This window comes from Thrips palmi, unplaced genomic scaffold (genome assembly GCF_012932325.1).
Source record: "Thrips palmi isolate BJ-2018 unplaced genomic scaffold, TpBJ-2018v1 HiC_scaffold_11, whole genome shotgun sequence".
In the NCBI taxonomy this organism is placed as follows: domain Eukaryota; kingdom Metazoa; phylum Arthropoda; class Insecta; order Thysanoptera; family Thripidae; genus Thrips; species Thrips palmi.
In genome coordinates this window covers 3734097-3863706 of record NW_023144622.1, presented here as the reverse complement: position 1 = coordinate 3863706, position 129610 = coordinate 3734097, and the positions used below count along the sequence as shown (strand labels likewise).

Here is a 129610-nt window from a genome sequence, read left to right as displayed (position 1 = left end):
AGCATTTGAAAATATGAAAAAACAGTAAATTAGCCACAGTACAAGTAGGAGGAGAAACTGATTTAATTTTAAATGTCTTGTTCAGAGGAACTCCAGAAAGGTCTATGAACTTGTTACACCTTAACCTATGGTAAGGTACATTATTTCGGCCCAAAGAGTAATCACTGTACTTTGTAAGTACATTTTTGGAACACACCTCATAATCAGGGCCAGCGTTGTCAACAAACAATGCTGCGAAATAAATCTTTGGGTGACAAAAACAATCGAAACATATTGTATAACAGAAACGTAAACAATTCTCCCACGGTCCGCTTATCGAGTGCAGTGTCACGTCAGTGAGGAAAACTGACACAGAACATCAGGGCGAATCGATAAGGTGGCGCTTCGGAAACACTTTGGTGATAAAAAATGAAAAATTTAAGGATAAAAACATAAAACAATACATTTAAAACGCCTCACGCCGAACTCGGTTCGTTGAGACAAGCCGACGCCATCTTCACAAAACACCTGTTTGGTTCTCACCAAGGACGGCAACATCCCCGCCATGGAATTCAAGTGTTTCTGCACCGTGGTTCTTGACTTGGAATCAAATTTGCACAGCAAAATTAAAAATGCCTTATCATAAAAAGCCGTACGAGCTAACAGCGTGTTTCTCTTTATGGCTTTAACGTATTCGAATTCATAAAATCAGAACAGACTTTATGGTTTGTCAGGTTTTCCCTTTAATCATCACTTGCCCGCTCCGGTACATAACGGAAATTTCAATGTGAGATCCGACACCCGGCGTGCTTGAGGCTGGCCCTTGTAAATTCCGCATTGCGGAACGTCCGCGAATGTTTTAAGAAATTCTCCGGGTCATTTCTGATACCTCAATGTTCCGTTCTCCGTATTTGCTGAGAAGGTTGTCCATTTTGCATGAAACGTTATTCACAGGTTTGTTTACAAGTTCTGTCGGCTGCTAGCACAGCAGACTGTGATGGATGATTGACTGACACATCAATAACTTTTTAAATTGGCGTCAAGCTAAAGTCATTGAGAACAGTTGCCGTTAGTATATATTTAAATGCACTTAAGGTGCTTATCGTTAACTATCAGAACTAATTGTAATTAGTGCATGCATAACCTTATGTCAAGTTATCCCTGGTTATCCCCATTTACAAATTGTTATTCTGCCAGGAAAAATCAGACAGACCCTGCTTGTCAATGTCATGGCATCTATTCATAGTCAGCCTGAAGTGGTAATGTATTTTTTCCGATAATGCATACAATTATTTTGTTGCGTACAGCAAATATTAAATTAGTTCTCAATAAAAATAGGAAGTGTACCATAATTGTTCCTTCTGTTCTTCAGTCCATTATCATTCCCGTTTACAATGGCTCAAAGTGGTTGGATGACTGTTTTAAAGGAATACTTTCTCAAAATATATTGAACACTCAATGTGTAGAAGTTTCTATTTACAATGACAGTAGCACTGATGATACAGAGGAAATTATATCAAAATGGCAGTCTGAACTGAAAGACAACTCACATATAAAAGTTACACTGTCAAGTGGGCAAGGGAAGCCCCAGGGAGGTGAGTCTTTTAGGTACTGTATCATGTTTAAGTTACATGGAGCATCCCGCTTATAATTTTGCTTGTAATGGTTGCCAATATAGTCGGATTTGCCAAGAATCGAGCAGTGGAACAATCATGTGGAAGCTTTCTATGTTTTCAAGATGTGGTAAGAGTGAAATTGTGATGAATTCTCTCTCTTCTTCCCACCTATAGCTTCTATTTATGCTTGCATTTTACAGGACGATGTAATGCTCCCACACCGAATACACCACCAGTTACAAGAAGCAGAGAAATTTCCAGAGGCTGTAAGTGCCACTAAAAATGTTCAGCTTATAACACCTGATATATAACATTGCATTATGTATAAATTTGTTTTCTATTTTCTAGATTATAGGTTGCAAGTTTGTGAGAGAACCACCGGAATCAACAGAACGTTTTACAAGGTGGGCCAATGAACTTAGCCATGATAAGTTAGGTGTTCAAATTTACACTTCACATGGACCCACAATTGTAATGCCAACCTGGTTTTGCACCAGAAAAGTGTTTGACAAGTAAGTTTTCAACTTGGTGACCGAGAATGAGAAACCAAAGCTGTAATTCAATAAACAAACTTCTCAAAAAAATTTGTGAAACAGAGTTGGAGGGTTTTCTGAAGCTGGCCAAGGAACACCAGAGGATTTAATATTTTTTTATAAACATCTAGATCTTAAGGGTAAAATCCGGCGGGTAGATGAGGTCCTACTGATGTACCGTTACCATGAAAATGCCACCACGTTTTCAATTCATGAGTAAGTCTTAAGAATCAAGTCTAGGCGATCTGTTTATTTCAGAAACTAATTGTGATTGAATTTATGGCAGAGACACTATATGGAATGTACGATTGGAACACCTCACACATAATGTACTGAAGGGTTGGCCTAAATTCACTATATGGAATGCTGGAAAGCAGGGCCGTAAATTTTACCGGTCGCTTGCTCCAGAGCTACAGGACCAAGTGTTGGCAATGTGTGATGTGGATGTCAAGAAAATAGGTAAACACTATCAACCCTATTACCCTGAAGACCAAACCAGAAGCCGAAATAGCAGATCTATTCCCATTCTAGATTATCAGACTGCTAAACCTCCCTTTGTGATATGTCTTAAACTGGTAAGTATTCAGTAAATAAAGAGCTAATCATGAAGCTGACAAATGTGTGTCAACAAGACAAAAAAATAATTTATTGAATATGATTGTTCTAGGATTTGACAGCTGGCAACTTTGAAAGGAACCTTGCATCTTTAAAACTAGTAGAAGCAAAAGATTATATCATTTTCAGCTGATTTAAAACCTCAATTTTTATGAATAAATTTTAACAAAAAATCATTTTGTTTTCTTCTGGCAGTATTACTGGCTTACCTCACATCAGAGTTCAAACATAATTAACAGCTTTGGGTTCAAGTAACTCCTGCCAATCTAGATATAAATATTCACCCGAAGACACATCATCATTGAGACACTCGTCAAGATCCAAGCTGAACTTTCCCTTCTCAGTTTGAAGTTCATCAAGTCCCTCTGCAATACAATCAAAACCACAGTTTTTCTTAATAGTTTGAAATGTCTAAAAAGTTGAAAATATAATCCCATCCAGAAACACAATTAACAATACATTACCTAGGATTTGAACATAAATTTGTTTGTTTGCTGCATCAGGTGAAATGACACGTGCTTTAATTGGTGCAGAGACAACTGGAGAGTAGTTACACATTTTTAAAATCTGAAACACATTATTTTTTATTATTATAGAAAGTTCAAAATGAAACAGAAAAGTCAATCAAAAGGGACTTACCTGAAATTGTATAATAGTTTCTTTGACAGGCAAATCATTTAAGGGAGTTAGCTTTATAGTCTTCTGTTGAGGGATCACAGTGGTGTCTTCCTCATTTATTTTGACCTTCTCTGCTTTTTTGCGTTCAAATACAGCTGGGGACTTCTGTTTACTCAAGGACATGAGCTTTGCTAGACCCAGAGCACCATCATCTAGGGCAGGTGAAGAAATGGAAGGTAAGATCTGACTTTCATCATTTTGATGTGAACTGCTCGTTGGCTCTTCAGTTGAAGAAATCTTTACATCTTCTGGTTCTTCTGCTATAGGGGGTCTCTCAACAACTTTTGTGTCTTCTAATGTCAATATTTTCTTTGTAACCTTTTCTTCTGTGAGTGACAAAAATGTGATTAGTTAAGTTAAAATACTGCAGTTACAGTATTCTCAATGAAAATGAAACAAAAGTGAAAAAAGTATTTGCTAACCTGGGTCATCAAAAAAAATATGTTTCCTCTTCTTGTTACTTGTCAATGATGTGTTAACATCTGCTGGTGTATTGTTACCCATTACGGTACTCAGTGTGTAACTTATACTCTGAAGGAACTTGTTTTGAATATATTGGCTTCGCTTGGTCTCCTTTGTATTTTCATCAACAGTGGTATCAGTGGCAGATTTCTTCTTTCTTCTTCGGATTCTCTTTCTTTTTTTACTTTCAGAACCGATTTCACTTGCGGTTTCATTGCCTTCCAACACAGGTGGTGTCGATAAAGTTTCATTGGCCTCACCATTCTGCTCAGGTTGCTCTACAACTGGATTTTTTGTTGCTTCAAGGGATGGAGGTTGACCAACAGCAAATGGATTTTTGATGCTGCTCTTCAAGCTGGTGGCTCCATTATCTTTCACAATTACAGGACCATGGCCGTTAGTTACGACAGATTTGGGGGGTACCATATCAGTCTTAGACACAACAGGTTTAGATGGGGGTTTACACAAGTCCTTCAGATCCGTGCTCTTGAGTGCTGAAAGAGCATCTTTAGTTTTATCGATAATTTGAGAAATTTTAGGAGCGTCTTCTGGGACAACACTGGAACAAAAGGTGAAGAATGGAGACAATGTCAGGTAGAACTGCAAAGGCAGGCATCGTATTTTAGTGAAGACATACCTGACTATATCATTATCACGCAGTAGTAGTGAGCTCTCAGAGCTGGGCAGCAGCCAGCCGTCATTCTGGATGTGGATGGCTTGCTTCAGACTGAACAACCGGCAAATGTGCTCCTCCACATCTCCCACAGTCCTAAACTTTTCGTGGTCAACGAATATGCAGCTTTGCTTGCGCGAGCAGGAAAACAGTGCAGACAAATCAACCCAGATTCTGCTTCCATTCATGGTGGATTGTCAATGGTTCTCGCATCTGAACGCGAGGGAAAGTAAACAAACACACGATCTGGGGAGAGGTTAGGCGCTCGTGCTGACAGCAACGAATCTGAATGTGGTTCTCAGCTTAAGCAACGTTGCCGAATGAAATTCCCACTTGCTCCAGTCAGGCTTTAGTGCTTAAGCTTGGACTCTGGCTCTATTTTCATAATTTTTTATGTCATTACTCGAATTTATTTTGATAGCATCTCACCTCTTTAGTACAGTTTCAATAGTCGAGAAGTAATCATTAAACACTCGTAGTGTCCTTGCGCGCACCCCTGCCCACTCGGCGCAGCGCGAAAATTTGAAACACGCTGGTTCGAAAGTCCTAGAATTTTTCAACCTGCGATTTTGACCCAATATTGACTTACGATATTTTAATGTTTTAAAAAATGAGAAACAACTGAAAAAAATAAAAATAAAATACTGTGGAGTTTTTTCATGCCGAGCGCAGCAACACTCACTGTGTTTGCTCTCATAATTCTGGGAACCGCAGTTTTCTCGGTTGTTCATCCCGCCTTTCTTCCACATTTGAGTCTCGAAGGGTCGCCGGGTCGCTCCCCCTCCACCGCGCACCGCGGGCCCCCTCGACTTTCGGAAGGCCTTCCGCGGACCGCTCGGGTCAGACCCCTCAGCTCCGCGCGACAGCCAACTAGCAGCCCTCGGACAGCCTCTGGACAGACTCTGGGCAGCCTTTGAAAGGAATCGTTCGGAAGGGGATGAGAGAGAAAAAAGACTGCTTTTAACTCGACAAAGGTAAATATTGTCCCATCAAAAAATAGGTTTTGAAAAAAAAGGGATGCATCTTTTTGAGCAGAGACAAAACGTATGTCTATCGCCGAACTAAAAAAAGTAAAAAGTTAACAGAGACTTGGTGACAGTTGGGTGGCTAGAACGAATCGTTGTACCGACGGTTCCAGATGGTGGTGACGACGGCAGAGGCTGCTGTTGCTGCTGTTCCGCGAAAGCAGGAGGAAATGGAAGACAACGCAGAGGCCGTCCTGGAGGGCCTGCAGGGCCTGCGCGAGCTGGTGCAAGGTAAGCGCGCTCCAGGCGCTCTGGCCCCTCGTCGTGGCTGGGCTGGCTGGCTGGTCCAACTTACAGGTCTGTGAGTTAAAAGTTTGAGTCAAAGTTTCCCCGTGCTGCACAGCTGACGCGGACCTGGTGTGTCCGGTGACGGACGAATTCCTGTCCCGGTTCCTCTGGGCCGCGGACCTCGACGTCAAAAAATCGTACCACCTGGTAAGTGACGCCTGGTCGAGGGTTCGAGTACCGCCGTGTTTTTTCTTTTTTCCTCTGCCGTTTCCGACCCTGAGCTTCCCGCCGCCCCAGGTCCAGGAGTACTTCGCCGCGAGGCGCGACTACCCGGACGTGTTCCTGCTCAACGACCCCAACATGTACGTGTCCATCTTCGAGAGCAACGAGCTGGGCTTCGAGCTGGCCGACAGAGACGCCCTGGGCCGCCGGATCTTCGTCGCCAGGATAGGTGAGGGGAGGGGGTCGGAGCGCCCGGCAGGTAGGCAACGCTCGCGGTGCGACGCAGCCGTGTCTGCGCATTGCCTACCCGCCGGGCGTCGTGGGGCGCGCGCTCTTGGTGGCTCTTGCACACTTACGTGTTTTCGTCCGGCTGTCTGACCGACCGTGGTGCGGCCAGGTGACATGGACCCCACCCGCCACAAGTTCGAGGAGGTCCTGCAGACGTGCCTGATGACGCTCGAGTCCCTGTCCGTGGACCCCGAGGTGCAGCGGCTCGGCATCGTGGTGCTGGTGGACATCACGCGCTTCTCCTACAAGCTGGTGCGCTGGCTGACACCCTACAAGATCAAGGTGTCCCTCAAGTTTCTGCAGGTGAGAGGGGGGAGGGGGAAAAAGTGTGTCTCTCTCGGCGGCCGTGTGCTGAGCAAACGGTGTGCTTCCAGGACTGCATCCCCATTAAAATGCAGGCCTTCTACTGCGTGAACGCGCCGCGGGTCTTCAGCCTCACTTACAACGCGGTGAAGCCGCTAATGAAGGAGGAGTTCAGACGGAAGGTGAGTTTCGAGACACGTGCCCTAAACGCGCTCTTTTCTACCCAGAACAAAAAAACACGATTTTGTGTCGTCAGATTTCTTGGCACAATGGTGACCTGTCGTCGCTGCACAAGGTGATCCCCCCCTGCGTGCTCACAAAAGACTTCGGAGGCACCGGGGAGGTCAACTGGGCCGATTGGTTCAACCACGTCTTAGAAAAGAAACCTATGTTCGAAGGTACGTTTCACCCCCCCCCCCCCCCCCTTCTTCCTCACCCAAAAACAAAACCAGTCTAAATAATTTTTTTTCTGTTTGTGTGTTTTTTTAGAACTAAAATCGTACGGGTACGTGAAGCAGCGCAAATAAGTACATCGCCTAGTTTTAACTAATTGGAAGAACATTGTCTGTGTTTACTGTTTACCTTTTACTTTATAATGTGCCACTTTTCACTCACGCAGGATATTTTCCCGCTCCTTTTCCATGCTTACTGTATAGTATTTCATCAATCTGTGATGGACAAGTAAATAAACTACCAGTTAACGTACGCAACGTCTTTCTCGACCCCATTCCTCTGCACGCATCGAAAAGGAAGATAAAAAAAATCCCTGCCTATTTTGAGAAGACAAAAGGCACTTTGGCAGCAAACAAAACAAACATAAAACTTGAAAAAAAAACACAAGGCGGTTTGACCCGAGCGGGGTCAGCCGAAATGGTGGAGATGGAGATAGCCGTTTTTGGCGATGAAGTGGCCACTTCCGCACAACGAGCACGGAGTTTACGGAGTTTGGGTTCGCCGGCCCCATCAGCATGTTATCACTTGAAGTGAGGTTCATCAAACGCATTCGTCCGGCAAAAGGAAAAAAAGAGGAGGCGAGACGCCGTGCCTGTTGCAATGTTCTAGAAGGCTGCGCCTCGGCTGGCCGGGCCGACACCGAAGCCCCGCCGGCCCAATTTCCGCTCTTGTCATTGGTGCTCTTGTTGTTGATGACAAAATCGGGCCGTTCGTGGAGCACTGCTAGCGTGTGAGAGAGTGCGAGGGAGAAAGGGAATGTTGAGCAAAAGTGAAGGAGGCCGGCAAGCTGACAGGGAGACGGACAGACTCCGGCTGACTCCGGGCAGTGCATTCGTCGCTCTGTCTCTCTCGTACTCACGGGGCGTTCCGGAGGGTGCGAGAGAGACAGAGCGACGGGGGCGGTTTCGGAGGCAGCCTGCAGCCTGACAGAGGGCGGCTAATGGGCTGGCTAGGCTGCGCGGCCGGCTGCCGGACTGCCGGCCAATGCATCATGCATTAGGGATGAAGACGTCCAGGCCGTCCGGGCCGCGCGGCCAGGCAGCCGACTCGTCCCCGCCAGTCCCCGCACCACATTCGGATCCAGATTGCGGTTCAGGCTGCGGGGCAAAAGTGGGGCGGGGGTTGGAATCGAAAGTGGGGGTGCGAGAACTACGGGAATCCGAATCTCGATGGGTGACAATGACTCTGGTGCCTTGACTAACAACCACTAACAACAGTCTGCACTTCAAAAAAAAAAAGTTTGGTACGAAAATTGGGGCACGAGAAACGTACGGAGCTTCCGTTGAGGGGCAGCTAAGCCCTGGAACCCGGATTAAGCGATCAGGGGGGCAGGTATCAAAATGAATGCAATCCACTAGCTTCCCCTCACACCCCCGGGCGACGCCCCCTGAGTGCGAGAGAGAGAGGGTGGCGCCGATCGGCATCAACCCGCAACCACGCCCCGTCCGAACGAGCCCAGCGAGCCCCATCTGCGTCCCTGGACTCCCTCCTGGACTCCCTCCTGGACTCCCTGGACGAGGCGGATCGCCCGGAACGCTTTTGAATGCGTGGGCGGGCTGATGCCGAACCGCGTCCCTGTCGCTCTGTCTCTCTCGCACTCACGGCGCGGTGGGCCGCGAGAGAGAGAGAGAGAGAGAGCGAACGGCCCGCATTATTGATGTGCGGAAAGGGCTTAATTAGGCATTCAGTCACTGCCTCGCTGGCCGCGTGGGCCTCGCACCTCCACCGTCGAGTTTGAGAGGCGCTCGAATAAACGACGCAGGCCGGCCGCGGCCGCCGGTCAGTGTGTGTGTGTGTGTGTGTGAGGGTGAATGTGTGGGTGTGTGGAGGGTGGATGTGCGTGTGTGGCGGGGGGCACCGCGGGTCGTCCACATAAACAACTTACTCGTGAAATTAAAGGGCAAAGTCAAGAGCCCGGCACCGATACAGCACACACGTGTGTGTGTGTGTGTGTGTGGTGGGAGGAAAGAGAGAGGGAGAGCGAGCGAGCGTGCGTCCGCGCGTGTGTGGGTAAGTGACGGAGAGGACGTCTATCCCAATAATTAGTGGGTCGTCGACCAGGAAGCCGACGAAGCCGCCCGGCCCGACGCGGAAACACGCTGCCTATCTGCTCTGCCCCGCGCTTTGCCCCGCGGCCCCGCGCCCTGGGCCGGCCTGGGCCTGGGGGCCCCCTGACCGCCTAACCCCGTTGATAAAGTCACCCCCTTCGGGGCCCCGCCGCCCCGCCGCCCCTCCTGCCGGCCGCTCGGTCCGTCGGCTGGTCCGGTCGGAAGGCGGAAAGGAATACACGCGTCGAGCATGTCGCATCGTCGCGCTGTCTCTCTCGCACCCTGCGGCACGCGCCGTGAGAGCGACAGAGACAGCGCACTGTTCGAAATCAGCTCGCTGGCCGGGGACCGTCCGCCTGTCCGTCTGTCCGCCCGTCCGTCCGGTCCATCAGCGCGTCCGGCACCGCGACCGCGGCGCGGAGAGGCGACATCGGCGTGGTCAAGCAAGCTGGCGGCTGGGAGCGCCGCGCCGCGCCCTGGAGGACACCGTCAGCACCGCGAGCATGCACCACCTGCCCCCGGAGTGGGCGGAGAAGGCGCGCCTGGAGCTTAACGAGGACCCCCTGCAGACGCCGGCCCGCCTGGAGGAGCTGCGGCAGCGCCTGCAAGGTACGGCACAGTGTGGGCACGCCCTGGAGGACCTGGAGGACCTGGACAGGTACAGGTTCGGCCGCAAGGCAGTGCCATCGCGCACATCGCGCACATCGCGACGTATCGACCTGTTGATCCGGGAGCGCGCGGCCAAACGGCCACACGGCCACACGGGGCGAACGGCTAGGCTAGACCGCCAGCGGCGCCAGCCCGGAAGGGCTTATGGCGTGCCCGTCTTGCATTACAGTGCATCCTGTTGCCCTGCCCGCCCCGCCAAACACCACTTGAGCGCGGCAAAAAATTAAGTAAAAATGAACACGTGGAAATTTTGATCTGCGACTGCACTGGGGGTGGGTCTGTCGTCCTGGCCTCTGCCCCGGCACGCGTGGGCTGGCGCGCCACGCTGCATCCCCGGGGGCCGTTGGCGGCAAGTTATAATTGCGTGCGGCGGGCTTGAGGCCCTGCTCGAAGCCGGCGCCGAAAGTGCGCGCTCCGTCGCTCTGTCTCTCTCGCACGCACGCACGGCCCGCCGGGTGCGAGAGAGACAGAAGCACCGTTCGGAGTCGCCCTGCAGGTGGGCGGGGACAGTTATTAGGGAACTGACGCCGCGCGCCGCTCGACATGTCGCGGTAATTCAATTCCCCCTCCCCTCCTCCGTCTTATCCAGCTCCCCCCCCTCTCGCTTCATCCCTTTTGGCGCCGTCATCAAAAACGACTCGACGGCCAGGGTCACGTCACCCTTTGGAACCCCGCCCGCCGCGCGGCACAGCGGTTAACTATGGGAAAAATTGTGAAAGGAATCACTGGCTTCTGGCGTGGAATTTGCTACAGAGGAGACGCGATGACACTACTTGCCCGGCTCGCTTCTCTTCGCAGAAGCGGGGCTGCCCGGCCATGGCGACCTGTGCATGGACGACGCCTTCTACCTCACCTTCCTGCGCGCGCGCAAGTTCGACGTGGAGAAGACCGTGAAGCTGGTGCGCCGCTACTGCGAGATGCGGCGGCGCTACCCGGACGTGTGCCGCTTCGCTGCCGCCTCCAAGCACCGCCGCTTCCACGAGACGCGCGCCGTCACCGTCACCCTGGACAGGAGCCACTTCGAGGCCCCCGTCATCATCGCCAAAATCGGTAGGCCGCGCCGTGCCGTGGTCAGTGCGCAGTAATCCGAGCGTCTTTTCACTTTGTGCCCGGCCTGCCTTGCAGACTACTTTGACCTGAGCCACATCACCACCATGTACGTGGTGAGGCAGTACTACACCGTGCTGGAGACGTGCGCGCTGGACCCCATGACCCAGGTGTCCGGGCTGCACCTCATCCTGGACCTGCAGGGCATCAACCTCAAGCACGTCCGCATGATCACGCCCACCTTCGTCAGCACCGTGGTCAGCCTCACGCAGGTACGTTGGGCATGGTGGTCATGGTGGCCGTGGTCATGGTGGCCATGGTCATGGTGGCCATGGTCATGGTGGCCATGGTCATGGTGGTCGCCGTGGTGGTCATGGTCGTGGTCTTTTGCAGGAGAGCTACCCGATGCGGTGCCGGGGCGTGCACGTAGTAAACCAACCCTTCGGCTTCGAGGCCATCTACGCCCTCTTCAAGCCGTTCCTCGCCGAGAAGCTCCGCAGGAAGGTAAAGCAGTCGGCTTACTCTTTAAAACGCATCCATTATTTGGAGAGCGCTCCGCCAGCCCGCCAGTCCGCCGCCCCGAGACGAGAAAGCCGAGGGATGGTGGTATTCATCTCTGTCTGACGGCCGCGGGGCGGGGGAGCGGCGGGGCTGCAGGAGAGAGAGGAAGAGAGGGAGGTGATCGAAGGGGCGGAAAGGTCAAGCAGTCGAGATTGAAGGAATAAGGAAAATAAGTCAGAAAAACACTGACACGCTGTGCCTCCCATTTGTGCCGTCCTGTCGGCTACACTGATAAAGAAGTGCAGCGTCCTGCTCGGAGCGCTCGCAGCCCGATGGGTTGCCTGCGCGCAGGCGGCGCCCGCCTGGCAGCCATTTTTAACGACAAAAAATAACAGCCACTGCTACTGCTGAATCTCCTTCGTTCATTAATTTTTGAAATGACGAACACAATGGAGGCCGAGCTAGCCCACTCCACTCCGTGCTCTTGTTCTCCTCCTCCAGGTGCACGTCCACGGCTCGGACTGGCGCGGCCTGCACGAGCACATCCCGGCCGCCGTGCTGCCCCACCTGTACGGCGGCCGCCGGCAGGGCATCGACAACGGGCCCTGGCTCAAGCGCCTGGAGGCCGTGGAGGAGGCCATGCTGGCCTGCCCGCACCACGGTTGCTGACGCCGGCCCCACCGGCCTCAACGGCCTCAACGGTCACACTGCAGCCAACCCAAGGAACCCCGCGCACCGCCTCCAAAATCAAAACACTCGATGATTGATGATATACCACTCTGTACGTAACAACATAGTTCATGTTCTCTGACGCGACATGCCATGTTTTAATTATTTTTAAGGTTTAAAAAAATAATGTACGTGTTAAGAATAGTTTGTATATTCTAGTGACTAATATGAAGATCTTGTATATGTATTATAGTAAGATGGGAAATGAGGAAAAATATAAACGCACTACCACTAGTTGGTTTCGATTCATTGTCTTATTCATCCGAGTGGCATCACTGCGGGCAAAACAACGGCGGGTATTGTGGTAGGTAGCACACCGGAAAAAGGCGCCTTGTATCGGCAATCGCCGCGATCGCGGCAGCCGCTCCGTTAACACACGACAGAACGAAGTACTCTCTCTGTCCCGGTGCGGCCTAAGTGCGGCCACACTTAAAAAATAATAAAGCTTGCCCCCCTTTTGCACTGGCGGGTATCGCCGTGATGATCGTGTGGCAGCACGCCGGCCAATCCTCGCTCGCGGTGGCCGTGGCAATGCCAGTGGCAATGGATTAGGTCACAAAAAAGTTTTTTTTTCTTTTTGCTCGCGGGTCCCTCTCTCTCTCTCCTCGCTCCTTTCGTCCTCCCGGCCGGCCGTCCCATGGCGGTCATGGCGGTGCGCGGAGCCGCGCGGAGCGGATCTGACGTGTGCCGCGGCGTGGCGGGGCGCGGCGGCGTTCGTGCGGCCCAGCGAGGACGGCGAGGACAGTCGGTGAGGCCAGTCCGGCCACTGTCACTAGAGCACCGTCACTGGAGCGCCGCCACCGGAGCACCGCGACGCCTGGCGACGCCATGGGCCTAGGCAAAAAGTTCTCCCGGGCCAAAAAGTCGTCGACGGCCGCCCTCCCGGCCGCCAAGACCGCCGATGGGGCGGTGGACGTCGCGGGCGTCCAGGCGGTGGACGTCGTGGAAGAAGCGTGTGGCGGCGACGCGGTTCCGGACCTGGTTCCGGCCATGGCGGCGAGCCACGCTGGCCACCAGGACGGCGACGGCCCTGTCCAGGATGTGGGCCCGCGTGAAGGCGGCGCTGAGCCCGCCTGGCAGCTGACGGGGTCCTGGCTGCAGCGGGCGCGCGACGAGCTCCACGAGGACCCCGCCAGCACCGCGGCCCTCCTCGACCGGCTGCGGGGACTCGTGCAGGGTGAGGACTGCCTGCAGGTCGCTCTCTTTCGACTGGTTTCCAACTCGTAGCACCACGCAGTAGTTCGCACCAGCCGTTTGATTCCGGACAGTGCCTTCGTCGCTCTGTCTCTCTCGCGCTCACGTGACACGCCGCGTTGGGTCACTCGGGAGCCCGACGACGGGGCCTTGTTCGCGTTCGGCACCATCGGCACTCGGCACGCTCTTCGGCCATTTCTGTGGCGGGCACGGGCAGGCCTCTCGGCACTCGTGTTTGAGGTACGGCTGTGCCTAATGAGGTATGCACTCGGCCCGGATTGCACGCTGGCTGCAGCTGGCCCCGCCCCGCCCCCGCACTGCACTTCCTGCCGTCCTGCCTGGCCATGCCCGCCGCTCTGCAGGACAGGTGTTGGTTTCGCCGCCGCGGCGCCTCGGCCACGGCCACAGCGAGGCCATCCGATTCAAATTTCGAGCCGCGTGCTGCCCGCTAACTGCACTTTCGCGCTTTGCAGCTCGCTCTGCACCGAGCAGTCCCACTCTCGTTACGGTAGCACCACGGAACTCAAGGACGTTTTGCGTTGTGTTTTTCCTTTTTCAAGTCGGCGGCTCGTGGAAAAAAGTGGGCAAGAACGCCGTCCTTGACGCCCGTGTGCCCACCGCGCATCAGCGGAGCCGTTCCGAACGCCGCTTTTGTCTCTCCGTCTCTCTCGCACTCGCCGGCCGTGCCACGCGCGTGCGAGAGAGACAGACCGGCGGAGGCGGCACGCTGTGTGGGATGAGTCTGCGGTTCGGGGCTCTAGGGCGCCCAGGGAGCGTCCCCGAGCGACGTGGGTGCAAACCGCGAGTCGGAGTCGGAAGTAGAAAAAAGGGGGCGTGGCGGTCGACTTTCACTTCGGCCAGAGGAAGTAACCGAACGGATTCCGATTTCGGCAGAGGACGGCGATCTCCGCGCGCGCTGCGACGACGGCTTCCTCATCCGCTTCCTGCGCGCGAGGAAGTTCAACGTGGTCAAGGCCCACAAGACGGTGAGTGGCCATCAGCGAGAGGGGTAACGGGTGTGGTGCGCCTCTGGCGACCCACCGACCGGCCAGCCGGCCCCTCTCTCTTCCTCCGTAAAATAACATCCAGCCTATCGTGGCCCGAGGCACGGGCGTATACAGTTCGCGGCTGCCGCGGCGGGGGAGTATTGAAAATAAAACACCATCATTTTCCTCCCGCCCGCGGAGAGCGCGCACACGCGGCCCTGCAGGCCGAACAATGGCTCTGTCTCTCTCGCACTCGTGCGGCGCCCCGTCGGGGTGCGAGAGAGACAGAGCGACGAGGCGCTGCTCGGGAACAAACTGCAGGGGCGTCGCGCGGGGTGCGCGGGGTCGACGTGGACGGGGCAACAAACAGCCTCGTGTTATGGAGAAGAATGGCGACGCTTGCACACCCTCTGAATGGCATCGGTTATTGGTTTCCGGTTGGCCGCTCCACCCCGCCCCGCCGCGCCCCGCCCCCCACAGGTGCAGCGCTACTACCACATGAAGCGGAAGCACCCCAACCTGTTCCGGGCCGACAACCTGGACCGCCTGGACGGCATGATGGCCGCCGAGATGCACGGCGTGCTGGAGGGCCGCGACAATGAGGGCTGCCGCGTGCTCTCCGTGAAGATCGGTGAGTCCGAGACCCGAGACCGACCCGGGCGCGTTTTGAGCTCCAGAGTCGCTAAATGGGACGCGAACCGAGCGTGTGACCCCACCAATGGATTGCTCTCCGAGCGAGGAATCCATTGGTGGGGTCACACGTTCGGTTCGAGTCCCGTTTAGCGACTCTGGAGCTCAAAACGCGTCCAGTGTTTTGGCCGCCTCCACGCAGTCACGCAGCACGCCCCGTTCCCAGACAACTACAACGGCTCCCTGCACACCGTGGACGATTTCTTCCGCCTCAACGTGGTGGCGCTGGAGCAGATGGTGCGCGACCCCGAGACCCAGGTGTCGGGCATCGTCGTCATCGTGGACCTCGGCGGCTTCGGCCTGCAGCACGCCGCCTTCCTCGCGCCCTACTACGTCAAGAACACCACCGAGGTCATCCAGGTACACGGCCTTAGTTACCGTTTTTACTTCACAGTGCACTCACCCGGTAGGTAAGTTGCCTGAGAAGTCTAGTTAGGTCCGTCACTGCTAGTAGTCGCGCCGACACACCCTAAAAATGTTTGTTTTCACTGTCCGCCCAGCCGGTAGGGCCTAAGAACGCTAGTTAGCTCAATCACTGCTGGTACAGCCCGCGCCAACACACGCTCTTCATCCCCGGGCCTCTCTCCTAGATTGCTGTCCCCCACCCCCAGCGGCCTCTCCGATTGCGACTGAAGCCCTGGTGTTTTCTTGCCCAATTTATCTTGGCAGGAGTCGTTTCCTCTGCGCTTCAAGGGGTTCCACGTGGTGAACCAGCCCTTCTACTTCGCGGCCCTGTACGCCGTCATCAGGCCCTTCATGAAGGAGAAAATGAAGCGACGGGTGAGTCGAACGGAGTCGGGCTCGAGACAGACAGACAGACGGACGGACAGGGACCTGGAAAGCAATTAGACTATGCTCCGTCCCCCAGAGCCTCGGTTTCACTTACAGTGCTGCGATACTGCGATCCCCCGGCTCTGTTGGTAGCACTGCACTCAAACTGCTCGTCGCACCGGCCCACCGGCCTCACGCCAAGCCCCGCCGCTTCCCCGCTTTCCCCCAAATCCCCCCGCTTGGCACGCCTTGAGTGGATAGGGACCGCCATGGAGGAGAGCGTGACTTTCTGGTGTGGTGCCGCCAGGTGGTGCTGCACGGCACGCGGTTCGACGAGCTGCACAAGGTGGTGCCCAAGGACATCCTGCCGCAGCAGTACGGCGGCCCGCCCGCCGGCTTCCAGTACGCGCGCTGGGCCTCCGCGCTGCACGGGCTGGCCGGCTACTTCGCAGGTGAGTCTGCGCTCTGTCTCTCTCGCACTCACGGGGCGCTCCGCAAGGGTGCGAGAGAGACAGAGCGCTGTTCGGAGTCAAGCTGCCGGTCGGCCGAGCGCGGCCGAGCGCCCGTGACGCAGGCAACCCGGCGCGCAGCCACGCGCGGAGCGCAAGAGGTGGCCTACCGCCGGGCGCTCGGCACGCTCGGCGGCGTCCACCAGAAAAACTCCGCACGGCACGTCGTCCTGCGATGATAAAAACTTGTCCCGCTTTTCGTTCGCATTATTCGCAGAGTTGGAGAGTTTCGGGTACCCGGAGGAGGCGGAGGGGGAGGGGGAGGGGCGACGCCGCCTGTCCCTGTTCTCCACGAGCCGCCGTCAGTCTGCGGTGTCGACCGACGGCCGAGCCGACGGCCAGGGCGGCCAGGGCGGCCAGGGCCCGGCGCCGTGACAGATGCAACAACAGCAACAAAAACAGCAACAACAACAACAACACCGGAAGGCAGCAGGCTCAACAGCAACAAAAAACAACCGCGACAAACTACCGTTCAAGTTTTTACGCCATTGCCTGGTAGAAGCAAACTGCTGCGTTCAAAAAAGTTTTTATTTTATTTTTTTCTGTTGTGTTGTCGTGTGTGGAGTGTGGTGTGCCGCAGGGAACGTTTGGGTGGTCTGGGTGTCCGTGTCTTCTCCAGAGAAAACAAGTCCTATTTTTAATACCTGCAATATTGTTTTAATGCCAAATAAAAGAAATCCATAAACACACCGGCCGTTTTTGTCATTGATTTGAGCCTTCGGGCCTGTCCACGTGTTTCGGATCTGAGAGCTAGGTTTTCCGAATGCGAGGGGCGAGGTGGCCCTGACTTTGCCACCTGCGTTGTTTGGCATCGTCTGCTGTCGCAGGGAATCAGGGAATCAGGGCGGGGCGGGGTGGGGTGGGGTGGGGGGGGTGGGGGGGAGCGTTCGTTTGTTTTACGGATGTCTCCCTCCCGCTCCGAAAGCCCCTTCCACACGTCACACAGGCGAAGGCCGAGGGAGAAGATTTGAAAGACAACACCAAGGAAAGGCGGTGATCGAGGTAATCCTTCCACACTGGTAAAACTGGAAGCGTTGTTGGACGTTGTGGGTGGGACGCTTCATTCAAGAGTACAACTGCGCTTGAAGCCATGCGGACTTTCCCCATGAATTTGGATAGGAGGAAAGGAATGAGCTCTTTTCGCGCTTCAAGAGAGGAAATTGCTCGGACCGCGTTTCACTGACTTAATCCAGCACCGGACTGGCCAATAAAAACGTGTAGACGCTGAATTCGCCTCGCTGATCTAGATCTGTGGATCTAGGCCGCCCCAGCCATAACCGCCTCCGCCGAGTACCTGGAGGAGCAATGAATGATTCAGCGACCGCCCCACCGTGCCGGCGCACCGGCGGGCCGGGCAGCGGGGGCTGCGGGGGCTGCGGGGGCGTCCCCCTGCCCCTAACAGCGCCCCCTTGGGGCACCCTCCTGGGCGGCTGGGCCCTCTCGGGGCACACCTCTGGCGGCGCTGCGCGGGCCCCCCGGACCCTCCGGACCCTCCCTTTGACGCGGGAAGCTGTCCTCAGCGCGCAGCGTCAAGCCAGAAGAGCTGTCCCCGGTTGTCATGCCTGCCCTGCCTGCCAGGACGTGCGGCACGGCGGCCGCGACGCGCCGCGGTTGCGCGCGACATCCGTTTTGGTTTCAAAGCGCGTCGTCGCTCTGTCTCTGTCACACCTCTAGGGACGCCCCGTACGGCGGGAGAGACAGTGAGGATGGGACTGCAAGCAGACCGTCGTGCCGGAGTGGCGGTGCGTCGCGACGAGGATGGACAAGCGCGGCGTAATGACCAAAAGCCGGAAAAAGATTTGACATGTTAGGAGTCGAACGCCGAACCCTACAGATGGGAACCGACGCCTCTAAGCTCTCAGCAGATGGCGTTGCGGCGCCTCGCGACCTCGGCAGCGACTAGACAGAGAGGTGCCAAATTTAAGGACACGGGGCGCGTAATTGGCACGCCAATACACCTTGCAACCCTTCCTCAACCTCCTCAACCGCCCCGCCGCGCCCCGCCCCGCCCCACCGCGCCCCACGGCCCGCCCTTTCCTCCTGCAAGCTATCGATTGAGCCTAGCCCCACCACGCCCTGCGCCCGGCCACCCCGCCCCGCCCCGCCACCAGAGAGAGCCTAGACGTGTGCCGCGCTCCCCCGCCGCGCCGCGCCACCCCGTCCGGGCCATCCCCCGCCCCGCCCCGCCACGCTCCGCCACGCCCCGCCGCGGAGTGGAGCCTTAGCCCTGCTGCCCTGCGGAGTGGAGGGCTGCCTAGCGGAGCGGAGCGCGTGGAGCGGGCTAGCGGGCTAGCGGGCCCGAGTCCCAGTCACGCCGGGGCGCGCCGGGGCCCCCGCCCACCACCCGGACGCCACCCGGCCGGGTGGGACCGACCGGCACCCCACCCTGCCTCGCCCCGGCGCAGGCCCCAGCCCCGGCACACGGGGCGTACGGGCTGGAGTCCTACCCCTCCCCGCGCAGAGGGTGGCGCCCTCCCCCTCCCCTCCCCTCCGGCAGGGCGGCAGGGCGGCAGTGCCCCGGCAGGGGCGTCGCGACGGCCGCCTCTCTTCGAGCCGCGCTGCTCGCCAGTTAGTCGCGGGCCGAACGCTGTGGAGGGACGCCTCGCCGACGCCCGCCCCGCCGCCGCTCAGCGCCCGAGCGTCGCGACGCCTCGACTCGGGGCCGGGTAGCGCCGCGCCGCCGCACCGCCGCACCGCCGCCGCGCCCAAGTGATCGTGTCTCGTGTCCTCGGCACCGGCGTGTCTCGGCTCGGCTCCGCCTGCTCCGCCCGGTCGGCACGGCCCGGCTGCTCGGCTCGGCGCGAGACGTCCCGGCGCCGCGACGCCTCGCATTGATACGTCGCCCCGCCGCCCGGCGGTCCGCCGTCCCGTCCGCGGCCCGGTCCGCGCCGCGAGTGCAGGGCACGCAGGGCACGCAGAGCGGGCCCGTGAACGCGCGGGTGACGTCGCCTCCGTGACGTCGTCCGGGTGAGTGCTTCTCCGGCGGCTGGCCGGTGGTTGACACGAGAGCACGCCGACGTCCCTCCCACATCCCCACAGCCCCACAGCCACGGACAATATATCTCTTCGACCCGCCCCGCCACGCCCCTAGTCCCTCGCCCCCTCGACACTGCACGCCACGCCACGCCACGCCCCGCGGCCGCCTCGCGGTGGCCGCGACGGACACGTGGGGACACCGGCGTGCCGCCCGGCACCGCGACGTAGCCCCGCCAAGTCCGCGTCGCGGCCCGGCCACTCTCCGGCGCTGGCCTTGCCGAGGTGCCGGCTGCCGTGTGGAGTGTGGAGGGCCGCGGGGGGTGGCGGGGCGGGCGAGGGTGCGGGGGCGGCAGGCTTATCTGGGGTAATCGCTTTACATAGACGTTGCGCAGGTGGCCTTCCCCCGGCGGCTCGCACGGCCACTATGAAAGCTTGACGCTAAACAAACGGCCCAACGGCCCAGACGGTGCCGCTCCATTCCGCGGTTATGCGGCGCGGCTGACCGGCGAGACGCCCTCGGATGCGTCGCTGCCGGCGGCACTGCATCGCCCCCGATCGCCCGGCCCTTGGACCGGCCGGCCGGCAAGTGTTGCACACAAGTCGGCCGAAGAAAACTCCCACGACGCATCGGGGCCGAAAGGGCTGCCAAGCACAGCGTTCAGCACAGCTTGCTCACGAGCCAATACCTAGGCTGATTGCTCTCGAGAAGTTGGCTCGTGGGCATGCAGAGGGTGGCAACCCTTTCGATACTGATGCATCGTGGGCCTTTTCCCCTGCGTAAGAGGCAGCACTGCCATTAAATTTGAAAAACGAGATAATGGAATCTGGAACCTACCCAACCCTACACAACCCTCCACGCCACGCCGCCCTCATGCCACACGTTTGCTACTTGACGCGCCTCCCTGACCGCAGCTTCCCTGTTCGCAGCGTCCGCAGCCCTCCGCCCCCGCGGCCTGCTCGGCCTGCTCGTCGTCGCCGCGGTCGAGCCATGGGTGGCGGCAGCGGCGGCCGCGGGCGCAGCGTGCGGCGCTGGCCGTGCTAGCCGTCGCCGTCAACAGGTGCCGTGCCGGACTCCGCCATGGCGGCGGACGACGCCGTGAGCGTGAGCGGCCCCGCCGACAAGGGCCGCCCGTTCTCCGACCCGTCGCTGGAGCGGCTCTACCAGAGCTACTCCGTCAAGCAGAAGCGCGCGGGCGTGCAGTGCTTCCTGGCGGCCGCCGTGCTGTACGACGTGTTCGTGCTGGTGCTGCCGGGCCAGAGCGACCCGCTGACCCGCGGGCTGACGGCGGCCTTCCTGGGACTCAACCTGGCGCTGCTGGCATGGACGCTGCGGCCGTCGCGCCTGGAGGCCATGTGGGCCGCCGTGCCGTACGTGGCGTGGTTCCTAGCCATCACGCAGCTGCTGGCGCACCTCTTCCTGCGCAAGCACGAGGGCACGGGGCGCGACGCGCTGGGCTGGGCGCTGCTCCTGGACTACCTGCTGTACGTGACGCTGCCGCTGCGGCTGCGCTACTGCGTGCTGCTCTCCATCGCCACCTGCGGGCTGTACGTCGTCACCGTGTACGGGCTCGCCTACAAGAACGACGGCACGCTGGTCGCTCAGGTGAGTCCCGCTCGGGTTCGAATCCCCGAACCCCGCCGCGCTTTTCTTTCTAAATTGGTTAGCCGACGGCCTCTTGTCCCACCCGGTCCCACTCTCACCTGACCCTCCACCCATCGACTCTCCAGAGAGCCCCGCCCCACCTCGCCCGCGTCGCGCCGGCTTGACAGTGTGCTGTCGCTGCGCGCCGCGCCGAAAAAGTGTGCTGCGGTGCGGAGGGCCCCTTTGTTCGGCGGCACAAAAGCAGCGGGAAACTTTGAATGAAAAAGACTTAACGCCTCGACACTGTAGGAAGGCCCCGTGCCGCAACCCGCACGGCTCGCAGAGGTCAGGGAACGGCCGAGCTTGACCAGCACGCAGCCCTGCGTGCCGACATTCTCACAATTATGACGACAAAATTTTTTTTTTCGAAACGACAACAGCGGACATTCTTTTGGGAAGAAAATGCGATTTTGGTGACTGTACAGCACTGAGCCATGGCGTAGCCACCAGCCGGTAGTAACTTCTGCGGTTTGGGTGTTTGCCGCGAGTCCCGAAGGAAGCCTTCAGTGATCGGCAACTGGGGCCATTCCCGACTGTTCGCCGCGGCCCGGAGTTTCTTTGTACAGCACACCCGTTTTGTCCGTTTTGTCGCAAGTTTGGGCGAGTTCGAAAGGCAGGGCTCCGGCCGGCGAGACAATAAGTCTAGAGTCGAAAAGTCGTTATTGGCTGTCCAATCATTTACTTTGCGTCCCCATTTTGTAAAATCACTGTTTTTCTTCCGTTATCTTATGAAGTGAAGAGTCCCTTTAGCACGGTCTCGAGCCAAAATATGCAATATTCAAGACGACCGCTATACTGGCCCTGGCCGCCCAGAGGCAAGCAGGCTGGCTTGACCACAACGCTGCTTTGGTGTTGCCACGCCAATAAAACCACAGGCCGAGGCACGTGCGTACACACAGGCTCTCACTGCCGTGTGCTGCGTCGTGCTGGGTACCCTCGCTTCGGATCGGACAATGGTCTCTAACTCCTTCTCCTGCTATTGCGGAAACTTTTCGCCGCCGGTTACCTGTTTCTGCTTCCATTGGAACAGTATGTGAAAATAGTGTCCGGCCGGGGCCGCCCTCGGCTTACTGATCTGGTTAGGTTGGGTCAGTTTGGATCAGGCTAGGTTAGGTAATGAAAGAGAGGTATTCTAGACTCGGAGTGATGCAGCTTTGCGTTTGGCAGCAGTGTGGCTGCGGTGCGCGGGAGTGAAATGGGCGCGAAACCGTTTAGAAACCTGTCGACACATCTCCCTCAGCGAGTCAAGCGCGCCGGCCGGTCGGCGCCGGGCCGGTCGGCCGCAGTGGTGTGGCATCACTGGCACACTGGCAGCCCCGCGTGGCCTAGAGGCCTGGCGCTCCCCTCCCCTCCTCTCGGCATTGCATTGGATTCAGTGTCCGAGCGCGGCCTGCCTGCCCGGCTTGCCCGGCTTGCCCGGCCCGCCGCAAGCTGACAGCTTCGCATCACCAGGGGCCTAAGCAGTGCTGCCAACACCCTCGCCAAACACCGCACTCATTCTCTACCATTCCCGCGACAAAGCGGCGTGCAAAAAAATAACCCTTTTCTAAAAAAAAATCATTTGGAAGGTTTTCCTTTGGGGGGATAGTCACCTGCAGCTTTCGAATAGCAACTCCAGAGCCTGAAAAAATGTACCAAAGTCCTATGGGGCTGGTTGGGAACATCCTGCAGCTAATTATTTCGGACGGTGTGAAGACGGCGCTGAGGGTGCCGAGGGTCTTGGAGGAGGCTAGAAAGAGCAAGACGAGCTCTGCGACGACGGGGGAAGCGCCAAGCTGCGAGGTGGGGGACGCTCTCCCCCCCTCCCCTCCATCCGGCGACGCTTCCTTCCGTTATCGGTTATTCAGCAGCATCTCTCCTCGCGTGGCGGCAGGGATTGCAGAGTCTGTGAGTGCGAGAGAGACGGCGGCGGGGTGGAGGCAACGTCTGAGACGGCCGTGGCCACGCCGTGCCCGTGCCGCCGTGCCCGGAGGAGGAGGAGAAGGGTCAGAGCTGAAAGCATTCCTCCAGCCCGGGCATGAATGTATGGAGGCTGTGCGGTGAGGCGGCCGAGGCGGGTGAAGTGGGTGAAGCGGGTGGTGGAGTTGGGGAAGTGGGTTAAGCGACTTACCGGGCGAAGCGGCTGAAGCGGGTGAAGCGCAGCAGCCGACGGGTGCCGGGCGGAGCTGATTGGGTTTGTGTGGCGCAGCTGCAGAAACCCCGCTGCCGGGCGGGCGATTCGGAACAGAGCTTCGTCGCTCTGCTCTCTCTCTCTCTCTCTCTCTCTCTCTCTCTCTCTCTCTCTCTCTCTCTCTCTCTCTCTCGCACCCCGACAGGAGGCCCCGGTGAGTGCGACAGAGACAGGACGACGAAACTAATTTTTCGGAACCGCCCGGCCCGGCAGGTGGCAAGCGTGCTCCGGGCCTTGCCGCCTCTTTATTCGCAGAGAGGCGCCGTGAGGCCCGCCTCGGCAACGTGATGCGATTGATGGTACACTGCAGACTGATTCCGAGAGTCGTCGCTCCGTCTCTCTCGCACTCACGCCGTTGTAGGCGCGAGAGAGACAGCGACGACTCTCGGAATCAGTCTGCCGCTAGAGGCGCTAGAGGCGGCAGAGACGCGCGCGGGAGAGCGGAGAGGCGCGCCACTGCGAATACATTAGCCGGCGAGGCGCGATTGAAACATTTTCGGAATGTGCAGGCGGCGGCAGGCAGGCCGCCCGTCTTGCCGACGCTCGCCGGTCGCTCCGTGGAGGCAGCGGGCAGGCTGGTGGGGAAATAATTCAGGGGATGGATTTGGCGGGAAAAGCGGGAAGCCTCCGGGAAACGTGAATAGTGGTAGCAGCGGCAGCCTTTGAATAAGAACTGGCCGTCGGGACGCTCTGAAGCCTGCTGCAGCCGTGCTGGTCTTCTGGTCTGATGGCCAGGGTTAGGTTAGGTTAGGGCTGGCCAGGGCAGACAGGCAGAAAAATCTGCCGGGGCCTTTGGGTTTGGGACCAGTCACGTCACAAAGTTGGTCAAAGAGTGACTGAATCTCCGAAAGTAGCCGTTTTCGCTGATTTTGGGCGGCCACTGCGTCCGATCTAGTCGTCGTAAAAGGCCTCCCTCGACGTCCTAGTATTCTTAAGACCCTACTCTTTCATGCCCTGTATCGGGAAGACGTTGACCACAACGATTTTGGCTTTGACCGCAACGATTTACCGACCAAGTTGGTCAAAAAGTGGCCGAATCTCGGAAATTTGCTGATTTTGCTGACTTTGGGTGGCCACTGTGTCCCATCTAGTCGTCGTAAAAGGCCTCCCTCGACGTCCTAGTATTCTTAAGACCCTACTCTTTCATGCCCTGTATCGGGAAGACGTTGACCACAACGATTTTGGCTTTGACCGCAACGATTTTCCGACCAAGTTGGTCAAAAAGTGGCCGAATCTCGGAAATTTGCTGATTTTTCTGACTTTGGGCGGCCACTATGTCCAATTTAGCTGCCGTAAAAGGCTCCCTCGACGTCCTAGTATTCTTAAGACCCTACTCTTTCATGCCCTGTGTCGGGAAGGCGATTGACCCAACATTTGGGTTGAGATAGTTCAGCAAGTTGGTCAGGCCTTGAAGGGTAAAAACACAATGACGATCGGGGGCCTTTTGCGGTCTTATCCGCTGGGGCCTTTTGGGGGCCAGTCCGAGCCTGGGTTCGAGTCTCGACGGGGGTCTTTTCACTACTGCCACGCGAAGGCCTGCTCGATGTTTACATTGCGGCAAGCTGCACGCGCCGGCCGAACACCGAATCGCGTCGCTGTGACTCAATCTCGAAGTCTCATCGCCGCATTGCCGCGTTCAAGACAGGTAGCTTATCGCTGTCTCGAGAGGCTCCGACCGAAGGCCCGAGCGAGCCAAGCCGAGCCGATCCGAAGAGGAGCCGAGCGGATAAGGACCGCGTGTAGCTCCCGACTGTACTGCCGGCTGTGCGGACGGCCGACTCGCTCGCGGCCTCGCCGTTCACAGAGGTCCAAAGGGACAATGCGGGCCGAAACTTGAAAACTCGAATCCCCGACCCCAACTTGGGACGATCCAGCCGGCGGGCTGGCCGGCCGGGCAGGCAGCGCGTGTGTACGTGATTTTATGTCCGCTTTATGCCCAGCAAAACGCTCCGTGGTTTATGGGGCTCGAACTACTGGGCAGAAGGGGGAGGCAAGCGCGCGAGCTGCTGCCCCTGAAAACAGCCAGCCCTGCCTCGAGTTACACCGACGCAAATTTTCTCCGTTTAAACTTCTCACGCCCACTTGCACACCGAATTACGTCAAATTCACTCTCGCCGCCGTCGTGGCCGTCCTGGCGCGAAGGCCCTCCCGCGCGGCACGGCGATGGGCCGCTTGATGAGCCGGCCCGAGATTCGCGCGCAGAAAAAAATGAAAAAACATAAAAAAAGGAAAACTTTGTTCCCGCCGCTGGTTTTGCTTGAGGAAACAAGGCGGCGGCTTAATAACCCCCCTTCCCTTTCCACGGCCCTCTGGTTCCGACCTGCCGTCCGTAATTGAGAACAAAGACAAGTGCGCTTCCTTTGCCGCTCAAGGCGCTTCCAGGGACGTTCAAACGCTTCGGGAGGCCCTTGCTCGGACTGACCAAACTCGAGGCACGCACACACAGACACATGGCCAGGGCGCGCCTATCTGCTGCCCGGCATTCAGCGCTCCGGCGGCGTTCTCGAGAACTAGTGGCACTATCAGAGCAGAAAAGAAACGGACGCGGACCGCCCACCCGGTTAGCATCGGGTGTCTCTCTCGCGCGGGGTAGCGACGGCCACTCTCTTTCTCCACGGACAGCTCGAGTTCCTCTGGACGTCTCCCACGGACCCAACAGGGCAGCAAGGCCTTGACCCACATAACACGCACACGGCAATACGGCCCGGGGGAGGGGGCGGGGGTCCCTGCGGGGGGTATATTTCTGTAGCGGCCGTACCAAAACGCACTGGGCCAGAAGGGCGGCAGTGGGCGGCAGGCAGCAGCGGGCGGCGTGCGCGAGAGAGAGACCGAGAGAGACAGAGACACTGCGAGGGACGGCCAGTCGGCCAATCGTCTGAAATACATCTGGCGTGTTTGGCCGGCCATCTGCAGGTGGCGGCCCGGCGTAGCCCGGCGGCCCCGGGATGCTGCACAGCACTGCACACCACTACGGCACTGCAAGCCGCCACAAAGTCCGCCGAGCAGCGAAGACGCGCTCTTCCCTTTCCCACTTGGCGGCGGAATGAAAATAATGCGAAGCGACAAAAATAGCACCGCGCATCTGAGGAGCAAGGACTCCTTATGGATGGGGTGGCAGGTGGGGCGGCGTGGCTGTGGCGGACGGATCGGCGCACAGTGGGTCAGAAGACCGGTGGAGGCGGCCGAAATTCTAGACGTGTTTTGAGCTCCAGAGTCGCTAAACAGGACTCGAACCGAACGCGTGACCTCATCAATGGATTCCTCGTTCGGAGAGCAATCCATTGGTGGGGTCACACGTTCGGTTCGAGTCCCATTTAGAGTCACTAGAGCTAAAAACGCGCCCGGGATTTTGACCGCCTCCAGCGGTCCTCTGGCCCACTGTGTGGCGTGTGCAAAACTATGCAAGGCGCGCTGGATTGGAGGGGACCTGTTGGTGCCGCGATACGGGGATTAGCCGCTTGACCGTGCTTGACACACTCGGCGATACTGCATGGAGACCGAGCAAAGTGAACTCAGCCCAATTCTATTTCGACAAGTGATAGTCCGTAATAGTCGCACCCTATCTTTCGGCCAGCTGTCGATCCGTCCGAAAACCGCGTGTCACTGCGCTCATCAGAGGCCCGCCTCAGAACTAGCTGGAAGGCGCCAGCGAATCGCTTTAAAACCACAAACCACGCCGCAATGGCCGGTGTTGATGACGACTCGCCTCGCGTGCCGACTTTATTTTTGGCGCCAATAAGTTTGAAAGCGGTGCCGTTTGGCGCTGCGCGCTGCGGGCCAACCCTTCCATGAGCGAACTGCGGTGCGGTCCATTGCAGCGCGCGCCCCGGACCGTGCCGGCATGGCGGCCACGGCCTGCCGCCCTCGGCCACCCTCGGCCCTCGGGGCCGCCAGCGACGCGAACAGAGTTTGTCAGCGAATGAAAAGTTACTCGACGAGACTTTTAGTTGGGGAGCCGACTAGAATGCTGCGGAGAGGCGGAGAGAGGATGATGAGCCGAACCGGGCGCTGCGCTGGGCGGGGCGGGGCGGGGCGGGGCGGGGAGGAGAAGACTTACTAGACTAGAAAGGCCGAGAATTGAGCGGATGAGAGCGAGGGGAAGGCGAAGTGGCCAAGCCCGGGCAAGCCGAAGAAAGGGAAGGGCTTCTAGAGATCTTCCGGCCGGAGGCGATGTACCGGGTGTCTGAGCCGAGCGCGCCGAACGCCGGGGTTTGTCTGTCCCCGCCGCACAAAAAAAATAAAAATAAAACGTCGCAGTCTGTCGATTGAAAAAAATGGTTGAGAGTTTTTTGAGGTGCGTGTTTCCGCGGGAGCCGGGATCTGAATCCACCCCTTTCGCACCCCCTCTCCGGCTGCGGTGGCCCGCGGGCTGTTCGCGGATTGCAAGCCGACACGTCCGCGGGGAGGCACCCCGCCCCACCCCGCCCCGCCGGGACAACCAAGCCAATACGAAGCCGCGACTAACTGCTCGGGTTCGGCATCCAGATTGGGGGACGCGATGACGCGGCGCTCGCCTTTCTGATGGACGATTCCCGCGCGGTGGTGGTTACAGTGGCCCGCCACCAGCCGGCATGCTGATTCCGAACAGTGCGTCGGTCTCTCTCGCACTCGTAGGGCGTCCCGTTCGAGTGCGAGAGAGACAGCGGCGAAGCACCGGTCGGAATGAGCCTGCAGCCCGCGGCAGGCCAGGCCAGGCCGCCACGAGGCCGCGCCGGGTCGCGCGAACACGGGTTTATTGTCCCCACCCCTCTCTCCCCGTTCCCTTATATTCGAGTCTATTTTCTGCCGCCGGCGCGGCGGGCGTGGCGGCCGCACCGGGATTTACAGTGCCTGCATTCATTATCGTCCTGGATCCGCCCCTGGCTCGCTTGCTCGCCTTGGAGGCGGCCAGCGGCCAGTAGCCATCAAGGCCCCCGTCGGCGAGGTCAGGGACTGGCCGAATCCTGGGAGGATGATCAGGGGGATATTCGGGGTCAAGATGAACAACGAAATAAAACCTTTGAAGATCTCAATTCTTCGCAGACATTTATTTTCAAATATTTGTGAAGAGGATAACTCTCCCTCTGCCGGAGCAATTGCGAAAATTGTTCGTCGCCGTCGGTTTATAAAAGTTGAGCCAGCCGGGACTGCCTCAGGCGGTGCCGGCTGCTGGTCGTGCTGGTCCCGCAGGAGGCGGAGTGGCGGCGGCTCTGGCATCAACATGCGGGGCGCTGGTTTAAACAGCTCATGTGCTGTGTGCATAATTCCGGACGAGAACTGGCCATCTATAGCAAGATACGCGCCTCTGCAGAGTGCCGCGATGCTCGGACGGGCCGGCGAGGGTTCGGCGCGTAGACGCTGAGGCCCTCCTGCCGAGGCTGGGCCTTGATTAGCCCGTAACAACCTTCCGGGGCACCCCGCGCTACGCCCGAGCCCCGCGCCCTGCCCAAGCCCTGCCCCCGCTCGCCACCGAAGGCACTGTCCTCGCATTAATTTGGCCCGCCTCGCGCTCGCCGCGCTGTACAGCACCGTGGTGGTGTACAGCACCGCGGTGTACCGAGCCACGCCCAGAAAAACGCGCTCCACCTCATTTCCCGGCGAAAGCCCGGGAAAGACTCGGGGAATTGGAACGAGAGCGCGCCCCCGCCCTGTCCTGCCGTGCCCCGGAGGGGCTCCCGACCGGAGCTTCCGTCTCTGTCGCACCCAGCTCCATGCACAAAGTCCAATCAGCCGAAATACGGAGAAGAACGTCGCGGCGCTTGGGGTGCGAGTCTCGTGTGCTGCTGGCGGTGTGACTCGGTGTGGGTAACCAACTGGATGGCTCGCTACGGCGCTCGTGCTGGCGGGGCTGGCGGTTGGCAGTCCTGCCTCGCGTGCCCGGTGCTTAATGTGACGTTCACCAATTGACGCGACAAGGCAGGCGGCGACACTGCACGCATTACAATAATTATTACCACTCACGTCTTATCTGGGGTGTGGTGGGGCGCCGCCGTAGGGGGTGGAGCAGGGGGCCCTCGCTGAGGGCGGGCTAATCGCGCTAATGGTAATTTTACCGCGAATGTCCGCCTATTTGACAGCGGAGGACATGCGAGCTCCATGTCCGCGCCATGTGTGCTTGTGTGTGAGGGCGAAAGTTTGTGCGTACGTGTGTGATGACCCTTTGACCCAATTTCAGTCACTGTCCAGCCAGAGGGAGATGGAAAATGTGGCCCCCTTCCTTCTCATTCGCCCCCATCCCGCCGTCCTGCCGGTGCTGCCAACTCCACCCCCACAACAACTCATTTCCGTGATGATTCATTTCCCGAAAGAGCCAGCGGCGAAGAAAATAAGAAACACAAATACCTCGTCGAGTATCTTTTGGTCGGAACTCTGATTCGAGGTCCAGAAAACAAAATCAAGGAGAATGGGGCAGCGGCGGGGGAGGACTGTTGATTAATTTGGGAGGTGTATTTGCGATGTGGACGGAGAGCACACTGCCGGGGGGTGCGGTCCGTACCCGACCCGGATACATATCGGGGCCGTACCCGTGTGCCCAGAGCCGAAATGCCGGCAATCAGGCGGAACCGTGTGGGTCGTCCGTCGTCCCTTTGGTCCCTGCACTGTACTATGGACTTTCAAGGGCAACAACAGTGGTAAGGCTCCCTCAAAGGCCGCCACACGCTTCCCCAGTCACCGTGTTTATGAAAAGATTGCACCCACAATTCTTGGGGAGTCAAGATGGCAACCCGTGACTATGGAGGATCTATACTACTGACAGGGTTTGGCTGTGGCAAGACTGCACCCGCAACCCTCGGGGCCCAAAATGGCGGCCCGTGACAATGGAGGATCTATACTACTGACAGGGTTAGGCTTGTTCAAAGATTGCACCTGATCCGGCCCAATGCAAGGCGAGGTCCCCACAGATGCCGACGATGACGATGCATTCGGCCTGCTCCGTACTCCACCCCATCCTCGACCGGCGTCGTAAGCCCTCTGCCTATCACTCTTGATGGCAGTGATATGATACTCTGCCGGACGAGGACTGGGCCTGGCGGGGTGTATGGCGTGGCGTGGCGAGGCGGGGCTGTTTCGGTGCCTGGACGGGGGCCAACGCATGCCGCGTGGGGGCGGTGGGCAGGCCGGTCAAAGAAGCGAGAGAGGGGGGCGGTGGCTGCGCCGCTCCATCATTAGTCTAGGTTTCAGCAGTGTAGCCAACTGCTCGGGTCGGGGAGTCCGTTATCAAACAGCAAAGGGCTGCCAACCTCCCCACCGAGTGAGAAACGGATACACGACGGCTCACCTGCCACAACACAGGGGAACGAGGATGGGCCTGGGCGGGATTACCAGTGGAGGGGGAGGGGGGCAGAAATAGCAGGGACGGCCCGGGGCCCTTTTTGTGGACTCAACATGAAACGAATCCCACCGTTAACCTGCGAATTTGGCGCCAGACAAACTCATTTTCTTACAGGCAGTGTCTCCCTTTTGCGCTGCTCGACCCGCGGCAGGCACGGCTGGCCCCCTCGCTTTCCCATTTCCGCAGTGAGGACGGACGGACGGACAGGCGGACGGACGACGGCAGACGGACGGGCCGGTTGCAAATTTTAATATCTCGCCGCAGCGCGGCCAAGGCAGGCCAAGCGCGGCGCGCCGCCGACCGACCGCCATCCCGCCAAGCCTGCAAATACGACTAGACGGCGTCGCTGTGTGCGGAGCGGCGGAGCGGCGCGGGTAAAAGCAGGCAGGGCCGGGCTGGGAAGAGGAGCACCTTATTTCGAGTCGCGGTCGTTCCGTTGCCCACCTCCGCGTTCCCGTTTCCGGTGCGGGTCCAGGGCTCGGTGCAGGCGTACCAACCTCCACGCCGAAAGAAAAAACACACAGGTGGAATGGAAAATTCGCCATTTCTTGAACACCACGTGCAGGGTCGGACAATGGCTGACCCGGTGAGGGTAGTATTGGTTGTAGCCGCCCCGCCCTGCCCCGCCCCCACTCACTCCCGGACGAAACCCGCTTAGCCTCGCTCAGGGCCGCCATCAGCATAATCCGGATCAGGGCCGGCGGCGCGGCGCCACGGGGAAAACGACCCGAATTTTATTAAGCGTCACCGCGGCTCATTAATTTCTGACTTAAATGGCGCCTGTCCGGCTCGGTCAAGGCCCTGTGTGTACGAGACGTAGGAGTGAAAGTTAAAGGGGGAGGGGTGGGGGTGGGGGCGGGGGGGCCCACACCGGCGGATCACATCGTGGAGTTATTTATACCCGGCGTAACACCCCTCCCTCCTCCACTTCCTCCTGCCTTCATTTCAGGCCCCGCCCCACCCCGCCCCGCTCCGTATCGTGTATAACGCACTTTCCCCGCGGCACTTTTCTCACGATTATTCACCCAACGTCGATGATTGCGAAAAAAAATCGCGCGGGCTGCTATAATTATTCGAGACGATGAATTTTAAAATATGTATCGAACAAAGCAGATTAACAGAATTAAATTTCTTCGAAAAAGGTGAAGGAAATCAAGGCGGAAATCGCGAGCGACTGAAAAACTCAAGAAATCAGATACAAGATTCATGTGGAAAAAAAAATCCATATAGATGAGCAGCAGAGGAGGAAGGTTGCCATTACCTTCACAGCAACACCACCTTTCCCAGCGAAAACGAGGCGATGTACAATGCTGTAGTGTTGATTGAACGTCAGACTCAACCGATGGTGGAGTGCTGGGGCGCGCATGATGTGAGCCCAGCTAGCGCGGACAGGTCCGCACAGGTCCGGCCGTGAATTGAAGCCATTGCGGCCGGGCTTCGGCAAACTCCACGGCGGGGCGGAGAGTGAAAAGCTATGGAGATGCAAAAGCTGCTTTCCTCGTAAATGTTTTATTCATGATCGCCTCTGTTTCTTTTCGCATTTGAAGCAACCTTGCCTTTGCGGCCGCAATGCTGCCATTTTTGTTTTAGAACGAGGCGGGACGGACGGGGAGCGTTGGAAAGGTTCGAGGGGGTGGGGTGGGGGAGACCCCAGTCAGCTGACTCAAAGCAGGAGTATCTCCCGGACTCATAAGAGTCCCGTAGGGGTGCGAGAGTCAGCAGCGCGCAGTCAAGCCTCGCCTCCATAAAAACGAAGCTCTATTGCCGAATGGCGCGGTCAAGACTCGGACCCATGATGGGGTGGGGTGATGGTCTGGGTTCGCCGGCCTCGGGTCAGAGTCACCCATTGGCAGGACGACGAAGCTCGGTCCTGCGTCGACGAGTGGATGTTCGATGATCGATGCTCCATGTTCCGAGAGCGAGACGAGTCGGACGAGTGCAGGTCGCGCGGTGTAGGACAATCCGTTGAAGGGGCCGCCGCTCCCTCGGCCCTCTTGTGAGCGGCATTAATGCATGTTTGATGGCCCTCCAAACTTGGGCCTCGCCACAGCAGCAGCCTCGTCGAAATAGTTTTTCGAGTTCTTCCCCCTCCCCTTCCGAAGTACTTTCCCCTTGCCCGTCGCATCGCCGGCTGAGGACGAGACGCGGCTGTAAGTTGTTATCAGTTTACCACCGGCTAGGCTCTAGCCTAGGCTCTCGCCTCCCCTGGGGCGTGGCTCGGGGCGCGGCTCTGGCACGCCGGCGTGGAGGTTAGGGGGCTCCCCGTGACTTTAATCCGCAGCGGGGCGGCGAGCAGGCCGCCCAGGCCCTGACGCAGGCTGATGACAATAGGCCGCAGTCGCCCCGTCGGGGTTGTGGGGGAGGCAGGCTACTGCCCGAAGCTGCCTGCAGGGTTGGTAGACTGGCCGCGGCGCGGGAAACGCCCGCAGGGTGGGCAACCCACGAGACGGTCCCGCTCGACGGCGCGGCATCCTCGCTTCCCGCAGGCGCGCGTGACTGCGAACCTTGTCGCAGTGCTGCCACCACAAGTAGGCAAACACTCTCTCCCACGATGGACCGTAGTCGAATGGTTGCCAACCCCAGCCTGCTCACTAGGAACGCCGGGTACCCCAACGACGGGGTGCGAGAGAGACAGATGCTGCCGGCTGCAGCGGGTGGTGCAAAGGGTGCAAAGGCGGTGGCGCGGAGAGAGTGTTGTAGGAAGGGCGCCCCGAGTGGAGGCGGAGCAGGCAGAGGCTCAGACGCTGAGCCGCCGATAAACTGATCCGTGATAGTCCACGTGCCGGCCTTGAACGTGTTCACCCACACACCCTCACCGCCACAGACACACACACACACTCACTCACAGACACACTCAAGGGGGTGAAATGAAAATGAAAAGTTTCGAGGCGGCAGTGCACGCAACTGACTGAAAATGAGATTTGAAAGCGGTGCCGCTTGTCAACGGATGGTCCGCCTCCCTTCGCGCTGTTTAGTTTAGCACGGCCGAGGGCGCCGAGGGCACGGGCCGGCCAGCCTGATGGGGCACTTGGCCCGGATGAAAGCGCGCCCGGGCCTCGCCAGTTGTGATTCCGGGCCGAGTCGCTCTGTCTCCCTCGCACTCGTGGGGCAGAGGGAGTGCGAGGGAGACAGAGAACCGCCCCGGCGCGGAGCGGCCTCCTGATTCCCTCTTGTCGGCATCGCCGCGCTGATTGGCCCCGTGCCGTCCTCCAGCCCTTGCTCCTGCCTGCCGAGCGAAGAGTCGACTCGTCGCTCTGTCTCTCTCGCACCCACACGGGGCGCCCCGCGAGTGCGACGGAGACAGCGCGACGAAACGACACCTCGGAATGAGGCGGCTGGGCCGGGCAGGTCGGCGATTGCAGTGGCTTCCATCCGAGAGATCCTCCTTCCGTCTTCCAGCGCCGCCCACACGCCCTTTTCCCCCCACCCTTCCCCCGCCCAGCGGACTGAGAGTCGTGTTCGTCGCTCTGTCTCCCTCATGGGGCGTGGGTGCGAGCGAGACGGAGCGACACAAACGACTCTCAGAATCCACCTGCAGCGGCACGCTGGCGACGGAAGTGGCTCCACCTTCACCCCTAGCCTCGCGGCGCCTCGCGGAACACCGGACGGATCCCGGCTGGCTGCGCTGCCCGGCTCGCGCGGAATGTGTAATTTGTCGAGGGGTTCCCCTCCCTCGTCTTCGCCGCGCCTCTTCCCCCCCCCCCGCACTCCACCGCCACCTCCATGCGACACAGACACACGCTCCGGGCGTGCCAACCTTGGCGTGCCGAGCAGCGTGTGTGTTTGTGTGTATGTATGTATATGTATGTGTAGTGGGCTCAAATGAGTGGGAAGGGGCGGCGTGGGGTGCGGGGACCGCGGCGTCGGCACACCACAGGAAATTGGGTGGGGCCGTGGGGGCCGTGCCGAGGGCGGGGCGGTAGGTGCGAACAGACGGCGGGTAGGGCAGGGCGGTGCCGGCGGTGCGCTCCGACAGAGTGCTTCGCAGGCACGCACCCGATGCACCTGTTGTTTGAGGCCGCCGGAGCTCCCAGCGCTTCCACTCGGCGGGCTGGCGACCACGGCAGCCCCTGGGCTTGCCTCGGCTCGGCTTGCCTATCGGGGCGAGGACGGCGAGAGCGAGGGCGAGAGCGACCGCGTCGAGATTGGAAGTGACGGGGCTGCCGCTCCTTTGCATTGGAGATTCCCTCTTTACCGCGTCCCTTTTTCTCCTCTTTTCGGGCCGTCATGTTGGCTTCATGGAAACTGCGCCCCCCCCCTCCCCTCCGATGCGTGGTCAATCAGAAGAGTTTCAGCCCCGGATAAAGGCCGTTCTGGAGGCGAGTCTTGATCCGGGGATGGAAATCTGGGTGGGTCCGGCCGCCAAGGCGAAACTGGCCCTCTTGAAAAACATTCGCTGCTTCGTTAATTTTTGTATCTTTTTCTCGCAGCACAGCACTCTTTGAATTCCCCAAGCACATCTTGAGAGAAAAAAAAATTAATTTGCGACCAAGTAAGATTGATGGCTTCGCGTACCACCGCACTGCAAAAGAAAAACACAAAAAAGGCGTGATAAAATCTTTGTACCCATTGTACGCGCAAAATATTGGTCAATGGCTGCTCGGCATAACGAGGGATGGGGGTGAGAATCTTGGCTGAAAGGACCTCAACGCTAATCGGCCGAGTCACTGGCCAAGGCGAGGTGCTTTCCGATGTTTCCGTTGTACTGCCCAGCCCTCCCGCGCCTTCCCATTTTATTCCCCGACGTCGTGGTCAAGGTCGCGGTCAAGGTCGCGGTCAAGGTCGTGGTCAAGGTCACCGGTTCGTCTGGTCGCGGAGCGCAGCCGACAGGCAGAGGGGGCGGGGGAAAAAGGGCGGAATGCAAGGTGGGAGGAAAATAGGACGCGAAGAGCGCCGTGCTCGAGACTCGATTCAAGTCGAACCGCGCTGCGAAAGGCTGACGAGGACGGCTTACGGTGGAGCGGAACGCGAAAAGTAAATAAAAGTAAAACCGGAACGGGCCGCTCGTTCGCTCGTTCCGCCGCTTTAGCGGAGCTTTTGTGAATTCAGAGAGAAATAACGTGTACGGGTTGGCCCAATTAAAGTTGGCCAAGAAAGATGGGCTCGCCTGCGGCCGAGCCTGCGGCACGCTCGGTTCCACTCGGTTCCACTCCAACAGTGCAGTGGCAGACTCATCGCACTCACCGGCCGAGGGCCTTGTCCCTTTATACCGAACAGCGGAGCAGCGACGAGGTAAACAGCCGAGTAGTACATTGCCGTCTCGCCAGTCCGGAGTTAGTAAACAAAAACACAAAAAACTGAAAAGAAAGGCAACAACCGCCGGAAAACAGAATCCCTATTATCCACCATGCCCTCTTATCTTCCCCCGTAGAAAAGTCACGCGACACGCACCCGCGACGACCGCATACAACATTGATGGTCTTCATCGATTGGAGGGTTGCCGGTGCGCCCCGCCCCGCCCCGCGCCGCCCCGACCGCGCGTACCGTCTATGAAAAATGGACACGAAATTGACGCTGCGCGCCGCGTTAGTAATTGATTCTGCCTCGGTGCACACTGTGAAAAGCAGTAATTTCCAGTGGAGGCGATGAAAACAAGAAGCGCAAAAATTCTGAACCCGCTGGCTCTGGGCGCGTATTCGTGCTGTGTGTCTGTGAGTGTGTGTCTGTGTGTGTGCCGGTCGTTGTGCCGGTGTGTTTGCCCATCGGCAACAGGCTCGCCATTATCCTTGATGTCCTCGACGTCCAGTCGGTTCGAGTCGGTGGGGCGATTCGCCGGCGCGGTTTCGGCTTCGGCCTGGGCCTGATTGTTTCGTAGCAAGGCAGCGTGGCACGCGTTGGAGGACCGCGTAGGACCGCAGCCCCGCGATCCGCGAGGGCCGAGAGCTGTGGAGAGGGGGGTTGGGGCATCCCATCCGAAATCTAGGGGGCGAAAGGGAGCGACCGCCACAGCACAGCCCCAAGCCCCGCGGGGCCCCGCCTCGGGTGGAGCGGCTGGCAAACGCATTGATTCATGTCATTAATAATAATTATTAACTGTTGTTACACAGTAACGGCAAAGCCTCGCCACGGTATTTCAAACGACGCGATATAGCATCGCGGGGGAATTCGAAAAATTTGTGCGGGCGTGTGTGTGTCTGTGTGTGTGTGTCTGTGTGTGTGAGCGTGTCTGTGAGAAGCCTGCTGCGGCATGATGACATTACATTGTACATGCGATAAAGTGCCTGGCCGGGGCTGGGAGCGAGCCAGGCAGCCAGGCAGGCAGGCAGCCAGGCAGCCAGGTGCGGGCGGGGAGTTGACTGGCAGCTTGGCGGGGCAGGGCCGCGGCGGCGGTCCGCACTGAGTTTTAATCCAGGGCTTTAGGCAACAGGAAAAACAACCAGGCCGGTGCACATGAGAGAGAGAGAGAGAGAGAGAGAGAGAGAGAGAGAGAGAGAGAGAGCGGAGGAAGAGAGAGACTAGGCGTTGTGAACATGCCGCCGCCAGGGGTGGATGCGGCGGCAGCGCGGCGATGTTAAATTGCATTGGGAGAGAAGCAAAAAAAGTGGAAGCTGCACGTCGCGTTCCCTGCCGCAGGATCGCACACAGCACGGCACGGCACGGCGCGGCACGGCACGGCCTGCTTACAGTGTCACCCCGCTCTCCCATGGCTGCACTCCGGTACACGGAGTCCGGAGTCGAGGCACGTAGCGGGAGCAGGACGCAAGCCAAGCCAAAGGCAAGGCAAGCCGTGCGACCAGCAGGCGAGCAACAGTTGCTGGCCCAGGCCGTGCCCAGGCCGTGCCCAGGCACAGGCACAGACCCTGCTGACGTCGCAGACCGCAGCCCCCGCCGCACAGCCACTCGTCCGCTGCACCGCTAATTTTGACGTCCCTGCTGCCGCGGTCACGCTGTTGTTCGCCGTCGATCGGCCGGGTAGGGCCCCGCCAAAGCGCTGCAAAGGGATCTGGCCTTAAACAGTCGCGTCCTTTCCTAGGCCGGTCGGCCTGCCGTCGGCCCGCCCTGAAATAACAACCCCTCGTCGTCCCCTCTCGGCACGCCCTGCAACCCCCTCCCCCTGTCCTCTTCGTTTTAATGAGGTCCCGGGGAGGGGCCGGCGGGGCGGCGTGCAGTTGTCACGTGTCCCGGGGCGTTGCACAGTGGGCCAGAAGACCGGTGCGGCCAAAACTCTAAACGCGTTTTGATCTCCAGAGTCGCTGAATGGGACTTGAATCAAACGTGTGACCCCACCAATGGATTGCTCTCCGAACGAGGAATCCATAGGTGGGGTCACACGTTCAGTTCGAGTCCCATTTAGCGACTCTGGAGCTCAAAACGCGTTTAGAGTTTTGGCCGCCTCCACCGGTCTTCTGGCCCACTGTGCGTTGCGGCGTTGCGGCGGTGTGCTGACGCCTCTCTGTTGCAGCTGGTGGCGAACGCCGTGCTGCTGGCCGCCTCCAACGTGCTGGGCCTCACCTCCTACTCCATCATGGACAAGCAGCAGCGGCGCGCCTTCGAGGACACTCGCAAGTCCCTCAAGACCAAGCTGGTCATCGAGGAACAGTCCGCCGAGCAGGTGAGCATTTTGCTGTCCAACTTCCAGCGACTGGCTTCGGTTGGACCTTTCCGCACTGAAAACTTTAATGGAATGTTCCAGGAGCGACTGCTGCTCTCGGTGCTTCCCGAGCACGTCGCCGTCCAGATGCGAGAGGACCTGGGCTCGGGGCTGGACACGCAGTTCAAGAAGATCTACATGAGCAGGCACGAGAACGTCAGGTAGGCGTCGCATTCAACTGACGATCATCACCGGAACCTTGATTCGGGCCCACTTTGGGCGACCACTGCTTCTGATCCGAGACCAAAACGAGCTAAACGACCGTCCCCATAACTGCGTGCTCTCTCGCTCTGCAGCATCCTGTACGCTGACATCGTGGGCTTCACGGCCATCTCGTCGACGTACAACGCGCTGGACCTCGTCAAGATCCTCAACGAGCTCTTCGCCAGGTTCGACCGTCTCTCTGAGGTAAGCCCGCCTATCTTATCTTTCAAAAACGACAAATGTCCAGTTTTCATAAATTTATTTTACTGTGGGTGATTAGAGCGCGTGGGTTGGTATGACGAGGCGCTGCTAGCTCTGCGACTCCGAGGAAGCGACAAATGGGCGAGCCAGCTATTTGCGGTCTTCGCGGGGGGTTCTGTCTGGCTCTGGGCCTCCCAGAGGTGCTCCACGCCGGCGGGGCGGGGCGGGGCGGGGCGGGGCGCCCTGTGGTCTGTCGGAGAGCCCAGGGACCGGACCCACTGTAGGGGATGACGGAGTTGGCGGGGGCGAGCGTCAAAGCCAAAAGGGGGCGGGAGTGGCCGACCTGGCCCCGCCTGGCCCCGCCTGGCTCAGCAGAATAAACTGTCACACATAAACGCGTGGAAGTGACGCGTCTTTGTTTCGCGCGTCGGAAAAGCTCAACAGCGGGGAAAGGCGAGACGCGAGAGAGAAAGAGAGAGAGAGAGAAAGAGAAAGCGGGACAGACAAAATGGCGGCGACTGCGGGGGCTCGACGCGGTGGAATCCCAGGTGTAAAACCTGTGAAACGGGCGGAGGCTTTGGGGTGGAAGGGGAAGGGGTGGGGGTGGGGGTAGCCGGCTCCACCGGGAGTGTTTAGAGTCAGACGGACCGCCGCCTCCGCGTGCAATATTGTTCCGGCCGACAAAAAGGGCCGATTAAAACGGGACAAAAGGAGAGCCGGGCTGGGGAGCACCTAGCCACGGGGAGGGAGGGACGGGAGGGGGAGGGCAAGGCGCACTTTTCCGGATTTTCACGCCTTCGTTCCCACGGACTGCGGTGATTAATGAATTGTGTCGTCTGTCGGTCTGTCTGCCCCCCTGTCGGTCCGTTCCGCGCCAAATTAGAGACCGCCACTTTGTGAGGTAATAGAGGAATTTGGGCGATGAGGGGGAGGCTGCACGGCTGTGCCGTGGAACACGCAGCAGCGCGGTGCGGCGCGATGCCGTGAGTACGAGTATGTGTGTGCCGCGAAAACCGTGTCTGTGTGTGTGCGCCCGCCCGGCCCCTGTGTGTGCACACCGGCTGGGGTGGGAAGGGCGTGTCACTTGACCCACACTGCGAAAAACGGGCGAAAAGGGGGAGGGGCAGACAATCCAATCTGAGCGGCGCGACCAACTCCATTCCATTTTCCAGTCCCATGCAAAGAGCAGCGCGCTCGCTGTTACAACAACGGCGACCTTCGAGTTAAGCCGGGCAGGCGGGCAGGCAGCCACCAAGCCAGGCAGCAAGCCAGGCAGGCAGCCAGGCAGGCAGCCTGGCCCGAGATGACTCTTTGACCCTCGAAGCCCAGGCGCCCACCCCGTCCCAAACCTCTCCCCCTCCCCTCCCCCGCTGCTCTTCTCCGCCTTCGGAGACGTCGGGACGCCATCGCCGGCACCAGGTCACCCTTCCCCCTCCCATCCTATCCCCCGACAAATATTGGCCTCATTGTTTCGGCGGCGGGGCGCGTTAGCGGCCGACCCGACCATTAGCAGACAGTGAGGAGGGGAGGAGGGGGAGGGGGTTAAAAAGCGGCGGAGGGTGGATGAGGGTCAACTAAATTACTCCAGTCTCCTCCTTCTCTCTTCTTCGTGCGTTCCAGCCGAAGAAAGACCGGCCTTTTCCTTGCCCCCTCCCCCTTCTCTCTCTCTCTCTCTCTCTCTCTCTCTCTCTCTCTCTCTCTCTCTCTCTCTCTCTCTCTCTCTCTGCCCCCCTCCAATTAACCGGGCGCTGGCCGACCTGCTCAAATTGAGTCGAGGAAGAGGAATTCCGAACACCGAGGCGGCCGAGGTGGCCACGGCGACGGCCACACGGCGGGAGGGGAAGGGGGAAGCTCCGGGACTGTTGTTGCTGGACGTGTGCCTTCATCTTGTTGTTTCCTGTTTGTCTCCCAGAAATACCAGCAGCTTCGCATCAAGATCCTGGGGGACTGCTACTACTGCATCAGCGGCGCGCCGATCGAGCGGCCGGACCACGCCATCCTGTGCGTGCACATGGGGCTGTCCATGGTGGAGGCCATCAAGTGAGTATTTCAGTCCAACAGGAAAAGAGGCGAGTGTCGGGGTGACAGTGATAGCAGTAATTACTAAGGCGATTCCAAACACTCTGTCTCTCTCACTCGCCCAAACGCCTCGCAGGCAGCAGCGCTGCCTGCACAGGGTGCGGCATGTGTTTGATTTCGCACCGCCAGCCATGTTTGTGTTTCGGCCCAGGGGCTGCGCGGCTCATTCCGAACAGTGTCCCGTCTCTCTCGCACTCACGGAGCAACCCGCCACCCTGCATGAGTGCGAGAGAGACGGGCGAACGCGCTGTCCGGAATCAGCCCGCTGTGCCGTGCAACTGCCGGCGATCAGGCGAGGGGCGGGGCGGGCCCTTGGCCAGGCCGGCACAGCTTGCCGTACCAAATCGCTTCGCGGACCGTGCTGTCTCTCTTTCCCTAGCAGTCTATCTCTCTTACTTCGTGGACGGGCGCACTCTCGGGTCCGACTGCTTCTATACCATTTTTCCGCACAGTCGACGAAAAAAAAGCCAATTGGAAAGGTTGAGAGTCCCAGGTCATCTGGACCGTCTCTTGTGCCCTCTTCCTGTGCCTCAACTTTTGGGGCTGCGCCGTTCGTGACGTGAAGTCTGACTTTCGCAAAAACACACACACACACACACACACACACACACACACACACACACCGCACGTTTCACCTCCATGCCGTCCGTATGCTTCCGCTGCCTGACAGAGGGCGAGTCGGAGTACCCTCCCGCCCCTCCCCCTTCTGCTCGCCCGATCGTGGCGTCACGTCTCCCCCTCCCCTCCCCCTCCCCCTGGAACAGTGGAGACTGGCGTGACCGAGATATTCAATGAACAGGTCGTTGACAGCCGCAAGCGTCCGAATCTGTTGCCTGCTGAAAGCCTCCCCCCCCTCTCTCTCTCGCTCCGCTCCATCCACTCGGTGCGTGAGGGCAGCTTTGGTTGCACATGCGCAGCAACCGAGCGGGCGGACGGACGGACAGACAGACAGACAGACAAACAGACAGACAGACGGACAGACAGACAGCTCCAGCAGTAATCCCTTACCCCCACCGGGCGCCCGCCAAGTCGAGCGTAGGCAACACGCCAGACTTGGGTGCGCTGGTGCGGCCTACCCCGCAGGGGCGCTAGCCACCTGTATACGCTGGAGGACGGACGCCGCCTCTGAGGGCGCAACACTCGGTCACATTTTATTTCGCCCTTCTTTTATTCCACCTTTTACCCCACAGTGGGTGCCACAAAGGAAACAATAGGGGCAAGAAAAAAAATTGCCGGAAAAACAAAGTCGTGCGCGGGGTGGGGATCGAACCTCTGACCCGAGTGTCGGCGGGCGAGTTCACAACCCACTACGCTACCCTTCGATTTTCCCCACAGGTACGTGCAGCAGACCACCAACTCCCCCGTGGACATGCGAGTGGGCATCCACACGGGCGCCGTGCTGGCGGGGGTGCTGGGCCAGCGGCAGTGGCAGTTCGACGTGTACTCCAAGGACGTCGAGCTGGCCAACAAGATGGAGAGCAGCGGCATGGCGGGGTCGGTATCTCTGTCCCCCTTCCACACTTTGTCTCATTGTTTACAAAACAAACAAACGAACGAACGCCTTCCCCGACAGGAAAGTCCACGTCTCCAACAAGACGCTCGGCTTCCTGGACGGCGCGTTCGAGACGGAGCGGGCGTACGGCGAGAAGCGGGAAGAGATGCTGCGAGCCGCCAACATCACCACCTACTTCATCACCAAGATCCTCAAGCCGGTAAGCTCGCCCCACTTTCCAAGGCCGAGAAAGAAAGACTGCTCTGGGGGCATTGTCTTACTCACCGCCTGGTGTCCTTGACTGTCCTTGACTACCCTTGCCTGTCCTTGACGCAGTACGCGGGCGAGAACAACGAGCCGCAGAACGGCGGCGTCACCGAGGACCCCACGCACGACGCGGCCAAGGGGGACGACCACTTCAACGTGAGTCCCCGTCCATTTGCTCTAGAAATCGTAGACCTCACTGTCGATTCGTCGGGCTAATGCGACGGACTGCGCAGGACGAGACGCGGGTCCTGGCGGAGACTGGCAGGGACAAGGAGGACTCGGAGGACTTCAAGAAGCGCCTGCGCAAGGAACTCATGAGCAGAGACGGCCAGAAGTGAGTGTTTTGGTGGACGGCTGGCTGGAGCGAGGGCTGGAGCGAGGGCTGGAGCGCCCGCGGACTCGGGGGTAGGCAAGCCCGGCGGACTCTCAGGGCGCCGTGTTGCCTACCCTCACTCCGCGGGGCGGTGGCATCCAGCACGGCCTCTACGGCCTCGATCGAAAGGCCGACGCGCCGACGGAAATAGAAACTTAGTGCAGGAATGACGGGGTGGTCGTTGCAGGGACCTCTCGAACGCCACCAAGCTGCTGACGCTGGCCTTCGTGGACAGCAAGAAGGAGCAGGAGTACCAGTACCACAAGGAGACCAACAGCTCCATGTCCATCGTCGGCTGCCCCATCGCGCTGGTGCTCACGACCCTGGCCCAGATGATAGTGCTGCCGAGGTGAGTGGGGCACAAACTCCGCGCCGCGCAGACCGCAAGGGGTGCGTCGAGCATTCAAATTCTTTTTCTTCCAGGGACACGATGAACATCATGTCGTTCATCCTGGGCATCATCTTACTGGTCCTGTTCACAATATGCATCGTGGGCGAGGCCTTGCCGAAGGTAAGCGAAACCTGCTGAGCCGTCCGCCCTTGACGGGGATCGAACCCGCGACTGATTCACTTCACCCCCGCACCGCAGGCCTTCCCCTCCGCCCTGGTGCGCTGCTCCGAGTCCATGAACAGCACGCTGTGGGTGCGCCGCTTCCTCGCCATCGTGGTGGTGCTGGTGCTGGGCGCGGCCAACGTGGTGGACATGGTGTCGTGCTCGGTGCCCGCGCAGGCCAACTGCACCGACTACGAGGGCGTGGCGATCCCCGCCAACGGCAGCGTGGCCCTGCCGTCGACGGCCGCCCCCAACGCCCCGGCCGCCACCGTCTACACGGTGGCCTGCACCGGCTCGGTACGGACCCACGCCTCCCCGCCAGTTTGTTCATTCTTCGTCCGACTAACGCGACAACCTGAACCCGCAGACGCCGGGACAGACTTGCCTGTTCCCCTCCTACTTCTCGTACTTCTGCGTGCTGGTGCTGGTGGCGTCGTCGCTGCCCGCGCAGCTGTCGCACCTCGTCAAGGTGCTGCTGCTGTCCCTGGTCGCGCTGGCACACTGCGCCATGAACGTGCTGGTGGTCGGCACCGCCCTGGACCAGGAGGAGCGCGGCAGCTACGCCAGGTGGGTGCACTGGAAGTGGGTGCACTGGAAGTGGGTGCACTAGAAGTGGGTCCACGACGAAGCCGCGCAGGCGGGCCCGGTCTAACTAACCCTCCCTCTGCCCGCAGCTCCCTGGTCCCCAGCAAGTTCACCCTCTCCGGCGTGCTGGTCGTCGTCACCATCGCCCTGGGCTTCCTGTGCCGCCACGTGAGTACCCGCTCCACCAGAAAAAAAAAGCGCCGCCGACGCCGGTATTTGAACCCGCGCCGCTCGCTGCCCGCAGATGGAGAAGGCGCTGCGCGTGCTGTTCCTGTGGCGCACGGAGGTGGAGGAGCAGCGCGAGTTCGCGGCGGACATGCGGCAGCGCAACGAGGCGCTGGTCTACAACATCCTGCCGCAGCACGTCGCCGCGCACTTCCTGCGCCAGCGCACCCGCCAGCACGAGGAGCTGTACGCCGACAGCTTCGCCGAGGTCGGCGTGCTCTTCGCCTCCATGCCCAACTTCTCCGGTCAGTGTTGCCACAGGACAAAATTTCCACGAGCGTACAGTGGGCCAGGAGACAGGTGGAGGCGGCCAAAACTCAAGACGCGTTTCGAGCTCCAGGGCCGCTGAATAGGACTCGAATCGAACGTGTGACCCCACCAATGGATTCCTCGTTCGGAGACCAATCCATTGGTGGGGTCACACATTCGGTTCGAGTCCCATTTAGCGACTCTGGAGCTCCAAACTCGTTCGAGATTTTGACTGCCTCCACCGGTCTTTAGGTGTTTCGGATCCGAGTGCTGACAGCTCACGTTTGTGTGTTGCAGAGTTCTACTCAGAGGAGAGCGTCAACAACCAGGGCCTGGAGTGCCTGCGGTTCCTCAACGAGGTCATCTCGGACTTTGACGCGGTACGTAGGTCGGCGGCGTCACCTCTGGTCGCCCCTCAGCCCCGCATCGGTCGACTGATAGCCTGCTTTATCGTTAACTCTCGTTTCTCCGGCAGCTTCTGGAGTGGCCGCAGTTCCAGGACATCATCAAAATCAAAACCATCGGCTCGACCTACATGGCCGCCAGCGGCATCAACCCCACGAAAAAAGTGAAGGTGAGTACTCGCTGCGCTGACCCCGGAGAGTCGTTTCGTCGCTCTGTCTCTGTCGCACTCACGTGGCACACCGTAGAGTGCCGCTCGGCAGGGTTGGCGCCACTGCAAACTCACTCTGCTCTCTGGCCATGCAGGACGACGACCCCGTGACGGTGCGCTGGGCGCACCTCGCGCTCCTCGTGGAGTTCGCCTTCGAGCTGAAGAAGGCCCTGCAGAGCGTCAACGAGCAGAGCTTCAACCACTTCGTGCTCAAGATGGGCATCAACCACGGGCCCATCACGGCGGGCGTCATCGGCGCCAGGAAGCCGCACTACGACATCTGGGGCAACACCGTGAACGTGGCCTCGCGCATGGAGAGCACGGGCAGGGCGGGCTGCATCCAGGTAGGCGGCGACGACGGCGCGCTTGGTCCCCCTTGAACCCTTCATCACCCTGACGCCCACGTTGCAGGTGACGGAGGAGACGTGCAACATTCTGCGCAACTTCGGCTACAACTTCGAGCAGCGCGGCATGGTGTCCGTCAAGGGCAAGGGCCAGCTCATGACGTACTACTTGACCGGCAAGGGCGGCGGCGGCGGCAGCATCCGGCCCGACGGCGACGGCGCGTCCTCAGGGCCCGGCAGCATGGCGCTCACCCCGCAGGCACACGCGCCCCCGCTGGCGTCGCCCGGGGCACTGTCGGGCCACTCCGGCACCGCCATGCTGCCGGGCCCCGACACCCTGGGGGGCGGCCTCGGCGGCGGCCTCAGTGGCGGCCTGGGGGTGCAGGCGCCCAGCCCCACGCCCAACAACGTGGCCGACGACGAGGACGACGGCGACCCCGCCGAGAGTGCCAAGCTGCTGGAGGGCGTGAGGATCACCATGCCCGAAGAGTCCTCCCCGGCCAAAGTGGACACACGGACACCCAGTGAGACGCACAGACTTCTCGACCAGGCGTAGCGTGGTACGGGTGAAGCGTGCTGTCAGTGACTCCGAGCCGCTTGAGGCAAACGCGTTCAATCGAATCGAAAAACTTCGCTCCATCTACAACGGGAAGCGGGGCTTGTCGCTGAAAATGAGAGGAAGACTTTGATCCAAAACTTGATTGAAGCTTGGGAGATGAGCAACTGCATCAAATGTGTTGGTCTAATTCAAATTTTCTATTTCTCTGTGCTGTATGAATTTTGTAGGCAATGTTAGATGAACTTGATGCAAACCTCGGCAGATCATTGCTGGGATTTCTTTACAGAAAGTTCCTTAAACAATGGTGATGCCGATGCCATAAGATGCAAAGTGCATGATTACGTACCTGACTTCCGCTGTTTAGGAGAAGTTAGTTATTCCGAAGCCTGACTCTAGCAGAAATGTTTGCATTAAACATCTCTGTTGAGTTAGTTGGTAAAAGAGATTTCTAAGTAGACTCATGCTTTCGCATCATTTGTTTCAGATGAAGTGGCACAAATACTCACATGTCGATCATTCATTTATTTCTTAGTCTGAGGGAAAAAAAGAAAAATGTTCAAGAAAAAACAATTTCAATTGCAAATTTTTGTCATAAAAATTAGCAGTTTTAGCGGAGCTTAGTAAAACTATCGCTTCAGATAAAAAGTTCGAAATACAAGTATGACAATAACTGATTCAATCCATCTGACTAATGTTTTTTAAAGAAATAAAAAAGGGGAAATAATGTCATTGATCGTCCTGGAAGGTGTATCAAGTACCTCATCAATACCTGAACCAAAAAAGCCATGCAATTAAAATCTATTAGGACTATAAAGTAATTTCCCTATGTACTTCTGTGTTAACTTTTTGTAGAGTCGTAAAAACTCTATAGATACGCTTACTTTTGAGCTAAGTTGTCACTTCAACGAGCTATAGTCACTAAAGTACAAATCTGGGTGAGTAGAAACCTTGAGCCCATGAAATAGTTATACAACAGACTTGTTCTGATCCCAGTTAATATTCATGATGTTTTTATGTCTTTATTTTTTTTAAGTTTCATAAGTGTAAGTCTCTTTGTATCTTCCTTTACTGGAAGTTTTATGGGAAACTGTGATTAGGGCCATGCAATAAGTACTTCATCTCAATTGTTCCTTACGACCTTCGATAAAAATAATATACATCAGCAACTGCTAAGATTTAACAGCTAAGTTCTTTTTAAAATTACAAGTGGAGAAAATATGACAGTATCTTACCTGGTACTAGTCCTCATGTGCCTTAAGCTAAAGTGGCATTTGGTTTAATTTACCAAAGAATGAAATAAAACTGATGTTAAACTGACTTGCAGATGTAAACATGTAAAATTCTGTTTGACCTCGTATCTGCAGGTAACTGAATTTCATGTCTTAATTTAGTTTTCTCACAAATCTACCCTTAAGGTTTGGTAGTAAAATTTCAACAATCACTTAATTTCAAACAACCTCCTTTGTAGAAAACCTGTCCAAGATTATGTGTTCTGTTTATAAAGGCCTATGTAAAATATTTTCTGTGCCACCAAAGATTGTTATTGTACATCTACAGCATAGATTGTCTAGGAAAACTCAGGATAAACATTTTTGTCTTCTGCAAGTAGACTTTTTCTTTTAATTAAAAATCATTAAAAGATCTATTAAGGACAGAAAACATCATACGTGATCAAGTATTCACCACATTTCACAAGTGCGTTGTATAGCATAAAAATTATGTCACCACATATTTTTTTTAACAAAAAGTGCAGAGAAACTGCATGGAATACAATTGAATGTGACCATTTTTCTCTGGGGGCCATACTGAATGAGGGATCAGTTAGACAGACACAAGGTGAACGCTTTCAAAATAGAAGCAAGAAAAGGCTTAGTAACCCTCAACAAACTTATGGTAAACTTACAGAGTCAATCACGCTTTGCTCTCCTGTGCTCATACCTCTAACACAACCCGAAATTGACCACTAAAGCGATGCAGCCCCTCGGAGCGCCTGGCAGGTACGTCGGCCCGTAGAGCAGGTCTGTGCAGCGTGATGCCTACCCGTCCGTTCGCAGGCGGTAGCATGCGGTAGCAGGCGGCTGGTCGCGTAGCAGCGTAGCAGGGGAAGCACGGGGAAATGGGAACGGACGCGGAAAGCACAATGCCAGCTTTGCCGACTTGTCCTCCACGCCATTGAGTGAGCCGATCACGGATGACGAGATGAGGGAAGACCCCTCCAAACTGCTACCCGGGGGGTCGGACTTGAGAGAGGAGCAGGCGATGCTGCCCGCGCCCGCCGTGGACGCAATCATGGGGTCAGTCTTTGTGGAGTAGCCGGCGCTGCCCGCGGAGTCCTTGGAGGTCCCCATGGTGGACGACGTCATGGACAAGCTATTTCGTGTCTTGTAGATTGCGCAGAAAAAAAAACCTTACAGACTACTAGTTCTCATACTTATTGCCTTGCTAGCCTCGTAGATCACAGAAAGCAACCTTCAATGTGAATATAAATCTCAATCTACACCTTGAACTACACACACGATATCTGTCAATAATGTCGCTATTCACACCACAATACTAGCAGACGAGGTGCAGAAGATATGTTAACAAATTGAGGTTATATAGACGTTCATGTCTTTCTTCGAAAGTTTCACACTGTAATTTTTGGAAGAAGCTTCCGACAAACCAGTGAAAATGCCGTTCATGAAAGGTGCAGCTCCTGTACGGAGAACGCTGAAATATTTGAACGCTGGGAGAATAGTTTTAAAAGATAAAATTAAAATATTTTCGGTGAACTACAATACCTTTGGAGACCATCACAAAGGTGCCAGGTGAGATATGAATTGTGTCTTAAGCTTATGCTTGTACTAGTACCGGCAAGTCAAGCGACTGTGTCATGATTATGTCATCTTAAGTCTCTACTGCCTTCCCTGCTGGTTCATTTGTTATGTGTGATTTACTGTTTCAGAGACTTCGTATTTTGGTGTTTACCACAAGTTCAGTACAAAAATCCTGATGTTCAGGTTTTAACGTTTAGAAACATGACACCATCTCCATTCATCAGAGTGTTTCTTGGTAAGGTGACATGACTTACTTCTGACGTTTTTCAAGCAAATATTTTTCAGTTCTAACACATTTTCTGGTTTGGTTAGATGATGGCAAAGATTTGGTTGTGGATATAGATGGTAAAGAGAACGAGGAGATTTTGGATCACCTGTGTAGCACACTATGTAAAACTGCGTAAGTAATGCTGCCTGTTACATCAATTTCATATTGCCAACAACTTATTTATAATTTATGTCCCATTACAGGTCAGTTCTTCAAGCTGAAGCAATTGCGAAACAAGTAAAAGTCAATCCAGCTAATTTTGGCTATGGATGCAAGCAAAGTTGTATTTGTAGAATTCCTGGCCAGGTTCCATGTTCAGGGCTAGTTACTTTACCCAAACACATGCGGGGCAAATATGTATTCTTTGACAGAGATGATGGTGTACCATCTTAAATTCTCCTTGTCCTTGTGTCTACTTTTATATTAATGTTTTGGTAAATGATTGTGTACCAGATAGAACTGCTGTGTTGACTTAGGAAAAACAAAGATGCATCAAATACTTGATCTACTAAAAATTTTCTTTATTACAAGACTGGATCAGAGAGGAAGACCTTGTAAATGGTGCAAAGTCAATAAATAATACAGAGATCATGAGGTAATTCAAATCTGATGAAGAGGGAAGTAAATGATGTGTACATATGATATGAACAATGAATGATCATTAAGTATGTTTCTGAGGTGTCTAATAAATTGGCAATCTTATTTGTCAAATATCAACAAGTAGTAGAATTACTCTAATGTTATTGTTTCAGTCATATTTGTGTCCCTTACAATATTACCAATATGCATTGGGCCCTGATTAGAATTGGTGGGTGTTTTGAAGTTGATTTATATTTAAGTGTTTGGCAGGGTATGACTAAATTTCACACTGATAGTTGAATGACAAATTATCTATGATGGTGTCCTCTGTGATATGGTTTGCGATCATGTTTACGACCTGAAGATCGTGAGTGGGAGGACTTGCTGTTGCTTGGATCTAAACCAACTTGGGCTTGAACCAAAACATGTGACTTGTTCCTTAGTGCAGCTGGTGAGTCATTTACCTCAAATTCTTCAACAACATTAGTCTGCTCCATAAGTCTCAGTTTGGCTTCAATAGCTTGTATAGCTGTTTTCCGACTGAAACAACCACAAATGGAGAATTAGACTTTTTCATAACCACAAGCTGTAAAAACAAAATTGAGGTAACTAAAGTTGTATTACCTGAGAGGTTTCTTCTCAGATTTTGATGACTTTGCACCAGCTAGGACAGGTATAGTCAGCTCTGCTTTTGGCCGGCTTTCCATTTCATCCTGCAGAGCAAAGCAAGGGTATCACTAGCTTTTTTCTTCTCCATTCAATGGTTTGTTTCTGACAGACAAAGCTTACCTTGCTCATTGAGTGAGCCCAGCGCACAATTACGTGTTTGTTACCAACAAGTTGTCCATCCAGATGTTGCATGGCTGATGTTGCATCTTCAGTGTTTTTGAAAGTGCAAAATGCATATCCTCGTGGAAAACCAGCCAATGGTCCAGATCGATGAAATAGCAAATCAAACTTCTCAATCGTGCCATGTTTTTGGAGGAGTTTTAAAAGGTTATACCAGTAGAGGGAAAGCCAGCAAACGGTTAGTTCGGTAATGCAACAAGAAGAGCTAGACTCGACAAAAAGGGAATTGTCGATACCTTGGACAATAGTTGAGATACTTACTCAGACAAACGAGGATCTAGGTTTCCAATCCACAGGCGCTTGTCCTGCATATCATTGTTGCTACTCGATTCATCCTTCGGAACTGGAATGACAGATGTTAAATGCTGAAAATAAAATTACAATCACAGTCAGGTCAAATATACAGATCAATTTCGAGGCTACATCAGGCACGCGTGAGGAAACATGAATAGCAACAGAAAGGCTTTTAAAACCAATTAACATACATTTTCTGAGCCTGAAGCCATGGCACAGTAAAACCACGGGAAGCAGGATGAATGGACCGCTAACACGGGCAGTCCTTTCTCCGGAAGGGCGAGTAAAGTGTCTTCAGGGAAAGATTCATTGTCTAATCAGGCCATCTTTCACCAAACTTGAGTCAAAGATCAAACCAAAACCGAAAAGTCTCCAAACGACCTACTAAAACATCGACCGACAACAAACACACTCCACTCAGCTGCAGCCGAAATCGTGAAATCGTTTCTCATTTGTTTTTGTTGTTGCAAAACTGCGCAGACTGGCTTCCTCGCCCCCCCATCACGTCGTGAGCATTTTGAAGTGAACGATCAGCTTTTCGGGTACTTGTCACGACACGTTGTACTCGCTTTCGCCCTAGACGTTGCTCAGTTTGGCTCTGTAGTGGGCCGTAAATTGGAACCGTGAGCAGAGTGACAGTTCGGAGAGAATGGCGGAGAGACCTGCGCAACCTGCCTGCGACGGAGCTGTGACAGTAGTCGAAAGTGGCGACGAGAGAACACCGCAAGTACGTTGAATGGCCTTGAACGCTACCTGTTTACACACACTCGCTGCCACCTGACGGCCTGATGGACCGGTGCTCACTTTATCAGTCTGTCGTCAACATCCGACCCAAAATGATGGCCTCTCCCTTGCTAAGTTTGGTTAGGTGCCTATATCGGTCCACGACGCCTTTCGTAGGGTTTAGGCGCCATCCTCGTGCTTTGAAACTGTCTCGAGGCCTTTCAAGTGAGGTTCAGGCTGATCCCCTGGCAGGGGTACGAATTTTGGACTTGACACGCATAGTGGCTGGCCCCTACTGCACCATGGTCCTGGGGGACCTTGGCGCTGAAGTTATCAAAGTTGAGAGGCCTATCGAAGGGGACGAGTGCAGGAAGTGGGGTCCTCCTTTCATTGGTGACACCAACGAGAGCTGTTACTTTATGGCTGTCAATAGAAACAAGAAAAGCTTATGCATCGACATGAAGTCGACAGAAGGGAAGAATATTTTGTTCGAACTGGCTGAGAAGGCTGATGTTCTTGTCGAGAATTTCGTCCCTGGTAAAATGGATGAATTGGGCTTGGGCTATGCAGACTTCAAGGCTGTGGCTCCGCATCTTATTTATTGTTCGATCTCTGGCTTTGGACCTGATGGTCCGTACAGCAATCGACCTGGCTATGATGTTATTGCCGCATCAATGGGTGGACTGTTACACATTACAGGACCCCAAGATGGAGAGCCGTGTAAAGTTGGTGTTGCTCTGACTGATATAATGACTGGCTTGTATGCACATGGGGCAATCATGGCTGCCCTCATGCAAAGATTGCAAACTGGCCTGGGCCAAAAGATTGACGCTAATTTACTATCTACTCAAGTAGCATCTCTAATTAACATTGGATCAAACTATTTAAATGGCGGTGTTGAAGCTGAGAGACATGGCACCAGCCATCCTAGCATAGTCCCTTATGAAGCTCTTGAGACCAAGGATGGGTGTTTCATCACAGTTGGAACAGGCAGTGACAAGCAGTTCGTAGATTTGTGCCATCGATTTGAATTGCCACACATTGCAAATGACAGTAAATTTGTTACTAATAAACTGAGAGTCAAGAATAGGAAAGTCCTTTTGGCTATTTTAAAGGACAAGTTTCGAACAAAAATCAGAAATGAGTGGCTAAAATTATTAGAGGGTGCCTCCTTTCCTTATGGACCAATTAACAGCATTGCTGATGTAAGTTTTCCATAGAAGCTCTTAAAATTTATCAATTAAATTTTGAACTTAAGGTACATGTGACATAAGTGTGCCTAATTTCTACCTTCCTTTTTTTTTAAGGTGTTCAATGATCCTCATCTTGAGGCTACCAAAGTTGTCCAATATGTCGATCACCCTGTGGCTGGAAAAGTGAAGCTTGTTGCTCCCGCTGTGAAATTCAGCAATGCTAAGAACCAGATTCGCTCCCCTCCACCAACACTGGGACAGCACACCCATGAAATATTACACTCCACACTTGGTTATTCACAAGAAAAAATTGAAAGACTTATTAAGATTGGTGCTGTTGCATAACTTTTCTGTCTGTTTAGTGTTTTAAAGTGCTTGAACATTTGTACTTACTAGATTTATATTTTCTTATTGTGGTGTTGGTTATTCTATCCTCAAGTATTGTTATTGTTATTAAGTGGCTTTTAAAATTTGTTGAAAGTCTATGCTACATACAAAGTCTGAGATTTCTTAAATGTTTTGAACCATTATCTTTCTGGGGGCTTTGTACTTAATTATTAAACCACTCAAACCAAAAGGTTTAGTTTCCTTATTATTCTGATGGCCTGAAATTGACTTTGACTGACATTTTTAGCATTTGCATTCTACTCCCATATTGGTGAGGAAGTTAGGAACTGTAATGTGAGAGCTGTTCAAAATTCAAAATGAACTTTTTAATTTAATTTTTTTCTTCTTCTTTTGTTTTGTTGACAGGAACCTTCAGCTGTAAGATTAAAATTAAGGAAACCAAAATCCGACAAGAAGGTCAAGTGGGATGCAGACACTGTTGATAATGAGCACATGAATAAGAGAAAATCAAAGTGTAAGTTTACAGACTATTAGATTTTGGATATAATAATAAATTTATACTCTTTTTCTTCTAATTTGTTTGTGTATCTTTTCAGGTTGTTGTATATACAGGAAGCACCGTGAGTTTGATGAAAGCTCATCCTCTGAATCAGATGATGAATGTGAAAACTGCTATGGACATGCTGATCACAGAAAGAAGAACCAAAGTGGACCAGAAGTTCCTTCATCACAATCACCAGTACCCTGTGGGTCAGGTAAATTACATTTTCTCTACTCGCTTAAGAGCATACTTCTCAGACTTGAGTGTTAAATCAGTGTTATCTCAAGAGCTCTTGAAACCTCCTGTTATGTCCAGTATACTTCCTTTATTATCATGTTCAGATTAGAATATTTTTCATGTTTCATTTTAAAAGTATCCCAATTTTCTGATTTAAAAATTAAACCTTAATTCAATTTTTTAATATGTTGCTTCATGATTTAACAGGAGATGGACTTTAACCAAAGATCATACTAGGAATGGATTGACCAAGTTTTATCAACAATCAACCACTGGATTCGGAACTCCTTAACATTATTAGGTTGTAAGACTCTGTAATAAGGAGGTTCTTCATACAAGAATTAAGGATTACATTTGGAAGAAATAGACGTATCATGTTGCAGCACAATGCTTTCTCTTGAAAATAAGCTTCATGTACAGTAGTCATAATTCCAATGCTTTGCTTCACTTGTGGCATTCTTTATAAGTCAATGTATCACTAGAAAGTACACTGCTATAAATTTGTGTCCCAAGTCCAATATGATACCGTTTCTTAGCAGCTTTGCTCACCATAGCAGAAATAATTGGCACAGCTATAGAAAGCTGCATTGCCCCATCAGTGACTGATTTTCCCTTTTTTTTTTCCTTGTTTATTTTGATATGTAAGTCACCCATTAGTGTAGCACAGGTGCGGTGCTCTTTGTGTGCGTTCTGTTGTCATTGTAAATAATTGTTTTGGATTCGACAACTGAATCTTTGCATCATCATTTGATGTAGTAATTTTGCGAGTTCTTGGACTTTATTTTATATATTTTGTATGTGATTTTTGTTTTTGTCACATGTGCTGTGGAGGTACTGTTACTGTGGCCCCCCAAATTGCTTCCATTTCCCCTGCCAATGACCAAGAGAGGGTGCAAGATGATGACCCACCTTTAGAAGTGAAAAAAACAAGGAAGCAACCTGGACAAAGAAAGCATTGAATTTACCAGTGTTTATACAAGACGCCCTTTGAAGTTTTTACTTCACTACTGAGTTTTATATATGACACAACTTCAATTTTCTATGTGGAAAGTTATGTTTTAAACAAAAAGTACTGTTAATTTTTTTTTTCTAAGATAAAAGACTGGCATAGGTCTTGAAATGAATTTTCCCCCATAAGAATGTGATCAATAAATAATTAGATTTTAGCTTTGTATAACTTTTATAGGCTGCCCATTAGAAGAACCCTGTCTTTACTCAAGTTGCAAGACCAAGAGGGCAAATTTGCCATTCCCTGCATTGGTCTTAAGATGTAATCTTTAGTTCAGGCGAGGGTGAATGTGAATAGACTGTTAGCACAAATGATGTTTAATGAAATGCTGTGAATGTTAGAAATAACTGAAGAGTTTATTGTGTAATAAAGGCCGCTTACAAAAGACTGTGTACCTCGTTACTTGCCCATACCTATTCTCAGATCTCCATAGCTTTTAAAAGTAAGAAATTTTAAAAAAATAAAAAATAAGTAAGAAAAGAAATAAGATAAGCATTGGAAACCCTTCACCGAAGACTGGCCAAGACAGCAGGTGGCAAGTGCATTGATTTGAGAGCTCTGGCCTGATGCTCGGTCCGCTGCACTCTACAGCTGCAGCGCATGGAAGGCGACACGTTGGAGGCCTCCCTCCCCGCGATTGGGCGGCCGCAGCGCGAGCAGTGCTCTGTCTCCGTCGCACTCACGGGGCCTTGCCAAGGGAGCGAGAGAGATGGAGCGACGTCGGGCCGGCAGGGCGTGGCGTAGCGTGGCGGGGGCGCATAATGCGAGTGGGTGCGCACGAGGGCGGGGACGCGGCGGGACGCAGCGGGACGCGCCTTGCCGAAGCTGACTTGACTTCCCCGCGGCCCAGTGGCCCAGTCGGCCCGCACCACACCTGGCGACGCGAGGCGTTTGGTGTTCCCCAGCAGGCCAAGCACGGCCACTGCAGCTCCGGCTCCGCGTCCATGCCACTCGCTGTCACTCGCTGCCGGCGAAGAGCCCCCTGCGTTTGATGGTGTGCGAGGACTGCGGCATGTTCGGCAACCTGCTCGAGAGGGTCCGCGCCCTCTTCCGGCATGGCGGCGCGGGGCCGCCGCACGGCCGCCACTTCTACCCCGCCGACGTGCTGCCCAAGCCGCCGCGGTACCCGTACGGCACCCGCGGCCGGGGCAGGGCCTTCAACGGTGAGTGCACTGCAAGAGGCGTGACGGAGCGCCGTGGTGCGCGGCAACCCCAACGCACGGGTGCGCCAGGCACTCGGTGGCTGCCTGCCTGCCGGGCGCACCGCACGCCGCGGTCTCTGTCGGGACCTGAGCCTGTCTGTCCGTCCGTCGCCACCGTCTCCCAGCCTACTCGTTGTCTGTCTGTTGACACGGCTGTTTGACGTGTCGACGCGGCGGTCCGCCTGACGTCCCTTTTCGGCAGCCCCGCGGGGAGCGGGAACGACATCCATCTCGATGGCGATATCGAGATATCGCGACATCGCCATCGGACATGCCCTGCCCCGATGACCAGCGGCCACTGCTTGTAGTCGCTGGGCGGCTGCAGGCCCCGCGCGGCCTTCCTCGGCCTTGGTCTTGACGTGTGGCGACGTGAGTGTGACGTCACACACCTGCAGTCAGTGGCACGGCGTGCCCGGCGTGCGTGGAGTCCACGCGTGGACGCGGCGTGGGCAGCCCCGGGGGGGGGGGGACAACCGACCATGAAAGCGACGAATGGCTCCTTCATCCGCTCCTGTTCCTCCGCCGAACCTTTTTCTAGGCAGAACCTCTTTTTCACTCTAGAATACAATCGGGTCTTTTTGTGGGGAAAAAATTGTAAACAGTGTAAGGCACACTGTCACCTCACCGCTCTGCTTTTGGCGCGCTGCTCCGCTGCTCGGTCCAAACTGCGCAAATTGCGCTCCCTTTAAGTGCACCTGCTTCGCGCCGCGTGTGTGTGAGTGTGTGTGTGCGCCCGCTGCACTGCACCCATCATTCCCCAGGTGCACACCGCCTGGCCGTATGAAGCTATAATCCGGCAGTCATGACATGGTCATGATGATCGTCACCAGCTTGTCAGACAATCGGCCAATCGGCCACCTCCAGTCGCTTGATTCAGAAAAGGATCGCCTCGTCGCTCTGTCTCTCTCGCACTCGGATGGAGCGCTCCGTTAGTGCGAGAGAGACAGAGCGAGGCCCTTCGGACTGAGGCGGCTGTGCATGAAGGCGGCCGCCACACCTGGCCTGCCCGGCCACTCCACCCACAACGAGGCGGTCGCGTTGCTCTGCAATTTTGTCATTTTGTCCGATCCCGGCGCGCGGTGAAACTGGAGCGCGGCGGCGCCCTGCCATCCGATGGCCGACGGCGGGCGACGGGCACGTGGACGTCGAAGGATGGACTTCGGCGGCCTCTAGGCTAGGTACGCCTTGCGTGTGCTTTACGCATGTCGCGGCGCGGCGGCGTGGCGGTGCGTGCGCGGGGCGGTGAGAATGCGTGTGCGAGTGTGTGCGAACGTGCACGTGCAATGCGCTCTCGCGGGGCATTCCTTTGACGGCGTGGTGGCCGCCGCGGTGCCGGGATCACGTCGTCCAGTCAGTCCTGCACGTCATGGGGGACATGGCGGTGCCGCGGAGCGACGCGGCGGCGTCCCCGTCCACGCCACTGCTTCCGCTGCCACTTCGTCGGCCTCCACTACTTCCTCCGCCGGTGCCACCTCGACTAGTACCTCTCCCTGTGGCAACGTCGCCCCCGTTGCCGCCCCCACTTCCACCCCCAGTGGCGTCCCCACTGCCGCCACTGCCCCCACTGCCCCCACTGCGGCCGCCGGGGGTACCCGCACCCTCGACGGCCACCTTCCCGGTGACCAGTAAGTAGAGAATTGTTTTTTTTTTTTTATTGGGTGCGAATCGCCGAGGACCGCGAGGGCGCCCCACGCGGACAGCATAGGAGCCGCGCGGCCACGTTAACCAAATAGAATTAGGCGGTGCCACGCCCCCCGCGGCCCACCGGTGGAGGGGGCTGACACAACAGTGACGAAACAGACAAATTGCAGTCCCCCCCTCCACGCCACTGTAACAGACACCACTGCGATTCGGGACTGTCGTCCATCCGGATGAGGTCACGGGGGAAATGGAATCTGATTAAGGCCGGACTGGAGACTAGACGGGAGCCCGCGCGAGCCAGCCTCCACCATGAATATGCTAATCAAGTTTGTTTTCGGGAGACGCCTGGAGCAGGCGGCGCCGACGGTTGTTAATCTGCGTGTCTGTGTGTCTGTCTGTCTGTCTGTCTGTCTGTCTGTCTGTCTGCCTGTCTGCCTGGCCGTCTGGCCGTGTTGAGCATCGTGCTGGTCTTGGTGAAGAGGGACACCTTCCCCACTGTGCCGCTTGCTGAAAGAGCTCTCCTGCCGCAGACTTGGACGGCGAGCTGGTGGACCCGAGGGCGGGCAGCGCGCTGTCCGTCGTGGCCGTGGTGAGCGTGGACCTGTGCCTGGCGGAGAACGGCGCCATCCACAACACGGCGCGCTTCGAGCTGATGGAGCGGCCGCGCGACGCCAGACTGGTGGTGCGGCGCGGCCAGGCCTTCGCCCTGGCGCTGGGGCTCAGCAGGCCCTTCCAGCGCCACCGGGACGCCGTCAGCTTCATCTTCTCCGTCGCTGGTACGTCGTCTACGTCGTCGCCACCCTGGAGCCGGGAGCGCCTGCCAAGGCCAGGGTGGGCCGGCCCGCCGAGCGGCCGTGTCTTGCGGGGCGGCCCAGCCTGGGCTTCGCAGGCGCCGACCAACCGACGAGGCGTGCTGGCGTTAACTTCCGATGCTGTTGTTCCCCGCCAGACTCGGACAAGAACAGCTTCGGCCAGGGCACCCTGGTGGCCGTGCCGCTGCTGGAGAAGATCGCCGACTCGCCGGCCGAGTGGAGCGCCGTCCTGGACGCCACCGAGGGCAACTACATCCGCGTGCTGGTGAGTGGCGGGCGTGTCCGCCGTGTCCGCGCGGCGCAGCGCGCAGCCGGGCGCTTCCGAAGGGGCGTCCCGTCTCTCTCGCACGCCTACGGCGCGCCGCATGAGCGCGACAGAGACGGAGCGACGAAACGGAACCTCCGGAATCGCGCGGCAGACGACAATTTGCATGGCTCGCGGCGCCGCGCCTCGAGAGCCTCGCCGGGCGTGGCGCCGCGCCGCGCCGCGAGGCCCAGTCGGGATTTATTTCAATTTAAATTTCCGATTTTCCGGCGCGCCTCATCCTTGTCCGCCGCGGCAGATCACCCCCGCCGTGACGTGTATCGTGGGCGAGTGGAAGATGGAGGTGGACACCAAGCTGCAGGGCGACGGCGCGCTCAGCTACTCGCTGCCCGGCGGCATCTTCATCCTCTTCAACCCTTGGTGCCCAGGTCAGTAGCCCACAACCATTTCACCTGCAGAGAGGTCTTCGCGGCCTAACCTAACCTACCTGACCTTGGCGGTTGGCAGAGGACCAGGTGTACCTGTACGGCGAGGACCTGCGGCAGGAGTACGTGCTCAACGACTCGGGCCTCATCTACCGCGGCTCCTACAACCGCATCCGGCCCAGCGTCTGGAAGTTCGCGCAGTTCGAGCGCGACGTGCTGGAGTGCACGCTGTACCTCGCCGCCAGCGTGGGCCGCCTGTCGCCGCCCAGCCGCGCGGACCCCGTCAAGACGGCGCGGGCGCTGTCCGCCGCGGTGAGTGCCAGCACCACGCACTGAAACAACAGCAGCCAAACAAAAACAATGGGCCTTATGAATTTCGCTTTCCGAACGCCGGGCGAATGTCAAGGTCAACTCGCCGGACGACAACGGGGCCGTGATGGGCAACTGGACGAGCGAGTTCGAGGGGGGCACGCCGCCCACCAAGTGGGTGGGCTCCATGAAGATCCTGCAGACCTTCCACAAGACCCACAAGCCCGTCAAGTACGGCCAGTGCTGGGTCTTCTCCGGCGTCCTAGGCACCCGTAAGGCCTCCACCGCCTTCGTTCTACCAGTGTAGACGGCACGTTTCCTTTTTCAATCGCTTAATTTTCCAGTGTGCAGGGCGCTGGGCATCCCCTGCAGGGTCATCACGTGCTACGCCAGCGCCCACGACACCCAGAACAGCCTGACGGTGGACTACTTCGTCAACGACGCGGGCAAGGTCATGGAGGAGCTCAACAGTGATTCCATCTGGTGAGGCGGAGCGGCGGAATGGCAAAGCGCGGATTTTCCAGCCAAGCCAACAATAATCTAATTGCGTGCCAAACGGACGACCGTGATGGAGATGTAACGACCCACTGTCCTCCAGGAACTTCCACGTCTGGAACGAGGTGTGGATGCAGCGGCCCGACCTGGAGCCCGCGCCGCAGTACGCTGGCTGGCAGGTGAGTAGGGCCGGGTCCTGTGTTTTACCAGATAATGTTGCCCTTTTCGGCTTTAAAAAAAGTAATATTCCCCCCTGTGTTCGCCCAGGTGATCGACTCGACGCCGCAGGAGCTGAGCGACGACATGTACCGCTGCGGCCCCGCGTCCGTGGCGGCGGTGAAGCGCGGCGAGGTGCTGCGTCCCTACGACGCCAACTTCGTGTACGCCGAGGTGAACGCCGACAAGGTGTTCTGGAAGTACGCCGGCCCCACGCAGCCCCTCAAGCTGCTGCGGAAGGACACCCTGGGCATCGGGCTGCTCATCAGCACCAAGGCGGTCGGCAAGTGGACGCGGGAGGACGTCACGCACACCTACAAGTACCCCGAGAGTGAGTAGGGACGGCCCGGGCGTCGTGCGTTCAAGTCCCTTGTCCTTCATGCCTCGCCCTTCCCGCTGCAGAGAGCGACGAGGAGAGGTCCACGATGCTGAAGGCGCTGGCGCAGAGCGAGTCGCTGTTCAGTCGCTACTACCTCAACGAGGACTTCAACGACCTCCAGTTCGACTTCCAGCTCCGCGACGACATCGTCATCGGCCAGCCCTTCTCGTGAGTCCGTCGTCCATGGTGCCAGCTTGTTGTGCGAGGGATCGGTTCTTACGGCGCTCTGTCCGCAGTGTGGTGGTGCTGATGAGGAACCGCAGCCGGCGCGAGGACTACTCCGTGACGGTGGTGCTGCGCGTGGACACGGTGCTGTACACGGGCCGCGTCAAGGAGCCCGTCAAGAAGGAGCGGTCCGCGCACAAAGTGCGCGCCGGGACGGGTAAGCGCGCCGCTGGACGAAACTAAACAAAAACAATGGCAAAAAGGATTAATTTAATTTGAGTCGCAGAGGAGGAGGTGCGGCTCGACGTGTCCTGGGAGGAGTACGCGCCGCGGCTGCTGGACCAGGCCGCCTTCAACATCGCCTGCCTCGCCACCGTCCACGAGACCGACTACGAGTACTTCGCGCAGGACGACTTCCGGGTGCGCAAGCCCGACATCAAGATCCAGGTGGGCATGGCCGTCGCGGTGTTACAGTGTCGTTCCTCTTCAGCGGTCTGACGGTGTGCTTACGATTTGCCGCAGCTCGAGAGCCCGCCCGTCACGGACCGCGAGCTGATGGCGTCCGCGTCCCTAGTCAACCCGCTGCCCATCGCGCTCAAGCGCGGCCAGTTCATCATCGAGGGCCCCGGCGTGGACAAGCAGCTCAAGATCGACATGGCGCAGTACGTGCTCGCCTCTCAGTGGACTTGCCAGAACACCGGTGGAGGCGGACGAAACTCTACACGCGTTTTGAGCTCCAGCGTCGCTAAGCAGGACTCGAATCGAGCGTGTGACCCCACCAATGGATTCCTCGTTCGAGAGCAATCCATTGGTGGGGTCACACGTTCGGTTCGAGTCACATTCAGCGACTCTGGAGCTCAAAACGCGTCCGGCATTGGGACCGCCTCCACTGGTCCACCGTGCGGCACGCTGTGAATAACGTTTCTCCCCCCTGTCCGCAGAGCCATCCCGCCCAACGGCACCGCCACCGTGTCCTTCCGCATGGTGCCCAGGGTGCCCGGCAAGGCCACCATCGCCGCCAAGTTCGTGTCCAAGCAGCTGGACGACGTGGACGGCTTCCTCGAGTTCATGGTCTCCCTCAACCCGGACACCCTGGCGTAGGCGACGCGGCGGCGCACCCATATACCCCTGCCATTTTCTTGTCGTTTTAGATGTTTAGTTGTTTAGCTCCAATTCGTCATTATTTAATTATTCGTGTACGTAATAGAGAGTAAGGTTTACAAACTGCGTTTGCAATTTTTTCGAAATGACATTTTATCTGCCATTTGTTGTCACCACTGTGTTTTTTTACCTTTATAGATGAATTAAGAACGTTAGAAATAAAGTATAATTTAAATAAGCTACAATTCCGTTTCCGATCTTTATTTACATACATCTCCCCACCGAACGAGACACAAGCATTGCGCGCGATCCAGCCCAAACGAAAGGGTTGACGGGGGCATTACAGCGTCGTCGTCGTGCTGAGCCGATGATTGAAAGAGCGGGGCGGGGTGCCCTATGGCGTCAGATGACACTACGCAACCCCTAACACGCACTGCATGGGAGAGCACGCACCTGCAGCCGTTCCTAATTACCCCGCCCCGCTTCACATCCTGTGCGAGGGAGTGGCGTGTCTCTCTCTCTCTCTCTCTCTCGGCGGGCCAACTTGACGCCGGCAGCGCCACTTCCGGCCGGTCGCAGCGAGCGAAATCAGGCCGGCCAACAAATCGCTTACATCTGCTGCGCCGCACATTACCCGACAGCCGGAAGCGTTCAAGGGAGGGGAGGGGAGGGGGCACCAACACCATGAGCACCGCGGTGCCAAAATCCTCCGGCGCGGACCGGAAACTGCGCACGACTTATCGAGTCGTTGATTGAGACAGCGGGTGGTGGCAGCCCTGCCGGCGGAGGGTGGGGGCTGGCCGTCAGCAAAACAGGATGTGGCGACGCAGGGATGGCGGGATGGGGATGTGAGGGGTTGAAATGAGCCAGTCCCGGCCGCCAGGGCCGCCAGCACGACGTGACGTAAACGAGGTGTCGCTCCGACAGGCCTGCCACCTTGCCCGCCTTGCCGAGCAGCCTGCCGTGAGACGCTATCGAGCCGCGGCAGGTGCAGACAGTGCAGCCAACCTTCGCTCTGTCTCTCTCGCACTCATGGTGCTACGGATGCGAGAGAGACAGACGATGAGGGTGACTCCTGGAATCGTAGTGCAGGCCCCGCAGGCCCCGCAGGCTGTCGCCGCCTCGGCCGCAGACGGCGAGGCGCAGTGCGAGCCGAGCAGGGATGCCAGGATCAATAGGCAGTACGCAGCCACGCGGCGTTTGACGCCACCATTACCGCCTTGCGCATAATCACCGCCATCACCGCCCTGTCTTCGCGCGGCGCCATCGCAGTGTGGTTGCAGCGGGGACGGAAGCGCGCGGCCTGGGTGTCTAGCTAGATCCTGCGCATGAGGGCCTCGGCGCTGGCGGTCGCCGCGACGGCGTCCCTGCGGTGCTGTAGCGGCGCCGGCGGTCCCTTGGCGAGCCCGTGGCCCCCGTGGCCGTGGCTGTGCAGCAGCAGCTGGCGCAGCGAATGCGTCTCCTCGCGCAGCGTCATGACCTGCGCCCGCAGCACGGCGTTCTCGTGCTCCAGCAGCGCGGCCCGCAGCGCCACCTGTGGCAGAGCAGAGGCACTGCTGCAGCAGCAAGCCACCGCGACGCATCGCCGCGGTCGAGGAGAGGGACGGAAAGTCAAAATCATGTCAACCCGGGGTGATTTCAGACGTAAAATGATCCAGAGGTTGACGTCATTTTGAAGACCCTGTTCTACTTGGGTGGTTTTTGACACGGCGAAGGCACTCAGTTCTCTCTCCCCCGAAAGTGAAAAGGCGGCGGCGGGACTCGAACCCGCGCCCCGTCCCGCGACTGACCTGGTCCTCCCTGGCGCGTCGCGCGTCCCGCGACTTCTTGGCGGCGCGGTTGTTCCTGCGGCGGCGCTCCAGGTAGCGCTGGTCCTTCTGGTCCTCGGGGGTGGGTTTCTTCTCGCTGCGCGGCCGCCGCGGGGCGCTGGCGGCGGGCAGCGGCAGGGGCAGTTGCACCGACAGCGGCAGCGCTGGGGAAGGAAGTAATGCTTAAAGAGCCGAACGAACTCCGTCAACGTGCACTCGATGGTGTGCTTACGCGCGAAGGCGTCCTCCAGGCGCCCGAGACCGCACAAGGAGTACGTCGTGGAGCTCGACGCCGGCGGCCCTATCGGCTGCACCGGGTTGTGCTCCCGGATGTCCACCAGGTCGCCGTCGGCGGGTGCCGGGCCGCCGGCGCTGCTCCACGGCTGGAAGCGACGGACCGCATCTGCGCACAGCGGGTTTAGAATGCCCCGTGACGTCGGTGACGTCGGCGGCTTGGAGCTCGCCGCCAAGCAGTACTCACCCAAGGCGGAGGGGCTGAGCGTGCAGGAGTGCAGCAGCGTGAGGGCGGTGATGGGGCAGCCCGGCGGCATGGGGCCGCGCGCTGGGCTCGGCGACGGACTCCTCGTCCTCGGACTGTGGCTGTCGGGGCTGTCGGGGCTGTGCGGGCTGTCCCCGCGGCTACGGCCGGGGCTGCATGCGGTGTCGCAGCCCCGAGGCGGAAGGCCCAGCATGTAGCCCAGGGGCGCCAGGCCGTTGGCCAGGCCCGCGGCGTGCATGGCGGCGGCGGGGTGCATCCGGGGCCATGCTATAGCGAGGGGTGAGCCGGACTGACTGCGAGGGTGGCGCCTCGCCGCGCCGCGCCCCGCCGCCCCGCCGCCGCGGCACCCACCCTCCCCCTCCCCGCCACCTGCCGACAGCTCGCGGGCCACTTCTTTGACGCCGAGGGTGATAACCATTCGACCGGAAGCCCAAATGGCGCCGCGTGCAGGCGAGGCGATGGTGACCGCGTTGTCCGGTGGAAGTGGACCCTTGCCCGAATTTAGTTTCGTCTCGCGTTCGAAATGCTGGAGCGTCTTGAACGGAAGCGTTTGGCGGCAGATGCGGCCAGGGGAGTCAGGGTCAGGACGCGGCGAGGACGCGGCCTTGCGTGAGGCACCCCCGGGACCGGGCCGCGGCAGACGCGGCAGCCTCGGCCCCGCCACTGTCTCAACCTGCCATCTTTTTATTTGGCTCAGCTTGTGTGGAGTCACGAGATCATCACCTCTGTGCCTGTCAGCGGCAAGGCGGCTCGGCGTGGCCTCCTCACGCGTGGGTGCGGAGCGCGGAGCCGCGCCGCGCCCGGCAGGCAGGCAGCCCACCGTGCAGACGCCCCCCCCCCCCTCTTTCTCGACCACTGGTGCACTGGTGGTTCTAGAGCGCGTCCCCGCGACCCCTGCCTCCGCGACCGCGACGACACATGATGGAGAAGCGTCGTCGTCGCCTCGGGGGCGAACGTAACGGGGACCACTTTAGCTAAAGGGAGCGGCCGTGGGTTCGAATACCGACAAAGGCGGATGATTTTTTCCCACCCCTCCGCTCCCTCTACGGCGCGTGTGTCGTGTGAGGACAAAGAGGACGAGGGCAACATCAGGGGTAAAAGGGGAGGGGTATTTTACCCGCACCAAACTGGAGGCATAATGCAAGGGGTCACCATTGACACCAATGGGGTCGCGGGGCCAGCATGTGTCCCCCGCCCCCTCCAGCAAACACTGAAATATGCATGGCGCAAGATTGATTGTGTGGCACACTGCGCCATTAAAGGTCCGCATGACGTTTTTTCAGATCACATTACCACAGAGCCATGGCAGCGGCATGGGAAAAATCAGCGCGGCGAACAAGTGTCGCCCCCTCCCCTTTCCCAGTGTGCCGTGTGGCCCGAGTAAACGTGTCTCTCCGTTTCAACGGTTCGGCTGTTCGCGCGTGCGAGGTGAAACGCTTTTTTCTAAAGCGGGAAAAAATGTGGTGGCAAAAATACAAAAAATCTCATTCAACGAACGTTAATGAAAGCAGATGATCCATCGCGTTTCACAACTGCTGTGATAGCCGAGAGGTTAGAGACGTGGGATCGAGTTACCGCAGGCCGGCGTTCGAATACCAGCGTCACAAAAGTTTTTTCGACTTGCTATCCTAAGGGTGGTGGTTCGAGGCCATGAGAGCGGAGCCGTGTGCAACAGGCCCACATGCCGGAGGTTCGACTCCTAACAAATATTTCCATTTAATTTTACTGCCTCGCCCAGTGCGGTTCAAACCCGTAAACGTGAGCCCACTCCGAGCATGGGACGTCGTGGTCCAGGGAGTAGAGGCGTCGGTTCTCAGAGCTAGGGTCGGCGGTTCGACTCCCCCATCTTCTTGCGAAATTTTGACCGGGTCGGTCGAGTCCTGTTGCGTCAAGAACCCATCTCACGCCGATCCTCTCATCATGGGCCGTGGTGGCCGAGAGCGTATAGTCGTGTGATCCCGATGGCGGGGTCCGGGGTTCAAATCCCATCATTTCATTACATTTTTCGACCGCCTTCCTCCCAGTGCAACTCAAACCCGTCGTCCAACACGCTACCAGACGTACAAGCGTGATAGCGTAGTGGTCAGAGTCACATTCACCTGGCCACTCCGCTGTGGGTGTCTAAAAAGCAATCCGCTTCGGCGGGTTGGCCTCGGCACTGGAGCGATGGAGTATTTGATCCATCAATCCAGACCATCCGGTGTGTGGTTGCGGGTGGTGCCTCCTTGACTCGTCGGGGAGGCGATGATAAGTCCTTTGAAGCTGGCCTAAAACGCTGTATGTTCGGTACGGGAGCGCCGGACAGTGGGGGTACCATGGGGTACACAACCAACCCTACGAAAACAAAAAGCTCCCACCAAACCTCTTCTCTGTCTGAGTCTCTCTCTGTCTCTCTGTCGTCCCACTCTACGTCCCGCCCCTCAAAGAGCTTCGTACTGGGTGCTCTCACCCAGCTGCCTGAGCTTTGGGGTCCTACTGGGTCCCCCGGCGAACGCTTGGGTCGCTGACGGGATTAACCCCAGGTACCTGATAGCACCGGTTCCCATCCCGAACACCGAAGTAAAGCAGGAGGCCTCCCCATTAAGACTGGGGAGGGGGTGTAGAGTTCAAATTTTTTCTTTTCCCTTTCAAATTTCTCGGTTAATACTCGTTTCTGGACTCGAGAGTAAAAGCACGCTGACACCTTCATGTGCATAGTAGTTTTAAGTATGTTTCAAGTGTGAAGGTATCATCTGCTAAAAAGGGTCGAAAGTTGACTGCAGTCATGAACGGTTTATTTCGCAACTAATGGTAGAATGTGCTGCTGTGACACAGCGATGATCGGGCCTTGGAGTCCAGAACGGTGTTGGTGTCCGAGAGGCTGAGGTCCGCGACGACGCCCTCGGGGTGCGGGCGGCGAGGGGGTTCCAAGATCACTTGCCGGGGTTGTAGTAGCAGCGGCCCTGGCGCCAGCTGGGGTCGTTCTTCTGGCAGTGCATGCCCCCGCAGCAGTTGCCCTGGGACCCGTTGGCGCCCTCGCAGGCACCGTCATGGCCCACGCAAGCGAGGGACACTGCAAGAAAATGGATGGATATTAAAATAATTACACTGCAGAGTGTGGACTCGGAGGCACGTTGACGACGTGGTGGTACATACCCGTAGCGTAGAACGCCACCATGAAGAGAGCGAGGACAAGCACGGTGCGCATCATCTGCAACACAGCGAAGGGCGTCAGGAGGAGATCAAGTCCGCCGTCAAGTCCGAGGCGCGCCCCGACACCGACGGGCTGCCTCCACACTGCTAAAGGACTCACCTTGGATCGGTTTGGTTGGCTTGGTGCGGTTCGGTGCAGCTATGGCGAGGATGCAGCGAAGTGTGGTGCTGGTCCTGAGGCTGCGATCCGCTCTTATACGGTGTCGCGGCGCCCGGCCCGCGTCATACGGTACGCCGGCCGGCACCGCTGCAGGCGCGCGCTCTGTCTCCCTCGCACTCCCGCGGGACGCCCCTTGAGTGCGAGAGAGACAGCGCGACGAAAGCACTTCGCGATCAGAGCGCTGCACGCCGCCGGAAATCCCGCGGTCGGACATGCGGCGTTTGTTTACGTCGCGCCATGTTTCCCGGTTTCCCCGCCCAGAACGCACCCGTTTGCACTCTTGCAGTCCGCGGCCGGGGCCTTGCGAGGACGACGTCAGCGTGGCATGCATGGCGTGGCGTAGCGCCGCGGCGTGGAGGCACACTTGGAAGCGGTCCAATCAACGAGGCAATAATAAGCCGATCAGTCGGGCTACGGTCAGACTCATCATTGTGCGGGCTCAACCTAGGCCAGCGTCAAAACCACGGACGCGTTTTGAGCTCCAGAGTCGATAAATGGGACTTCGCTCTGAGAGCAATCCATTGGTGTGGGGTGCCACACGTTCGGTTCGAGTTTCATTTAGCGACTTTCCTACGCCTGTCCCTGCCGCCCTGCCCCAGGCCCGCCCTTGGTACTAGCCCTTGCCACTAGCACCAAACATCCGTCGGTTTCCCGTATTTCCCTAATGGTGGTTTCCCCGCAGACTGACCCTCAGCCGCCAGCTCGCGACCCCACGCGACCCCAGATAGTAGGCGGCGACCCCACAATTTTTTTTCGCGAACCATTGTACTAGCGACTGCCAGGGAAAAGAGCACGCCTTGCAGACCGCGACACGCCCCGCCGGCTGCAGCGGCAATACGAGATTCGTTTGACACTGTACTGATTCGCGGGATTGGCTAGCGCCGTTTTTCCCCACGTGTTTGACTTTCCTCCTGAAGAACACCGCACGTACAGCACGGCAGCGGCAATGAATTAATTGAGAGTATTCTCGTCGCTGCTTATGATCGTGGTACTAGCTGGATTTACCTTTGCAGGGAAACGACAGCTGTGGTGCAGAGTCTTCACTGTGAGATTGAGTATACAGCTTGAAAATAAGAAAGGCAGGCGTTGTACCATTTTCTCTATTTTACTCCAAAAATATGACATTTGTGCGAACATTTGGATGCGTTGCGCTCCTCCTCTGCAGGCGCGCGTCACTGCTGCACGTTGTACAGCACCTGCAGACAGCTGAACCACGACTTGAGGATGTCCATGCAGGCCGCCCGGTCCAGGAAGCCTAGCACCCGGCAGCGCATCCGCGGTGCGCGGTCGCCCTCGCCCGCCGCCTGCACAACAATGAAATGAGCAACAGGAGGAACTTGGCGTTAAAGAGACTCTCAGACAAAAGCGCCGTCGCAGGCGTGAGGCGCAGTGGCTCGGCGGCCAGGCGGTCCGTCCACTTGCCTGGATGATGGCCATCCTCATGCGCTGCTGCTGCGGCCGCTCCTCCGGCCACGCCCCGAAGTACGCGCCCGTGCCCACCGAGGCCCTGGCCGCGGCCGTGCGGTCCCCCGACTCGCAGAGGGGCACGAAGTCGATGAGGATGGCCGGCACGGACAGCCACGCGTACGAGTCCACGGCGCCGTCCGTCAGCATCAGCTGCAGCACGAGGGCTTTGAGCTCGGCATCCCTCCCAACCCGTTACCCTGGCCGGGGGACCGCGGAGGAGGCGGCAGAACTCGACGCGTTCTGAGCTCCAGAGTCGCTAAACTGGGCTGACGTGTGACCCCACCAATCGATTCCTCACTCGGAGAGCAATCCATTCGTGGGGTCACACGATCGGTTCGAGTCCCACTTAGCGACTCTGGAGCCCAGACCGCGTCTAGAGTTTGGCCGCCTGCGCCGGTCTTCTGGCCCACTGTTCGTTTAGCGCGCTGCGCGGCTGTGCGACTCGAGTACGCACCTCGACCGTGCACATCAGGGGCATGAGCAGGGGCCCCACCATGAGGAGGGTCATGGCGGGCGTCACGTCCGCGTCGATGTCCAGGCCCGCCTTGAAGACGCCGCCGATCACCGCGGGCCAGCGCGGCCAGCACGGCCCCGTCTGGAAAGGCAGTCGCATAAGTCCAAATCCGCGGCCGGTGGCCAACGGGCTCCGGCTGGTTATTCATTCAACGCAGTCATTCGCCACCTCCAGGGCCCGGGCGGCGGCGCGGTACACGGCGGTGCTGGCGTTGGAGTGCGAGTGGACGAACAGCAGGAGCGCGTAGTAGGACACAGCGCATGCGACCATGGTGTAGCACATGACCAGCTTGATGAGGATCGGGAGCCATGCGTGGGTGCGCACCCCGGTCGCGGCGGCCACGGCGTCCGTCAGCCAGCGCGCGTCCCAGTCGTCGGTGAAGATGTCGTAGGGCACGCACACGATGAGGGCTACGGCGATGCCGTAGACCGCGGTGAAGCGCCATTCCACGCGCGCGGCGTGCCGCAGCGTCTCCTGGTGGCGGCAGGCAGACACCCCTCAGTCCGAGTTCGACGCCCTGAGGGCCTGGCCCTGTCGCAGTGGGCCAGAAGACCGGTGGAGGCGAACAAAACTCTAGACGCGCTTTGCGCTCCAGAGTCGCTTAACAGGCCGCGAACCGAACGCGTGACCCCACCAATGGATTCCTCATTCGGAGAGCAATGCTTTGGTGGGGTCACACGTTCGGTTTAAGTCCCATTTAGCGACTCTGGAGCTCAAAACGCGTCTAGAGTTTTGTCCGCCTCCACCGGTCTTCTGGCCCAATGTGCCTGCCCGGCCTGCTGCGAGCGCTGTGGGCGCTGCCTCACCCTGGACGCGGCGTCGGCGTCCACCTCGACGTCGCACACCAGGCGGTGCAGGAGCCGCATGCTGCGCGCCAGGACGGGCGCGCGGTTCGCGAAGAGGGCCTGGGCGGGCAGGGTGGCGACGAACGTGGAGGCGAAGCGGATGCCGAACTGGGCCTCGGCCCACGACGCGGAGCAGGCCGCGTCCCCCACCGTCAACGCCAGCAGCAACCAGCTCGCCGCCACGGTCGTCTGCGGCAGTCGTGCAAAGTCTCAGCCAACCGTCTGCGCGCCCAGATTTTGTTTTAAAGTTTAATTTTAAAAAAGATTATTTTTAAGGAGCTTGGAAGAGACACTTTTCGAAATGACTGCTTGTTTCATATTCAGGATGCAAGTACTCCACAGGTGCACATTGTGCCACCATGCGCTGCTGGGGCAAGGGCATGCACTAACTCGAGTTCCTCGGAAGTGCAGGAGCAGCCGGTGGAAGAATGTGTAGCACCGCGGAGCGCGCCCATCATCGGGAGACAGAAGCCGCAGCCACCACGCCAGTCGGAGAGACAGGGACGGCGAAAGCGGCGTACGCGGCCAACCTGCCTCCTCGTCGCCTCTCATGGCATGGCCCAGGGCGCCCAGGGCGAGACCGGCTTTTGGCTTCCAACGTCCTCAAACACGGCCTCTTGCACGCTCTCACCTCAGAGCGCAACTCATTTTTTCCCACAATTTCAAACTTTGAGTATCTGGGATTCTGTGAGCGTTATGAACAAAACTAAACTTCTATTCCCTAATATCGTAACCCATGGTCACCGTTTCCAAGACATGGGCACTCAACACAATTCTACTCGTTGGCACTCCCGCGTGGTCTCCCCTTGGGTCTCCCTGCCTGCCCCTCAGCCGGCTGCGCAGTGACTGCTCAACATTGGGGCCTGCACCGAGTGGCAGCGGGGCGGGGCGGGGTGCCCCGAGGGGTGCCCTTCTTGTCGTGATTAGCCCAGCCCTTCGCGTGAGGGGGGCTCCAATCAAAGATAATGGGCGCGCGGCGTCTCCTTCGACGATTCAATGACAACAGTGTCCTCGTCATGCATCGACCCGAGCCTTTTCACGTCTTTTCTTAGAGCCGAATCGACTCAAGGGTTAATGCTCAACCGAACGCAGCCCCCGAAATCGGTCCGTGCAGTTGAACGCTGCACTTCCCTGCATGCCGCGCCTGTCTTGGCGTAAATTGGGGAGGGGGTGACAACCTCGCCGTCCCTCCCCCTCCCCCGCAGGCTGAGTAAACAAAGCACCAAGCAGGCGACGCGGGGAGAATGACCCCGTCTGTGAACGCGGGCCAGGTTCACAGCCTTAAAATATTCCATGAACTGAGCAGCAATTTACCACAGAACTCAATGTAATTGAACCCTTTGTCCCGAGGAACACTGCGCGACACGACCTCCAGGCGTTGCGCTTCACCCCGGCGGGGCCTCGTGGGCGTGCGTGTGAGCGTACAGCGCGAGCGAGCAGGCATTAGATGTCATTTTGATTGAGCTTTGTATCAGTTTTGATGAATGACGTCTAAAGACCGGCAAATGTCGTCATAAACTTTCGGCATTTCGACTGAAATTCATACGTGTCTGTAAATTTTGGCGAAATACACATTTTTTGGAGTCGTGCAACGGATTATTCGTTACGTGCGTTTGGAGTTTTTCCCATTTTGGAGTTTTTCTCCTTCGCGAGCAACAACTTCTAACGCCAAAATCGTCCACCGCGAGCACTTGGTGTCACTTCCGGCTTGTGGGCTGGCGGGCTGGGCTGCCCGGCACCCAAGGCACGTGCGGCGCGAATGCGAGCGCGTTGGGATGGAAGTTCTAGGTCCAGATCGAAAATGAAAAATCTAGCGCGTCGCGCGTCGCGCAGAGGGAGGGTAGCCCGCCTGGTGGCCGTGCCCGAGGCCTGTCGAGTAGTGGGACGCCCAGACGGTCGCAAAGGCCGAGAAGTCCTGCGGCAGGTCGCTGGCTGAAGCCGTCTGAAGTTTGCCTTCCCCACGGAACGAAGACCTAGAATCTAGAAGCTCGGGGAAGTGGCTGTACTCCGTACTTTCGTGTTCTAAAGTGTGATGGGCGTGAATATCCTGGTGAAGAATCGACCTCAGTGCTCATCGTTTATTAATCGACCGAGAGTTTCCCCCGGGGCCGAACCCTACGCGTACGTCACGAGTCCCAAGGAACTGAGACGGTTCCGCTACAGCGCAGGCTACGCAGGCCGCGCCTGTGGGCAGGCAGCCCATCGCACACCACTGTAGGCTGTGCTGCCGGTGTGGCGGCCACTTCAGCGAACCATTCGGTTTATTCATCCAGTGAAAACCACCGCGACAAATCGACCCGAGGCATAAATCTGGGTGAAAGTCTTCCAGGATGACGGGCTTCAGGAAGGCGCTCTGCTTCGCCTGCTTCTCCCGCCCGCGACACTGTCGGGGAGGGCCCGCCGGACGCGGCGGATGCTCCACTGTAAGAGTCTCTCCAGCTCTCGCTTGCGGCCCGCCGTCTGGACCAGGCCAACCAGGGCCTCTCGGACGAGGAGACGGGGCCGCGTCGCGCTCGCCGTCGGAGGGGGTTGATGTTCGTGGTCGGCTGTCACTCTGAAGAGGAAACCAAGGTTTCTGTAACCAAAATTCTCGAGAAACCGCGAGCCGCCGGTTTTACCCGCCCGCTTCTGGCGTCAGCGCCCTTAGCGCCTGAGAGGTAGGCCACCGGGCGGTCCGCAAAACACCGGTGTGGAGACGCTGGCCTACCCTGCCCCTGTCGCCTCCACAGGGGCGGGGTAGGCCGGCCGGCCTACCTCGCAGGCGCTATGAGGTGCCCGCCGCTGTTTTGTTTCCGGGCAAACCATCATGCATGTGTGATGCGCTTCATTTACCGCTCGTTTTCAGCCTGAGACCGCCGTCCGGTGAACAGTCCTGAAACAAAATGAGGCGGTCAGGGCGAGAATCGAAAATCGGAGAGTGATTAGGATATCGATTGGTGAGCCACGCGCTTCGAGGGTCGACCAAAGCGACGTAGAAGAGTCGGAAGTACGCAGTAGCGGCGTCGCCCTTGGGTTAGGCATTGACCCAGGCCTTGACCTAGGCCGTGACCTAGGCGCGCCGAGTAGGCCAAGCCTAGGCTCTCCTGCTCCTCGAACGAGGCTAGGCTGCAGACTCGCCTGGCACTCCTGACTGCCGCAGCCCCCCATCTGCCGCATCTGCCCCAGCTGCGACTCCATCTGCTCGCAGAGCTGCCTGGCCTCCTCGAGCTGCAGCCAGGCGTCGCGCAGCCGGCCCGCCGTGCTCCTGGTCGCGCTCCTGGACGCCAGCGTCCCGGTGCCCGAGCGCTTGCGGTGCCCGCCCAAGGACGCCACCCTCGCGGCCGACTCGGAACTGGCCGCAAGCAGAGGCTGAAAGCGCAGCCGTGGAGGAGGAACGCTCAGCGCGACGTCCTTCTCTCTCTCTGCAGTTTGTGGCCGTGGCGGCGGTCACATTGCCCTCTCCGTCGACGCGCGGCTAGCAGAGCGACCCCCCTCGCTGTCTCTCTCGCTCGCTCTCACGGCGCGTTGCGCACGCTAGCGCACGCGTGTGAGCGAGACAGAGCGACGAAGGCTGGGTTCGGAGTGAGCCTGGCGGCCTGCTGGCGGCCGCCCCGACAATTAGTGGCATTACTGCATTCTGCGCCGCGCGGCGCCAGTACTCACGCCGCTGCACGACGACCCGGACGCCGAGCTGTCCGACGTCACCTCGCCGGCCTCGCCGCCGCCCTGCACCACGTCGAGCGCGCCTGCCGCCAGGGCCTGCGGCCGCGGGCACGATGCCGACCCGTGCACGTCGCCGGGGACGCGAGGACCGCCAGGTACGCCAGGTACGCGCCCCTCCCCTGCGCAGACGCCGTCGTTCCAGAGAGAGGGCGTGGCCGCGTGGGCGGCGGGCGGCGCCCCCAAGCCCCGCTTACCGTTGCGACGCTGGCGTGCCGGCAGCGCCAGGGACTTGTAGCGGCGCAGGCTCCGCCGCGGGCCCACGGCCACGGCCGCACTCTCGGTGCCGCCGCAGCCCCCCGAGCAGCTGGAGCGCGTGCCGCGGATGACCCCGCCCAGCGCGCCCCACAGTCGCTCGTTCTCGGAGCGGAGCATGGACACTTGGGCCTGCAGCACGAGCACCGAGTCCGACATGGGCTGGCCCATGGGCTGGCCCATGAGGTGGTTCATGGGGTGGGCCAGCGAGCTCGCCCTGTGCTCCAGGCTGTCCAGGCTGGACGGCGCGCTGAGTGGCAGGCTGAGTGGCAGGCTGGCGTCCGAGCCTTGCAGCGGCCGCAGAGGCCGAGCCGCCTGCTGCACCAGGGCCTGGCTGGGGCTGGGAGGGCTGGGGCACCACCACAACTGTGCCGCGCTGCTCGGGCTGCTCGGGCTGCTGTCCGAGGACGCCTCGTCGTTCTTCGGCGGAGGGTGGTCGTGCTTCCGGGGCTGCAGCGCCCTGCCTCGCTCTGCGGGGACGGCGGGGTCGCTCAGGCAGGCCAAGAGGAGGTCGCTGGCCGACTGGCTGGCCGACTCGGGGATCGCTGGGATGGCCTCCATGTCGCCGCCGCACGCCCCCACGGCCTTCGGCGCGCACCTCCCGGACGAGCGGTCGGTGAAATCATCGCCGTCTAGTCGGAGGTCCGCGAGAGAGTCGTCCGACTGGTCGGCGCTGCCCACCAGGAGCCGCAGACCCGCCCCCAGGCCTGTCCCCAGCCCGGCCCCCAGGCCCGCCCCCAGGCCCGCCCCCAGGCCCGCCCCCAGGCCCGCGTCCAGGCCCGCCTCCACCAAGTCCAGCAGCAGCCGCCTCTGGTTCCACGTCAAGCCGCACCACACCGAGGACATGCTGGTGGTGTGCGTCGGGGCGTGCGCCGCGCGGCGGTCGCCCTGGCCGCCGAGGTCGTCCCAGGATGACGGTCCGCTTGTGGCCGGCTGGAATCACGACGGAATCACCGGTGTCACTACGGGGCTCGCCATGGACTGGGCGGGGCCGGGCCGGCGGCTAGCGGGATGCGGAGCCCAGGACGCCGGCATCCCCGGGACTGCCCCCCGGCGGCCCGGGGCCGGAGGGGGCCACCAGCGAGCTCCACAGCTGGACAAGCACGACAAGCAAGGGGCTGCTCAGCAGTGTTGCCACAGACGTAGGCAACGGTGTCCGAAGGGTTGGCCGCCTTCTCAAAAGCCAAGTTCGGGAAGGCTGGTTGACAACCTTAGGTGCACCGTGGGAATTTCTGCCCACTGATGAGGCAACGCTGCCGCGTAGACGTGCTTCCAGCCCCGCCTACCTTGGACACGGACTGCAGCACCCAGGGCAGGAAGGGTGAGGGCGGGAAGGGCGGTGCCACGACCCCAGTGTCGTGCCGAGGACGTCCCGTCGCCGACTCCTGTGTTAGGTGGGCGGGTCGGGCGAGAGCGGTGCTTGTTAGACACAAGATCACTGGGTTCCGATTGATTTTCGGATTTTGAACGCACCCCGTTGGCGGCCTTGGCGGCTCGCAGCTGCTCGCGGAGGCTCTGCGCCTCGGCCAGGGCGGCCAGGGCCTCGGCGTGCTCCTCGGCGCGCTGCTGCTCGTGGCGCCGCTCCCTCCGCTCCAGCTCGGCGCTCTGCTCGCGGCTGCGGCGCACCAGTCGCGCCACCACGGCCAGCGCGCGGGCGTGTTCCGTCTGCAGGGCCTGCAGCTGCACGGACACTCCACTGTAACGCACCGCCACACGGCGCCCCCACCGGCGGCAACCCACCTTCTTCGTGGTCATCGCGGCGTGCTCGACGGCCTGGTTGGCCTCGCGGCGCACCGCGTCCTCCTGCTGCTGTTGGGACCGCTGCTGCAGCGCCGCCATCGCGGCCGTCGCCCGCGCCAGCTCCTCCACCAAGGCCGCCTCGCGCCACCGGGACTCTGCGACCCAGGACCCGGGTCCGTGACGGCCCCTGTTTGATGCTGCACGCTGCATTGCCATTCTCACCGGCAAGCAACGCCTCCGCGTCGTCGGCGCGTCGCTGCTGCTCCGCCAGGGCGGTCCTCGCGCGACTCGCCTCCTCCTCGCGCAGCTGCAGCAGCGCCTGCAGCTCCACCACGACGCGGTCCTTGGCCTCGTTGTCCCTCCGCAGCGCGCCGACCACGTCCTGGGGGTCCTGGGACGTTGGCCGCGCCCTCCAAAAACTTGGCTGCCTGCATGGATGTCTACCTGGCTGCCCACCTGGTGCGCCGGCCGCGGCGACGAGACCATGGAGCTGGCCCCCGAGGAAGACCCACGGCGCTGAACTCCCAGGGAACCGCGATCAAATTAAAGCCTGGCCATTCACGGCCTTCCCCTTGAGAGATCCCCTTGAAAGTACCTGCTCGTCCTGCAGTTCCCTGACGCGCTCACGAAGCTGCTCGCGCTCCTCCTGCATGGCCTCCAGCGCAGAGGCCGCCACGCTCATCATGTCCTGATGCTCCCTCAGCTTTGCGATCAGCCTGTCCTGCTCCTCCTGGAAGTCGCTGTCCAGGAGTTGGCTTGTGCGTCGGCAACAAGGGCACGTGGCTGCCGACCGGGCCGGCTGGGCTGGCTCACCAGGAGCGCCTCCTTGTCGGCGTCCTCGCTGCGGCCCGGCCCTCCGGGGACCGCCGCCCGCTGCAGCCGCTCCAGCCGCGTCTCCAGTTCGTACTTGTCCATCTTCAGGTCCAGGTTCTCCCGCTGCAGCTCGTCCAGCTTCATCTCGTACTCCTTCATGCCCCAGGCGCGGGGCGGTGGCGGCAGCGGCGGCGGCAGCGGCAGGCGCGGGCCTTGTGCGGGCCTCGGCGGCCGATCTGCGGCGAGGGTTCAAGTACTCGGCACTGTGAGGCCATTCCACTGCCGCACTCTGTCTCTCTCGCACTCGTGAAGTGTGCCGTTGGGGCGAGAGGAAGACAGAGCAAGGAGTGGTGTCTGGCTCGCGCTATGTATTGTCCTGTTTGACGCCGGCCTCACCTTTCCGCGCGTCACCGGTGTCCAGGGTGCTGCGGGGTGTGGAGGACGCCGACGACGCCGTCCCCCGAGAGGCGCACATGCTCGTGTTACGGCCCTCAGCCTGGTCGGCCTGGTCCGCGAGCCTCTCGGGGGACTTCCCCGTCGCAGCGGTGGCAGCGGCGCCGTCGTCCCATCGTGTCTCTCGCCCGCCGCCCCCGGCGGACTCAACCAACTCGCCGAACTGCAGCGCGGGCAGTGCACGGCCGGGCCTGTCGCAAACGTCGCAGACTTGGTAGAGCAGCTTCCTCTGCTCAGGTTAGGACGGCGCGGCCGCGACGGAAGCAACAACGGCAGCATGGCACTGCCTGGGCATGCACGCACTGCAAGGCCGCGGGCGGGAGGGGCGGCGCGGAGCCTTCTAGAGATCCGTCCGATCCGGCCCTCTGCGGCCCTTCGCTGGTCTCTCTCGCACCCTCGCGCGACGCCCTGCGCGAGCGAGCGAGACAGAGCGACGAGGGCACCGTTCGCAATCAGCCCGCAGTTAATCCGGCGACGCGGCGACGCGGCAATCGGCGGATGTACAAATCTCGCGAGGGGAGGGGAGGGGGCAATCGCAAAAGTCCGCACTGCGTGCAGCGCATGAGTTGCGCGGGACGCCAGTAGCTGTACTCGAGTTGGCCGCGTGAACCCTAATGGTTGCGCCGCCTCTCACGTCTGCAGTGACGTCTTTCGTCGCGGCCCTGACGTGCCCTGACGCAATCCGTGGCCCGTCGAGCTGAGCAGGTGTCGGCCCGCGGCGCCCCCGCCACAGCCGTGCACAGTTTCTGCTTTGTTCGGAATTTGGCAGTGTACGCGCTTCACTCACTACACAAAGCAAAGCAGGGAGTCACGCACTACTTGTTTGACGGCGGGCGCGAGGCGAGAGGCACGACGACGGTGGTTTTTCCCTTTCCATTTCTATTTCCCCGCCCGACCAACCGACCATCAGCTGGCTGCGGGCGGTCGCTTCCGGTCTGTGGCAAGGCAGCCATTTGTGGAACGCACCCAATGACAATGACAGCAACAACCCAAACAATTTGATTGCCATTGACGCAGGTTATGAAGAGGATTAAGTTCTGCTAGTTGACCTTGTAGTTTTCTTGAAGTAAGTGTTTGTCTGAGAGAAACGCAGTTAACAGGTTTCATTCATTCCCTAGGAAGTTTGTGTTCCGTGTCACTTGCCGTTTCTGATTGCCCACAGGTATTTGTATTTGATGACCATCTGTCAGGGCTTCACAGTTTTTCCTACCTACCGTTTTACCCTTTTCCCTCTGAAGAAAAAATGAGAATACAGTACAAAATGCAGCCTTATTTCGTTCTCTATCCTAGTATCTCGATTTTTCTGTCGGTGTCTTCAGGGCGAATGTATGGAGGTGTCCTTTCCCCTCTGTAATTTGTTTAGTTCTTTTGTTGTCTTGTCAGGTTGTTTCCCTGTTTACAATTTATGTAACCAGTTGTACTTCTTTTTAATTAACTTCAACATCTTTTGTGGGATTATTGTAGTTCTCTTACAAACCCACAACGAACAACTTATCACTTTCTTCCATACCGTTGGCCTAATGAATGTACTGTTTGTTGTTTCCTCAAGGAAATTGGAGCATGCACAATGGAATCAGGAACAGTAACAAGAGTTTTAAAAGATGTACACACGACAATGGATGGCGAACTCAGTCTCATGAGGGGCGACATCTTTCAGGTAAGACACTACTTGTTAATCGCTTTCTTTAAGTGTTCAAATTTACCTGTTTCAATATTTTTACTCAGGTTATTGAAATTATTGACAAATACTGGTGTTATGGGAACTCTTCTGGTCGAATCGGCAAGTTCCCATGTGACCAACTCATTCCGATTGAAACACCTGAAGTGAAAGATAGTGAACAACTATTCCTTGCCATTGCTGACTTCCCTGGGGAACAAGACGGAGACCTTAAGTTCTACAAAGGTAGTTGCTATGTACTATTCTTTCTGTGTTTTCTTCTTCTTTGAAAAAATTAATTTATTCCTGCCAACAATATACATTTGACTTTACATTTCATGATTTAGGTGAGTTCATTATCGGCGAGAATAAATTGGATGAACATTGGTGGCAAGGGAGGATCACACAAAATCGTAGAGGTGTTTTTCCTGATACTTTCACTTGGCACTTAAGTTCAACTTCTCAAAAGGTATGTGGTGCTTATGAATAAATTAATTCAATTGGAATTAAATTTATAGAATCTCGGTTAATGTTCTTGCTCTGTGCAGGTTAAAAAAAAATCAAATGTTATGAATGTAATGGCTCGAGTTAAAATGAGTTTAAAAGCACAGCTGGATGAAGAAATGGACCTTCACATAGGAGATATTGTCACCATCCTTGAAGAAACTGATAAAGGGTGGTATCGGTATGTATTTTGCTTTTGTCTTTTTCAAAGTCCAACTTATACATACTGTAGTTTATTATTTATCAATAAATTTTTTGATTTCTTTCAGGGGTGTGTGTGGAACAAACTCTGGTATTTTCCCAGCTGCCTATGTCACTCTTCTAGAAGACAATGCTGCATCAAGTCTCGATTGCTCAAAAACATATGCTCAGGATAATAGGGAGTATAATGGTGGCGGCTCAAGCTCTAGTAAAATTTCAAAAAACAATTCTGTCAACAACAACATGACTAACAACAATGACCGATATTGCAATATTGAATCAGAATCATCTATGAAAGACCTTATGACATTTTCTCCTGAGAAGGAAGTCAAACCTGTTGTGGAAGAAAAACCTACAAGTATGGTCTCGGAGCTTGAAATTCTGAATGATGATTACTTTAAAGTAAATATGCCATCGTATTACTCTGGAAGTTCTGGTTTAGAAACTGATAACTCCGGATTGCAAACAGAAAGAAGCAGTTCTGGCTCATCATACCTGACAGAATTGGTCAGTGAGCTGGATGATGGTAACATTCAACCTTATGGTATGACACTTTATCCATTCTATGCCCAGTATGCCAATGAGCTTAGTTTCCATGAAAATGAAATAGTTCACCTCATTCGCCATCTAGATGATGAATGGCTTGAAGGTGAAATTGATGGAAGAAAAGGAATTTTCCCTGTGAGCTATGTCAACATTCTTGTAGATTGTGATAGAGGGTGGAAAGGTACCAGTATTGGTTTGGAAGATATTGCCAGTCTATCTTGTCTTTCTCCTCGGTCATATGCCAAAGTCATGTATAGTTTTGATGCACAAATGAATGGCGACCTTTCTGTTAAAGAAGGTGACATTGTGATGGTTATGAAAATTGTTGATCAAGATTGGTGCGAAGTGCGTAATCAGTCAGGAAACACTGGCTTGTGTCCTTCAAACCACCTTGCCCCTCACAATGAATCTGATACAAGCACACTATTTAGATCTTCTAGCTTTACTAGCAATTTGGAGCCACTCTTAGCCAGTAAACCATTGCCCAGGACGTTTGAACCACATGATTTTGCTGTTGAATATAGGAAAAAGCCCAACAAAGTAGAAGATTTAATTTCTAAAAATTTATCCGGGCTTGACATAATTCCTGTCAAAAGAAAATCACCTGTTGGTAGGGGTTTTATAGATTTCAAGGAAGAACTAAGTGAAACAATGAAGAAAGAATCTGATGAGCATAGCAACAACCTTGAGGAGTCTTTTGAAATTGTTGAAGTTGAAGATGGTTGTAAACCACCATCGTATCCTCCTCCACCACCTCCCTCAGAAATGTCAGCAAGTGCCAAAGTCTCCCAAGATGCTCCACTACCACCAGAGATACCCTACAAATCAAAACCAAAGAGTAAGATAATTATTCAATGTAATAAGGCTTGATAGAGTTCTTCAAAGTATAGTTTTGATGATTACAAAATTTTGCAGGTGATGGAGCTGCTTCAGTTGAAACTGCTCCACCAGCTCCTGAACGCCCTCAGCGTCCTCCTCCTCCAGCAAGACGAACTAGTATTGACAGGGCTCCACACCGACCTGCACCACCTGTGCCAATTGCTGGTCAGACACCTGTCCGCAGGAGCTTAAAACGGTTACCAAGACAGACATCAGCTCCTTGTGGTGAGTGTTTGCTTGTCCACCAATTATGTTCATTTGATTTTGTATAAAGTGCTCTTAAAGTTAACAAATTTTAAAATTTGTTTTCTGATTTTTTCTTACAGTATTATCTGATGAAACAAATGATGCTGAGGAAATTCAGGAACTTATAATGAAGAAAGAAAAGCAACTCCAGGTTAGTAAAAATTATTATTATTATTGTTATATTGTGTAATTTTCTTGCCTTCCATGCTTTTTCATGTGTTGTCATTTCCATGCTTTCATGATTTTGGATATATTTGTGAGTAACTTAAATGTTAACATGCTGCACTGGTCTTCCTTAAAGATTCTATTTGTCAGATAAATGAGCCATTAAAATTGTCATCACATAACAATAAAAATTTGCTCCTATCTACAGGAAATGCAGATTGTAAGGGAAGAAATTGAAACTGAACTGGAGCAGAGTGAAGAGAGTTGTCCCCGATCAGAGGAGTTGCAGCAGTGTGGCGCATTGTATGATCGTAAGATGAAAAGACTGAAGATGGATATTCAGCATTATAGAGAAAAATTGGACCTCGCAGAGGCTCATTCATCTACTTCTCAATCAGCAAAACTAAAAACATCTGATAATAATGAAGAGAAACGTAAAAAAATGAAGGAACAGAGACAAAATGTTATTTCGGAACTAGTAATGACAGAGAAGGAATATGTTAGAGATCTTAAAATGACCTACGAAGTTTTTAATTTGCATAATCCTACCATGTTACAAGAAAGGGGGATAAACGTAAAGGCTCTTTTTGGAAATATCTTGGAAGTTATGCAGGCTGCTGAGGAATTCTTAGATTCACTGCAGTTTGCTATGAAAGGGAAGTCTGATGAAAACCAATGTGTAGGACCTGTATTTCTGAAACATGCAGATCTTATCAAAAAGGTTTATAGTGAATACTGTGCAAACCATGAAAATGCTCTAGGTCTTTTAGAAAAGTATAAAACTATACCAGCAGCTCAAGCCGTTTTTGATAAAGCAATGGAGACTTTAAGGTATCAAGTGACTTGCTTCAACGTGGGCTCAGTACTTATCAAGCCTGTCCAAAGACTCTTGAAGTATCCTCTTATGTTAAATGAACTCATTAAATGCACTGAAGATCAACATAAGGACAAGTCAGATTTGCTAAAAGCTGTTCAAGTTTACACCAATATGGCTTCTGACATAAATGAATTCAAACGCAGAAAAGACATAGTATCTAAATATCTAGGAGACGGAACATCAACTCTTGTACGGAAAATGGCGAAACTCAACTATCATTCTGTTGCCAAAAAATCTTCTCGCCTCAGTGCTAAACTGTCATCATCACTTGGGTTGAGCTTGGCTCCCAAAGATGAGTTGTTCCTTGAACAGGAGCGATCATTTCACTCGTTAGAGAAAACACTGCGCATTTTCCTAAGGAACCTGGATGTTCTTTTAAACCACTTGCAGGAAGAAGTGGTAGACCTGTTTCACCTAAGTGAAGCATTGGGAGCATTCTACATGGAGCGTAAAAATGATCAAGATGTAGATGAATTTCGTACAACTCAGCGCCTTATTATGAACAACTATTGGCAGGATTTCAAAACTGTGGTTGAACGTCGAGTGACTACACCTCTCATGTCCCTGCTTGAACTATTTGAAGGCCCATGCATGCTCATTGAGAAGCGCAATGATAAGCTACTAGATTATGACAATTGTCTTGCCAAAGCTGATAAAAATAAAGAAAATAGACAATTACAAGAAGAGCTTTTCAAAAGCAAGACCAATTATGAGGCTCTGAATCATCAGCTTTTAGAAGATTTACCAAAACTGATTGAATCAAGCACTGAAATTCTTGTTGAGTGTTTGTCAGCATTGTTAGCTGCACAAAAATTATTTTCTGGAAAAATAACAAAGCAGTATTTAAATCTCATGGAGGTACCTCTCTTAAAATAACTTTCTTTTAATCTTCTTCCTGATCCACTCATTAAGTTATGTTTTTTGTTTGTTTGTTTGTTTTTTGCTTGTGAAGATTCCATCATTATCCTTGGCTTCTGGAGACGCAATTGAAGCTTTTGCTGTAAAACATTACCTAGTTTGCAATCAGTTGGGGCGTCTCAGTTTCTGCACTAAATCATTTAAAGAATCGGGAGGTAATAATAGGAAATCTCTGAAAACATCGCCCACTCCAGCTAGACAGTTGGGGACAGATGGTCAGAAGGTTGGTTATTGTTGTTAAAAGCCTTTTCTGTACAAAATTTGCACTCTACTGTATTAAACTTTTCTGTTTCAGTTGAGTCAAAGTACTAGTCAACGGGCTTTCCTCCAAAGTAAATATCCTTCAGACAAGCTGTACTGTGTAGTCAAGGATCATGTGGCAGCTGGCCCTTTAGATCTTTCTATTAGCACAGGCCATTTAGTGGCTGTCATAAAAAAACAAGATCCAATGGGAAACTCCACTAGTTGGTTTGTGGACAATGGAGGTAGATAGTCAGCATAATTTTTCAATTGAAAATTCATATATGCTTCATAACAATTAATTTTTGAACTTCTCTTTTTGTTTAGGGGCTCAAGGATTTGTTCGACAGAATTGTCTGGAGCCTGCTCCTGCAGCAAACAGACATTCTTTATCCCCATCTTCAAGCAATAATTCAAGCATCAGCTCTTGTGCCACACCTTCTCCCAACAAATTACGCCCTGACTCAGCCTTAAGCAGAAGGTTTCTATCTTTGATCGATAATATGTTGTTTTGTGTTTTTACTTTTGTTGTACTGATTAAATGCATTATCTTGTGTAGGTCTAGTGATTCAGACCACAGCCCGCGTCAGTCTCTTCCTCCTCGGAAAACATCTGCTAAACAGCCTGCACCTTCCCAAGCAGGGAATTTGCCTCCATCTTATGAGGAAGTGACTGGGACCTCAAACTCTTCTAACTTGTACGATGAAGTGCATTCTGAAACAGTTCACCGCTATGATGAAGTTCCTAATACAGATGTTGATAATACTTATGAACAGATACAAGTATGTACTATGTTTTCCATAAACATTTCTTCCTTCGGCTCCTCGCACGTCCTCATTTATCCACACTCTTTAAGACTGTACAAGATTGGCTGCTTTCTATGTGCATTCATTGTTTGCTTTGTCTACAAAAGTCTATCTGCATCTTGTTCATTGTGAATTTTCCTTCTTTGAATGTTTAAACTCTAGTTCTCTGCTTTCATTGTTTTGCAGACTGTAAATGAAATTGAAACCCCTGATGATCTTGATTCATCATGTGAATCTGAGGTAAGGCTTGTCAATGTGCTTTCAATGTGTTCATCAACATATTATTGTAGTATTCCATTGATGCCTCCTGCTTTCTGTTATCCAACAGATTTTCAATATGATGGTTTAAAAAATTAAATTGTTTTTGCTGTAAATAAACTAAATCATTTTCTCTCTTTCAGTTCTACTACTGTTTGTATGATTTTGATGGAATGGGTAATCAAACTTTGCCTGTGAAATGTGGTCAGGTTGTGAAAGTTTTGAAAATGAAAGATCTGAAAGGAAATGAAGAATGGTGGTATGTTGAAGACAGGTACGAAAATAAGGGCTTTGTGCCTGCGAATTATCTTCACCCGTATGCAGACTCGTAAGTAATGTAGGCTTCAATTGAACATCTTACCAGCACTCATTGTTTTCTTTCCTTATATTGCAATGTTTTTGACAAGTGTAATGTGTTATGTAAGCCTTATCAAACTTTGTTAAGACCTTATCTTTTACAATGTATTTGTACTGTCTACAGTATTTCTTGATGTTTCTAAGAGTTAATTTCTTAGTGTGAAATCAGATTGATATTTATCATTATTTTATTATCAAATCAAGTTGGCGCTTCCAATGAAACTTTATTTCTGTTTCTTTTGACTTGATCTGTAATCAAATTGTACTTCCACTTATTTTTTAAAATTTCATCTTATTCTCTTCTTCTATGGTGTTTTCTTCCAGAGTGTCACTGCTTTTCTCTAATGTGTACTTTTTATAAGACTGATTTATCATATAGTATTTACACTTTGAGGTTTTAAGTGGTCTACTGAGTGTGACTATCCCCAAAGCTCATAGTTGACACATCTATTGTGTATAGTGCCATTGTTATTCTGTACTTATTGTGACGGTGAAAATAATGCCCTGTGCCTTTTTTTAGTCTTCTTTTAGTTTTCTCTAGTCTTTAAAGGAAATTAAAATCAAAATTAGCAACCTGCAAGCAGCACAGGACTTAGTCTAGGGTAGTATGGTCATTATGATCAATTTTGTAGACACTGTATTGATACCGTAATTATGAAATGATTTGATACAGCCAGACCAAAGTTTAATTCTCTTTTCATCTTTTTATGTTCATAATGTTTCTTGAGCATTGTTACTTGTTTTGCTCCATTGTTTTATTATTATTGTTATTTTTGTTGTTGTATTATTATTGTTGTAATTATTGTGATCTGGTGTTTCTTTTTCTTTGCATATTTATCTTGTTGATTGATAACAAATCACTATTAGGTTCACAGGGCAAAGAGGAGAGTTTCCTTCCATTGCAGTGTTTTGATTTGGCCTACATTTGTGTTTGTTCATCATGCATTAAAATGAAAATATTCAGGAGCTAATGACCACATATTTAACTGAGCAATAAAATATTTTTGCCTGATGACGTTTTGTGGAATTTTTCCTTGTCTCATTATTTTCCTCTCAGAAGATCCATGATCCAAATCAGAAACACATTGATGATACAACAGAGGATGCCCCATAAACTGGTGACTTACTTCTGACTGGAGCTTATTCCCAACCTGATGAAATGATGGAAGTGATGTGATAGGGTAGTAACACACGAGTTTAAATATAAATACTGTATTTCAGTATTTGGTTCTAAACAGTGAGTGTTCCATGGATAACAAGAAAAAGAAATGGCCAATAAAAGGGATAGAAGGTATCATTACAATGTACAATGGACCAGAGTTGAACAAAAGAGGGGGAAAAAAAAGGCAGATTGGGATGACAATCCCAACACATGAAAGAAGCTTAGTGGCCACAGGCCAAGTACAAAGAGAGTTAACAAAATACATTCTAGTTGAAATAAGCAACAACAAACTGTACAAATGATTCCTGCTTAAATCAGTAGGTAAACATAATTAACTGAAATGCATTTCGACTGAAAATCTAAAATGCTAATCATAAGCCTAGGTGTTCCTATTTGTTGGTTTATTTCGCTTCAGAAGTAACATGAACTTCATACTTCAAGGCATGATGAAAGTCACTATACTACTCAGTACAATGGGTAACAATAGAAGTGCTCACATTATTATAGTAATAAACCATTCTCTTGTCTCTAATGATGCAAATAGTCCACCAGTAAATACGATATCTACACTAGTTATTGCCCTTTCTAAGGACACAATGCCTTCAGTGTCAAAATAGCATCAGGTGAGATCCTCAAAAACAGGAAGGGAGCTTCATTTATTCACGGTCTCCTCTGAAATTTGGTCAAAACAGCAGTACTTGGTCTCAAACCCCTCCCCACTTCATTCTTTTCGTCATGAAGGATGGCAATTTCTGTTTACCAAATAAACTTTATCAAAATATAAGTATCTAATCCAATTAGATGTTCCATAATTAAGAAAAGGACAAAAAGAAGAAAAATTATCTTTCAAAACATTTACTTTCAAGTACTTGTTCTCAAAATACACAAACCGCATCTAACAAAAACAGAATTCCGCAGTACAGTAATACCTGCAACTGAAACATTGTAAAGATAAAGTCGTCGGGAATCCTTCTACCCAATGTTAGTGACAATATCAAATACCCTGGTCTGCTCAATGGAAGCAAGGTTTCCTTGTACAATAAGCTCGGCTCAACAGAACAGATTAATTCAAACATCTGCCACACTAAGAGTAAAATGCTACAAAAGGAAAGTTAAAAGTAAAATAAAACACTAACTTGAAGTTTAGGTTATGTGACTAGTGGATCAAAATAGTAAAACGAGACTCCATACTTTTGATAAGTTGTGATTGAACAGAAAATAGCTACTTAAACAAGTCTTCCTTTAACAATGGCGTAAGAGACATTACCCTGATTCATCTCCAGAAGGCATTCCTTGAGGCTTAAATTTGTACATAAGTATTAGAACCACAGTTCCCTTTATCTTGGTGAAGATTCAACTACCTACCTAACTTCAAAAATTATGTCTTTGTACACACTAATGTTTTGTTTCCTTTAAGTTTTCTACAAAATATTAACAATTGCCACTCAGCCCTCTCTTGAACACGTTAAGGGGAGCAGGGCCACAAAAGGCACTGAGAACGAGAACTACATTAGCACTATAGTAACTTGCAACACTGTCATATCATGTTACTAAGATGCATTGAAAATACAATCCAAAGAGCATTTGCAATGTAGGAAAAACAGGACAGATAAAAAGAAAATTGAAGATACAATGGGAAAAAACTTTGAGACACAAAACAGCATTTGGTGATACTGTGTCCAACAGAGGGGCTAACTTTCTCAAAAATAGGTTGTAATTTCACAAGAAGAAAGTTACAAGACTGACAAAGAATCAAGATTTTCTCCATACAGATGGTATTAAAACTTGCAATTAGTGTCAAGAGAACATCATCATCAACTTCCTCTTTTGTAACTTAACAGAAATCCTCAGTCTTGTGTCCTATGGAAAGAACTGAGATCCAACAGGCGGCTCCAGAACAACACCAAGAGAACATTTCATTTTACGAACCTTAAAAGGTATATCTACAGGGACTTGCTATGTTACACACACATTTAAAAAAATTGAAATAGAAAGTTAAGATTAAGTAAAGCATAAAACTGCTTTAAATATATACACATTTATAAGCTTTAATGATTCATTTATGATGAGAACATGCATCATTTGACTCAATTCCATTAAAAGATAGATAAATCCATTTTTTCCATGAGAGCAAGTAGTTAATTAGAACTACAGTGAACTGAATAATCTAGAAAGGTAAGAACCAGTGCATTTGCAATGTACTTCTATAAAGCCTAAAACATTACATTTTACATTTCATAAAAATAGAACATGATGAGAGTTCATCAGAAATGAAAGAAATACACAAATGTCAAAGGGCAACACAGCTTGAGGTGAGTTAAGACGATGAATGCATTTTAAGTTCATAGTTGCACAATCTCAGGCACTTGTTGTTCTGTACATGATTGCCCTTCCACATCTCTGAGAGATGATTACAGTTCTACACAGCTGCCATATTAAAGAACTAATACAGCTAGCTGTAGGACATCCAATCGGTCACAAATACATACACTTCGACAAGCTTCACATTCACTGGAGTGACATGGACATCACCTTCTGAACACAGAAACATGCACTCAGACAGTAAATGGACACATCACAACACCACAAGCAAACCACCGAAATACTAATTGTGACAAGGGGTTTTCAATTCCAAGATCCCCTGGAAACAAACTAGCTATAGTTTTCTTTTTATCATACAATTTGTCAGTAGAACTTATTGTCTAGAAGAAGGCTTCTGCTCAACTGCTCCTCTAGTTGTTCTTTCCATTAACAAGTTTACAGAGTTCAATTAAAAAAAAAGAACGAATAAGCACTGAGCTTATCAGAAAGTAACACAAGAAAGAATATATTTCTTGCAGATGACTTGGTATTAATAATCATAATCAAATACTGTCTTCATATTGCACTTCACAGCAAAATAACAGCTCGGGAACATGTTATTTCACACACAGCAAACCATCTCTTCCATAGATGCACAAGGTTTCTTCACTTTTCTTTGGCTGACACCTAATTTAAGTCCGAATGGGCGGCATCAGGCCAAGTTTAAAGACGTGTGAGAGTCTAAAACACAAGGACAAGAAACTCCAAGCAGTATTTTTTTGCATGGCTCCTGCCTGGGTTCTTTCACAAACCCTAGAAAGTCTTTGCAAAAGAGTATCCTTCACAAACAACCCTAATGAATTTCCACATCACTTGACATTTCAGAGTCATCATCAGAGTATGCTTCGAGAGACGGGGAAAGAGGTTCTTCAGAGAGGTCGGTGTGCGAAGAGTGCCGAGAGAGACCCATCTGAGAGTCAAAGTCATCAACCAGATATGATGCATTGACAGACGAAGAGCTCGGACCAGCTGATAATTCAGGCAAATCCGGCTCTGTGTTTCCATGAGCTAGTTCTGAAACAACAATAAATTAATCAGTACATAGAGTTCTAGATTAAAATAGCCGATATTGTGCATGTACCAAGTTGACACTTACGAACAACGTAGTTCTCCAATGCCCGAGGTACCATGCTTTTTGCCTTCTGTAGTTCTGCTGGAGTACATTCTCCCTTGTCCAGGCCTGGGTAACAAGAAACAAGATGATTGCTAATGACCAACCAGTTTCCTAGTGTGAAAATTATAAATATATATATATATAAGTATATATACTAAAGCACTTACCAAGAACCATGCCCATTCTTTTCAAAACTTCAATATCATCATGGATCTCAAATTTGTCATCAAAATTGAAGAGGTATTCCATCCTGCCGTGACAAACATACTTTAAGAAAAAGGTTCTACAGCAACACTCACTAGCACAAATCATTTGATAAATACTTACTTGTCATTGGAAATGCGACAATCAATAACTGTCTTCTTGCTGGTATTAACAATGATGAATGGAAGTTGGATTGCTGTGTTCGGGGCAGGCACTCCATATTTGCTTTCTTGCCCTCTGTTTCGTTCAACAAGATTCTTAAAAGAAATTTGCTAAAAAAACAAAAACAACCACACAACAGTTAATAAGAACAAGGTTTTGTGGCATTTCACACACAAACAAAATGAAGGGTGCACAGAGAGTAAGTACCTGAAGAATCAACTCATATAACTGTTGAGTTTTCTGTTTGATTCTCTCCCCAATAAGATGCTTGTCCCGTTCCAGTGCAGTGCACTCCTGGACGGAGTTTGTAGGCAGACCTAACCACCGAATTTCCTTCTTCTCCTTGGCAATTATGTTCATAGCCATAAGTACATTTAAGGCATCATATACTCTCCGCCTAATATTCTTCTGATCATACTGCAATGGAATTGATATTAGTACTACTGCATACACAATTTAAGGAACTTGTTACTTGTAAGATCATGCAACCAACCTGATCTGATGGCGAATTTATCTGGACATTACTAGGGTTAGTAAACTCAGCAACAAGTTCATCAGCCACTTCATTGTAAGTGGTAGTTCCTTTCTTCCGTACTTTTTCACATACTTTCATGGAAAAGTGTCGCAGGCCTTTGCCTACCTTGTCTGATTTCCTTCTTTTGCTGTAAGTAAGAGTGATAGTAAGAATAACTGACAAAGCAGAACATAACAGAATTTGGATAAGGTAGAGACACATACTATGCTGGCATGTGATCAGGTTCAATTTCCTGCCGTTTCCGAGAGCCACTGTGGTCAAGGATTGGGGAAATGTAACTCTTATTTGATTGCTGCTGGATTTGTTGCACTGTTGATGGCGATGCCTGGTGGGATTGAACTACTTGTGTTTGCTGTTGCTGGATTGGTGCTTGGGTTTGTATTACATTGGCTGATGTATGTGAAATGTTGGTACTAACTATCCGTTGTTGGCTTGTCAACATTTGCTTGAGAGGAAGAAAGGAAAACAAAATTAATTCCAGTGCCAGAGAGTAAGAATTGAGGGTGATGTAAGGAAACTAAATTTTTACCATTTGTGCTGGTGTGAGAGTGATGGTTTTTGGAATACTACTCATCACCTTCATGGGGCTGCCTTGGACAGGATGGAGAGTCATAACCCTGGGGCCTACGCAAACAATTAACAGAATTAGAACATGTAGCAAAACAAACTTACTGCAACTAACAAGTATTTCCAAAGCCAAACTTACTCTGTCCAGTTTGTTTCCCTAAATTTAACGTTCTGATGATCTGACCATTCGCCAACATCGTAGGGACCTGAGAACAAATAAAATTAAACCCAAATGAATTCAGGGCTTCATAAAAGTAAAACAGTGCACATGCCATTCAAACCTCATGCAATAATGAATTGCCTGACGAAATGAATCAATGAAACCCAATGACTTGGTCATCCACCAGAGATGGCCATCCTAGTATCTCTCCACAAGCACCAAGTGCCTCCTCCGCGGCGAGTGGCGAAAGATCGGTAAAACTAAAGGGGGTCCTGCCAGGGGAGGCCACTCTGGATCGACATAACCTCCAAACTGCGACGCAGCAGCGCAGCAGGCAACGTCACTGTCGTCACGCTATGGAGCAGGCGACCGACCCAACCCAGCGCCCGTCATGTTCCACCACAACCTCCACGGCGCACCTTGCCCAGCGGAGCCGGGGATCCCCTGGCGGCGGTCGCCGTCGTCGACATGGTCCTGCTGGTGGCGGGCACGACGACGACCGTCCTCTGCGGGGCCTTGCCCGCCTTGCCCGACGCCGCCACGACACTCATCGCGGCCGTGGCGCCAACACTGTGCGGGCCGCGGGGCGCGGAAGGCGCCGGCCTCGGGGGCGGAGGCATGACGAGGGACATGACCGCGACGACCGGGACGGCCGGGACGGCGCTCTAGGCGCGTCGAGGCTGTCGAGGCGGGGCGGAGCGCCGAGCTGCCGAGCCCGGCGGCAGGGCCAGGGCGGCTGACGATAGCACTAGCGGCGAGGGACCGAGGGCAGCGGACCCAGCGAGCTCACAGCGGCAACTGCGGTGCTGCCCGCGGCACGGCGGCACGGCCACGGCCCAGCCCACGGCCCGTGCTGCACGTGCACGACGCCACCAGGCAGACCAGGCGGCACTGCGAGCCTCGCGGAGCCTCGGCCCTGTAGTGTAGGCCCTTGGTGCGCCGCGCCCCCAACCGCCCTATCGAGTGGCGAGGCAAGTCCTGGCCGCCTGCACGGCCTGCATGGCCTACAGGCCGCCAGGGGCACACCGCCGTGGCATCGCCAGATGCAACACACGGCCGTGCACGCCGCGCCCACACACACACACACGCCCACCGATATGCCGGCGCGCCTCCCTGCATGTGTAATGTGTTAGTCACTGTGTGAGTGAATTCGTATTCATGTGTGTGTGCGCGCCGGCAAAGCCTAATAAATGAACAAGTGCAAGGTGGAGCCGCCTAGCGCTGGCGGCAGGTCGGGCCGGTCGGGCCGTACAGTCCTGCAGGCCTGCAGGCCCCACGCCAGGCGGGCCAGCGGGCCATAGCGCGGCGCATCGCGGCGCATTTGGGCCCACGCCAAAACAACGGCAGAGGAAAGAAACCGGGAGGGGCGAGTAGCGGTAGCAAGCGGTAGCGCCAAAGCGCGAGGGAAGTCCGAACGCGCCCCGGCGGGGATCGAACCCGGGCCTAGGCGCCGTGCCGGCCGGGCCCTCCGTCTCGTGCGCGACGCGGCGACGCGCTGGAATAAACGTGACAACCGCTGCCATTAGCGGAGGTCGTTAGTTCCTGGCCGCCGCCATGTCGCCGCAGAGGCCATGAGTCGGCCGCCGCGGCGCTAACGGCCCTGGCAACCGCGCACACTGTCAATACTCCGCGCACTTTGCCCGCCGGAACCGTCAGGGCAGAGTCCCTCGCTCGCGGAGTGTCTTCCGCGGCACTCCGCGAGGGACTGGAGAGTCTGCGAGACGTCGGGGCGAAAGAGAGGCACGAGCAGCTTCGCGAGGTTAGGTCGTGTTTCCGTTTCTCTGGCCGAGTGTGGTTTGGTCGCGGCGTCGCGGGTTGGGAACGGGAAGAGGGCCCGCGTCATGGTCCGGTACGCCGTCATGCACCGGGACACCGCCAACACCCGATCGGGGTCGTGGCGCAGAGCACGTGCGGTGACCTTTCCAGAGCGCCAGAGTCCAGCCCCGGCCCCACGACGCCCACCTCGGACGGCGTGCGTGACCCTGTGCGACGCTTCGCTCCCAAAACTCGATAGCCGCGGACCGCGCCGGCCTTGACGCCGGGCTGCGCTAGCTGCGCTAGCTGCGCCACCCCACATGCGCCACGCCGGCCACGCCGCCGAGGACCCGACAGCGCCAGCGCGCCGCGAGGCCCACGCACACTAGGAGGAGCCGACGCCGACGACGACGCGAAGCACGCCCGGCCGGCCGGAGGAAGCGGCGGCGCTGCGGCGTCGCGACGCCTCGCCGCGCCCATCGCCGGCCAGTCAGCTGACTAGGCCAACCCGGCCTTGCGCGGGGCTGAGCCGAGCGGGGCCCGGCCAAGCTAGCGTAACCCGGCCTCACCCCCTTCCCCGGACCGCCACGCCGGCCACGCCCCCGACCTGCTAGCTTCGAGCGCCCTCCCCGCCCCCAGCCCGCACGAGGGGAGGGTGGAGGGTGGCGGGAGTGGGGGGCGGCGAGCGCGGGACGACCACGGCGTGGCGCGGTGCGGCTCGGCATGGAATGGAACAGGGAACGCGTGGAACGACGGCCTGGCCTCCGCCTCCAGCTTGCCTCCAGCTTGCCTCCAGCGCAGCCGGCATGCCGTGCCGTGCGCCCCAGCTCCAGCCGCTCCAGCCGGACCAAGCACGGACGGGACGCCCTGCGCACCAAGCTAGCGCTCCAAACCCGCAGACTTATCGTCGGGCTCCAGGCGGTGTCATTCACCCTCGGAGACTCACGGCATCCAACAAACAACTTTGGGACTAGGCGTCCCGGCGGCCGAATTTCGGGCCAAACTTTTCCCCGCGGTGTGCGGAAACATGTACAAGGGAATGGGCGAGATCCGGCAGCACAAAATGGGGAGGGAGGGAGGGACTACGCGGCCTCCGCCTGGGGGCCACTTCCGGCTACAGTAGCAAGAGGGCCACGAGGGCCACCTGAAGGGACGGGGCGTGGCGGCGTGGCCACTGGAGGGCTCCAGGCACTCCAAGCTGCAAAGGAAGTCCCCGCGCCAGGACTGCCAGGGCGCCCAGCGGTGCGACCGTGCCCGCCGTGCCCCCTGCACACCATTCTCTCATCACATGTTGTTCCGGTCCGGGGCCCCGGGGGCCGCGCTACGCCGCGCTTGCGCCGACCCAGCCCACTGCCAACGGTTCAACTACCGCTCGACTTGCGGCCGGGCAAAAGGTCAACCCGCCCGTAGTACTCGAACCCGGGGCTGTTCGAAGCGCTGGCGGACTGCGGCAGCGACGGCAGCGCAGCCAAAGGCCCCTCCCCTCCCCCCCAGGACGCCAATGCAGCATCGGCAACGGGGCACCGCAGCACCGCCGCCGAAAAGCGAGTACCGTGGTATGTAGAGGAGCGGGGTGAGGGGGAGGGGCTGCACGGGCGGTACCCGGTCCTGGAGTCACTCCAGTGGCGTCCGCCTGCGTCCGCCCGAGCCGGGTCCGGTCCTGGAGTGCAGCACCGTGCACGGCGTGCACCGCACACGGCCCGGCCGGTGCCAGGCCAAGCCGGCCAAGCCACAGGGCAGCTGCAGTGTCTTGGCTTGGCCGTCTTGGCCCGCTTCGCCGGCTTCGCATCGCTCCCTCCCCACTTTTCCTTTCCAACGGATCCCGATGCGACGCTGCCGCTCTACGTCCACGTGCCCCGGCCTTTAGGCCGCCCCGGCAGTCAGCCCCGCCACGGGCCGACGCCCTCAGCGGCCAGCACGACCAGCTCGCGGACGGCCCCGGGTTCAAATCCGCGGCCCGCGACGCGTTTCTCTTCCAGTGCGGTTTCGCTTCTAGTGTAGTCGCCAGACGCGACGCGGACCCAAGGCACGGGCCGCGCGGCGCCCGCACTGCACTCACTCGGAGCCCTGGGAGGCGCTCTTTTTTGGGAGGAGGGTGGATGCAGCAGAACGAAGAAGCGCTTCTTCGTCGTTCTGTCTCTGTCGCACTCACGGGGCGGCCGTCGACGACACGACTCCTGGCCGGGCAGCAGAGCGTCGTCGTCGTCGCCGCGGGAGAGCTCCGAGCCCTGAGGGCCCCGAGGGGGAAGGGGCAAAAAAGGGCGCCGGGGAGAATGGCCTTGTTGCATTCCCCGCCCCCTCCCCGGCCGGCGTTCCCGGCCACACCAAGCAGTGGCCCAACGTGGCCCGACACACGGCTCAAGCTGCTCAAGCTGCAGGCGGCGGGTCAACCACCAGCGCTGGCCGCGGTGCTGGCCGCCTCCGCCCGTCTCGGCAGCAACACGGCAGGGAAACCAAAACGGAAAAAGAGAAGGGGTCACGAGGCAGCGAGCGGTGCGATCAATAGACATACATAATGCGGCATAAGGCTGGCCGCAGGGCCGCAGGGCGGGGCGCGGGGGGAGACGCGGGGCGCCACAGGTAGCCAGGTACCCGAACAGGTACCCAGTGCAGCGCGCAGCCTGCACCAGGCCCGCACCAGGCCCGCACCTCGCGCAGCTAGACAACATCCAGCTGGAGAGAGTCATCACCCAGGCCTCCCAGCCCGGCCGATCAGTTCGTCGTTCCGTCTCTCTCAAACCCTTAGGGAGAGTCCCACGAGTGCGACGGAGACAGAGCGACCAAACGACCCTTCTGAATCGCCTCGGCAGGGAACACCCTAGCCGACCCAGAGCGCGCCCTCAACATCCTGGGCAGGCCTGGCCGGCCACAGGGGCCTCCACCTCGGAGGCATCGGGGGTCGCCAGGTCAGCCAGCCGCCGCCTCGCATGCCTCGCCGTACGCAACGACCGCGCGCACACACGCCTCGGACGGATACGCGTGGAGCGGGGGTGGGGGCGGGGAGGGGGAGCCCAGCCGAACCGGCGGGAAACCGATTCAAAAGGAGCCAAGGGGAGGAGCCGCTCGCTCGGCCGTGCACAGGCCGCGGAGTGGGGGGCGGACGCGGCGAACGCGGCGCGCGGTTGGCGCGGCTCGCCACGGCGCGGTCCCCCAGCTTTTCCCGCCATTTGGGACGCGGCGGCAAGAAGCGCGCCAGCGCGTTCACCGCGGCACCGCGACTGTCCGCGGCCATCTACGCGGTGCGGTTTGCACGGCACCGTTCGTTGTCGCCAATAAAACGGCCGGGAGGGGAGGAAGGCAGGGCAGCGCAGCAGCGTCGCCTAGAGGGCCTAACCCTGCGCGACGTTTGACAGCGCGCCGCCTAGAGCCGACCGCGCGGACCGCGCCGACTTGGCCACTTCCCCGGCGCGGGGCAGCGCGGGGCTCGGAAGGGCCGCCCCTTCGCCAGCGGCCCCTGCGGCCCCCGACCCCGAGGCCCCCGCGCCCATTGTCCCTCTCGCACTCGAAGGCCGTCCCGTGCAGGTGCGAGAGAGAGACTCAGTGTGCGCAGCGACACCTCGGGGGGCATTGAAGACCTAGAGGCGCGCAGACGGCAGGCGGGCCGGCTAGCCTGGCGAGGGCCGGGCGCGCCGCGGATCCGCGCCCGCGTGCCCGCGACCCATTTTCAGGGACGCGATGACGCCACGCCGCTCCACGCCACGCCGCGGGCAGGCCCTGGCAGGCCGCGTAGTGCACGGAGTGCCAGCGCAAGGTCCCGCGGACACAGCCCGCGGACGCCGTGGTGCTTCCCGGAGCCCCGCCTGTCCGCAGGCTGCCGAAGGCCTCCTCTCCGCCGTGGCCTGGAGCTTGGAGGCGACAAGGACCAAGGCCGCCTGAGGCAGACTCCACCACGACGGCACACGATAAACACGATCCAGCCAAGGCGAAGCCCGGCGAAGCCAAGGCCATTCATTCTCATTCGCGACCCCGAGGGTCATTCATTCGCCATCTGGCCGAGGTCGCGAGGTCCGCGGGGAACGCCTAGCGCCACCATGAGGAGGGCTTCGGGCCGCGAGGCCGCGCCACTAGTCATTAACTGTCCAGGCACCGGCTCGCCTCACCGTCCGACCAGTAATCAACTCAAAGAAAACAAAAACAAAAAAAAATGAGAAAATAAAACAAAAAGAAAAGCACTTTACAAATGTAACACATATTGACAACAATGAAGTCATCATGATTGAACTGAAGCATGACACACCCCTTCCTTTGCAACTCCATGTAGTGACACACCGAATTTGTAGAAGTGCCATCAGTGAGTGAATGCCCGAAGCCTGATTAAACACAGTTGAAGTGGGTTGCTAGATAAGGACCCCCCCTCCCTCTTCACAACCACAACCATACTCACTACACCAACAACAACTCCTCTCACAACAGATGAGGCAAACTGTAAACATGCATTCATATTGGTACTGGATGAATAGCTCTGCAGTCTTGGAGTTATTTATCATTTAAACAGCCCCCCAAGTCGTGGTAACTTGCTTAATGTTTTCTAGGATTGAAAAAGCTATTTTTGGCAGGTAAAATAAAGCTTACCTGGCCATCCTGTGATGGAGTTTTGAAAATGGCACGGACGCCTGGATTCGACAAGACATTTATGATTCCTTTCTGAGCAGGACTGGCAGCCAACTTGATAACTTGGGGTTGGCCTGAAACAAACAGAAGGTAAAACTAGTAACAATAAATGATCCATGCAATGTCATTACTTCCTCCTGGAAGTACAAGATAAGATTCTCGTAGACAAATGATTTATCAGCATCACTTGGCAGCATCACATAACCTCCATTAAAAGGTACCGATAAAGCAAAATCAACAATTAAAAACTATAAACATCTCTGTGTTTTAGACAAATAGAGGTGACTCTTTCAGTAAATAAGTAGACAGCAAACCTGGCAAGACTCTAGAGGGGAGAGCTCCTGTAACCTCCATCTTCAATGCAGGCCCAAAAAAGGGCCTAAGTACAGGGGAGGGTGGTCGAGCGAGCTTGGGGCACACGCGTTCGTGGACCGCCCCGTCGCACCGAGAAAGATTGAAACTGGACCGAGGCGATGGAGGGTGGGTAGTGGAAACGACGACCGCTTGTCCCTAGTCCGGCAGCGCTAGCACAAACACGGCATTGGCATTGGATGGGCGTACGTGGGACAGGGACACCGAGTTGGCCTCGGCCCAGACACCACCATAAAAACAAAGAATTCGGTCCAGAGGGAATCAAGAGAGCCGATCAGGTCCCAATAAAATGACCAGCCCGTGCTGACTAGGCTCCCATCGGCGCGGACCGAGATCTTGCTCGAAATTTTGGAGCCGCGCACCGAGTACCCCACTGGCGACGGAGCTTACAGACAGAGTCACTGCAGATTGCCGATAGGAGAGGTTAGCGTCTAGCATCACCGACTTCAAAATACTGAATCGTGTAGGTGGCCAAATCCGACGTCGCAACACCCCGGTGAGACTCGCGCGCGTGACGTCCGCGTACAAACAAGGAGTTATTGAGAGGACCGTTTCAAATTCAAGTTCAAAATCTCATCGTGGCAAGCTACTCCGGGCGCGGAGGCATAGCCTCGGAACTCACCGCGGATGAAGTGATTGACGGTGTTCCCTTGCTGGCTCATCTTGGACACTTGTTTGCTTGGACTCGCTGTTTTCACGCCGGGCTCAATTTGGCCCTTTAAAGACACGTTTCTCCACTTTTCAGCCCTCCAATTTGGCCACTTTTCGTCGACTGGTCAAAATGGCGACTGCAAGAGATGCACATTTCTAGCCTTGAGCTACGTAGAATACTGCAGGTATTCCGCAAATCCTGGCGAATTTCGTCACACGAATGCTAATTCTAGCCGTAAACAACAAAATATCGAGGGAAATCCTGGAACACCATGCAGAATTTGTCAATGGAAACTTGGCTCCGCGGTGCAAAAACGCATATTGGGAGGGAGAAGCTTCCGTATGAGAGCACCACACCGTAACCCCCACCCCCGCCCCCAGGACGCTTGTGATTGGTCGGCGAAGACAGGCGGTTCCGCGACCGGTTGTGGCCGCAGTGCATTATGGGTCGAGGCAGCCAATCAGAAGGGAGCCGACATGCACTGCGTTTTGTTTCCGCCACCGTCAGCGCGAAGGTTCGCTTTCCTACCATAACCACTGAATCGTTGTGTGTTGCAACCTTCCCTACCTATTTTCTCACCTTAAATGGTTCAACGTTTTTAACAGTCATAGTGAGGCCATCGGATTTGTTCATGTTTCCTTCATCATCCCTGTAGCGCCTCATAAATGTCTTTATGATTCGCTCATTTTCCTTGAGAAGTGGTACGTATGGGTGATTTTAAGGTTATGGGCCTTAGTGTACAGGATCTACGACCTGTTATCGTCGTCTGGAGTCAGTTTTTAAAATGCATCCTATTGTATAATTATGTATGAAATGTTGATGTTTAGTGTCATTGATGCTTGTGACTCCGTACACTTACCATTTTATTGCCATACTGGCATTTAGTTTTTACTGTTTAAATGTTTCTAGAGTTTTCTATTGAGAACTTGTATTTCTTCTGCGTATTCCTTTGTCTACATTTATTCTTGCCCACTGTTATAATTTAACTTTGCTATGTTTATCCTCTGTGTTCATTGCAGACGGTCGAAACAATGGATGGGAACCAGGAAAGCAATGAATGTCCAGTTTCAGGAAGTTCCGAAGAGCCCCCTGATTCAAATATGAATGAAATCTCTGCAAGCAATAGCAATACCTGGTTTCATTTGAAAACTATAACCACATTTAATTCAGGTATTAAATTTTTCTGTTGGTCTTTTTTTTCTCTTGACTTTCAAGACTTTTATAACAAGACGTCTTACTTTTATTCAGACTTCTCAACTCAAACATGTTCAAGGGAACAGTACCATTCCCAAAGTGAGAACCAGACATCCAATAATGAATGTTTGTGTCAAAAAGCTGACTTAGGTGGTATTAAAATCAACAATAAGAATATAGAGACAAGAGCTTCCTCTTGCTCAAAAATTGAAGGATGCCTTAGATCAGAACACATTGAGGTCCTCTCATCTCCATTCCAAGATGTACCTATACTGCCACTCAAAGACTCAGAATCTGCTGCCAAAGAGGTGCCCAAGCCAACTCAAAAACACAGAAGAACGAGACGTAGAAGCCAAAGTAATAGTTTATCAGAAGGCCACCTTCCTCATGGTATTGCAGCGGACCCAGTTAGTCACTTTTCAGTAAGCTCTAGTTCACATCGAAACGGCACTGTGAGTGATGTTGGTGCTGTTAATCCTACCAGTGATAGCATGAGGCCCTGCACACCAACTCCTGTTCAAAGTTTGACTCGTTTTTCCCCAACAAGTTTACTTGTTGAGTCCTTGATTGATCAACTTTGTAAATTGATGGAGAAAGACAGTGGAAAGCAAAAAAAGCTGTATCATGGTAGGTTTGATCCAGACCAAGTTTGTTTTATTGCTCCTTAGCATGTTTTTGTTTCATAAATATTTTCAATTTCTTCATTGCCAACAGTCATATGTGAAAGACTTCATCAAATGCGACTCATTGATGATACTTACACCATTGAAGAATTCCAATTCATGCGAAGTCACTATCAGAAGGCTTTGTATCAGCTACTGGCTGTAGCTAAATCATCAACCCAGTCACCATCTGGTCGGAACATCCTTTTACCACTGCCAAGGTTGGGAAAGACAAACTATCTGTGATTATTAATTAACATGGAGATTTTGTACATCTTTCTAACAATTGTGTTTTGTATTATTTCTTGCCAGCTCAAATATGAATGTTGACATTAAAATGAGCTCAGAACAGGTTTTAGAATGGTCTCGTTACCAACATGAATACCATGAGTTAGAATATATTGCAAAGGGTGGCTTTGGTCATGTGTACAAAGCTCGGAATAAGTTAGACGGTGGTGAATATGCCATCAAAAAAATATTTCTCAGGTAACATGTCATATCATATGGAGCCCATTCTGACCTTAGCATTGCTGTATTTGGTGATCCTAACGAAAAATCTTTCAAACATAGGTACCGATATGTGGAAGGATTCCTCAGAAGCCTTAAAGAAGTGAAGATGCTTGCTCGACTTAACCACCCTAATATTGTATCATACAAAGCTGCCTGGCTGGAGCCATTAGATGATGATACTGCCAAAACTCACAGATCTTCTCCCAGTAGTGAGTCTCAAGAAGCATCTTTGTCTGTAGTTTCTTTAAATGCTGATTCTCGGTAAGAACATGTCCATTTTCCATCTCACCTATGCTTAGATGATGCTGGCTTCTATCAATAAAGTGTGTCCTTCTCCCTTGCAGGTTCCCTCTCCCTCAAGCTTGTCCAGAAACAGCTGATGATTCTCTCGATATTGTATTCCTTGAGTCTTCCTCTGATACAAAAAATAAAAATGTCCCCAGCAGTGTTGTCAAACCAAAGCAATCTGGAAGTCATCCTCTTTCAAACATCTTGGAGACATCAGAATCAACCAACTCTGACAACAGCAATTCTCTCAACTCATCTCTGCAACTCGGGAGTAGTGGTGATTCAGGAAGCTCAAGTAGTACCTCAGGAAAAGCAGCAGTGTGTCCCATGAATGCTAAAGAAACTAAAAGAAAAAACTCAACTACTGTAGTAAGTAAAAATTTGCAGATTTTCTGAAAATTATTTTTATTGCTTTGAAGTATTATTATTAATCCATCATTTGTATACTCCTTTCCTCAGAGAAATTGGGCAACACTTTATGTTCAAATGCAGTTATGTGAACGAACTTTGAGACAATGGTTGGATGTGAGGAATGCTTCTTTGCCAGCTTGTCCTTTGTCTCCTGATTCTAGTGATGGAAATCTGGCTCTTAATCTTTTTCGAAAGATAGTGAGAGGTGTTGATTACATTCATGCCCAAGGCATAGTTCATCATGACATCAAAGTAACTTTGATAGATTTTCTACAATTTTTTCTTTAATCTTTTAAACCGTAGATTATTGCTAATAATGATAATGTATGTTTCCTTTTACTTTCATTTTCTAGCCCAGCAATATTTTTGTAAATTCAAACTTGAGAGAAGTCCAAGTAGGAGACTTTGGATTATCGTGTTGTATCCTCAGCAGAGTTGATAGCACAGGTGTCATAGGCGAACACCATGGAGAAGTTGGGACGAGAATGTATGCAGCTCCAGAACAATTACGGGGTAAATGTTCTTCAAAGGTATGTTGCTCACTCCTCTTTTTCTTCTTCTGTTCTTTTGGCAGAGGTATGTCACATTTATCCTTAAAAATAAATTATGTCACCTCATTATTTATGATTTCTGTTCCAGAGTGATTTGTTCAGTCTTGGCATTGTTTTTCTTGAACTGCTTCAACCATTTCATACTGATATGGAAAGAAGTAAAGTTATCCACCAGTTAAGAGCAGGTCAGCTCCCATCAGAATTAACAACTATGTGGCCTCATGCTGTAAGTATTCAATCAAGATTAGATCCGATATATGATTTGGTGTCATTTTTTAACTGCCTTTTTTTTAGGCCAGACTGATCAGTGATTTGATTACCTCATCTCCAATGGCAAGACCAACAGCAAGTGACCTTCTTCAACGTGTAGATTCTTTGTTGCGGGCTTTCTTGGAACATGACATTCATTCTCAGTTGGCTTCAAAAGATGAAACCATTCGACTATTGAAAGAGGCTGTTGCATCCAGGGACCAAGAAATTGCGGAACTCCGACAAAGACTGTCTACATTTGAAAATAAACAGTAAACCCTCAATTGTAATAGTTTATCAAGTTTGTATTGATATGTCATGATAAAAATGAAAGTAGCCCATGGGCCTTATTAAAATTTTAGTATTTTTACTTGTCTTACTGCTTATCTTTTAAACAGCTTCAAGACAAGAAGCTAGTCCATTTTAGACTGTGAATCAAGGTCCACTGGAGCACTTAATCCCTTTTGTACATAATTTTATTTCTTCTAAATAAGCCTGTATGTTGCTCTAGTCAAGATATGCATTCAAACATTGCATCTAAATCTTAATCGATGATGTCTGGTTTTGTTTGTCGAAGGGGGACACTTCTCAATCTAAACGATATGTCATAGTAATAATATTTTATCTGGGATGTGGGTCTTGTTTGTGGAAGTAACAGACCTTGGCTGTGAATTATTTTTATTTTCAATTTATGAATTCATACTCGTTTTAGGCATGTTGTTAACACATTATTCGGGTCTGTGTTTTTTTTTTTTTTTTGCATAACTTCAATTCCAATGCAACTCCTGGTTTCATTCTTATCTCCCTTTTGCTATGCAAATTGTTGCAGTGTTCATCCTGTTTTGGTTGTTTTAAAATGGTATTTAAGGTGTGTGTACCTTCAGCAATTTGATGAAGCAATAAATTTTTAAATAATAGAAAATGGCAGACATGTTTCTTACTTCCTATACTCTAAGTTGTTCCTAAGCGAATGACTTTGAATTTTGCCGCGCTGTCGGCGTAAGTGAACTTCCGTGCCCCCTCCCCTCCCTTCCCCACCCCTCCCCTTTCATGTTCGATTAGTTCGAGTTCGAGAAGGCAGTGGCGGTGGCTGAGGTCATCGTCTGTTTCTTTTATTTATTCTCTTATCAATCAAAAATGATTGATTAAAGATTGTTAGTCGTGGCAAATCACATCAAGTTGTCTGTACTTTATTTCTGTGAAAGCTTGAAACGTTATTTATTTTGTTACTTCGACTGCCACTGGTGTTCGGTGATTATACTTCGCACGTAGTTATTAACAAAAGTGTGCTAACCTAAGCGCAACGTGAAAACGTTCCAGTTGAAAGTTGACACGCCCTCTGAAGTGTTTCTTTGCGATGGGTACTTACTGGATACCTACTAACATTGATGAGCTCCTCGGTGGCATCAAAGAGGCAAGTGAAACTTACTTGAGGTGCTTGCATGATGTTCTTACAACCCAATATCTAAGTGTCTTGTACATCTCTCCTTTTGCAGGCTTCATTACTCCACTTTTTCCTCGAAGGGTTCCTTGTTGCTTCATTGTTATGGTTTATTTTCCGGAAGAGTTACAAGAAACGTGATGTTCACTCTATGTCAAAGGAGGTAAGTAGATCACATCTTCACGTGCATCGTCGAGACTTTCATTGCCCTCATTAGCTTATTTTATACTTGTATTTCAGGAAGAAGATAGATTAATTGAGGAGTGGAATCCAGAACCTTTAGTCAGTACTCCTCGACAAGATCATCCAGCTCTCAAACCTCACGTTGTAACTGGAAAGGTATCGCTTCATACAATGTAGTGCACCTCAATTATTCTGTTTTAGGCATGTATGTTTCATGGAATTTTATATTTCAGGCTGGTCATTACTTGGACGTTGATGGTCATCACTGTTTGAATCTAGCCACACACAACTATTTGAGCTTTGCTGACAAACCAGAGGTTGAGGAACGGGCTATTCAAAGCATCCGAAAATATGGTGTTGGTTCATGTGGGCCTCGAGGTTTCTACGGGACAGTAGGTGAGTCACTTGTCACTTGTCTATCACTATGTAATAATCATTCTTTCAGAAATCCTCAGTTCAAGTACACTGTTTAATATTCAATATTCATAGAACTGTCCTGTTAATATTAATTTGCATTGTTCTTTTGTTTAGATGTGCACTTGGAATTGGAAGAAAAATTGGCTAAATTTATGGGCATGGAAGAAGCTTGTGTTTATGCCTACGGTTTCTCAACAATTGCAAGTGCTATTCCAGCTTATGCAAAGCGTGGTGATGTTATCTTTGTGTATGTTGTTTTAAACCAATACTTAATGATTAATTAATCTTGCTGCTCTTTGTTGTTTCATTTTAAAATTGTCATCATCTCCTATTTTATAATTCTCCAGGGATGAAGCGGCAAACTTCGCGATCCAAAAGGGCTTAGATGCATCTAGGAGTAGCATTTACTATTTCAAACATAATGATGTGCAGGATTTGGAGAGGTTGTTGCTTGAGCATGAAGCCAAAATGGTACAGGCACTTGCTGTTTTGGTCTTAGGCACTTCCCTGCACACAGCACTCACCCATCTTTTTTTTTTTTCTTTTTGGTGGAATTTCCAGAATCCGAGGAAAGCCAAAGTCACAAGAAAGTTCCTGGTAATGGAGGGCATATACATGAACACTGGAAATATCTGTCCTCTTCCTGCTCTGTTAAACTTGGCTCATCGCTTCAAGTGCCGAACAATTCTTGATGAAAATGTTTCATTTGGAACCCTTGGAGAGACTGGCCGAGGAGTCACTGAACACTTCAATGTCAATGTCAGTGCGATTTGACTTTTCATAAGCAAATAATCAGGACCACATCTTGAGGGTTTTTATGTTGATTTTTTATTTATCTTTTTACAGCGTGAAGATGTTGATCTCATTGTGGGCAGCATGGAGTGGGCTCTTGGTTCCATTGGAGGGTTCTGCGTTGGATCCTCGTTTATTGTGGAGCATCAGCGTCTCTCTGGACTGGGTATAAATAATTGTTTTAATTTTTCCCATTTTATTCATTTTGTTTTACACTTATGGTGCACAGTTTTCATTAAAATTCGTTTAAAATTTTCAGGGTACTGCTTTTCTGCTTCCCTCCCACCATTGCTCACAGCTGCTGCTATTGCATCTCTGGAAGAAATTGAACGCAACCCGACTTTGATGTCTGTTCTTCATGGAAAATGCCAAGATCTTCACAATGCTCTGTCCAACCTGGGAGAAGCTGGATTCAGAGTATCTGGCTTCAGTGAAGGACCAGTGAAACATCTGTTTCTTTTGAACCCACCCGAAGATTTAGGGAAGCATCAAGCTCTTCTACATGATATATCTCAATATGTAAGTGCACCTTAAGGTCTTCTTGTGATACACTCAGATAATGTTCTATCCGTTAGATTTGCATGTATATTTATTTGCTCTTTCAGTGCATCAGCAATGGGGTTGCAATCATACCAGCCTCATACTTGGACCAAATAGAAGCTCAACCTCGAACACCTTCCCTTCGTATTACTGCAAATGTAGACCTCACCAAAGCTGAGATGGAGACTGTCATCAAAGTTCTAAAACAAGCTGCATCAAAATTTTTGTCATAAAATTAGAGTAAATTTGATCCAAATGTAAACAGCTCATTTGTTAATCATTCTGGTGTCACAATTTTCTTTACTAATATTTTATGTCTTGGTGTTACATGTTACCTATTTCATGAGACATTTCTGATGATGGCTCCTTCCACCTGAAATTGCTTGTCAGTTTGTTCACATGTGATTTTTATAATATAATTTACTTACATTTGAGTGATTTTTAAAAAAATGGGCTTAGGTTGCTTTTCTAATGTACTATTTCTGATATTGTAGATATATCAGTTCATTTTTAAGCTGACTTTTAAAGGGAAGTTTCCCTTTTGCCACATAACGCACTGTCTAGTATTCATAATTGACTTTTTCTTTGCAAATGAACAAGCTTTAGGCTATTGAATTTTCTTCAGTTTGTAGTGCACGTGACACTAGTTTTTTTTTCTACACAACTGCGTGTCGCTAATGTGTGTCACTTCATTTTAAATCAGTTTCAATTTGACATTACTTGATTTATATGTATTTCAATGAATGTTTACAGAGTTTGCTTAATGGGTCCAATCATTCCCAAAGATTTTTCCTATAGTCATTAGAAACCAGCTTCCTGTACTCCTGTGATTTAGTTAGTGTAAAATCTAGCTAACGTTTAAGATTTTTGCCGAATGTTTGTTTTCCATGGCATTCATGAGGACTCAAATAAAGTAGGATTTGTTTTTAACTTCCTTTTTATATGAACACATTTGTTATCAGTATTAAAATTGTCTACTGTCTGCCAGCTTTTGTAAATTTTTACCATATGTAGAAATTTATTTTATGAAATACTTGTATGTATAGTTAACAGAGTTGTCAGAAAAGTAGCCCAAAGACCATTTTGCCTAGTTTTCTGTCATCCCTGGTGGTTAAATAAAAACAATGTCCAGAGGCACACTGCAAGTTTGTTGACACTTGTTATATTTCTGTTTAAATCACGCGATGCCTTTGTGTCTGAGGAATGAAGTTTAAGCAAATAAAGTAATTTCTTGACAGCACTGTTAAAAAGTGGTTTTTTTGTTTTGCCTGGCTTTTGGCCGGGGCCGGCCGGGGCCACCGGGGCCCTCGCGTCGCGGCGACCCCGGACCCCGGTCCGGTTATTTACCTCTGTCAAACTGCCTGATGGCCCTCGGCCTCGGCCTGGCCCAGCCTGGCCTCCACCTCGCCCTCGCCCAGAGAGGCCGCGTGTCGACTCAGTCCACGGCTGCCCTGGGCTGATTCCGAGAGTCGTCTTCGTCGCTCTGTCTCTCTCGCACTTGTACGAGACGCCCCATGAGTGCGAGAGAGAGAGACCGATGAAAACGACTCTCGGAATCAGTCTGCTGGCGGCCGTTCGTCATAATTATCCTTCCCCGTTCGCCAGGCAGCCAGCCAGGCTTCGCCATTCGCCCCCTTTCTCCCTCCGCGTCTCTTGACCGCGGCGCGGCGTTAGCACGGCGGTGGCGGCACGGCGGTGGAGGCCCTCCCTGTCCCGCCGAAACAGATAAGGGCCGCCGGCCGGGGAAGGCCTTGGGTCGGGGAGGGGGTGCATCAACTAAGTGGAAGGGAAGGGGCGCGTGTGTTGGGATACGACGGGACGGGACGGCTTGACGGCTCGCCTCGCCGCCGGCCCTCTTCCCACCTGGAGCGCGACCGGCTGGCCCCGCAGACTGATTCCGAGCGCGAGGGCTCGTCGGGTCATCCCTCTCGCACCCGTCGGTGCGCCCCGTGGGAGCGAGAGGGACAGTCGTTCTGCTCGCCGAAGCATCCCGCGGGGCTGGCGGGGCTGGGCCTTCCCTTTCAATTTCCCTAATGGACGCTAACAGTGCCCCTCCCCCCCCCCCCCCCCGGCCGACAGCGCGGCCATGCCTCAGCCAGCCCTGCTGGTGCTACCCCTACTCGGCCAGGCGCCACCCTCCGCCCCCGGCGGGGCCGCTTGGCTCCTCCCTCCCGGTCGGCCCGTCTAGGCCCGTCGGGTCGAGTGTTTGCCCAGCGAAGTGGCTGACTTGCCGACCCGCAAAGACTAGAAGACCGCCCCCACGACGCTAACGGACGCACGTACTGCGACCAGCAAGGAGGGAAGTTCAACTTTTCTCCGCGCCACGCGCCCTACCACGACGCCAGTTTCCTTGACCTTCGGCAAAACGGACAGGAGCGCGGAAAGAAAATAAACGAACAGAAACACACCCGTACCGTATTTGAACCCGAGACTCTGGCGTCACTCTTCCCGTTCGCTACCGCCTCATTTTTCCTCGACCCCCGGGGGTAGAGTCCTACCCGGGGGTAGATAGCAGTGTGCCGGCCACCACCACCTGCGAACATTAAGCAACGCCTAGTGCACTATACATCACCTGGCAGGCCTGGCAGGCTGACATGGAGAGGAAACGGGGGCAAACGGCCCTGTGGGCCTTGCAGCTTGTGCACGTGGTGGGCTAGGGGCTGTTTCGGACGGAGCACGGTGGCCACTGCATTGCAAGTTCGATGGCAGGACTCCAGGTGTTTGAAAATGACGTCAAAAAGAGACTCGTGGATTCACTGTCAACGTTTCTCTCGCTCTTTATTATTTTGTCCAAACTATGCATATGACTCGTGCATCACACATAAAGGTAAATACTTAACATGTGTGTTTTACACTTTACAACACGGAAAGTAAACGTAAAACACAGTTTGAGATCATCACATGCAGTTTTGATTCATGTAAAAGGTATTGCACATGTAGCACTGACGTTTTCCTCTCGGGCGTGCTTCTATGCACTCATTCTCTCCTCGCGGCTTCGATTTACAATTTTCGTTCATACTATTTCTATGACCACTGGCATAACTCTACAACGTACGAAAACCTTGCACACACAGACTCATTACTTACGTACACTTTTACAATGCGCATCTAAACTCACTCACACGAGGACTTGCATACTTTAAACTTGCGACAAAAAAGGAAAAGTGGAAAGAGAGGTGATGCTGTTTGTTGTAGGGATTTAAACATTGAGATTCTTAAAAAATGAAACGATTCTACTTTGATTTTAGTGATGCAACAATAATTTAAAGAAGGCCCAGTAAAATGGGCACTGGTCCTGTCGCCTTCATGTGGAGGAACGTATAGCACAGTGAGAGAGAACATAAATTATTGGGGTTTGAACAATTCATTGAACTAAGACTAAAAGAGAGACATAATTAATTTTAGTAAAACTTTGACTACAGAAATGCACGTGCAAACTTCTAGTTAAAGTGATAGATGCTGCCCTCGGATCCGACCAGAATTGCCAACATCGTCGGCCTTTTCAGCTTATCCTCGTTCTAACGATCCTAACTACACTACAAATCGGACACTTACACCTAAATCGACACTTTTTTTTACTTTGCTAAAATTCCACTCCCAGTTCGGTCCAATATTTCACAACCGCAAAACAAAAACAACACAGCAAGTAGGACGACTAGGAAGGAACGGGTAATCGGTAATCTGAGCTTCTCGCGATCTCAGAGTATGTCTTGTTGCTCCGCTTTTGAAACATTTGAACGAAATCCTTTTATCACAGTCTTCCTTGAACTGCAGCGGGTGCATGGCGGCACTGTCGTGGTTGTCGTGTCGGTGAGACAGACTAGAAAGCAACCCTCCCACCCGGGGCCCCTCGCACCAGCCCAACCCATCGGGCCATCGGGCCCATCAAGACGACCACCCACTTCAATCCCTGTTTATGGCACAAACTCCTTGACGCTCTTGACACGCGGTTTTGTCATTTTCCGAGTCACTGATTCGAACTGGAGACCTGGGAGGCAGCCACCCCAGTGGGAAACGGGCCGTCAGTGCATCGTCGTTTCTGCGCCCAGTGTGACTAGACGCCGTTTCGACGACGCCTCGGTCCTCATTTCCTCTGGGGAGAGACAGCGGCGTGCAGGATCCTGTCGTCTGCACGCTTCGACTTTTCACATCGGCCTGAGAGGAGGCAGCAACCTTTGGACCCAGCACGCCACTGCCACCCCGGTCTCCGACTTGGTCTCCGTTCCCGCGACGGCCTACGCGTTGGTGTGCCTCTTCATGTGCAGGGCGAGGTGGTCGCTCCGCGAGAAGGACCGGTCGCAGAGTCTGCACTGGAAGGGCCTGTCGCCGGTGTGCTTGCGGTAGTGCCTGGTCAGCTCGTCGGAGCGCGCGAAGGTCCATCCGCAGCCCTTCCAGCCGCACTGGTAGGGCTTCTCGCCAGTGTGCGTGCGGAGGTGCGCCTTGAGGTGCGAGGACTTGGTGTACGTCTTGCCGCAGCCCGGCTGCCCGCACGTGTGCGAGCTCAGCTTCTTGCGCCCGCCCGCGCGCCGACCCTTGACCTTCGGCGCGCCGGGGCCCGCGGCAGAGGCGGCGGCAGAGGCACGCCGTCCCCTCCCCTTGGCGGGCGGCCCCGGCGGCCCCGGCGGCGCGGGCTCCACGCTCTCCGGGTGAAGTGAGGCGGGGGGCGGCAGCGGCGGCAGCAGCGGCGGCAGCTTGCGCGTCGGCGACGACAGCAGGTCGGCCAGGTTGGGCGACGACGGCGGCGTCATCACCTTGGGCACCTGCAGCGGGGGCAGCTGCAGGTGCGTCGCCAGGATGGACATGCCGTAGGACTGCGGCGGCGGCGGCTGCAGCGGCGGCAGCGTGTCCGGGCTGGCGGGCGGAGACATCTGCCCGTGGCAGTACGCCACCTGGGGCACCTGGTGCAGCGGCGGCAGCACCTGGAAACAGCCGTCCGCCATGTCGGCCATGTCGGCCATGTCGGCGTGCACGATCGTCATCATGCCGCTGTACGTGTCCTGCCGCACGTCCTGGAGCGCGTCCGGCATGGCGTCGGGCATCGCGTCGGGCATGGCGTCGTGGTACGCCTCCAGGCGCAGCATGCCCATGTGCTCGTCCAGGGGGCTGGGCGGCTGCGGGTTGTACGGCATCAGGTACTGCTCGTCCTTGATGGGGTGCGGGGCCGGCGGCGGCGGCGGCGAGTAGAAGCTGCCCTGCTCCGTGGCGAAGTTGATGAGCATGTCCAGGTCGACAAACTCCTCCGCCTGGTAGGCCAGCGGGTCCTCGCCGTCCGGCACCAGGTAGGGGTGCGGCACGGCGGCCGGCGGGGGCAGCGGGGGCGGCGGCAGGCACGACGCCATGGACGGCGGCGGCGGCGAGCCCACGCACACGGGGGCGGCCTGCGGGGCCGGCGGCTGGCCGAGCAGCACGCTCTCGATGTCCTGCCACATCTGGAACAGAAGACAGTCCGGTTCAAGCCCTGCCTGCCCTTGTCTGCCCTTGGCTTGCCCTATTCGGCGCTGTCGCCGCGCTGCGCCGCGCTGGGGTGCAATGGCCCTTGGTCCTACCGGCGGGAACGCAGTACGCAGTTGGCGGTACGCAGTGCACCCACCCCGCCAACCCCGCCCCGGTAGTGATGTAACCCCAGCGCGGCCGGCCAGCATGGAGCCAGCATGCAGCCAGCCAGGCCGGTAACTGAACCCGGCGCGGCCCGAGTTGAGTTGCTCTGCTCTTGACAGATCGGTGTCGGTCGTGTCGGTACGGCCGACCAGTAAAGCTGCTGCCGCCATGCCTGTTGCGACCAACGCCGGGGCAGCGCCGGGGCAGCGCCGGGGCCCCGCGCACTTCCTTGTAGCCAGGCGGCCAGGCGGCCTGGCGGCCTTGCAGGAGCTCGATCTGGCCGCCCCACCCGTCGCACCTCCCCGTCGCACCTCCGCCCCCTCTTGCTCCGTTCGCTGAACCTTCCTTCCGCTTGCTACGCTTGCCCTGCTACACGCCGCTACGCTCAGCGTGCTCACCAAGGCCACCGACGCGGCCGGCCCCACGCCCCGCAGCGCCCCGCAGCGCCCCGGACACCCTGCGTCACTCCGGACTGCCTGGCCGGACTGGCCGAACCGAACGCGAACCGAACGCCAAGCGAACGCAGCGCGCCGATCATTCGGAAACACCGCCAAAGTCGGCGTCGGGGACGGCGGTGCGGCGGTCCGTCCGGCTCCGGGTTCCCGGGTTCTCCGGGTTCGCGACGCGACGCCGCCGCCGCGACGCCGCCGCGACGCCGCGCCCCGCGTTCAGGTCTCCGGCGGGCCGCGTCCGGGACGGCGGGCGGGACGGGCCGGTCAAGTATTTGCGGAGCAGCGGGCAACAACAGGCTCATTCCCGAGCTGTGCTTTCGACGCTCGGAGCGAAGAGTGCGAGAGAGACAGAGCGACGTGCCTCCGAGTAAAGCTCCCATTGAAAAGCGAATCGCGGCTTGAATTGAATGCCGTGTCGACGGCCCGCCTTATGGCTGCCAAGAGGCTGCCAATGTTTCCGGCTCGCTCTCGTCGCCCTGTCTCTCTCGCACCCCTGCCGCACCACGCCACGCCCCGCGAGTGCGAGTGAGACAGAGCGGCCGCAGCCCGGACGCCAAGCAGACTGTCGCCTGGATGCGTCGCCGTGGACACGGCGTGGATACGGAGCAAGCCAAGCAGTTGCCAAACGTGCCAAACGGTGTCAAATTGATGTGGCCGGCGGCGCGGTGGCGAAACGCAGCGGCTGACGACACGAGCCGCACTAGAGCGCCTGCTGGCACTACACGGCGTCCACGGCGAGGCGCGGCGCGCGCGGGACAAGCAGCAGCACATTGGCTCTACAAAGGATGCGGAATGAATGACAACTAGCTCACTTGTCCACACGTGCAGTGCCGTACTTCTCCTCTCTCTTCTCTCTCTCTCTCTCTCTCTCTCTCTCTCTCTCTCTCTCTCTCTCTCTGCCTCGAGCGGCGGCGGCGAGGCGAGCACCTCGGAGCACCTTGACATTTGATAAGGGCGCTCGGCCCTCGCCGATACGAGCTCGCGCGCTCATGTCTGAATACATACACGCGTGTGTGTGTGTGTGTGTGTGTGTGTGTGTGTGTTTGTGCACGTATGCAGGAATGAAAGTGCGAATCAAGTGAGTGCTCGCAGTGCAGGTGCACGAGACCGCAATCCGCGCAATCAATGGCTCTCATTTTGCAAGGCGCGTCGATGCGGGCGCAGGCAGCAGCAGGATATCGTTTGCACCAAACCAAAACCAAAACTGTACTTGAGGCAACGTTCGGGCCATCCTCGCGTGCGGCACGACCCCCCCCCCCAACCCGCCACCCCCGACACCACTAATGTAATTACTGCGGATAAGACTTGTCCGGCCCGCCTACACTGTCAAGAGGACAGGACCGCTCGAAATCTCAAAATAGTTTGACGATTTCGGGACGCAGAGTGAAGGAAGCGGAGAAAACTGGGTTCTGTATAGGACCCATGCAAAAAAACTACAATGATGAAAAAAAAAATTTAAAAACAGAAAATTGTTGCGTGGATTTCCGCCCTGCTTTAAGAGAGTCTGAATTTTTTTCTGAAAATATTGCGGCGGGGAATCTTATTAAAAAAATGTTTCAAATTTTTTTTATACTTGGTTAAAAAACAGAAAATTGTTTTGGATTTTTTTTTGTGCAGCACACGCGAACAGTGTCAACGAGTACACTGTTTAATTTGCGGAGAGCGCCATTTGCCTGACACTGGCACTGGTAAGTGCGGCAGTTATCACCTTTATGACGTGACGCGTTTCATGTTTCGAGGCGAGTGTCGCATCCCGGTCGCGTTTTGGAGGTTTACGACACGATTATGATCCGGGCCGGCGGGCCGATTCCGAGAGTCGTCGCTCTGTCTCTCTCGCACCCATGGGGCGGTCTTGCGGGTGCGAGAGAGACAGCGACGAAAACGACTCTCGGAATCAGGCAGCCGGGCCTCGTCTCATTAAATCGAGCAAAGTAAGTGGGGCCAGGGCCAGGGCGCCCAAACCACTGAGACTTATCCATTCCGCCTTGCACATAAAAATCAAAATGCGGCCGCATGGCGCTTTCGTGACGTCCAAACCATTTTAATAAGCAAAACATAAATCCGTCGAAAAATTTCGCATCGGCGGCGGTGGCGGGGCGCACCGACGCTGTAAAATAAGGTCACACGGGGCAAGAGATGGCGGCGCGCGGCAAAAGAATAAAGACGAGAGGAAAGGCGTCTGGGAATGAAAACGCTTCCTTTTATTAGTCCGTCATTTCGCCTCTTCTTATTACGGTAATGAGCGGCGGGCCGGGCGGGGCGTACTGCTGTATACTTAGCGCCCTCTCCGTATGCAAAGCGTGCAAAAGCGACGATGCAGCCCGCCGTGCGCCGCCGTGCGGAGACGAGACCAGTCAAACGTCAGTTCGGCCTCCAGCCAAACCGCCCGCAGGACTCATTCCGCGTCTGTCTCTCTCGCACCCACAGCGCGACGCGGCGACGCGCCGCGAGTGCGAGAGAGACAGACAGACAGGGCCTCGCGTGTCGATCCCCATCCCTGCAATTTCTCATTCGGGGGTTTCAACCGAGCGTCTCTTCCGTCTCAATTTTCTGCATGGAAGGGCGGGGCGGGGCGGAGCGTGAGGTGAGGCTGCCGGGCCCAAAGGCAGAGAGACCGGCAGATTCGGACAAAGGAGCCAGCAGCGGCCAGCAGCGAGATGGAGCGACGCCGAGGTTGCTCCGTGTTTTGGCCCGCAGAAAAAAAAACGCACTTTCATAAAAAAAATTGTCTTAATGCTTCGGCTGAGTTAATGCTTTTTAATCAAGATTAAATTTGCAAATTTTCAGTTTTTTTTTAAATGAAAATTTTAAAAGAAGCTCTTGTTTTTTTTAAAAATGGAACAGGCGCTTTCTGAATTTTTCCCCGGATCAACAACAACAACAGCAACAACGGCGTTGACGGCAGCGGCACGACTCGGACGGCCTTCGAATTCCAGATTCCGGTTTGATCATGCAGAATAGAACAATAATAATGACGTGACCCGCGCGTCAAGCGGCGTCAAGCATTTGGCCGCCGTTGGCCTGGCACGCCACTGCCAAGCAGGCCAGGCACTGCAGCTCGTTATGGTGTCGCGAGTGCGTCCGTCCGTCTGTCCGTCCGTCTGTCTGTCTATTTGTACGACGACGTTGGATATGCACTAGCATTTGGGGCTGGGGCGGCGCTATACCCAGAGTCTGTCCGTCTCGGGGAAGTACCGCGTCGTAGGTCTGTCTGTCCGTCCGCTCGCCGGTGCCGGTTGCCTATTAGCCTCTCGCGGGGGCGCTTTCGCCTTGCTGGCTTTTCTTTTCAACGAGGTGACTTGCCGATCTGGCTTAGATTCGAGACCCGCGGCCTTGGCGAGGCCGCAGCCGCACCGCCGCGCAGCCCATAACAACCAATGCGTGTAATTTTTGTTATTGATTTAATCGCAGTGTAGCAGCGTCAGTTCGAAAGGGAAGCCCGCTGGGGAGAGAGAGAGAGAGAGAGAGAGAGAGAGAGAGAGGGGGGGGGGGGGGGGAGGGGGAGGGAGAGAGAGAGAGAGAGAGAGAGAGAGAGGGAGAGGGGAGAGGAGGAGGAGAGGAGAGAGAGGAGAGAGAGAGAGAGAGAGAGAGAGAGGGGAGAGAGAGAGAGAGAGAGAGAGAGAGAGAGGGGGGGGGGGCAGGCAGGCAAAGTCGCCGTCAGGAAGTCTTTGGCGCGCTATCGCTCGGCTCGGCTGCTTTACGGGGTATGACTTTTGACTCTGCACTCGTTACTTCGTTCACTTCGTCCACTTGGTCGCTCGCCGCGACTCATTGAGGCGAGGAAGTGCGACGGAGACACACCAACAGAGGTGGGTCCGCGTGCGTGAGGTCGCGCGTGTGCAACAGTGTGCCACAGTGTGCATCAGGCTGACTTCCGTCTCCCTCGCACTCGCGGGACCTCCCGCACGGGAGCGAGAGAGACTTTGAAACACTTTGCGGAACCGCCGTGCTGTGCAGGAACCCAAGACTCGCTCTCGGCCTGCACTGCAAACGAGTAAAACTCGCTGCTCGTCGACAACGAGTGCCCCGCCTTCTCCAAGGAGGAGCAGCTAAAACCACCACTTCTACACATTTGTCGCCGTGTAGACCAACTTTCCCGCAAGGCTGTTCGAAAAAACGCACTTCCCGCAAGTGGCACGGGGCCGAGGTAGGCAAGCCCGCAAGCGCCGGCCGCTCGACGGGACTGCCTACCTCGCAGGCGCTCCAGTAACTCGAAGCCCGCCAACAGGCGTTCGAGAAATCGATTTGGTTTCGATCTCGCTGAGCGAAACTCCGCGTCGGTCTGTAAGTGGGCGGTCCAGCGGACATTTGCGAGTTCCCGATCAGGGGATGGATTTAATGGTCCTGCCATCATGCGGACTTTTCATTTTAAGCGCTCTGTCCGGGCTGACCCGGCCGGCCGGCCAGCCTCTCACGACATGCAAGGCTTGTATAGGAGAGTCATAAAAGGGAGCTGTTACCAACCCACCTTACGTTATATGACAGACCTTGGTGCCGTATCACGCGTTTTGTGCGTGCGTGCGTGCGTGCGTGTGCGTGTGTGTGTGTGTGTGTGTGTGTGTGTGTGTGTGTGTGTGTGTGTGTGTGTGTGTGTGTGTGTCTGTGCGTGCGATGAGTACCTCGGTTCAGCCCGCACCCTACGGATTAAGGTCATGTCGGAGTAACGGCCTCCTATTTCGCCGTTTATTTAGTCACTGGAAAAAAGTGGCTCTCGTTGGCTGCACTGCACAGCCGATACACACTGGGAATTCTCAGCGCAAATTCTGGAAAAATGGGTGAAAAAGGATCCTTTTTGGCGTTGAGAGGAGTGCCTCTTGGCAGTGTGGCCGCCGGCTGCTGCAATCCTTTTCTTTTCAGGGTGCTGGAAGGGGGCCTGGAAGCAATAGGTGATCTGCTGACGACAGGGAACACGGCGGGGAGCCCCTCGGCGGCTCGGCGGGGCTTTCGTCGCCCCGTCTCTGTCGCACTCGCGGGGCGGTCCGTGGGGGTGCGAGAGAGACGGAGCGACGTCCTTTCGGAGTGAGGCGGCACGGCCCGGCGCCCTCCAAATAAGGCGACTCGCTTCGGTCTCGTTACGAGACAATCATCCAGTCAAAGCACGCGGCCGCGTCCGGGTCGTCTGCACACTGATGCCGAGAGCCGTCTCTCTCGCGCCTCCACGAGGCGCCCCGCGAGTGCGAGAGAGGCAGAGCCGCGACGAAAACGACTCTCTGGAGCTCTGGGGGTCTGGAACGCAGCTCAGGTCCCTGGTCCCGGGTCGCGGGGCGCCACCCCGCCAGAGGGGACCCGACCCGAAACGCGGGGCCAGACGCAAAAACGCAAATCCGACAAAAAGGCGACAAAACGCCCTGAAATCCCGAACCCCGAGCGGCAAACATCCGCCTGCCGGGTATTTATAGGGGCAGCCGCCGTCGCTCCGTCTCTGTCGCACCCTTACGGGACGCCCCGTGAGTGCGACAGAGAAAGCGAGACGCTACGGAAACGGACGTCAGCAGCGGGTCAATGGTACTGCCAGGGCACCCAGGGCACCCAGGGGGACGTTTGCCAAATCGGAACAGCGCGCCAAATCAGCCAGTGACGTAACGACCAACGACGCGCTGCTCGCATTCCAGCCGCCTTTGTCTGTCTCTGTCTGTGTCTCGCCGGTTGTTTTCTCCCAAGGACGTATGAAATCCACTCCATCAAGAGGCTCAGCCCGCGCCAGCCGCGGCAGCCCAGCCCCGCGATCAACCGATCAGCACCTGTGAAGGTGACCCCTGGGCGCGGAGGCCAGCGCCACGCGTTCCAAGCGGACGTGGGTTCGAACACCACCGCCGGCGGACTAGAGTGTCGCGTTTCGCGCCCAGTTTTGCAGCAAGCGACCATTCACCAACAACTCTTCAAAAATATTTGATCCAGTAATGAAAACGTAGAGAGAAACGACGGAAATTAAATGTAAATCTAACAGAAAAATGGAACAGACCCGGTGTGGGACTAGGCTCGGACTGGCCCTCAAAAGGCCCCATCGGATAAGACCTCAAAAGGCCCCCGATCATCATTATGTTTTTTACCCTTCACAACCAACTTTGTGAGGCTACCGCTCCCAAACTAGTTGCGGTCAATAGCCTTCCCGATACAGGGCACGAAAGAGCAGGGTCTTAAGAATACTAGGGCGTCGAGGGAGGCCTTCTACGGCAACTAGATTGGACACAGTGGCCGCCCAAAGTCAGCAAAATCAGCAAATTTCCGAGATTCGACCACTTTTTGACCAACTTGGCCGGAAAATCGTTGCGGTCAAAGCCAAAATCGTTGCGGTCAACGCCTTCCCGATACAGGGCATGAAAGAGTAGGGTCTTGAGAATACTAGGGCGTCGAGGGAGGCCTTCTACGGCAACTAGATTGGACACAGTGGCCGCCCAAAGTCAGCAAAATCAGCAAATTTCCGAGATTCGACCACTTTTTGACCAACTTGGTCGGAAAATCGTTGCGGTCAAAGGCAAAATCGTTGCGGTCAACGCCTTCCGATACAGGGCATGAAAGAGAGGGTCTTGAGAATACTAGGGCGTCGAGGGAGGCCTTCTACGGCAACTAGATTGGACACAGTGGCCACCCAAAGTCAGCAAAATCAACAAATTTCCGAGATTCGACCACTTTTTGACCAACTTGGTCGGAAAATCGTTGCGGTCAAAGCCAAAATCGTTGCGGTCAACACCTTCCGGATACAGGGCATGAAAGAGTAGGGTCTTGAGAATACTAGGGCGTCGAGGGAGGCCTTCTACGGCAACTAGATTGGACACAGTGGCCGCCCAAATTCAGCGAAAACGGCTCCTTTTTGACCCAACTTTGGGACGTTACTGGTAACAAACCCGAAGGCCCTGGCAGATTTTTCTGTCTGTCTGCCCTGGCCAGTCCTGCCTGGATTCGAACCCGGGCCAGTCCGACGGGCGCGTGTCAAAACGGCCGTCCCCCAGAGCGATCCGACCGCGGCGTGTCGGTATCGACGGCACCGACGATAAATCACGAATCGAAAATCAATAAGCGTCCGCGCCTCGGTGATGCGCGCTCGACGCATCGCGGCGACGTGGAAGGTGGGGGGGGGGGGGCAAATGAACTGGTTCCGTAGGCGGCCCCCTGCCCGCGTCCGTCCCGCCGTCGTCGTCCGAAAGGCAAAGTGATGTGAGCCTCTCGCACACCGCACGTGTTGTTTCCCCACTGTAACGGGTCGCGCCGCCGCGCAAAGCAAATTTGCGAACCGTTACACCACGCTGTACGACAAACGCGAAGCGCGCCAAGCGCGGCCGAAACGCCCAAAGAAGGACGGCGCCCGCACTGGCAATTTTTACAGTGTGCGGGCACTTTAAGCCTGCTGTGCAACCTGCACCCCAAAAATGAGCTTTTAAATTCAGAAAAAAATTAATTTTCCTTAGGTTTTAAGAAAAATTTTCTTGATTTGATCTTTGTTTTTGGCTGAGGAAGACTTTTCTTGCGTAAAGATTTTTTCCTTAAAAGACCAAGAAAATTAAAAAAAAAAAAAAAAAAAAACATTTTTCTGAGTGGGTTTGAAAAACTTTAATTTTGGTAGAGCATAATAATTCACCACAAATTTCGCTTTTAGAAGATTTGAGCCATTTTTCATCTTGGCTTCAAATTGTCCTCGCCGCTCCATTGCACAAAAACAACAGCCCCGTGCGTGGGCATAGGCACAGGGCCCCCACGCGAAGCAGCCTGGTGTGATAATTGTAATCATTTGGTGCGACAGTGTGTGCGTTGCACTACGTGACATTGATTGTGGGTTATTAGTGTGATGTACTGGGCGGGCGGCGCATCATCACGGACGCTGGCCGCGACGCCACGCGACGCCCCGCCCCGCCCCGCCCCGCCGACGCCGTGTCTACCCACAAGAATTTATTCTATGCCATCGCGTGCGAGGATGGTCGAATAGTGCGTGCCAGCGCGCGGCGCAAAAAAATAAAAATAAAGAAGAAAGAAGGTGGCTGTCGCAGATCGGGTTACTCGTCACGACTAGCAGGCAGCGGAGATTTGCGTTACAGTGTTGCTTATTTCGCGCGCCGCAGTGCGATTTTTCCCGCCTTTTCCTACGATTTTATGAATATTGTAAAAGGCAAACGAGAGGGAGCGTGAAACCCGAGTGGCCATTGCGGGCTTTCTGCTTTTAACCCAGTTCGGCACATATTCGCGCGTGGCGGGCACGGCGGGCATGGCGGGCGGTGCGCAAGATCGCTCCGCGGCCCGGTTGCGTCAGGCTCGGTTTATTGGGGAACCAGTTGTCCAGCGTCAAAACTGAATTCAATTTACGCAAGAACTCGTCCGCGCGGCCGGCAGAGGCTGGTCGAACAACGCGGGCTTCTCCAGGGATTTTTGGAGCGCCTGGAAGGAAGGCAAATGTCCTGCGAAGAGCGGAGACGAAGCTGGCTGGTCGAGAGCACTGCTACAGTTCGGAGGCTACCTCATCCCAGGTCATGTGCCAGTTGGAACGCGACGCTACCTGACCCCATCGTAGGCAATGTGCTAGTTGGGAGGCTACCTCATTGTAGGCAATGTGCCAGTTGGGAGGCTGCTACCTCATAGCAGACAATGTTGAGAGGCTACCTCACCGTAGGCAATGCCCGCCCGCACTGAAGCTACCTGGCACCAAGGCGAGGGACCACCGGTACTCTCCCAGTTTCCTATCCAACTGCCTCCGACAAACTTTCCACTGAAACTATAAATTGTGCCGGTTGAGGCCCACCACTCCTCGGTCGTGTCGTACGCGTCCAGGCCGTCCAGCCTAGGCAGCGTCTCTCACAATTAGCATACACTCCAATTATCGCTTCACGATAATCATAAATATAAACGACTACAAGACGAGGACCATTCCGCCGCGACGTCGGAGCGCCGAATCGTTTTGAATCGCGCGCCTGCTCCTCGGTGTCGTCACGGCCGAAGCGGATGCTCCGTCTCTCTCGCACTCAAATGGGGCGTCGCGCGAGAGCGAGAGAGACGGAGAGAGACGAAAGAGCGCACTGCTCGGCGCCAAGGTGTGGCGCGGCCGCGCGGCCTTGCCGAGGGCGATCGACACCGCGTTATCAGGACCCATCGGCCGCCGCTCGGCTCGGCTCGGCTCGGCTCGGCTCGGCTCGGCTCGGCCAACGCGTGGAACGCGTGCGCTGTTTAACGGATGTGAGCAACTTATTAAAAGGTTATTGTGGTTGCGCAAAACGTGGCGCCGTCCCTCTCTCTCTCTCTCTCTCTCTCTCTCTCTCTCTCTCTCTCTCTCTCTCTCTCTCTCTCTCTCTCTCTCAATGCCAACAGCGCGAGGCAAATTGGACACTGCGCGGCGCCAGGCGCTCCACGCGGATTCGATCGATCCGATTGGACGCTGGGAAAACATGTGTGGCGGGAAATTTAATCGATAGGAATCTAAGAGGAGGAATTCAATCGATCGACCGCGCCACATTTGCAGCATTTGCCACAAAAACGTTATTTAAAAGATCATTTTTTTTTTAAATAAAAAAAATTAAATTTAAATTAATGAAATTTAAAATTTATGACACCAGCTGGTCAACAGACCTTTTATATCGGATGTAAAGAAATCACAAACTGTTGTCCCATAGCTGCGAGGAGAGTTAGTTGAAGTCTGTACCGCTGCGCGGTCTCGCCCGGACTGGCCTGCGGTCCCCCGGCCCCTGCGTCCCCGTCCCATCGATGAAGCTGTAGACACGTACGCCAAACGGCCAAACGGTGCGTGCATTGAACGTGTGTACTCTCTTGCCGAGCGCCTCTCTCAGCCTGTCCACTCCAGCCACTCCAGGCAGACTCCAGGCAGACTCCAGGCAGACTCCAGGCAGACTCCAGGCAGACTCCAGGCAGACTCCAGGCAGACTCCAGGCAGACTCCAGGCAGACTCCAGGCAGACTCCAGGCAGACTCCAGGCAGACTCCAGGCAGACTCCAGGCAGACTCCAGGCAGACTCCAGGCAGACTCCAGGCAGACTCCTGGCAGACTGCAGTCAGGCTCCAGCCGCTCCAGCCACACTCCAGGCTGGCCGCTGCCATCAGAATTATGTAATTATCTGGAGCACACACGGCGGGCAGCGGCAGGCAAAGGCCGGGACACGCGGCCCGGGACTGACTGGCCTGGCAGCCCGTGGAGTCTCTGGAGTCTCCCTCCAGAGTCCGTTCGGAGTTTGCAGCGCCTTGCGCGCCAAGTTCGCCGTGGAGTCAGTCAGCCCGTCCTGCGGCGCCCCACTGTAATCCCCCAGCGTCCTTGGCGCCCGCGGAGTCACGTGTCAGTTGCTCTGTCTTTGTCCCGCCCACGCCAACAGGTTTCGGGAGCGATAGCGACAGCGAGTCACGCCGGGGGACAGCACAGCACGCAGTGTCCGCCCGCTCGGCCGCCCGGCGCCCACCAGGGGAGCCAAGCCTGCAGACGTCACGGAACAATTATTAGCCAAAACATCAAAATTTTAACCTTTTGAAAACAGAAATGGGTGTCCGATTCCAAATTGTCCGATCCGCGTGTTGCGCGAGTGGCGGCCGAGGCGAGTCAAACCAGATAGACCGCCGCCGGCCGCCCCCCCCCCTCCCCCCTCCTGCCACCCACGCCTGGACATGCGTGCACGATCCATTATCAACTGGAATTTGTTGGTCGCCTTGAGCCTTAAGCGCCTGGAACGGCTGGAACAACGACTGCCTTTGAGCTTTGCCGTTGCCTGCCAACCAGTCCGGAGTGGCGGGGCGGGGCGGGCGGGGCGGGGCGTCAAGGATGCGTTCCGAAACCGACCTAGGTCACGTCACACCGCCGCGCTTCGCCGAAAAGCATGCACAAAAAAAAACAACACACGACGACACAGCGAATGAATGGGCAGACGGGAACACATCCCTAGCAGCTGGTCATTCACGTTCACGCACCGGGAGGAACAGAGAGAGAGAGAGAGAGGGGGGGGGGTGTCCGGGCGAGTCGAGCAAGGATAGGTAATCCGACAGAAGTACCAGTGGGTGCCCTTCCATATGGAGGGGCCAAGGCGAGATCAAATGCGTTCCAGCGGTAGTTCCAGCCGGAGGGGACGGGGCGGGCTGCTCTTATCAGTGGAGGCATCTCGACTCATCAGCCGGACAACGCGTCCGATCGGACGAGGCGGGGCGGGGCGGGGCGGGCCATATGTTAGTCGGAGCCGCGGCCTACCGTGTCGCCCGGGCTTAATGATGCCATTTGAAGCATTAAACATGGACGAGTAGGACTCCTGCCAAATTCACTCTCGTGAATGGAGACGACGACAATAATCCACTTTTTGTTTTTCCAATTTCTTTTCTTTTTTTTGTCGAAAAAGAGAAGCTTATTGGTTCTGCCTGACGCTGCTCCCGAGAGGAGAGAGAGAGGAGAGAGAGAGAGAGAGAGAGAGAGAGAGAGAGAGAGAGAGAGAGAGAGAGAGAGAGAGAGAGAGAGAGAGAGAGAGGTGCACGCGTGCCTGTATTTACCGGCGTGTCCGCGTGCTCACCACCATTTTTCACCTGGGATGGCTCCCTTGCTCCCCCTGGCCGGCCGGTAGGGTCCGTCGGGGTCCGCAAGGGTCCGCCTCCCCACAGTGTGCTCATCGGCGCGTGCGCGGCGCGTGCGCCCCGTCAGCAAGGCTTCCTCGCGTGCGTGCGATGTGTGTCACGCGTCACGACGGCGTGACCTACGACGCTGCCGCTCCAACTATGCAAAGGAAGTACCACTGTGAAAAACAAAAATTACCAAAAATAAAATGATGGGAGGCCTGGGGGTCGAATGGGGGCCTTGGTGCAGTAATTGATTTCGTAATGAATGCAAGATTCGGCTTCGGCGCGAAAACGTTTGGCGGACTGTCGAAGTGGCGGTCGATAATGATCTGCCGCCCGCGCTTCCTGCATGCCATTGCCGTGGCGTGGCGTGCTGCCGAGCAATGCCGCGCCGTGCCGTGCCGTGCCGTGCCATGCCCGCGGCCAGCACTACCTCCACCGTGTATTTCGTGGGGACGGCCAAACTGGGGCCGGAAGGTCAACTTGCTGGTCCGCATCGGTCCCCAGCGTGGTCCCCAGTGGTCCCCGAGGGGCGCGACGACGGAAAGGGGGGGGGGGGGGGGCACCCGTCGCGGCGACCGCCGGGGCATTTGTCAGCGGCCTGCTCCGAGTCTCGACTCGATAATTAATCCCATTGTAATTATACCAGGAAGCAGAAGGCAGGGGTGTGCAGGCAGGGGCAGGCCGGCAGGCCGCACCACACGCGGAACGCACGCGCTACCCGCGTTCCGAAGTGATTTCAAGAGTTGTCTTTTCTGTGACTGTACTCAATTCGGCGAGAGCGTCCTTACGTTTTGCCTACGGCGATCGCGCTGCCCGGGGGTGCCATCCGTCATCCACCGCGGTGGTGACAAGCCCAGGGCAGCCCGGGGCAGGCCTCGGTGGACCTGCCCGGACAGCCCTCTGCGGTGCTGTGGTCACTACACGGCATTTCACAGTGGTGCCAACAGACCCAAACTGACACAGAGGTCGCGTTCATCGCGTTCATCTTCACAGTGTCCCGCGGTTCACTCACTCGGCAAAGAAAACAAACAACACTAGCGTGGGATGAGCGTTCGATCGGTGTGCTCTTTTTTTCTCGCTCCCTTCTCCTTTTTTGTTGCCCTCTGTGTGCTTTACCGCTGACCCACCACCCTCTCCCTGTACCCACAGCCCCCCCCCTGCCGGCAGGACGTGACTCGGCCACACCAGTCAACTCGCGTCTGATCCCATTTCATTAAGGGCGCGGGTAAGTGGTGCTAAACGGCGCCCCCCCCCCACCCCCTCCCCCTTTTCTCAGCTTATCCCCCAGGTAATCATTGATTTGTTTCACACGCAGGATGCTCTCTTCGCCCCCGCGTAATGGTGGGGGCGCGACCTCGTGCCGCGTGACTCACGCAACAACAACAACAACAACAACAACAACAAACATCAGTTTTAATGCGGCAGCTGCTCGCCGGCTCAGTCTATATTTTTATGATTCCCTATGCACACTACACTTTAAAAACAAGGTGGATTTCGAAGTTTCTTTCAGTTTAAAAAAAGTATGACTACAGGTAGTGTCATAAACTACGCCCAAATAACCTAATAATGTAAATTAAGTTCGCCGAATCAAACCTCAAAAATTTAAAGAAACTTATGTTGACCTGTTGCTTGAAAACTGTCAAAAAAATTTGGCAACACTGCCTGTTTTCTCCCTCGCACCTACCAATGATGAGACGCTTGCATTTACCCTTTCATATCTGATGGGGCGACGGCACGGGCCCCCCCTCCCCCCCCCCCCCCCCCCGGCCTGCACGCCCACGCCGACCGCATACCCGCTCCTGTCCGAGCGTATACCCCATCTATTTTACTGCCCGCTCATTTCTGCTCTCCTTTTTTTGCGTCGCTCGTTTGTTTTTGCCCGAGTGGCTTATGTGTCTCGCGCACGACGCACGCAGGAAGGCGCAGCAGGCCGGCCAAGATTATGTTCTCTGACAATCCTCTCTGTCTCTCTCTCTCTGTTCGCTGTCTCTCTCCGTCTCTGACCAGTATGTCTTTGTTTCGGTTACAACCGCCATAATGCATCGGAGTAGGGTCACGTGATGTACGTACCACTGCACTGATAAGTTTGTGAATGAGGTCAAGCGCTCACACGGACGGACACACCACACGCACACACACGTATATGCACTCGCGCGGCGACACGCGCAACGCACAGGCAAGAAAACGCGTCCAGGAAAAACCGTAAGGGAAAATTCGAGGGAAAATTTCGGCAATTTCGTGTCACAGGAGGAAATAGGCTGCGCCGATAAAAAAAAACGACTCAATCGTTTTGTTCTCTTTTCCTGAATCTAGCTTACCAACTCATTCACGAAATTACCGGGCGAACGTATGGGGAACGTCTGAAAGAAAAAGTGAACATGCAGCAACAATAAAGTCAGCAAGAAAAAAAGACCCATGGTGACGTAATTGTCTTTTTTTTTTTTTTTTTTTTTCGACAGTTCCAGGCAACACGAATCAAAACGGCGTGCCTCTTTTCGAGGTGCCACCGTCGATCGCTCCCACGCACGACGCCAATCGAGTCGCCGCAATTATTTCGACGGCTCCGAAATATGAATATGAATGTGGCAAGACGCAGTCATGCTGCGGCATTGCTGCAGTCGCTGCTGCTGTCGTCGCCGAGGCGGCAGCGTCATTCCGTCGCTCCGTCTCTCTCGCACCCGCACGCCTCGCCCCGTGAGTGCGAGAGAGAGCGCCGCAGCCTCGGCGCGGCCTGTCGAACCCGTTGGCCCGGAGCAGCCCGGAGCCTTGCCCGCCTTGCCCGCCGCCCAATGGAAGGGCAGGGCCCGGCAGGGTGGGCACTTTGACCCTGCCGCCGCCTCGCCGCCCAGCATTCAGGTCTCCACGTCATGCACGCCACAAATTGATTTTTAAATTCATTTTTTTTGGTCGTAGTCGACGGTGTTTGGATCAGATCATGACGTTTTTCACTCAGCCTCTCGATAACAGTTTTTTGCTCTATTTGTTTTCGTCAGAAAAAAAAATAAAATTTGGAGAGATTCGAACCTGCGTCCTCGCGTTTAGAAGACAGTGCCCCAAGCACCGCGGCCACCGTGACATCGGCTGGAGCCGGCCGGTCATTTCGGCGGCCAGGTGCCGAAAACGAGAGCGGCGCAAGTCACAGCGGCGCGGCCTGGCGATGCTGGCGAGGCTGTTTGGCTGTTTGTTGCGCAACAAGACATAAGCCGCATGGGCCCTGTCCTCATATGTCCTGCCCGCCTGCCCCTCGGCCTGCCCCTGCCCCCACCACACTGTAAATGTCCACACCGACTGACAAAGCACTGCTCCCCATTTGCACGGCCGAATCGGCAGTGTGGTGGCGCGCAGGGCGAAATCGCGGCTCGTTCGCGATAGGATGTCGCGGCGAACCGGAATCTTTCGGTTACCTCCGCCGAGGCGGTTCTATTAGAACGCCGAACGCCTGGTCGCCGTGACCACCAACCAGTTTCTCGACGAAATGGATCGAAGTCGATACATCGATACACACCGAAGAGGCTAATCAAAAATCCTGACCGGATGATTACTCTATTTTGACCGGCAAAATAGTCGCGCAAAGGCAAAGTCCATCACTAAAAAGATTTTAGAAAATAAACAAAAGGTAAAACTAGAAAGGTTTTGGAAAAAAAGAGGGAAACGTGCCTGTTACAGTTTCGTCGCGAGTCGTGATTGATAATAAAAAGCAAGAAAGCGTCCGGACCAATTTTTATTTGGTCGTCCGCGAGACCTGGAACACTTCTTAATGGCCTTGTCGCTAAAACTTTTCCGACGCGACGAACGAGAGCAAAAGAGAGACGCCGGGTCTCTCTCTCTAAAGCCTACGGCCTGAGCGGCCAGGCGCTCTAATTCCTCAACTTACCGGCGCCGGCCGCCGCGTGTGTTCCCTGACTGGCAGTCAGCCAAAATTGTGTTAATTATTGTTCTCGCCGGGCGAAACTGCGACTTGGATATGAGCCGAGCCAGCCTCGATTTCTGTTTCGTACACCGCGCGGAGGAAGAAGAAGGAGGAGAAGAAAACGCGGTTGAACCGGAATTTCAGTTACCGTGTCGAACGACGTGTTTGCAGACGGCAATAATGCCGCTCTTAGTAGATGGAGGTGTCAGTGCGCGAACAGGCCCCTCACATCACGTTCCCCGCGCCGCCCGGCTAGACTGCTTCGCCTCGCCGCGCCGCCTTGCGAGGAAGCGCCTGACGGGTCGGCGGTAGGCAGTCCCGGATGCAGGCCGGGCGGCGGGACGGCCTACCTCCCGAGTTGCAAGGGGCTCGCGTTGTGCATTCCGCCACACAGTGGGCTAGAAGACCGGTGGAGGCGGACAAAATTCTAGAGGCGTTTCGAGCTCCAGAGTCGCTGAATGGGACTCGAATCGAACGTGTGACCCCACCAATGGATTGCTCTCCGGATGAGGAATCCATTGGTGGGGTCACACGTTCGGTTCGAGTCCTGTTAAGCGACTTTGGAGCTCAAAATGCGTCTGGAGTTTTGGCCGCCTCCACCGGTCTTCTAGCCCACGACTGTGCAGCGTGGCCGTTTCGTACTCACGGAAATCAAATTTAAAATCCGGAAGAAAATTATTTTTTTCGATCTTTTACCGAAAACACGCGGGGGCTTCTTTACGGTGCGCTGGCGCCAGGAAAGCGGGAAACGGACGCAACGCGTGGCGAGCGGCTCGGCGGCCTTTACGCGTTCACGACCGAGGGAGGACCGGCCTGTCTGAATTACCCGGACGTCGTGTGGATGGGTGCGAGTCACACAGGGGGGCCGCCCCTCCCCCTCCCCCTCCCCTCCACTGGACAGCACACAATAGCCTGAAATGTGATCTCCGCAATGCGCGGCGCGGTGCGGCGCGGTCTGGTTCAAGGCGAAGGCAGTTACCATCGTGCAGGTCGCCCGCCGCGCCGCCACGCGCCCAGGGGCACAACCGGAGCAACGACGGCGTGCTTGGAGGACCACGGCGGTTGCCGGCAGCGAGAGTGAATCGGTTCCAGAATTGAACTCGTTCCAGGAGATACGGTGGGTCATTCGCGCGCCAATTCCAGACTCCGGGCGCCAGCCGGCTGACTGCGCTTTCCTCGCTCTGTCTCTCTCGCACCCATACGCGACGCGCCGCAGTGCGAGAGAGACGAAACGAATCGCTCTCGGGTCAAGGCGCTGGAGAGCCTTTCTCTGTTTTCCCTCGTCGCTCTGTCTCTCTCGCACGTCAATGGGACGCCCCATGAGTGCGAGAGAGACGGAGCGACAAAAGCGACTCTCGGAACCAGTGTGCTGGCTCGGCCTGGCTCGCGGGATCAGCCCGTGTCGCTATGGCAACATGCATGCCAGGCGCAATGGGCGCGCAGGCACTGCAAAAATAATCATTATTCGCCGCTTAAACGCGCATTCCTGCCCGTGGCGTTTTAAAAACTCGTTTTGGCGCGGGATGCCTTGCCTTTCTTCCGCGGCTACTGTATTTTCCGAATTAGCCTAATTGGCTTAATCAACGCGACAGCAATATCGTTTTAAAATCAATGAGACGAGGATCAATTTTTTTTCCCGCGTGTACTTGCGTTACGTCACGATGACGGCGTTTTTCGTTTTGTTTTGTCTTAATGAAATGATGACTCGACAGTCGGTACGGCCACGGCAGCACACGCGGACCAAAACCGTTTCGTTCGAGACTGCCGGCAAACACCGTATTTCGCCGGTTTGTGAAATAGTTGGCAGTTCGTCAGGTTTTCCTGGAGTGGGAGAGAGAGAGAGGGAGACGCTCCCACTTTTTTCCAGGACGCCTTGGTTCTAATTGAACGGCTACCGATGCTTCCCCCGGGCCGCTCGCGGTGTGGTGGTTTGTTTTGGCTTCTGCTTATTTCGGACGGCGGGCCCGTCAGTACAACGCCGAGTTGTGCAACTCGCAAAAAGGAGAGAAAACCGAGAGGAAAGACCGTTTGGCAAGCTGTAATGGGTTAACGATCAGGCTGTGTCGTCATCGATATTTATTTGTGGAGAGGCGGCGGCAGCTGCAGCAGCGCTCTGCGGCGTAACGGTAAACTGGAGCGAATGCTATAAGCAGTTTCTTCACGCCGGCTGGCCGCGCCGCGCGCGCCGCGCGTTCCGGATTCATTTCGGATTCATTTCGGATTTGCCGATTTCTCGCCCATCTCCCCTCTTGAGTGTCCCTAGCGGTACAACAACTCGCACACTTGACGATGAAAGTCGCTAGACACATCGGACCATGCAGGCTTTAAGCGCGCACTTTTCTCGGTGCAAGGGACTCAACATGAAAAAAAAAAAAACGAGCGCGAATTTTTTTTTCGCTCATGAGACCGCCTCCTTGTTGGGCCGAGGCGGAAAATGAGCGAAATTACTCGAACCGTAATTTCGATAACATCGACAAGATGAGGAAATGAGAGTACTCTTGCAGTGGCCCTGTTACCCCGACGGGTTTGCCCCGGCCGTCCCGCAGCGTACCGCAGCGTACCGCAGCGTACCGCAGGGTACCGCAGCGTACCGCAGGGCAGTTAGCGCGCTGAAA

At 55.0% G+C, this 129610-nt stretch overlaps 19 protein-coding genes across 36 annotated transcripts in view; 12 read left to right on the top strand and 7 right to left on the bottom strand.

Annotated features, from left to right (window-relative positions):
* LOC117639149 (suppressor of hairless protein) overlaps nucleotides 1–925 on the bottom strand; it is a 3367-nt gene extending 2442 nt beyond the window's left edge. The window contains exons 1-2 of one of the 4 annotated variants that reach the window (XM_034374524.1): nucleotides 444–501; nucleotides 197–231 (exon numbers count right to left, since the gene is read on the bottom strand). The gene's annotated coding sequence lies outside the window, so the exon portion shown is untranslated. The other 3 variants (XM_034374525.1, XM_034374522.1, XM_034374523.1) reach the window with 3 other exon arrangements.
* LOC117639152 (UDP-GlcNAc:betaGal beta-1,3-N-acetylglucosaminyltransferase-like protein 1) lies at nucleotides 721–2916 on the top strand. Of its 5 annotated transcripts, none has more exons than XM_034374532.1 (9): nucleotides 721–766; nucleotides 1177–1238; nucleotides 1352–1574; nucleotides 1658–1722; nucleotides 1796–1861; nucleotides 1944–2107; nucleotides 2192–2344; nucleotides 2415–2703; nucleotides 2796–2916. In XM_034374532.1, exons 2-9 carry the CDS (start codon nucleotides 1209–1211, stop codon nucleotides 2874–2876), a joined length of 1071 nt encoding a protein of 356 aa, XP_034230423.1. In that variant the 5' UTR covers nucleotides 721–766; nucleotides 1177–1208; the 3' UTR covers nucleotides 2877–2916. The 5 variants fall into 5 exon arrangements, with proteins under 5 accessions (XP_034230423.1, XP_034230419.1, XP_034230422.1 ...); XM_034374528.1 differs by having other exon boundaries at nucleotides 728–933; XM_034374531.1 differs by having other exon boundaries at nucleotides 743–901.
* LOC117639151 lies at nucleotides 2739–4852 on the bottom strand. The gene is made up of 5 exons (XM_034374526.1): nucleotides 4521–4852; nucleotides 3844–4442; nucleotides 3383–3747; nucleotides 3208–3310; nucleotides 2739–3108 (listed from the first exon to the last, which is right to left on the bottom strand). Exons 1-5 carry the CDS (start codon nucleotides 4742–4744, stop codon nucleotides 2966–2968), a joined length of 1434 nt encoding a protein of 477 aa, XP_034230417.1. The 5' UTR covers nucleotides 4745–4852; the 3' UTR covers nucleotides 2739–2965.
* A 527-nt stretch (nucleotides 4853–5379) lies between these two features.
* Nucleotides 5380–7327, top strand: LOC117639417 (alpha-tocopherol transfer protein-like). The gene is made up of 8 exons (XM_034375040.1): nucleotides 5380–5530; nucleotides 5695–5812; nucleotides 5925–6016; nucleotides 6107–6260; nucleotides 6429–6622; nucleotides 6694–6804; nucleotides 6879–7020; nucleotides 7112–7327. Exons 2-8 carry the CDS (start codon nucleotides 5695–5697, stop codon nucleotides 7147–7149), a joined length of 849 nt encoding a protein of 282 aa, XP_034230931.1. The 5' UTR covers nucleotides 5380–5530; the 3' UTR covers nucleotides 7150–7327.
* A 2235-nt stretch (nucleotides 7328–9562) lies between these two features.
* Nucleotides 9563–12303, top strand: LOC117639434 (clavesin-2-like). Its single transcript, XM_034375079.1, has 5 exons — nucleotides 9563–9732; nucleotides 10591–10842; nucleotides 10918–11111; nucleotides 11233–11343; nucleotides 11842–12303. Exons 1-5 carry the CDS (start codon nucleotides 9627–9629, stop codon nucleotides 12007–12009), a joined length of 831 nt encoding a protein of 276 aa, XP_034230970.1. The 5' UTR covers nucleotides 9563–9626; the 3' UTR covers nucleotides 12010–12303.
* Nucleotides 12304–12897: 594 nt separating this feature from the next.
* LOC117639688 (alpha-tocopherol transfer protein-like) lies at nucleotides 12898–16594 on the top strand. The gene is made up of 7 exons (XM_034375564.1): nucleotides 12898–13246; nucleotides 14158–14249; nucleotides 14730–14880; nucleotides 15106–15299; nucleotides 15609–15719; nucleotides 16018–16162; nucleotides 16437–16594. The coding sequence occupies exons 1-7, from the start codon at nucleotides 12898–12900 to the stop codon at nucleotides 16592–16594; spliced, it is 1200 nt and encodes a 399-aa protein (XP_034231455.1).
* Nucleotides 16595–20268: 3674 nt separating this feature from the next.
* Nucleotides 20269–45651, top strand: LOC117639687 (adenylate cyclase type 3-like). Its single transcript, XM_034375563.1, has 19 exons — nucleotides 20269–20798; nucleotides 37722–37871; nucleotides 37953–38071; nucleotides 38207–38318; nucleotides 40228–40355; nucleotides 41730–41888; nucleotides 41968–42106; nucleotides 42223–42309; nucleotides 42387–42487; nucleotides 42714–42875; nucleotides 42950–43037; nucleotides 43116–43376; nucleotides 43447–43646; nucleotides 43754–43832; nucleotides 43909–44134; nucleotides 44436–44518; nucleotides 44614–44712; nucleotides 44847–45095; nucleotides 45163–45651. Exons 1-19 carry the CDS (start codon nucleotides 20274–20276, stop codon nucleotides 45649–45651), a joined length of 3456 nt encoding a protein of 1151 aa, XP_034231454.1. The 5' UTR covers nucleotides 20269–20273.
* A 2531-nt stretch (nucleotides 45652–48182) lies between these two features.
* LOC117639254 (probable 28S ribosomal protein S25, mitochondrial) lies at nucleotides 48183–49455 on the top strand. The gene is made up of 4 exons (XM_034374742.1): nucleotides 48183–48461; nucleotides 48599–48705; nucleotides 48783–48870; nucleotides 48942–49455. The coding sequence occupies exons 1-4, from the start codon at nucleotides 48325–48327 to the stop codon at nucleotides 49129–49131; spliced, it is 522 nt and encodes a 173-aa protein (XP_034230633.1). The 5' UTR covers nucleotides 48183–48324; the 3' UTR covers nucleotides 49132–49455.
* On the bottom strand, nucleotides 49245–50898 carry LOC117639252 (probable RNA-binding protein 18). The gene is made up of 5 exons (XM_034374741.1): nucleotides 50652–50898; nucleotides 50428–50531; nucleotides 50107–50320; nucleotides 49942–50030; nucleotides 49245–49857 (listed from the first exon to the last, which is right to left on the bottom strand). The coding sequence occupies exons 1-5, from the start codon at nucleotides 50670–50672 to the stop codon at nucleotides 49626–49628; spliced, it is 660 nt and encodes a 219-aa protein (XP_034230632.1). The 5' UTR covers nucleotides 50673–50898; the 3' UTR covers nucleotides 49245–49625.
* A 41-nt stretch (nucleotides 50899–50939) lies between these two features.
* Nucleotides 50940–54898, top strand: LOC117639255 (E3 ubiquitin-protein ligase PPP1R11-like). The gene is made up of 4 exons (XM_034374743.1): nucleotides 50940–51187; nucleotides 53130–53238; nucleotides 53321–53479; nucleotides 53710–54898. The coding sequence occupies exons 1-4, from the start codon at nucleotides 51110–51112 to the stop codon at nucleotides 53721–53723; spliced, it is 360 nt and encodes a 119-aa protein (XP_034230634.1). The 5' UTR covers nucleotides 50940–51109; the 3' UTR covers nucleotides 53724–54898.
* On the top strand, nucleotides 51195–53029 carry LOC117639251 (succinate--hydroxymethylglutarate CoA-transferase). The gene is made up of 2 exons (XM_034374740.1): nucleotides 51195–52388; nucleotides 52491–53029. The coding sequence occupies exons 1-2, from the start codon at nucleotides 51249–51251 to the stop codon at nucleotides 52719–52721; spliced, it is 1371 nt and encodes a 456-aa protein (XP_034230631.1). The 5' UTR covers nucleotides 51195–51248; the 3' UTR covers nucleotides 52722–53029.
* A 476-nt stretch (nucleotides 54899–55374) lies between the features above and the next one.
* Nucleotides 55375–61766, top strand: LOC117639313 (annulin). Its single transcript, XM_034374857.1, has 14 exons — nucleotides 55375–55674; nucleotides 57885–58130; nucleotides 58304–58431; nucleotides 58730–58859; nucleotides 58939–59168; nucleotides 59263–59437; nucleotides 59510–59648; nucleotides 59764–59839; nucleotides 59928–60207; nucleotides 60279–60423; nucleotides 60492–60637; nucleotides 60707–60867; nucleotides 60943–61082; nucleotides 61362–61766. The coding sequence occupies exons 1-14, from the start codon at nucleotides 55503–55505 to the stop codon at nucleotides 61519–61521; spliced, it is 2328 nt and encodes a 775-aa protein (XP_034230748.1). The 5' UTR covers nucleotides 55375–55502; the 3' UTR covers nucleotides 61522–61766.
* Nucleotides 61767–62836: 1070 nt separating this feature from the next.
* LOC117639686 (CCAAT/enhancer-binding protein beta) lies at nucleotides 62837–63880 on the bottom strand. Its single transcript, XM_034375562.1, has 4 exons — nucleotides 63811–63880; nucleotides 63562–63732; nucleotides 63312–63493; nucleotides 62837–63055 (listed from the first exon to the last, which is right to left on the bottom strand). The coding sequence occupies exons 1-4, from the start codon at nucleotides 63878–63880 to the stop codon at nucleotides 62837–62839; spliced, it is 642 nt and encodes a 213-aa protein (XP_034231453.1).
* Nucleotides 63881–72027: 8147 nt separating this feature from the next.
* Nucleotides 72028–77007, bottom strand: LOC117639481. Of its 2 annotated transcripts, none has more exons than XR_004587369.1 (3): nucleotides 75247–75330; nucleotides 72839–72878; nucleotides 72028–72560 (listed from the first exon to the last, which is right to left on the bottom strand). XR_004587369.1 is itself a non-coding variant. In XM_034375188.1 (3 exons), exons 1-3 carry the CDS (start codon nucleotides 76986–76988, stop codon nucleotides 72347–72349), a joined length of 333 nt encoding a protein of 110 aa, XP_034231079.1. In that variant the 5' UTR covers nucleotides 76989–77007; the 3' UTR covers nucleotides 72028–72346. The 2 variants fall into 2 exon arrangements, 1 of the variants encoding a protein (XP_034231079.1); XM_034375188.1 differs by lacking the exon at nucleotides 75247–75330 and adding an exon at nucleotides 76910–77007.
* Nucleotides 77008–77635: 628 nt separating this feature from the next.
* On the top strand, nucleotides 77636–85648 carry LOC117639436 (dynamin-binding protein-like). 4 transcript variants are annotated; one of them, XM_034375083.1, is made up of 15 exons: nucleotides 77636–78032; nucleotides 78516–78623; nucleotides 78692–78869; nucleotides 78971–79092; nucleotides 79172–79308; nucleotides 79397–80712; nucleotides 80790–80978; nucleotides 81080–81150; nucleotides 81382–82899; nucleotides 82994–83182; nucleotides 83255–83444; nucleotides 83527–83680; nucleotides 83759–83981; nucleotides 84192–84245; nucleotides 84407–85648. In XM_034375083.1, exons 2-15 carry the CDS (start codon nucleotides 78534–78536, stop codon nucleotides 84593–84595), a joined length of 4620 nt encoding a protein of 1539 aa, XP_034230974.1. In that variant the 5' UTR covers nucleotides 77636–78032; nucleotides 78516–78533; the 3' UTR covers nucleotides 84596–85648. The 4 variants fall into 4 exon arrangements, with proteins under 4 accessions (XP_034230974.1, XP_034230973.1, XP_034230975.1 ...); XM_034375082.1 differs by having other exon boundaries at nucleotides 77637–78128; nucleotides 81373–82899; XM_034375081.1 differs by having other exon boundaries at nucleotides 77638–78032; nucleotides 81373–82899.
* Nucleotides 85649–86621: 973 nt separating this feature from the next.
* On the bottom strand, nucleotides 86622–98626 carry LOC117639818 (transcription factor Dp-1). 3 transcript variants are annotated; one of them, XM_034375766.1, is made up of 11 exons: nucleotides 98246–98626; nucleotides 97213–97325; nucleotides 90865–90931; nucleotides 90688–90782; nucleotides 90362–90603; nucleotides 90117–90285; nucleotides 89831–90040; nucleotides 89585–89733; nucleotides 89425–89507; nucleotides 89240–89323; nucleotides 86622–89157 (listed from the first exon to the last, which is right to left on the bottom strand). In XM_034375766.1, the coding sequence occupies exons 1-11, from the start codon at nucleotides 98283–98285 to the stop codon at nucleotides 88937–88939; spliced, it is 1473 nt and encodes a 490-aa protein (XP_034231657.1). In that variant the 5' UTR covers nucleotides 98286–98626; the 3' UTR covers nucleotides 86622–88936. The 3 variants fall into 3 exon arrangements, with proteins under 3 accessions (XP_034231657.1, XP_034231658.1, XP_034231655.1); XM_034375767.1 differs by lacking the exon at nucleotides 98246–98626 and adding an exon at nucleotides 97566–97984; XM_034375764.1 differs by lacking the exons at nucleotides 97213–97325; nucleotides 98246–98626 and adding an exon at nucleotides 91305–91532.
* Nucleotides 97914–102510, top strand: LOC117639817 (eukaryotic translation initiation factor 2-alpha kinase 1-like). 5 transcript variants are annotated; one of them, XM_034375763.1, is made up of 11 exons: nucleotides 97914–98046; nucleotides 99295–99445; nucleotides 99524–100096; nucleotides 100184–100352; nucleotides 100444–100617; nucleotides 100702–100902; nucleotides 100986–101298; nucleotides 101389–101592; nucleotides 101694–101870; nucleotides 101980–102117; nucleotides 102186–102510. In XM_034375763.1, the coding sequence occupies exons 2-11, from the start codon at nucleotides 99307–99309 to the stop codon at nucleotides 102414–102416; spliced, it is 2319 nt and encodes a 772-aa protein (XP_034231654.1). In that variant the 5' UTR covers nucleotides 97914–98046; nucleotides 99295–99306; the 3' UTR covers nucleotides 102417–102510. The 5 variants fall into 5 exon arrangements, with proteins under 5 accessions (XP_034231654.1, XP_034231653.1, XP_034231652.1 ...); XM_034375762.1 differs by having other exon boundaries at nucleotides 98042–98086; XM_034375761.1 differs by lacking the exon at nucleotides 97914–98046 and adding an exon at nucleotides 98104–98120 and having other exon boundaries at nucleotides 99284–99445.
* Nucleotides 102511–103218: 708 nt separating this feature from the next.
* Nucleotides 103219–106763, top strand: LOC117639819 (serine palmitoyltransferase 1). The gene is made up of 10 exons (XM_034375768.1): nucleotides 103219–103554; nucleotides 103637–103744; nucleotides 103822–103920; nucleotides 103998–104160; nucleotides 104296–104428; nucleotides 104529–104652; nucleotides 104743–104940; nucleotides 105028–105139; nucleotides 105233–105492; nucleotides 105579–106763. The coding sequence occupies exons 1-10, from the start codon at nucleotides 103498–103500 to the stop codon at nucleotides 105744–105746; spliced, it is 1422 nt and encodes a 473-aa protein (XP_034231659.1). The 5' UTR covers nucleotides 103219–103497; the 3' UTR covers nucleotides 105747–106763.
* A 2930-nt stretch (nucleotides 106764–109693) lies between these two features.
* Nucleotides 109694–110732, bottom strand: LOC117639685 (Krueppel-like factor 4). The gene is made up of 3 exons (XM_034375561.1): nucleotides 110403–110732; nucleotides 110151–110339; nucleotides 109694–110081 (listed from the first exon to the last, which is right to left on the bottom strand). The coding sequence occupies exons 1-3, from the start codon at nucleotides 110730–110732 to the stop codon at nucleotides 109749–109751; spliced, it is 852 nt and encodes a 283-aa protein (XP_034231452.1). The 3' UTR covers nucleotides 109694–109748.
* Nucleotides 110733–129610: the final 18878 nt, after the last annotated feature.

What these genes read in the sequence shown, in the direction of transcription:
- LOC117639688 (XM_034375564.1), top strand. Translation starts at nt 12,898, where the DNA reads ATGGGCCTAGGCAAAAAGTTCTCCCGGGCCAAAAAGTCGTCGACGGCC. An exon ending in GCTGCGGGGACTCGTGCAGG is followed by an intron (nt 13,247 to 14,157) that starts GTGAGGACTGCC and finishes CGATTTCGGCAG; the next exon opens with AGGACGGCGATCTCCGCGCG. An exon ending in ACACCACCGAGGTCATCCAG is followed by an intron (nt 15,300 to 15,608) that starts GTACACGGCCTT and finishes TTATCTTGGCAG; the next exon opens with GAGTCGTTTCCTCTGCGCTT.
- LOC117639254 (XM_034374742.1), top strand. Translation starts at nt 48,325, where the DNA reads ATGCCGTTCATGAAAGGTGCAGCTCCTGTACGGAGAACGCTGAAATAT. An exon ending in GACCATCACAAAGGTGCCAG is followed by an intron (nt 48,462 to 48,598) that starts GTGAGATATGAA and finishes TTACTGTTTCAG; the next exon opens with AGACTTCGTATTTTGGTGTT. An exon ending in AGCACACTATGTAAAACTGC is followed by an intron (nt 48,871 to 48,941) that starts GTAAGTAATGCT and finishes GTCCCATTACAG; the next exon opens with GTCAGTTCTTCAAGCTGAAG.
- LOC117639434 (XM_034375079.1), top strand. Translation starts at nt 9,627, where the DNA reads ATGCACCACCTGCCCCCGGAGTGGGCGGAGAAGGCGCGCCTGGAGCTT. An exon ending in CCGTGGTCAGCCTCACGCAG is followed by an intron (nt 11,112 to 11,232) that starts GTACGTTGGGCA and finishes GGTCTTTTGCAG; the next exon opens with GAGAGCTACCCGATGCGGTG. An exon ending in CCGAGAAGCTCCGCAGGAAG is followed by an intron (nt 11,344 to 11,841) that starts GTAAAGCAGTCG and finishes CTCCTCCTCCAG; the next exon opens with GTGCACGTCCACGGCTCGGA.
- LOC117639817 (XM_034375763.1), top strand. Translation starts at nt 99,307, where the DNA reads ATGGATGGGAACCAGGAAAGCAATGAATGTCCAGTTTCAGGAAGTTCC. An exon ending in TATAACCACATTTAATTCAG is followed by an intron (nt 99,446 to 99,523) that starts GTATTAAATTTT and finishes ACTTTTATTCAG; the next exon opens with ACTTCTCAACTCAAACATGT. An exon ending in GCAAAAAAAGCTGTATCATG is followed by an intron (nt 100,097 to 100,183) that starts GTAGGTTTGATC and finishes CATTGCCAACAG; the next exon opens with TCATATGTGAAAGACTTCAT.
- LOC117639151 (XM_034374526.1), bottom strand. Translation starts at nt 4,744, where the DNA reads ATGAATGGAAGCAGAATCTGGGTTGATTTGTCTGCACTGTTTTCCTGC. An exon ending in CGTGATAATGATATAGTCAG is followed by an intron (nt 4,443 to 4,520) that starts GTATGTCTTCAC and finishes CTTTTGTTCCAG; the next exon opens with TGTTGTCCCAGAAGACGCTC. An exon ending in AATTTATGTTCAAATCCTAG is followed by an intron (nt 3,109 to 3,207) that starts GTAATGTATTGT and finishes ATTGTATTGCAG; the next exon opens with AGGGACTTGATGAACTTCAA.
- LOC117639819 (XM_034375768.1), top strand. Translation starts at nt 103,498, where the DNA reads ATGGGTACTTACTGGATACCTACTAACATTGATGAGCTCCTCGGTGGC. An exon ending in CGTGGTGATGTTATCTTTGT is followed by an intron (nt 104,429 to 104,528) that starts GTATGTTGTTTT and finishes ATAATTCTCCAG; the next exon opens with GGATGAAGCGGCAAACTTCG. An exon ending in CTGAACACTTCAATGTCAAT is followed by an intron (nt 104,941 to 105,027) that starts GTCAGTGCGATT and finishes ATCTTTTTACAG; the next exon opens with CGTGAAGATGTTGATCTCAT.
- LOC117639686 (XM_034375562.1), bottom strand. Translation starts at nt 63,880, where the DNA reads ATGCCGCCGGGCTGCCCCATCACCGCCCTCACGCTGCTGCACTCCTGC. An exon ending in CCTGGAGGACGCCTTCGCGC is followed by an intron (nt 63,494 to 63,561) that starts GTAAGCACACCA and finishes TTCCTTCCCCAG; the next exon opens with CGCTGCCGCTGTCGGTGCAA. An exon ending in GACGCGCCAGGGAGGACCAG is followed by an intron (nt 63,056 to 63,311) that starts GTCAGTCGCGGG and finishes GCTCTGCCACAG; the next exon opens with GTGGCGCTGCGGGCCGCGCT.
- LOC117639152 (XM_034374528.1), top strand. Translation starts at nt 873, where the DNA reads ATGTTCCGTTCTCCGTATTTGCTGAGAAGGTTGTCCATTTTGCATGAA. An exon ending in CAGAGAAATTTCCAGAGGCT is followed by an intron (nt 1,862 to 1,943) that starts GTAAGTGCCACT and finishes TCTATTTTCTAG; the next exon opens with ATTATAGGTTGCAAGTTTGT. An exon ending in ACCACGTTTTCAATTCATGA is followed by an intron (nt 2,345 to 2,414) that starts GTAAGTCTTAAG and finishes AATTTATGGCAG; the next exon opens with AGACACTATATGGAATGTAC.
- LOC117639685 (XM_034375561.1), bottom strand. Translation starts at nt 110,732, where the DNA reads ATGCTCATCAACTTCGCCACGGAGCAGGGCAGCTTCTACTCGCCGCCG. An exon ending in CGCTGCACCAGGTGCCCCAG is followed by an intron (nt 110,340 to 110,402) that starts GTGGCGTACTGC and finishes CCGCCGCTGCAG; the next exon opens with CCGCCGCCGCCGCAGTCCTA. An exon ending in CCTCACTTCACCCGGAGAGC is followed by an intron (nt 110,082 to 110,150) that starts GTGGAGCCCGCG and finishes GCCTCTGCCGCC; the next exon opens with GCCTCTGCCGCGGGCCCCGG.
- LOC117639313 (XM_034374857.1), top strand. Translation starts at nt 55,503, where the DNA reads ATGGTGTGCGAGGACTGCGGCATGTTCGGCAACCTGCTCGAGAGGGTC. An exon ending in CTCCGGCGTCCTAGGCACCC is followed by an intron (nt 59,438 to 59,509) that starts GTAAGGCCTCCA and finishes TTAATTTTCCAG; the next exon opens with TGTGCAGGGCGCTGGGCATC. An exon ending in CGCAGTACGCTGGCTGGCAG is followed by an intron (nt 59,840 to 59,927) that starts GTGAGTAGGGCC and finishes GTGTTCGCCCAG; the next exon opens with GTGATCGACTCGACGCCGCA.
- LOC117639436 (XM_034375082.1), top strand. Translation starts at nt 78,534, where the DNA reads ATGGAATCAGGAACAGTAACAAGAGTTTTAAAAGATGTACACACGACA. An exon ending in ACAGACATCAGCTCCTTGTG is followed by an intron (nt 80,979 to 81,079) that starts GTGAGTGTTTGC and finishes TTTTTCTTACAG; the next exon opens with TATTATCTGATGAAACAAAT. An exon ending in ATACTTATGAACAGATACAA is followed by an intron (nt 83,982 to 84,191) that starts GTATGTACTATG and finishes ATTGTTTTGCAG; the next exon opens with ACTGTAAATGAAATTGAAAC.
- LOC117639251 (XM_034374740.1), top strand. Translation starts at nt 51,249, where the DNA reads ATGGACCGGTGCTCACTTTATCAGTCTGTCGTCAACATCCGACCCAAA. An exon ending in CAATTAACAGCATTGCTGAT is followed by an intron (nt 52,389 to 52,490) that starts GTAAGTTTTCCA and finishes TTTTTTTTTAAG; the next exon opens with GTGTTCAATGATCCTCATCT.
- LOC117639687 (XM_034375563.1), top strand. Translation starts at nt 20,274, where the DNA reads ATGGCGGCGGACGACGCCGTGAGCGTGAGCGGCCCCGCCGACAAGGGC. An exon ending in AGGAACAGTCCGCCGAGCAG is followed by an intron (nt 37,872 to 37,952) that starts GTGAGCATTTTG and finishes GGAATGTTCCAG; the next exon opens with GAGCGACTGCTGCTCTCGGT. An exon ending in TGGGCTTCCTGTGCCGCCAC is followed by an intron (nt 43,833 to 43,908) that starts GTGAGTACCCGC and finishes CGCTGCCCGCAG; the next exon opens with ATGGAGAAGGCGCTGCGCGT.
- LOC117639818 (XM_034375764.1), bottom strand. Translation starts at nt 91,517, where the DNA reads ATGTCCCTCGTCATGCCTCCGCCCCCGAGGCCGGCGCCTTCCGCGCCC. An exon ending in CCCCGGCTCCGCTGGGCAAG is followed by an intron (nt 90,932 to 91,304) that starts GTGCGCCGTGGA and finishes ATTTGTTCTCAG; the next exon opens with GTCCCTACGATGTTGGCGAA. An exon ending in ATTGGAGAACTACGTTGTTC is followed by an intron (nt 89,158 to 89,239) that starts GTAAGTGTCAAC and finishes TTGTTGTTTCAG; the next exon opens with AACTAGCTCATGGAAACACA.
- LOC117639481 (XM_034375188.1), bottom strand. Translation starts at nt 76,988, where the DNA reads ATGTGCGCCTCTCGGGGGACGGCGTCGTCGGCGTCCTCCACACCCCGC. An exon ending in CACCGGTGACGCGCGGAAAG is followed by an intron (nt 72,879 to 76,909) that starts GTGAGGCCGGCG and finishes ATTTTGTTTCAG; the next exon opens with GACTGTTCACCGGACGGCGG. An exon ending in TCTCAGGCTGAAAACGAGCG is followed by an intron (nt 72,561 to 72,838) that starts GTAAATGAAGCG and finishes TTTCCTCTTCAG; the next exon opens with AGTGACAGCCGACCACGAAC.
- LOC117639255 (XM_034374743.1), top strand. Translation starts at nt 51,110, where the DNA reads ATGGCGGAGAGACCTGCGCAACCTGCCTGCGACGGAGCTGTGACAGTA. An exon ending in GCGACGAGAGAACACCGCAA is followed by an intron (nt 51,188 to 53,129) that starts GTACGTTGAATG and finishes TTTTGTTGACAG; the next exon opens with GAACCTTCAGCTGTAAGATT. An exon ending in GAATAAGAGAAAATCAAAGT is followed by an intron (nt 53,239 to 53,320) that starts GTAAGTTTACAG and finishes GTATCTTTTCAG; the next exon opens with GTTGTTGTATATACAGGAAG.
- LOC117639252 (XM_034374741.1), bottom strand. Translation starts at nt 50,672, where the DNA reads ATGGCTTCAGGCTCAGAAAAT. An exon ending in TGGCTTCAGGCTCAGAAAAT is followed by an intron (nt 50,532 to 50,651) that starts GTATGTTAATTG and finishes TTTTATTTTCAG; the next exon opens with CATTTAACATCTGTCATTCC. An exon ending in CTAGATCCTCGTTTGTCTGA is followed by an intron (nt 50,321 to 50,427) that starts GTAAGTATCTCA and finishes TTCCCTCTACTG; the next exon opens with GTATAACCTTTTAAAACTCC.
- LOC117639417 (XM_034375040.1), top strand. Translation starts at nt 5,695, where the DNA reads ATGGTGGTGACGACGGCAGAGGCTGCTGTTGCTGCTGTTCCGCGAAAG. An exon ending in GATCTTCGTCGCCAGGATAG is followed by an intron (nt 6,261 to 6,428) that starts GTGAGGGGAGGG and finishes TGGTGCGGCCAG; the next exon opens with GTGACATGGACCCCACCCGC. An exon ending in AAAGAAACCTATGTTCGAAG is followed by an intron (nt 7,021 to 7,111) that starts GTACGTTTCACC and finishes GTGTTTTTTTAG; the next exon opens with AACTAAAATCGTACGGGTAC.